Source organism: Lithobates pipiens, unplaced genomic scaffold (genome assembly GCF_037356315.1).
Source record: "Lithobates pipiens isolate NorthernLeopardFrog02 unplaced genomic scaffold, aLitPip1_a1.2 Scaffold_27, whole genome shotgun sequence".
NCBI lineage: Eukaryota > Metazoa > Chordata > Amphibia > Anura > Ranidae > Lithobates > Lithobates pipiens.
The window spans coordinates 96,241,313-96,385,491 of NW_027507788.1; the positions used below are offsets into that span (position 1 = coordinate 96,241,313).

The 144,179-nt window shown below is 45.2% G+C and overlaps 1 protein-coding gene and 1 long non-coding RNA gene across 7 annotated transcripts; one reads left to right on the plus strand and one right to left on the minus strand.

The window, feature by feature from the left end:
* Positions 1 to 20,464: 20,464 nt before the first annotated feature.
* Positions 20,465 to 96,934, minus strand: LOC143934015 (cell adhesion molecule CEACAM8-like). Of its 6 annotated transcripts, none has more exons than XM_077457246.1 (5): positions 96,769 to 96,934; positions 71,419 to 71,766; positions 49,688 to 49,729; positions 42,688 to 42,822; positions 20,465 to 22,874 (listed from the first exon to the last, which is right to left on the minus strand). In XM_077457246.1, exons 1-5 carry the CDS (start codon positions 96,818 to 96,820, stop codon positions 22,870 to 22,872), a joined length of 582 nt encoding a protein of 193 aa, XP_077313372.1. In that variant the 5' UTR covers positions 96,821 to 96,934; the 3' UTR covers positions 20,465 to 22,869. The 6 variants fall into 6 exon arrangements, with proteins under 6 accessions (XP_077313372.1, XP_077313374.1, XP_077313371.1 ...); XM_077457245.1 differs by lacking the exon at positions 20,465 to 22,874 and adding an exon at positions 26,393 to 28,721; XM_077457248.1 differs by lacking the exon at positions 49,688 to 49,729 and having other exon boundaries at positions 20,466 to 22,874.
* LOC143934016 (uncharacterized) lies at positions 31,718 to 51,732 on the plus strand. The gene is made up of 3 exons (XR_013263191.1): positions 31,718 to 31,881; positions 38,717 to 38,766; positions 51,404 to 51,732. It is a non-coding gene; the product is annotated as an uncharacterized LOC143934016 (long non-coding RNA).
* Positions 96,935 to 144,179: the final 47,245 nt, after the last annotated feature.

Below are 144,179 nucleotides of genomic sequence, written 5' to 3' on the forward strand. Positions count from 1 at the left end.
GAGAGAGAAAGAGAGAGAAAGAAAGAAAAAGAAAGAGGAAGAGAAATAGAGAAAGTGTCAGAGAACTCACCGTGTTAATACCCGTCCCTGTGCAGCAGTGGCCTATTTCCATTCCGTTAATACTAATGACCATGCGCAGTGTCCCCAACAGAGGCGAACGAGTTCCAGAACGAACAGGCGCACGCACACATCAATACGAATGCGCGTGCGCACTGGCGCACAAATTCGAACGTGTGTACGCACGCACATTCACGTCCACGAATCCTGGCGCATGACACCATATATAAACAGGGTCCTGATACCAGTGCTGGATCGTCTTCAGCTTGTTCCTGAGATACCTGTCCACTGTTGTACCTGTTATCTTGTTCCCGAATTAACCCGGCTTGCTTGACTATTCTCCTGGATCACCCCTACCTGCTACTTACCTGGACTGATTATACTGACCTCGGATTGGACTCTCTACTTTGGCTCTGCTTCCTGGTTCTGTACCTCGCTGCCAGCACGTTGTCAACCCTTGCCTGTCCCTGACTACGAGCCTGCCTTCCGTTCCTGTACCTTGTTGCCAGCCAGTTGCCAACCTTTGCCTGCTCCTGACATTGCAGTATTCCTACTTACCTGCTTGGCTTCCACTGAACACTTCCGGTGACCAGTCTACGCTCCTTCCTCCACGAGGATCCAGTATCTCCGAGCTCCAGCCTGCAGGTACCTGCACCCTTTCGCTGCCTCAGCACTCCCTGTCCTCACCACCAGGGGTGTTGAGACTGGAACCGTGCAACAGGCCACCCTCAGCATTCGGACTCTGCTGTAAGGTATGTGACAGAAAGAAAAAGAGAGAAAGAAAGAAGGATGGAGGGACAGCAGGCCCAGATCCTACACCACAATAGAAATATGTGTATTTTAGAAAGTTTAACAATCAGCAGATACAAATACTCCAAACACCTGGTGTTAGTGCTTCAATCATCACGGCACCATGGTTGTTATGGTGTCAGGATGCCAGCGGAGTCTTCCTTTACATCAGCCATTGCCAGCAGAGTCCCTCTTACATCAGATATTGCTGGCAATGTCTGATGTAAGGGGGGACTCTGCTGGCAATATCTACATTAGGCATTGCCAGCAGAGTCCTCCCTTACATCAGACATTGCCAGCGGAGTCCCCCCTTACATCAGGCATCCCCCCAATGGAGCCCCCCCCTTTCCTTACATCAGACTGTCCCATTCTGTTTAGTAATGTCTCCACTGCTGGGAATACCTAGCCGGCCAGGTGGCTGCCAATAGCAATTGAGCTGTGGCCCACCCCTGCCCCTTCCCACATCAGGTCACAGACAGAAGGCAGTGGGCGGTGCCACAGCTCAAATTCTGTTGGCAGCCACCCGGCCATTACTAAATTGTTGTGGTCTTCGGGAAAATGGCGGCCGGTGGAGACATTGTCTCCGTCGGCCACGGACCTCTAGTGGCAGCGGAAAAAAAACGTGAAAATAAGAATTTCCCGGGATATTTCCCGGGAATGGCGAAATCCGGGAAAGGGGTCTAAATTCCGGGAATGTCCTGGGAAATTCGGGACAGTTGGTAAGTATGAACAGTGGACCTCACACCAGAATCCGTGCATCACACTCCCCTTTGGGGTTCACAATCACCAGAGAGATAACATATCGATGCCTGATGTGTTCAAGCCACAGTCAGCCTCAAATATCATGAAAGGGGTCACAACTTGTCCTGGGGTCTCCACCGGTACTCGGATAGAAGAAAGTGTGATATCGTTTTCACTCACGTTTTTATTGAACTTCCAGTACATTTCATCCACTGCCATCAATCCAAACTGTGTATAAGACTATTTAGGCATCGATAAGCGTTCCCTACGACCCAGGAGGTAATGAGACTCATGCTGCAGGAAGATAGCGACCACCACTTACTTCCTGGTTTGTCTCTTTCTGATCATGGAAAGCACAGGTAACTTCCGGTCGCCTGATGTGTTTTGTCATCACGACTTCCTCTGACTTCCTCATTATGACAGTAGTGCTGCTGTAGGGTTCTTATTTTTGTCTGTCACCCCCTTGGTACTTTTTCTCTTCCTGTCCCTATAATGCTGATGTAGCACCCTGATGTTTAGGCAGGGTTGTTAATAAATTTAGTTTGTCAGGTATTAGACCCCTTTCACACTGAGGCACTATAGTGCTAAAAATAGCGCCTGCAAAGCACCTGTAAAGCTCCTCTCCTCTCACTCCAATGTGAAAGCCAGAGGCCTTTCACACTGGAGCGGTGCATTGGCAGGACGCTCAAAAAAGTCCGGCAAGCAGCATCTTTGAGGCGCTGTAGGAGCGGTGTATACACTGCTCCTAAAGCACCCCTACCCATTGAAATCAATGGGCAGCACCGCCGAAGCAGTGACGGTTTGTGGGCGATTTTAACCTTTTTTTTGGGCTGTTAGCGGGGGTTAAAAGCGCCCCACGGCCGAAAAAGCGCAGGAAAAACGCTAAAAATAGCAACACTTTACTGCCGACGCCCGAGTGCTTCCAGTGTGAAAGTGCCCTTAATCATCCTGGCTGATTTTTTGAAGATCCACTGATTCCTCTCTAACTCTAAATTGCTGTACCTTTTATCTTCTGCCACGAGGCAGTGCTTGCTGGTGGCATTAGATTGACAAGGTTGTAGCAAGGTCAGACCAGTGGCGGCCTATGCATTGTGGGCTCGCGAGCACCGCCCCTCCTATCCCTGCCACTGCCCCCCTATCCATGCTCCTTGCCCCTTTCAGGATGCCCCTTTTGTGCATTCCTATTGGGGGGGTTTGAAGCACGTGATTAGAGCAAGAGTGCACCCCGATCCCACCCAAATTGTGTGACCATAGCGAATACATTTTTGCTATTTTCACTCTACAGTGCCTCCTCGCCAATCAGGAGGCAGGTTGGTAAGACCTGTTTCCCAATTGGCCAAAGCACCAGGCAATCCTATTGGATGCCCAGCGCTTTGGAAGAGAAGAATAGACGCCGCTGCCTGCACTTCCGAGGAGAAGATGAGAGCTAAGCACACCACAGCAGCCTGCTTGAGACACTAAGTGCCAGAGCTCCTGCGGGGGCTAGCAGCTGTCAGTGCCTCGAGCCCCCGGCTGCCCCTGGTGCGAGAGTGGGGAGAATTCATCCGCTCCCATTGGCAGTCACTGTTAGGGGGATATCTAACAGTCTAGGATCCACTAGTCCCTGCTAAAGGAGGAATATAGGAGCTAGGGTGTCATAAATACTAGTTGTAGATTCATGTCTGTCTGTCTGCTTACCTCTCTCTTGTGTCAGCTTGGAGCCCGGTCACTGTTCACCTGTATGTGTAAGTAATCTTCCCTCAAGCATGGCTCCACCCCAGCCCCTATCCGTAAACACTATATTAACCTGTGTGTCAAGCCTGGCTGATCAATATTATGTGTTTGGCTTCTTGTCTGTGTCTTGCCGTGTGCACCACATCTGATTCTGTTTACCGTCCTTGGCTTGTTCTTTGACTATCCCTGCCTGCTTGATACTCTGACCTTTGGCATGTTCTCGCTCTATCCTTGTCTGCTAGTTGCCCCGACCTTTGGCTTATCTCCTGACTATCCCTTGTTGTCCTGGACTGCTGCTTCCTCTCTATCCTCCAGTAGCCTACCGTGAGCTGGAGAGACTCTGGAGGCCAGGACCGGAAGCCAATTGCAGTGCAGTCCATCCTCACCACTAGAGCCTCTGGCAAACACCTGCTGGCTCATAGACTCTGCATCCTGGGGAATCTCATGCTCTAGTTCCCAGTGGGATCCACGGCCATCATTGTTTTGGGGCCCAAAACAGCTGCCTCATACTTACCAACTATGCCAGTTTAAATTCCCTTGAAGTTTTAGTCCTGTGCTGTGTTCTGATATCTCAGTGTGAAGTTCTGTTACTAATGCTGCTCGGCTCTGCCTATTGCTGTGTACAGATGACTCACCCACAGGCCCTGTGTTTACGAGTAAATAACCTGCATCGATGTGTAAATAGCGGTGGCATTAATATGTAACTAGCCATGGTTCGGCTGCATTGGTATGTAAATAGAGGTGGCATTCATATGTATATCATGCCCCCTTGAGGTCATATCCACCATCACTTCTGATGTGTGCTGCCCACTGATGAGGAAAAGGAGCATGCTTGAAAGTCCTTCCTACAACTGTGGTCAATAAACCTATCATCAGCCTGTTCTGCAAGGCAAGCAAATTGGAGTTGGAACCCTTTTTCAAAATGACATGGTGCCACAGCACCGTGAGTTGTGGTGCATGTGAATATGCACATCTCAGCAGATGTGCTGAGAAGAGCCAGGCCTGCATGCAATCCGTGGCGGTAAAACCAAATCTACATGGGTGCCACGAGTTACATGCTTGACGGCTGTCAGAAGGTTCACCCAGTGGGCAGTAAAAGTTATATACCTTCCCTGCCCGTGTTTGCTAGACCACGTGTCTGTGGTCAGATGTATTTTGGCACCGACACTGTGTGCCAGAGATACATTCACTGGCCGCTGAACATGTCCATATAGCTCTGGGATGCCCTTCTGTGAGAAATACTTCCTTCCTGGGACCTTCCATTGTGGTGTTCCAATGGCCACAAATTTAGTCCACCAGTTTATACGACAGTAGTTGGCGGGCTATCAGTTCTGACAAGCCAGTCGTCAACCGGTTGGGCAAGAGGGTTATCCGGCGTCATCATTTTTTTACGCTCGAACATTTGGCCCACGGAAGCCTGCCTTTTTCCAGAAAAACGTGAGGATGGCATGATGGAAGGTGGAGTGGAGGACAATTCTGAGGAGAAGTAAAAGTAGAAGAGGCTGGACAGTGAGAGCCTGGAGTGTGGCTTTGTGGGTTCCGTTGTTCCCATTGGGCTCTGTGATGGCAGCTCATGTGCCTTCTTAAGGCGGTCGTCCCTAGGTAAGTGTTGGGCTTACTGCGACTTATGCATTGACTGCAAAGGGTGCAGATGGCAACACTATAGTCAGCAGCGGACAGGTTAAAAAAAGTCATGTGCCGGCGTCCTGGGAGCACCAGATGTGACCGTACATGGTCGATGACTCGCTCCTGATACATTAGCAGTCTGCTTTGTCCCTCCTGTGCAATCTAAGTTCTGCCTGCTTCTCCTCCCTATCTGCTGGTCTTTACCTCCTACTGAACTCCCCTCCGCTTCCTCTCTTGTGGGCACCCACATGACATCACTAGACACGTCATCATCGACGTCACCTTCCCCACTGCTATAATTAGAGATCTCGGAGTAGGCAGCAACACTGGGGACCAACCTCCTCCTTGGGCTAATCTGGGTACTGTCGTCAGACTGCTGAGTGGCGGTTGTTGCTACCTCCTCTTCCTGATCCAATGCCAAGAATGGCTGCGCATCGGCAATGTCTTGTGATGGATCGGAAAATAATTCCTGTGACTTAAGCGGAGGGTATATGGTGGTGGTGTTGATGGTAGTGTCTTTGGGGGTGCACACAGCAGATAGTGAAGAAGAGGGTGCAGATCGAGAGGATGAGGAGGGTGCAGAAGAGTAATGCCGCGTACACACGATCAAACAATTGGGTGGAAAAGTCCGGCAAACTCAAGTCCGCCAGACAATCCCCCCATGTGTAGCCTCCGGCAGACTTTTTTTACCCGAAAGTACGGCGGACTTAGAAAGTATTTTTGCACTCCAATCTTCCCGCCGGACTTGCATTTCGGCGGACAATCCGGCCGTTGGTATGCCAGTCAGCCGTACTTTTGAAATGAGCGGACTTTTCCACGTGGAGAAAAGTCCGCTCATTTTGAGCGTGTCTCCAGGTAGACGGGGCCAGCGAAGGAGGCGTCGCTAGCACCGTCACCTGGTATGGATTTAAAGGGGAACCCCAACACCGAAAAAAATCCGCGTGACGAGCGAGCGGCCCCCCTCCTGAGCCGTACCAGGCCGCGTGCTCTCGACATGGGGCGTGCCTTGGGGAAGGGGCCCCCCCACCCCAAAGCATCTTGTCCCAATGTTGATGAGGACAAGGGCCTCTTCCCGACAACCCTGGCCGTTGGTTGTCGGGGTCTGCAGGCGGGGGGCTTATCGGAATCCGGGAGCCCCCTTTAATAAGGGGGCCCCCGGATACCGGCCCCCCACCCTATGTGAATGAGTATGGGTACAATGTACCTCTACCCATTCACCTGTAAAAAAACAAACACAACACACAAGGGTTAAAATAGTTTATTGCACAGCTCCGGGGGTCTTCTTGTCGGACTCCTCCGCTATCTTCTTCTAGCTCTTTTGCTAGCGGAGGAGCCCGGCTTTCTTCCTCACCGCCTCCCTCTTCTTCCGACTTCGGGGGTCTTGCCCCCCTCTTCGGTTCTTCTTGCTGGGCCACCGCGCCTTCTTCTAGCTCTTTTACAGGCGGTGGCCCGGTCTTCTGTCACCGATGTCGCCGCCTTCTGTTCTTCTCTTCAGATGTTGCCTTGTCGCATCCTCCTCTCACAATGGCACGGACCCGACACGCGGCGACTTATATAGGGACATCACCGGATGATGTCCCCGCCCATTATGGTGTCACAGTCCCAGAGGATGCTGGGACTGTGACATCATAATAGGCGGGGACATCATCCGGTGATGTCCCTATATAAGTCGCCGCTCGCAGCGTCCCCGTCATTGTGAGCGGAGGATGCGACGAGGCAACATCTGAAGAGAAGAACAGAAGAACAGAAGGCGGCGACAGAAGACCGGGCCACCGCCTGTAAAATAGCTAGAAGAAGGCACGGTGCCCCGCAAGAAGAACCGAAGAGGGGGACAAGACCCCTGAAGAGGGGGGCAAGACCCCTGAAGTCGGAAGAAGAGGGCGGCGACGGCGAAGAAGAAAGCCGGGCTCCTCCGCTAGTAAAAGAGCTAGCAGAAGATAGCGGAGGAGTCCGGTGAGAAGACCCCTGAAGAAGGAAGACCCCTGGAGCTGTGCAATAAACTATTTTAACCCTTGTGTGTTGTATTTTATTTTTACTTTTTTCCACAAGTGAATGGGTAGGGGTACATTGTACCCCATACTCATTCACATAGGGTGGGGGGCCGGTATCCGGGGGCCCCCTTATTAAAGGGGGCTCCCGGATTCTGATAAGCCCCCCGCCCGCAGACCCCGACAACCAACGGCCAGGGTTGTTGGGAAGAGGCCCTTGTCCTCATCAACGTTGGGACAAGGTGCTTTGGGGTGGGGGGGCCGTGTGGCCCCCCCTTCCCCAAGGCACCCCCCATGTTGAGGGCACGCGGCCTGGTACGGCTCAGGAGGGGGGGCGCTCGCTCGTCCCCCCGTTTCCTGGCCGGCCGGGTAGCGTGCTCGGACAAGAGTTTGATGTGGACCTGGGGGGGACCCCCACACCGATTTTTTTTCGGCGTTGGGGTTCCCCTTTAAGTCTATACCAGGTGGCGGGGCCAGCGACGTCTCCTTCGCGGGCCCCGCCTACCTGGAGACGCGCTCAAAATGAGCGGATTTTCCTCCGCGTGTGTGGGCAAGTCCGTTCATTTCAAAAGTACGGTGGATAGTCCGGCGGACTTAGTACGCCGTATTAGTCCCCTGAAAACGTGCCGTGTGTGGGCAAGTAGCCCGTTCGGAAAGTCCGCCGGGAAGTATATATATATTATACGTGTATTACAACCCTATATACTGTACACCTATACCAGTCTTTAAAAGGACCTTTGTGGACCTAGTAGTAGCTAGCTAGTAGCTAGTGAATTGCAGACTATCCCTGCTCCAAAAACCAAACTGTCCCTCCCTACACTGAGAAACGATAGTTACAGAATCGGTCAGCACTCAGCTCAGCAGCACAGCAGTGAAGTATAATATGCTTTCTATATTTGTAAGAAAGTATATTATCCACTTAAGGACCGCCGTATTGCCAATGTACGTCATTACAATGGCACAGGCAGGCACTAGCACGTACATGTACGTGCCTGCCTTCTAGCGGGTGGGGGGTCCGATCGGACCCCCTCCCGCTGGATACGGCGGTCCGGTTCGCTGCAGGCCAATGAGAAGCTTCCTCCCACTGTGTATTGTATACACAGGAAGGAGGAAGTGATGTCATTCTCCTCGGGGCGGTCTTTTTGACCGGACTACGAGGAGAAGACAAAAAGTAAGTGTGCACCAACACTACACTGACATGTAGGTACACACAGGCACACAAACCCCCCCGATCCCCCCCCCCCCTGATCGACCCACCCCCCCCCCCCCCAGTCACAGTGTCACTGATTGCAGTGATCATTTATTTAATGATCACTGCATTCAGTGTCAGTTGTAAAAGTAAAAACTGTCAGGGCAGTTAGTGTTAGGTCCAGGGTAGCCCCCTACCACCCCCCAATAAAGGTTTAACCCCCTGATTGCCCCTAGAGTTAACCCTTTCACCCCCTTTTGCCAGTGTCACTAAGTGATAATTTTTCTGATCGCTGCATTAGTGTCGCTATTGTCGCTAGGTAGCTAGTTATTTTTTTAGGTTCACGGCCAGGTTTTTATAGCGCTAGGTACCCCGATATACTACCCAATAATGGTTTTAACCCCCTGATTGCCCCTAGTTAACCCTTTTACCAGCGATCACAGTATAAGTGTCACTGGTGACGCTGGTTAGTTATTTAGGTTCCCCGTCAGGTTTTTATATAGCGCCAGGGACCCCCATATACTACCTAATAAAAATTTGAACCCCCTGATTGCCCCTAGTTAACCCTTTCACCAGTGATCACCGTATAAGTGTTACGGGTGACTCTGGTTAGTTTGCTTTTTATAGCATCAGGGCACCCACCATTTATTACCCAATAAAGGTTTAACCCCCTGATCACCCGGCGGGTGATATCAATTAGGTTTTAGGGTCAGGGTCTGCGTCGCCCCAGGCAGCACTAGGTTAGTGCCAGTACCGCTAACACCCACACGCAAAGCATAAACCTCCCGTAGTGGTATAGAATCTGAACAGATCAATATGTGATCTGATCAGATCTATACTAGCGTCCCCAGCAGTTTACGGTTCCAAAAAAAACGCATTGTTAGCAGGATCAGCCCAGATACCTGCTGGCACCTGCGTTTTGCCCCTCCGCCCAGCCCACCCAAGTGCAGTATCGATCGATCACTGTCACTTACAAAACACTAAACACATAACTGCAGCGATCGCAGAGTCAGGCCTGATCCCTGCGATCGCTAAGTTTTTTTTGGTAGCATTTTATATTTAAATCCGGAAGGCAGTGCTTGATTTTCGGGGTCCCGTACGTGGCTAGGCTCCCAAAAAGTCCCCCACATGTGGTATCCCCGTACTCGGGAGAAGCAGCAGAATTTATTTTGGGGTGTAATTTCACTTATGCCCATAGCATGTGTGAGCAATATATCATTTAGTGACAACTTTGTGCAAAAAAAAAAATTTAAAATTCCTGCAACTTGTGGCAAAATATAAAATATTTCATGGACTCAACATGCCTCTCAGTAAATAGCTTGGGGTGTCTACTTTCCAAAATGGGGTCATTTGGGCGGGGGTTTGTGCTATTTTGGCATTTTATGGCCTTCGAAACTGTGATAGGTAGTGAGGAGTGAAATCAAAAATTTGCACCCTTAGAAATCCTGAAGGCAGTGATTGGTTTTCGGGGTGCCGTACGCGGCTAGACTCCCAAAAAGTCCCACATATGTGGTATCCCCGTACTCAGGAGAAGCAGCAGAATATATTTTGGGGTGCAATTCCACATATAACTATGGCATGTGTGAGCAATATATCATTTAGTGACAACTTTTTGTAAACTTTTTTTTTTTTGTATCATTATTCAATCACTTGGGACAAAAAAAAAATATTCAATGGGCTCAATATGCCTCTCCACAACTTCCTTGGGGTGTCTACTTTCCAAAATGGGGTCATTTGGGGGGGGGGGGTTTGTACTGCCCTGCCATTTTAGCACCTCAAGAAATGACATAGGCAGTCGTAAATTAAAAGCTGTGTAAATTCCAGAAAATGTACTCTAGTTTGTAGACGTTATAACTTTTGCGTAAACCAATAAATATACGCTTATTGACATTTTTTTTTACTAAAGACATGTGGCTGAATAAATTTTGCCCTAAATGTATGACTAAAATTGAGTTTATTCGATTTTTCTTATAACAAAAAGTAGAAAATTTTCGGTCTTTGCCTTTTTCCATTTATATCGCAAAAAATAAAAATCGCAATCAAATACCATCAAAAGAAAGCTCTATTTGTGGGAAGAAAAGGACGCAAATTTCGTTTGGGTGCAATATTGCATGACCGCGCAATTACCAGTTAAAGCAGCGCAGTGCGAAATTGTAAAAAGACCTCTGGTCCTTAGGGTGTTTATTGGTCCGGGGCTGAAGTGGTTATACGTGTACAACCCTATATACTGTACACCTATACCAGTCCTTAAAAGGACCTTTGTGGACCTAGTACCTAGTGATTTGTAGACTGTCCCTGCTCCAAACACTAAACTGTCCCTCAATCCCTACAAGACAGCTGCAGAATCGGTCAGCACAGCAGTGCACCATAATATACTTTCTATATTTGAAAGAAAGTATATTATAAGTGTATTACAACCCTATATACTGTACACCTATACCAGTCCTTAAAAGGACTTTTGTGGACCCAATAGTAATAGCTAGTGATTAAACTGACTGTCCCTGCTCCACACAGCGTCATTTCCCTACACTGACAAAAGACAGAATGTAAAATGGCTGCCAGATCAGGTCTATTTATAAGGTCGGGGGTATGTCCAATTGTCCATGTGCTGAAATGTCTCAATTGGCTGTCCTGTACCCCATGATGAATGTGTCATGGGTCAAAGTTCTTCACAATGTAAACGCATATGTCCGCCACGCGAACAGCGGCAGAAGTCCGGTTTGGCGAATCGCGAACGAGAAAAATTTGCTGCGAACCGCAAGGCCATCTCTATAGGTGATCAGTATAAATCCCTCCTTACATTAGTGGTTCCTGTGAAGGGGGGTGGTGGTACAAAAGGTAAGCTCTACAAGCAGGGCCCTCCTGTCTCTTTTGTATTGAACTGTACTGTATTTGTGCTGTCCCCCTCTACATTGTAAAGTGCCGTGTAAATCGTTATTCATAATAATAATAATGCTGTGCACTAAATTCTTTCAACCAATCATTGAGCGTTAAGGATATGCAGTAACCTCTAGCAACCAATTAATAAACAGTAATAATGTGCAGTAACCTCTAGAAATCAATTGGTGAGTGGTAAGGATGTCCAGTAACCTCTAGCAACCAGTGACCAGTATTGATGTACAGTAATCTCTAGCAACCAATCAACAAGCTGAGGTCATGTGCTGTAACCTTTAGCAAATAATAAGTGAGCCATGTGTGCTTTAACCTCTAGCAGCCAGCAATTGGTAATGATACACTGTAATCTCTGACCACCAATCACAATCACTGCCTGATCTGATCTAGTAAACTAATTTTGAGTTTAGCTGTTATTTATTGTAGACTCAGAGCAGGTTGACCGCAAAAGTGCATGGCGTGGGGGGAAGATAAGAAAATGTTTACCCAGGGTACAATCAATATTAAAGACGTCCCTGGCTGTTATAGCTGCAAAGGGTGGGCCAACTCAATATTGAACCCTACGGACTAAGACTGGGATGCCATTAAAGTTCATGTGTGTGTAAAAGAAGGCATCCCAGTACTTTTGGTAATATAGTGTATTTAGCTCAATGCAATTGTATACATATAACAAGCTCCTGTATCCACTGGCTCTGTGGTGCTCCCTTCCGCAATTCACGATTGGTTGTGAGAACATTCTTCCCAGTAATAGGTTAATGGTAAGAAACAGAAGACAGGAGGACAAGCACAGGAGCTGGTCGCATATCATGCATGGTTTATATATCAGAGCACCCTGGATTTTAGGGTTCCTTGAGCTCTCAAAAATAAATGCAAATAAACATGTGGGTGTAAATTTTATGCATGAAATTAATCCCTTCCCACTGCCTCCCAAGTTCTTCATAAGCTTCTAAATGCTGTGAGGAGGAGGCGGTCATTCGGTCATGTGACCACTGTGATTGGCTGGTCCCCGCCGGTGTCGCTTGGGAGCATGCAGGACGCATGTTCTCAGCACAGAAAACTGTTTATCTAAGGTCACATAGATATATATAGGGGGTGTATATACACACACTACTATACACCCCCCATTTATTCCTATCTATAGATAGCTCTCTCTCTATATATATATATATATATATATATATATATATATATGGGTTTATATAGCTGTCTGTGTAGTACTGAAGACTCGGCCGCATTGGAGGTTCATCCCTCCTCCTGTCTGATCTCTCTCATCCTTACCCTTGACTGAACATTTTTTTTCAAGACCATACTGCGCATGCATCGGACGGGAATCCCACGCATGCGTACTAGGGACCGGATTTTTCGGGTTCACGCTGCACATGCATTGGGTGGGAATCCGACGCATGTGTACAAGGGGATGGTTTTTGCAGAGCCACACTGCGCATGCGTCGGGTGGGAATCCGATGCATGCGTACCAGCGGCCGGATTTTTCAGGATCGCACTGCGCATGCGTCGGGCAGGAATCCGATGCATGCAAACTAGTGGCCAGTGTCCGATCAGATAGTGTCCCCCCGTCGAATAGTGCCCGCCCTGTACTGCGCTTGCACAGTATGGGGGACAAGCAGAAGCCGAACATCTCAAAAGATATACGGCGCCTGCGCAGTGAGTCCAGGTTCAAGCCCCCCCATCCAAGTGGACATAGAGTTAGAATATAAAATAGCCGAGTGAAGCGAGGCCGTGCCCGAAGCGTGGCGAGCGGCCCTGTTACTGTGAGCAACCCTATGTCCACTTGGATGGTGGGGCTTCAACCTGAACTCAGTGCGCAGGAGCCGTTCTTCTTCAGAGATGTTCGGCTTCTCCTTGTCCCCTGTGTTGCGCCTGCGCAGTACGGCCCGGAAACTATTCGATAAGCGGACACTTGTGTACTAGAGACACTTGTAGGTATATGGGATGCCTTGTTCCTCACTGCATGCTGAAGATTCCACCCATCAGCTTCTATGTCACTATTGTGTCATTATAATAGTGGCTGGTAGGGATGAGAGCAAAGATTTGAGGCCACAGGGACAGAACATGTACGTGTTAAACTCTTCTTTTACAGATTTTTTTTTTTTTTTTTTTTTTGAGGGCAAGGCCTGTTTAAAATTTAAAACGTTATTTCAGTTATTCATTGCAAAAGCATAGTTGCTTAATACATTCATAAGAATAACCTTGCATCAGCACATATAACGACAAGATACGGTAAACATCTTCCTACTTAACAATGAAAATACAGGAAACGTTTGTTGATGTGTAAGGGATACTTATTGTGTGAAGCTGATTTACAATACAAAAAAAATTAGAACAATTTCAGCAGCCCAAGCATGTCCATTTCCTCATGAAACAACACTGTTAGAACAACTAGAAGGAAGAAAAATAGATCTGTTGCCTGCAGCAATCATTTAGATGCTAGCACCAAAATCTAAATGGTTGCTCTACAAGCTTTCTGTTTCATAAATAACCCTTCTATGGTCTCGGACATTGCATAAGAAACATGCACACAAAATTTACAAAGACATTTGTATCATTTACAAAGCTGCCTATTTGAGAGCTTATACAATAATTTTATGCCATGGTTGCCAACATTCCTAAAAAAAAAAAACTGGGAGAACAAATTTATTTTATTGAAAAAAAATGGTGGAGTGTTCCACCTACCGCAGCAACCTGTGTACTTCCACCTTCCTGGTGGGGCATGAGGAGTAAAGGTAAGTAATACTTTTCCTATCCCCCCCCCTCACTGCTTATACGTACCATCCTATTGTCCGCAGAAGAAAAGATGGAAAACAATCTGTTTATGTTACGGTTCGGTTAAACTTACACAGGATTTATGATTGTTCCTTGCCTGTGACAGCTGGTTTGGTTATTGGGTGGCAATCAGGCACTTAGAGCTGTACCAAGGAGAGAATCACATACTCCCTCTTACCTGGAAGTACCGGGTATTTTTCGCTGCTCCAGAAATAAACAGAGCTGCAGAAGTGCGAATGGAAAGGAAATGTAAGGGTTCATTCACATAGGTGCAGAGAGCCATATACCATAAAAAAAGAGTGCATCTCTGCACCCAGGATTGACTGGTGTTTGCCTACAACCCGGCTGTACAAATCAATGACAGGCTGCAGCTGTATATTGGTAGTCACAAATCTGAGAGTTTACCTGTGTACAGGGACTAATAGGAGCCACTGGGCACAGATAGTTTGTGTCCAGGGCCCCTTTTAAAGTCAGCAGCTACAAATACTGCAGCTGCTGACTTTTAAAATAGTGACACTTACCTGTCCAGCGCGCCCGCGATGTCGGCACCCGAAGCCGATCTCTAGATCGACACTCGAGTGCTGCCGCCGCCATCTTGGGTATGGGAATCAGGAAATGGAGCCTTTCGGGCTTCATTTCCCGGTTCCCTACTGCGCATGCGCGAGCCGCGCTGCGCAATGAGGACGGTCCCCGCTGCCTCTGGGATCTGTGTGTTTCCCAGCAAGCAGCGGGGCACTTGCGGAAGGGGGCGGGCACTTGTGGAAAGGGGCGTAATGTACGCCCCTTTCCGCAGAGAGCTAGCCCGGAAGTGGGTGCAGTTACCTGGATTATCCAGGTAACTGCACCCCCCCCACCCCCCTCCCCCCTGAAAGGTGCCAATTGTGGCGCCGGAGGGGGGGAGGAATCCGATGAGCGGAAGGTCCATTTTAGGGTGGACCTCCGCTTTAAGCTTCTCTGTATGCAAGTCCTCTGCGCCACTGTGAATGAACCCTTAGGGAAAAGCCTCACTCCACGGCCCTGCACAGCAAGGGTAGAGGAATTAGCTGTAATATCTGATTCCTCACTCCTGGAGGCTTCCACCACACTGTACACCTGGTCCCGAGAAGCTGCCTAACTTTGCTGATCCATCGATTGCAGGCTTTCTGACATCCTCATGTATAATGCAATGATGCTGGTCCTGCATTGTATGTGAAGGCAGCAAGGGCTCACCTCCATTCCAGAGAATCGAAGAGAAGAGCAGTGCTCTGACTACTAGGGAGTGAGGAATAAGGTAAGTAATACAGCTTATTGCTCCACCCCTAGACAAAAATGAACCTTTATCCATTGCATTATGTTAGCAGATGCCACCTCTTTTTTTTTTTTATATCAACTTTAAGCAAACCTGTTACTCTACCCCAGTGGTTCTCAATTCCTGTCCTTAGGAACCACTAACAAGCGACATTTTAAGTTTTACCTTGGAGAGATGTAGACTAGAATACTGCAATCATTGAGCAGCAAATGATATCATCTGTAATGTATTTTAGTTATCGTGCAAATCTGGCCTGTTGGTGGGTCCTGAGGACAGGAGTCGAGAACCACTGCTCTACCCCAGGGTTTCTCAACTCCAGTCCTCAAGGCACCCCAACAGGTCATGTTTTCTGGATTTCCCTCAGATGAAACAGCTGTGGTAATTACCAAGGCAGCGAAACTGATCAAATCACCTGTGCTAAATAATGGGAAGCCTAAAAACATGACCCGTTGGTGTGCTTTGAGGACTGGAGTTTAGAAACACTGCTCTACCCTACCTGTATTAGCAAAGCACGGGTTCACTAAATCCAATTTCTCGGCTTTAACAGTTTGAGTTCTTGGCTAGACCTAAACTAGAGGAATTAATGTGAAACCTCCTAGCAGGGTTTTCACAGGACATGCCCCACTCTGATTAAGCCTATGAGTGCCTCCGGATTCTTTTCAATGTATCAGTAACAATCCACAAGAGATTCAAGAAGCTGGGTGGGTGGTAGTTCTTCCCTAAAGACTCCACCAATCTACAAATATCAGTTTTATAAGAAATTACACCTCAAAAAAATTGGCATCCCCTATTTAAAACATTTGTACAATTAACGGTTAACAATAAAAACAACATAAAAGAACACTGTATTCCATTTTTTTTTGTTAAAAGGCATTTCATTACCCAGGGAATAAAATAATTTTTTATCCAATTTAACATCAAAAGGCAGATTTACTAAGAAGCACAGCGTGAACTCGCCTACCACAATACCACAGTGCCCATCACCATACAGACAATCTAAAAATACATAATAAACAAGCAACGTCTAATACTTTTTTTTTTTTTTTTATCGTATAGGGTTCTTTTAGGGGAAGGGTGGATTGTAGTACATGACATAACAGCCTTTCTCAGCCTTTTTTTTTTTAAATGGAGGAACCCTTGTTCCACCTGTTTAGCCGTTTATGCTACTCTTAGGCCGCGTACACACGGGCGGATTGTCTGTCCAACTTAGTCCGCTGAACAGTGTTTCAGCGGACAATCCGCTCGTGTGTGGGCTTCAGCGGACTTTTTCAGCGGACAGTCTGACGAACAAAGTCTTACGGAATTTCCGTAAGACAGTCCGTTCAAACTTGGTTTTGTCCGTCCAAACTTGGTTTCAGCGGACAGTCCGCTCGTGTGTAGGCAAGTTGGACGGACTAAGTATGGCGCATGCTCAGAAAGGGTTTACACGGCCGAAGGTTGCATTGCAGTGTATTGGACGTCGTTTTTCTAGTCCCGTCGTACGTGCTGTACACGTCATCACGCACGCTTTCAGCGGACTGTCTGCTCATCGTGTGTGGTCAAGTCCGTTCATGCAAATTTTGAACGGACTGTCTGTCGGATTGTCTGCCGAACTTAGTTGGGCAGACAATCCGCACGTGTGTACGCGGCCTTAGCCCACGTACACACGGTCGGAGATTTTGCCAACCAAATTCGTCAGATTTTGCCCGTCGGATTTAGTCCGACGGATTGTGTCCGAAACTGTTGCATACACACGGTCGGGCCAAGTTGGCGAAAAATCCGATCTTTCAGAACGTGATGACGTAATTTCATTACGATGGGACTACATTCAGGCTAGTAGCCAATAGCTTTAATGTAGGAATTTGATCTGAGCATGCGTGGCCCCTAGTCCGATCAAAATGTTCTACACATGATCGGATTAGGTCCGTCCGGCCCAGTTGGTCGGGAAATATTTCCAACATGTTGGAAATTTGGATCGGACGGAGATTCGGACGGAATCAGTCCGATGCATACCACACACAGTCGGATTATCTGACGACGCGGTCCAATAAGACTCATTCCGACAGATTCTCCGACCGTGTGTACAAGGGCTTAGGCTGGTTTCACACGGGCAGTCTGATCTGGTCCACCTGTCCATTTTTCAGGCAGAGCTGATCACACCAGCCATTGTTCTCTATGGAGTGGCGGATGTCAGTGGACATGTGTCTCCTGATACCCACCGGCCTCCGATCTGATCTTGTCCGCCAAAGACAGACGGATGGGGCATCCATTTCTCATTCATCTGGCGGATCGGATTGGAGGACAGTCAGATGGAAACGGGCAGGTGATCTATTTCCATCTGACCACCCCATAGAGAACAGTGGGGCTATGTCAGTGTCTGCTCTGCTATCCTGTCATCCACCTGCTCAACAAAAAGATCCCCTGCTGAGCAGGCGGATGCACGAAATGGAGTGAGCCCTATGTGAAAGGGGCCTTAGGGCGTACTCACATTGGGCAATCCATATCGTACCTAAGCTCAGTTAGCTTTGGTTAGTGCAGGGTTTTTCTAACATGGTTCCTCCAGGGGTTGTTAGGGAGGGTCCCTTGAGCAATGAGCAATTTCTTAATTAAAAAGATCATTGGTGTCAGTCAGTGGGAAGATAAGTTCCCACTATCACACTATTGTATCATGATTTATAGGGTTTCATGAATCAAGGGTTCCTTTGTGTTGAAAAGGTGGAGAAAGTCTGGACTAGAGTGGTCACTCAATATCATGCTCGGGCACAGTTTTTCCTGCTATGCCCTGGCCCACTAGAAGAGATGAATTTGTGCATGAATATGGCATAAGCATGCTGAGGCCTAGCACATTGTGAACATAGGCCAGCAGGGAGAGTGGGGACAATTGTACAAGGCATCCATGCCTAGTCTAGCAGAGTAAATTCTTAGAGAAAACCAACAATTTTAGTAGGGCAATACTTAAATGTCTACCTTGGTGTTGTCTGCATTTATAGGGGAGGTTCAAAAGGGGCACTTATAGTGTTTTTTTTTAACACTCTGACACTCTTATGAATAACAAAAAATAGCTAAACCTAAAAAAAAGTTTGCCAAATTTGCCATACTGTAGTTTACTATAAAATGCTAAGCAATAGATAGTTAAATATTTTCCTGAATTTCTTAAAATTCAAGTATATTTAAAAGAGCATAGCCACTTCCCACAGTAGATATGTTATTTACCCTCTTTCTTATCTATCATATCATATCTATCATATATAATACGAAGGTTCTTCAAAAAGTTTCCATACTTTTTTTTTAAACTCTATTAAATATAAACACGTGCAGAAACTTTTTGAAGACACCTCGTATATAAAGCTAGCAATAGAGAAAAATAAAGATCAAAAACTAGGTAAGGTCATAACAACACATATACAGACATGATTTTGAAAACAGGTTCAGAATGAATGTAGATCTAACGTTAACTATTAACCTAAAGATATCGCAACAGTCTTGCTGGGATGAGTAAATAAAAAGACCAACCAAAGGGTTCCAGTTTTTTTCTTTCTAGGCATTAGATCATGTGATTGTGAATGAAAAGGGGGCTGGTCATCAACGTGAACATCATTGGAATAAGGCTAGAGCAGCATTTTCTCCAAGAAAGGTAATTATTTCTTCCCGTTTATCTAACAACCCCATTAACTTATCCCAGCAAGAATGCTGAAATTTGAATACCAGTAGACTTTGGGGTCTATTTAGGCATTGGCACAGCACATTTTTTTATAAAGAATTCGCATAACCATCATAACGAATCCCCATAATCTGCCTAATATGTTTATTTCCTATGATTGTTAGCTCCATCTAGTGGCCATACTGTGGATTTCTCCTGTGTTTCTCTGGAAAATACTACATTATGGCCACTAGATGAAACTACCTCTTGCTGGTTATTTACGAAAATCCACTTTGCACTACAAGTGCACTTAGAAGTGCAGTTGCTGTAGATCTGAGGGGGACATGCCAGGAAAATAAAAAACAGAATTTTAGCGTGTACATGATTGGATGATAAAATCACCATAGTTTCCCCTCAGATCTACAGCGACAGCACTTCCAAGATTTAGTAAATCAACCCCAATATGTTTATTTTCTATTATTGGTAAATTATGGGGATTATTCATGACAGCTGTGCAAATGCTTGAGACATCCACATAGTACATTTTTCATAAATAGACCCCTTTAACAGACAAATGGTTGCCCATAGTATGCAGCTGCATGCTTCTCCATAAAAATCTGAACAAATGTGACAATTGCACACTGTTTGCTATTAAGAACACATGCAGTTCTCATTAAGACATTTCTTGAAATGTTTCAAAGAAAATTTACATGCACATTTTGATCTGCCTTCACCTTGACATGTAACAGTATCTCACAAAGGTAAGTACAGCCCTCACATTTTTATAAATATTTTATTAGATCTTTACATGTAACTCTACTTACGTAGGGAAAAAATTCAAATAAAGAAAATATAATATAGCAAATATACCGTATATACTCGAGTATAGGCCGACCCGAATATAAGCCGAGGCCCCCAATTTACCCCCAAAAAAACTGGCAAACTTATTGACTCGTGTATAAGCCGAGGGTGAGACATGCCTGTCCATCCCTGTGTGTGTGTCCGTCCCTGTGTGTCCGTCCATCCCTGTGTGTGTGTGTGTCCATCCATCCATCCATCCCTGTGTGTGTGTGTGTGTCCATCCATCCATCCATCCCTGTGTGTGTGTGTGTCCATCCATCCATCCATCCCTGTGTGTGTGTGTCTCCATCCATCCATCCCTGTGTGTGTGTGTCTCCATCCATCCATCCATCCCTGTGTGTGTGTGTCTCCATCCATCCATCCCTGTGTGTGTGTGTCCATGTGTGTGTGTCCGTGTGTGTGTGTGTGTGTGTGTGTGTGTGTCCAGCCTACCTGTGTCCCGAGCCTCCGTCCCGTGCCTTGCCTCCTTGCCTCCGTCCCGTGCCTTGCCTCCTTGCCTCCGTCCCGTGTCGTGCCTTGCCTCCGTCCCGTCCCGTGCCGTGCCTTGCCTTGCCTCCGTCCCGTGCCTTGCCAGGATCGCCTCGGCGGCCATTCTAAAATTCAAAAGCCCCGCCTCCGCCTGTGATAGGCGGAACACTGAATTTCCCAGCAGCCTGTGTTCCGCCTATCACCGATATCGTCTCATCCTCGTACTACGGACGAGGATGAGACGATGTCCGTGATAGGCGGAACACAGGCTGCTGGGAAATTCAGTGTTCCGCCTATCACAGGCGGAGGCGGAGAAGGAGGCGCGGCTTTCAAATTGTAGTATGTCCGCCGTCTGTCTGCTCGATACGCTGATCGAGCAGTCAGACGGCGATGACTCGAGTATAAGCCGAGGGGGGCACTTTCAGCCTCAAAAAAGAGGCTGAAAATCTCGGCTTATACTCGAGTATATACGGTAATTGCGACACTAATCATATTGTAATTTAATGTTATTAAAAATAATAATTTCCTGCTTGTGTGATTGGCTCACCAATTTTCCCAGAAGTCTGCCTAAGATACAAGTCAGATTTCAGGCATCCCCTGCAACAAAAATTTCATTTTTGGATATATACTTTCAATAGGAGCAGAGTGTATAGCTTGTATAACCGTGTAAATGTTCTTGTTCCTTCAAAATAACTCAACACAGCCATTACTGTCTAAACCACAGTGAGTACACCTCTAAGTGAAAATGTCCAAATTGGGCCCAATTAGCCATTTTCCCTCCCTGGTGTCTCATACTGGTCACTGGAAGTTCAACATGGTACCTCATGGCAAAGAACTCTCCCAGGATATGAAAAAAATTATTGTTGCTCTACATAAAGATAGCCTAGGCTATAAGAAGATTGTCAAGACCTTGAAACTGAGCTGCAGCACAGTGGCCAAGACCATACAGTGGTTTAACAGGACAGATTCCACTCAGAACAGGCCTCGCCATGGTTGACCAAAGGAGTTGAATGCACGTGCTCAGCATCATATCCAGAGGTTGTCTTTGGGAAATAGATGTATGAGTGCTGCCAGCATTGCTGCAGAGGTTAAAGGGGTTGGGGGTCAGCCTGTCAGTGCTCAGATCATTTGCTGCACAATGCATCAAATTGGTCTACATGGCTGTCCTCCCAGAAGGAAGCCTCTTCTAAAGATGATGCACAAGAGTGCCTGCAAACAGTTTGTTGAAGACAAGCAGACTAAGGACACTACTGGAACCAAGTCCTGTGGTCTGATGAGACCAAGATCAACGTATTTGTACTCCTTACCTGGTTGCCGCCACACATGCTTGACACCATCTAAAGCAAAGACAAGTGCGTCTTGCCTACATTCAAGCATGGTGGTGGGGTGGACATGGTCTGGGGATGCATGAGTGCTGCCGACACAGGGAGCTTCAGACCATGTGTAGAGCATGATTCCCTCCCTTCAGAGACTGGGCCCCAGGGCAGTATTCCAACATAATGAACCCAAACACACCTCGAAGATGACCACAGCCTTGCTAAAGAAGCTGAGGGTAAAAGGTAATGGACTGGCCAAGCATATCTCCAGACCTAAACCCTATTGATCATTTGTGGGGCATCCTCAAATGGAAGGTGGAGGATCGCAAGGTCTCCACCAGGACGACATCACGGAGATGGTGGATGTTCGAGTTTGAAGAGGACTCCAGTGGCAACCTGTGAAGCTCTGGTGAACTTCATGCCCAAGAGGGTTAAGGCAGTGCTGGAAAATAATGGTGGTCACACAAAATATTGACACTTTGGGCCCAATTTGGAAATTTTTACTAAGGGCTATACTCACTTTTGTTACCAGTGGTTTAGACTTTAATGGCTGTGTGTTAAGTTATTTTGAGGGGACAGCAAATTTACACTGTTATATACAAGCTGCACACTCACGTGACAACACTGAAGAAATTAAATATTTCCAAAAATGTGAAGGGTGTACTCATATTTGTGAGATACTGTATGTAAATTGCAAAGGGCCAAAAACGGTAAATTCCAAAAACATGATAAAAACACAGTAAATAATCAAGATGTATGTTTTACTGCATGAAGCCGACTCACTGTCCAGTAATTTGTTTAAATAATATCAGTCTGGACAGTGTAGAGCAATATATTTAATTTGTAACCTTGAATTCAAAACGTATCTGCATTTTTGCAAAATGCAATTTTTGTGTACTATATACAGTATATGTACTTATATATTTTTGCTAATTCTTTTTATTTTTCACTTTGTAATTTTGAATATTGTTCATAGCTTTTTATATAAGGCAAACTGTGCCTTAGGTTTAGTGGCCCTTTGACATTTACTCTAACTTGAAATATCTGTTATTGATGGATTAATCGATCCTTCAGTTGGTTAAATCTCCAACCATTTTCCTAATATTTTTTAGGGACTTTCGTGTCAAGATCTCTGCATTTGTGTTCTCAACTACGCCCACCAGCTGCTGGCATTCCAACTAATCCTCACTGTTGGATTTTCTCTAATAAAGAGATCTTACCACTTAAGTTCCCAAATATATTAGCAGGTAGTTTAGCCCATCAGTGAAATATCAGATTAGGTCAGATTGATCCATTAATAATGAGAATTCAAAGACCATTCACGCTGTGCAAATGAAAGAGAAATGTTTGACATCTTAGTAAATCTGCCCATCCAGAGTCAGAGGTGACATATTCAAACATAGCTTGATTGGAAGTTTGATGTAGCTGGATCTCCATTATAGATTTATGCTTAGTAGAAAGGTGAAAGACCCAGTAAGCTTCTCTGTAATAAATCCTCTGGATAGTATTTTCACCTCTGACCCTCAAAAGTCCCCCAATCATTAACCTAGGAAGAAAAAAGAAAGAATAATTCCAAATCTGTTGTGAACAGTCAACTACTAAGAGGATAGGCAGTTTTCGCTATCTACATGGCTTGAAAGCGATATTTCAATGGCTCTCGTCATTTACAATCAATGGGCAGCATGGGAGCCAAAGCTGAACTCTAAAAAAAGGAATTACGGTACACTTTATATAGGAACTGTATTATCTGCTAAAGGGTTTGTAATGCAGTTCAGCCAGCCTGAATCACTCATCTCATTTCTCATTGCATGTGACCTCAGGATATCCTGGTTCAATTTGCACCTTTCAGCTCATATGCTCCTATCACACTGCTGGCTATGGATGAGCTTGGGTTTGGGAAGCTTCAAGTGGCAGCCCATTTTGCTGCAGCTGGGGCATTCCCAAAGAAATAGGGATGCTTGTGACATCATTGACCTACTTTGGCCACATGTCCTTATTAGGTCAATCAAGCTGACCTAATATGATAATGTGGCCATATTAGGGCATTAGTCACTAGTCCTGTACACCAAAGCTCTATACTAGGTCCTGTCCTATTTAATAATATCACTTACAAATAGACCTACTTTACCCAAAAACCCTTTAATCTTTTTTTGCTGATGACACAAAGGTGTGATATCCCTGGAGGTGTCTAACATTGACCAATCTTCCAGCAATGCCAAATCATGTTCCAAGCAGTGGAACGTGCAGTTCAATATTTCTACATTTAAAATAATGCACCTAGGGAAAAAGAATCCCTAGGCAGTGTACAACATTGGGGGTGCAGTGTTTTCCTCTGTAGTGCTGGCCAACAATTTGAGGGGGGGGGGGGGGGGTACTTATTTCAGATGATTAAAAAATAATAAAACAGTGTGACCAGGCAGTGGGAAAAGGGAAGAGAATTTTAGGATGGATCACTAGAGTGGTCACCTGCAGGATGAAAGAGATCCTGACTTCTCTATATAGATCTTTATATCACTAGAAGGAAGGAGGTCTTGATTCCTCTATGTAGATCTTTAGTGAGATCCCATTTAGAATACTGTGTCCCGTTCTGAAGACCTCACTCACAAAAAAATATTGAAAAGATAGAAGAAGTCCAGAGATGTGTAACAAAAATTGTAAAATATCTGTGGAATAAAACGTATCAGGAGAGACTGCAAGAACTTAATATGTTTAGTCTGCAGGAAAGAATGGAAAGGAGAGACAGGACTTAAAACTTTAAATACATAATAAGGGGGTGAATAATGTTCAGGACTATGAAGCCAAGATCAAGAACATGAGGACATGACCTCAAACTAGCAGGAGGAAAGTTAATAATCGTAGAAAATGTTAGAGATGTGAACCTTGAGCAGTGCCTCAAGTTTCCCTAATTCCGGTGACCCATACGGAAGGAGGAGGGTGCTGGCATGGAAAGAGCCTGTCCCGGCTTAATGCATACCAACAAGAGAAAAGAAAAAAAAAAACCTCTAAGTGTATCCTAAATGAAAGCGGCCTCAGTCTGGCTCCATTGAGGCAACGTCACTGACGAGTTTCCCCCAACATGTTTCAAAATAAATGCCTCGGATGGGCGTGTGACGTGGACGGAGGTGGGCTGAAGTGGCTTTCACTCAGGATACAAGTTTAAGAAAATAATCGGGCACCACTTGGTCTTTTTTTCTGTGATCAATTTCTAGGTTTCTATATTTCGATGATGAATCCCCACCCCTTTGAGTAAATGCAGTTACGAGGCGGTCACGTTACGTCAATGATGTCATAAGCTTCCTCGCCCCTTTGTGTACATACAGCTTCAGGGTGGGGAATTGGCTCAAAATGACAGCTTCCTTCCTGGTTCTCCCATTATCGGTTTGGCCTAAACCCAAGCTCACCACGTCATGTAAAAATGAATTAGCTGGTCAAGTTTTAATTTTAACACCAGTAAATTAGTGCAGGCTCCTCTTCACATTACTTTATTTAAAGTGGCAGTCCAGTCAAAAATGAAAATGTTTGTATTATTTATATGTAAAATATATGTATCTTTGACTTTATTCATTTGCTGTATAGCTGATTGTCTGGCTTTTATTAGACTTTCTAAGCCTGGCAATCATCTTCATCCTGTTCTTCAGGGAAAACCTTACTTTCTTATTTCTGAATTCTGCATTGAGGCCTCTCACTTCCTGAAAACGTTGTCCTCTTCTGCTTCTTCTTCTGTCTTGCCCAACCCCACCTCCATCCCTCCTATCAAGTAAAAGCAAGCAATATGCCACAGTTTGGAGAATACTGCCCTATTGTGTGTGCCCCTTCAGTTGCCTGTTGGGCTTCTTATCAGGTAAGCAGCCAACTGCTTAGCAAAGTCAGCTGGCAACAGGAAGAGCTTTTACTAGCAGAAATTCTGCAACAGATTCACAAAAGATTATTTTCTTAACTTATTTAGCTTCCTCAACAAGTTTTTGTTTCTTTCCTGAAACTTCCCTCCTAAAGTGATATACGTCGATAAATACAATACAGTGGAACCTCAGATTACGAGCATAATCCGTTCCAGGAGTATGCTCGTAATCCAAAGTACTCGCATATCAAAGCAAGTTTTTCCATTGAAGTCAATGGAAACGAAAATAATTTGTTCCGCATCGACTTCAATGGGATGCAATGGCGCATGTGGCCAGAGGCGGGGGGCGGCAACGGAGAGCCTCAGAAACGTCCGAAAAAGCCCAAGCACACTTCAGCTGACCTCAGAATGGCTCCTGAACCGAGTCTTTCCGAGATCAGCCGAACTGTCCTCGTGCCTTTCCAAAAACCGACAATCTGCTCTGTTCGGCTCCGGTGCCCCCCACCCCAGGCCAAAAGCAGTACTAGAGTGCGAAATAGAGTGCTTGTTTTGTGAAACGCTTGTTAACCTCGTTACTTACAAACCGAGGTTCTACTGTATGTTAATAATCTTACTGCCATGGATAAGTAGAGAGACACTGAAGAAACCATTGCTCAAGGTTCCCTCCAGTTCTGGTGACATAGCCCAAAGCGTACTGTAGGTATCTGACTGTTCCTCCATTTCAGCAAAGGTCTAATGTTACGTGGTCTTGAGTTTAGATTGATCAACTATCTAGGCTTTGGATCACATAGCCATCATTGGCATATTTCAGTCCTTCTATAATGCTTTAATCATCCACCCAGTAACATATCTTTAAATTAAATTAGATACAAACCCATCACAAAAATGCTATATAAACTTTAACATGTTAATGTCATTTTCACATCTGCAGCTGACATTAAAATAATACCTGGTGATCCCACCACATACCTTCTTGTGCAGGCCCTTCCTGCTTTAGGGTGACAACACTCAATCCCTGTCTGCCATTCCTTCCCTGTGTTATCACCCTGTCACACGCTCTCCCAATGGAGACTTCAAGCATTCATGCCATCGCGTATTGCAGAGGCATGATGTTCCATATTTGTCACCATTGGGGAACCTACCCTGAGAAATTAGGTGTGTATGTAGGTAAGAAGTGGCAGCAGGAGATCAGCAGTTCTGATACATAACAAAGGATGAAAACAAGGTGAAAACAATATTTTATTAAACAAAAAACAAAACACACATCGCAATTGTTCTTGATACATAGTGCTTAAGTAATTTTAAATGTCAGTCAGTAAGGCTTTACATGTATTTCACCCAAATAACCCATATCATGCATTTTGTACAAATTTCCTGACTATACAACTAAGCTGGGACATTTAAAGGACAACTCCAGACAAGATAAAGCATGAAATTAAATAAATATTTGGAAATCTCCCATTAATGTTAATGTTTGTAATGATAGGCTGGAGGTCGCATATTCATTAAGTGCAGCGGAGGGCAACATCTTAAGCTGGCCATACACCTATAGATTATCTGCAGATTTTCTATGGTTAGATGGAAAAAGTGGGAGATTCCTCCATCCACAGTTTAGCGAAATCTGTTGCACCTTTTCCATCTAAGCATGGAAAATCTGCAGATAATCTATAGGTGTATGGTCAGCTTTATTCAAGGTAGTGGTGGTTCACTTTTTAGAAGGCAGTTGAGTTTATTAAGTTTATCACCGCTGCGTGCAACCACATGCATTGCACACAGTAGCCTCCTCCTGCTAGAATCCTGTGCCACTATTTTGAACACTACACCATAAGAAGGTCACCAGACAGATCTCATGCTTGTACTGTACAAAAGAATGCCTTGGGCCTGAGATGTTGCGGTTTAAAGTTGAAATTAATTATGGGTTTTACTTCCACTCTTTTCCCTTGTCCTGCTAGCAGCAACTTTGGAGCGGTGAATACACCGCTTCTTCACCGCTCCTGCCCATTGAAATCAATGGGGCAGCGCGGTTATACCGCCGGCAAAGCACTGCTGTAGCAGCGCTTTTAACCCTTTCTCAGCCGCTAGCAGGGGGGTAAAATTGCCCCGCTAGCGGCCTTATACCGCCGCTAAAGCAAAGGTAAATCTGCGTTTTAGCACCGTTTTACCTGCAACGCCGCTCCCGCCCTAGTGTGAAAGGGGCCTAATAATACCTTCTCCCTGGAATGCATTGGTGGGCGACGTAGCCTTCACAGGGTGCAGCTGTGAGGTCCTGGCTAGGTCACCAGTGCCCCACAGCTGTCCCCTGGGAAGGCTGCTTCAATAGTGCCTCACTAGACCAGGAAGTGTGATAAATAAAACATTTATTGTTCCTTACATTTACTTTAAACAAATGGATAGATGAAGTTTTGAGATCAGCTTGCAGAGCTGCATTCCCCAGGGATCTTTGGAGAGTAAGGGGGGATCTTTAGGATCAATTCATTATACTAAATATAGCACACCAATTTCTATTTTCAGAAAATCATTTATGTGAATAATGATCCTTATGGCAAATAAATGATTTGTTATCATTGAGTGAATTGTGTTTATCATTTTCTTGTTGATGTGTTTAGAAGCACCACTTCTTTAATAACCAGCTTTTCATATAATTATTACTGAATGCTGTGTCTTGTCTGGAGTTCTTCTTTAAACAGCACCTGTCATTTAGTAGTAGACACAATGCAGCATAGAAGGGGTATAGGGTAAGGTCATCTTGAGTCCCCATTGTGAGAGGAAATGGGCACCTCCGGATTCCTCCCCCCTTTCCTACCACTGTGTAGTATGCATTGCAGTGCACAGGTTTAAGCTGAACTTGCACTGTGCTGACCTAGCTTGCAATTTTTGTGGCACCCAAAGGCATTTTGTAAGCCTTTGGGCGCCACATTGTTTGTAAACCCTTTACAACCACTTTTTACTACAGGCCTATAATAAGGCTTACATGTAGCTACACTGGATATCTGCTAAACCTGCATGGTTTAGGAAATATCCCTGTATTTGCATGTGCACTTAAGGAAACTGAAGCAACGGCGCATAGGTGCCGTTGCTTCAGTTAGACTGTGCCGTTACCGGTGGCTCATGAGTGACATCATTGCGACTCCAGCCAATCACAGCACCGGAGCCACCACATCGGGAAGTAACCTCTGGGAGCGATGTCGGCCTCCGGAGCGGGGAACTAGGACCACTGCAGGGGCTTAGATCTCAGGTAATTAATTCATAATGAGCTAGTATTCTATGCATACTAGCTCATTATGCCTTTGTCTTGCAGGTTTTTTTTGGGGGTTTACAACCAACTTTAACTAAACAAGCCACACATGTGTGAATGGGGTGTCACCATCTTCCCTATCCTTTCTGCAGCACAAAGTTTGCTGCTAAATGACAGGTGGGAAGAATAGCGGGGAGGGAGGAAAGTGCACCTATGTCTCAATATTTTTGGAAGGGCACTTTACAGTGCATTCAGACTGGTGCAGCTGTCCAGTGCTGTTCAGGAACATGCGCCTTCTAGTCTCCTTGGTTAAAGAGGACCTGTGATGTAAAATTGAAAAATCTACTGTTAATACTACAAGCTGGTTAAAAATTAAACTGCAATGCAAAATGATGGTTACATGATTTCCACGAGATTCCCAGATATCAAAAATGTCTTCTTCTGTATTCTAGTGTGGCATTCAGATGGAGATAGTGCTTGTTATCCCAATGTCAAGTGGTTATCCTCTTAAATTCCAACCATGTAACAAATATGTGTGGGAGCAAAAAGGGTGGGTTTTAATTTCTGCGTTCTACACATACAGTGGATATAAAAAGTCTACACACCCCTGTTAAAATGTCAGGTTTCTATGGTGTTAAAAAAAAAAAAAAATGGGAGAAAGATAAATCATTTCAGAACTTTTCACCTTTTAATGGGACCTATAAATTGTAAAACTCAGTTGAACAACAAACTTTGAAATCTTTTAGGTGGAGGGACGTGAAAATAAACTAAAATAATATGGTTTTACTATAGCACTCCGACTCGTACCCAAAAAGACTATCAGCATGGCACATCTTGACTTGGTAATATTTGCCCATGCTTCTTTGCAAAAAAAACCTCCAAAAATCTGCTAGATTGCAGGGGCATCTCCTGTGCACAGATCAGATCACCCCACAGATTTTCAATCTGATTCAGGTCTGGGCCATTCCAAAACTTTAGGCTGGGTTCACACTTAAGGGAATTGGATGTGGATCTTCTCCGTATCCAATTCGCATAACAAGAGTCAAAATTCAGCCCCAAATTTGAATGGAGATGCACCGGACTCCTGCTGTGAGCCCCTGCATGTTCTAGTGTGACGCCAGTGGCAGAATTATAGGGGTTGTCAAGATCGCCATGGCGACCGGGCCCCTTGTACTCTTCGATAGGAGTTCCCCGATCATCAGCCGAACTGAAATCGGCACTATGTGGGGAGCCCCTAACATTAGGCTTAGTGAAAGCACAGTGCTGTGCTCTTTGTCTCCCCCTACAGTGCAGTACCTGGCAGGAAGAGCCAAGGTAAATGTCTGCCTTTTTTTTTTTTAAAGACTATCTACTGTATTTGTGTGTGTGTGTGTGAACGAGCATGCTTGTATGTGAGCATGCATGCGTATGTGTGTGTGTGTGCGCATGTATGTGAGTGTGCATATGTATGTATGTGAATATGCATGTGTTTATCAGTGGCGGTGCATCCAAAAGGGTGCAGAGGTACCACCCCCTCTATGACCAATGGATAGATTCATTCATAGCATAGCATAGATCTATCCATGGCCACCGCTGCCACCCTCATATTTAGGTGTCTAGTCCCTTTTGGGGTGCCGGGCACCTGAATTACAGCAGTGGGGGGTGTTTTTGCAGCACCTGATTAGAGCCATAGGCTCTAATAGGCTTCAAAATAGGTGAACTGCGAGTGCCATGCTTGACAGTCTACCCAGGTGTGTTAGAAAAGTGAATTAATATTCACTTTCTCAACACTGAACCGCCTCTCCACCAATCAGGTGTGCGGGTCTGTTACCCGTCACCTGATTGGCTGAAACGACAGGGGCAGCTATTGGACGCCTATCAGGAGGAGAGGACAGGAGATGCATGGAGGACCCCGCTCATGGCCGTTACCCGCTGCCCCACCAAGACAGGGTAAGTGGCGGGCAGACAGCGAGCGGGTGGTGGGGATACACAGTGGCAGCATTTGATGGGCACACCAACAGAGTTTGATTGGCACAGTGGCTGTAATTGATGTTTTTTTTTTTTAATTATTCAGTTTGCTTGCGCCCCCCTAAAAATTTTGAGCACCAGCTGCCACTGGATTATATGCGTGTGCATTTATTTTATTATATATATATATATATACACATGTGTGTGATGTATGTACGCACATTTTATGTAAAATGCTGTTTCTCCGAAAAGCGATCCATGCTCAGATCACTTTTCAGAGGCATTTGACAGACGGTAGAGAGGCAATATGTTGCCTACTGACCACCTGTTTTAACCCCTTAAATGCATCATCACTATGGTGCAACTGCATGCAATGCACACAGTTGCAGGGTGGTTGCAGTGCAGCTCCATTCACCTAGGGGTGTACTTCAAGGGTGCCCTGACTGGAAAAAGATTGTGAAACACCGACATAGAGGAACCCATCTCTCCATTTTCCTCCTGCAGTCGCTGAATGCCTGTGGGTGGGAGAGGATGAGAAGCGGGGGCAAATGGAGAAATCGGTTCCTTTTATATGCGGCCACCTACTTGGGACCGGGCCCTGGTGTTCCATCATCGGGTTCGGAGAAAAGAGCCCTGTCCAGAGGTGGGGGGGGGGGGGGGGGTGACCTCCATGGTTTCTTGCATCGGGGGCCTGAAGGCTCTAGTTACACCACTGTGTGAAGCCATTCCTTTGTTGATTTGGATGTGTGCTTTGGGTTGCTGTCTTGCTAAAAGATGAATTTCCTCTTCATGTTCAGCTTTCTAGCGGAAGTATGAAAGTTTTGTGCCAATATTGACTGGTATTTGGAACCATTAATAATTTGCTATACTTTGACAAAGGCCCCTGTTACAGCTGAAGAAAAACAGCCTCAAATCATGATTCTGCCACCACCATGCTTCACGGTGAGTATGGTGTTTTTTTGTGATGTGTTTTAGTGTTTGGAATGATGAAACCAAGGTTTAACTTTTTGGCCATCAAACGATAACATATTTTCCCACATACTTTTGGGAGACTTCAGCTGTGTTTTTGCAAAATTTAGCCGGACTTAGATGCTTTTCTTGGTAAGAAAAGGCTTCCGTCTTGCCACTCTACCCCATAGCCCAGACATATGAAGAATGTGGGAGATTGTTGTCACATATGCCACGCAGCCAGTACTTACCAGATATTCCTGCAGCTCCTTTAATGTTGCTGTAGGTCTCTTGGCAGCCTCCCTAACTAGTTTTCTTCTGTTGTGCCATACTTTCTCCACTTGATGATGACTGGCTTCACTGTGTTCTATGGTATATCTAATGCCTTGGAAAATTGTTTGTACCCTTCTCCTGACTGATACCTTTTTAACAACAAGATCCCTCTGATGCTTTGGAAGCTCTCTGAGGACCATGGCTTTTGCTGTAGGATGCGACTAAGAAAATGTCTAAGACCTAAGGACTAAGACCTACTAGAACAGCTGAACTTTATTTTGGGTTAATCGGAGGGACTTCAAATGATAGCAGGTGTGTACTGACTCCTATTTAACATGAGTTTGAATGTAATTGTTTAATTCTGAACACTGCTACATCCCCAGTTATAAAGGGGGTGTGTACACTTATGCAACAACATTATTTTATTTTTACTCCCCCCCCCCTAAAATATTTCAGTTTGTTTTTCAACTGAGTTGTAGAGTTTATAGCTCACATTAAAGGTGGAAAAAGTTCTGAAATTATTTTTCTCCAATCATCTTCCAGGACGGCACACCTGAGAGATGACTGGTCCACCTGACAGGAAACACAATCAACAACAAGTTTAAAAGTTCCCACCCCTCCCTCAGACCCTCAGTTCTTGATTGTGTTTCCCACAGGATGGCAGCGAAACCAAGTTTCTCCTTTTTTGTTTTTTTTTCTGAGGGGTCTGGGACCCCATTTTTCTCTAAACAGGATTATTTTTCCTGGGACTCAGGCAGACAGGATCTGTGATGGTCTTGTGTAACCCCCAGGGGCACCTGGGGGGGTAGGGTAATCCTCACTCAAGGTCTTTCCTCAGGAAAGCCTTGTTTTCAGCCGCAGGGGACAGGGGAGTTGTCCTAATCGTGCTGCTCCCCATTTGTGTTTGTGCCTTACCACGAACTGTGTTCGTTGGTGGAGGCGGTGAGCTGCATCTTTCCAAGCAGTGCTGAACGCGGATGGCGTGCGTTCCAGCACTACTGCGCATGTCCGGAAGTTCGTCGAAAGACGCGTCACTTCCGAGCATCGAGTTTCCGGATAGAGAAGATCTCGCTGGGTCTGGACGCCGGCGTGCGTTCCAGCATCACTGCGCAAGACCGGCGGGAGGGCCCGACGTCATTTCCGGGCGACGGACCTCCAAAAAATGGCGCCAATCAGCGGTCATTTAAACGGCAGAGGGTGCAGTGGAAAGCACCCAGGCAGCATTTCTGGTGAAGCGCTTCATGCATTGCAGCATCTCCAAGACAAACAAGGGGAACGCTCAAGACAGCACCTGATCCAGCGATCCTGCAGGGCAGCTAAATCGCTATGGAAGTGGAAGGTCCGTCTGAGCAAACAGCTATTGAGGTCACCACAGGGGGTGAGTGATCCAGCTGTGTTTTGTAGGGGCAGGGTACTCTGAGGCAGACCCACCTTGCCCCTTTAGGACATGAGTAGCTAATTGTTTATTTTCTACTGTTTCCAGGGACTGAAGGCTCTACCCAGGGGTCAGCCTGTAGGTCTAAAGGAAAGGCTACTTCGAAGTCCAGGCGTTGTGCTAATTTAGAATTACAATAACCACAAAAACACAGCAAGCCTTTCTGCGATAGATGTATCTTTAAGCTCGCAGGCAAGGAGACCGCCCAGGTTGTGAAAGAATGTAGGGCCTTACAGTCAGAGATGTTAGCCACCCTCCAGTCTTTCCTTCTGGGAGAGAGACCCCTCATTCACAGGAAAACTTTTCCACATCTTATACGGAAAGTTCCCAGGGCCAGGTCTCCCTGTTGTCTAAGGTGGAGGAAGGTCAGGTCCCAGATTTTAGTACTGGGGAGGAAGATTCAGACCAGGATAGCCAGGGGGAGGCTAAGCCTAGGGGACTTTTGTTCTCGACTGAGGACATGGAAGGCCTATTAAAGGCCATTTATACCTCAGAAGATATCCAGGTCCCCTCTGCACAGGATAGGGTGTATAGGGGCCTAGGAAGGTTACAGGCCAGAACCTTTCCCATCCACCAGTCTCTGAAGGATATAGTCCTCAGAGAATGGAAGGAACCTGAACGTAAGCTCCTCAAACTGAAAGCTTGGGTGTCCCTTTAAGGATGAGGAGGAGGAGAAATTTTTTAAAACTCCTCGTTTGGATGCAGCCCTAGCACAGGTGTCTAAGAGGTCTGATTTATCCTTAGACTCTGGAAACATCCAGGATCAGATGGATAAAAAGTCTGAGACATTGCTCAAAAGGGCCTGGGAGGCGAATGGCGCCGGCCCTAGCCTCCGCCCGTGTAGCCAGAAATGCAGACACCTGGCTTGGCAGATTGATGGATCACGTCTCCCGGGGTAAGGAGACTAAAGAAATTGTAGACTCGCTGGAGGTAATCAGTCGAGCGGTAGCGTATGTGGCAGATGCAGCGGTGGAGACTGTTAGGACCACAGCTAAGTCAGCACCACTTCTAAACTCCACCAGGAGGGCCCTATGGGTAAAGACCTGGGATGGAGATTTCACTTCCGAGTCTCGCTTATGCGGCATTCCCTTTGAGGGTTCCCTGTTTGGGTCAGGGCTAGATCATATCCTGTCCCGTTCTACTGAAAAGGGAAAGAAGTTCCCTGTGAGGCCCAAGAGGGAAAGGGGGTAAGAGATTTTTTTCGAGGCCCCCCAACTCAGACTCATCATAAGGGGAAAGTTGAACAGAGGAAGAAGTGGAACCTTGGAAAGGGGAAAGAAAAAAGTGCAATTCTTTTCACCAGTTCCGGAGCCTCTCAGAAAGAAGGCAAATGACGCCACCGTAAGGGTAGGCGCAAGACTCAGCGACTTCCTTCCCCAGTGGGAAAGGATTACACAGTCCATATATTTTAAATCTTTTAAAGGAGGGGTACAGACTGGAATTTCAGAGTCTTCCCCCACAGAATTTTCTTATTACCTTTCTTCCCAGGGACCCAGCCAGGGCAGAGGGGTTACTGGGAAATTTAAAGGAGCTGGCAGAGCAAGGGGTAATTGCTCCAGTACCAGCCAGTCAGTTGTTTTTACTCACACGTGTTTGTGGTTCCAAAACCCGCAGGCAAATTTCGGTTAATAATAAATTTGAGAGGACTCAACCGTTACTTACTTCCCAAGAGGTTCAGAATAGAGAGTAATTATTCAGTAAGAAAATATCTTCAGGCAGGAGTCTTTATGGTCACTCTGGACCTGAAGGACGCATATCTACACGTACCTATGTGCTCCCGAACACCAGAAGTACCTACGCTTCGCAGTATGCATACAGCAGAAGGTACAACACTGGCAGTTCAGAGCTCTTCCCTTTGGGCTGGCAGCAAGCCCAAGGGTATTCACAAAGGTAATGGCCGAAGTCGTAGCATACCTACACCTGCAGGGGATAGGGTTAATACCCTACCTGGACGACTTGCTGATCTACAGTGTGGATGAGAGGCAAGCGGTGATAGACAGAGACATCATGTTAGAGACTCTGGAGACCTTGGGCTGGATGGTCAGTCGGGAGAAGTCCTCACTGACGCCATCTCGATCCAAACTATACCTAGGCTACCTGTTAGACTCGCAGGCACAGAGGGTATTCCTACCAATAGAAAAGGTAGTTAAGGTCCAGAATGCGGTTGTCACCCTTCTCGAAAGAGGAGAAGCCTCTCTGAGATATGAGTCTGCTGGGTCTCATGACCGCCTGCATACCAGCAGTAACCTGGGCACAACTACTTTCTCGGCAGCTTCAGGCCTTCCTACTTGCCTCATGGGGAGGAAAAAGAGAAACATTGGAGAGGAGAGTGTCCCTCACAGAGGAGGTCTCTCTCTCTCTCTGCAGTGGTGGCTCGACCCACACAATCTGTTGAAAGGTCGCCCCTGGTCCCAGGTAGACCCTTTGGTCTTGACCATGGACGCCAGCGCTTGGGGGGCTTATCTGGGAGACCGATATACCCAGGGGTCCTGGAACCGCAGCCAAGCCAGGGAATCCTCCAATTTCAGGGAGCTTCTGGCAGTAGGCAAAGCCCTAGACTATTTCCAAGAGCAGCTGCAGGACAGAGAGGTTCAGGTCCTCTCAGACAACCTGGTCACGGTTGCATACCTAAACCACCAAGGAGGGACAAGGTCAGGCAAACTGAGGGAGTTAGCACAACAGATCCTTGGGGAAGCAGAAAGGAAGGTCCTTTCACTGTCAGCGATTCATATAAAAGGCTCACTCAATCTGCAGGCAGATTTCCTAAGCAGACAGCCCATCCTTCAGGGAGAATGGGGATTGAGCAAAGGAATCTTCTTCCTGGTGTGCAGACATTTTGGCAAGCCAGAAATAGATTTGTTCGCTTCCCGGAGGAATGCGAAGGTCCGCAGGTTTTTCTCCCTTTACAAGGATCAAGAAGCAGAAGGGATAGACGCTCTTGTACAGGGGTGGGATTTCAGGCTGGCTTATGCCTTTCCCCCACTGGTACTCCTTCCCAGAGTTCTACAGAAGTTAACCTACTCAAGGACAGACCTGGTGCTGATAGCACCCTGGTGGCCCAAGAGGGTTTGGTTTCCCACCATTCAGAGTCTCTCGGTAGCTCCCCCGCTGCATCTGCCGGTGCAACGAGGTCTGCTCAGTCAGGGTCCAGTCTTTCACCCCAAACCGGGACGTCTCTCTCTGACAGCATGGCTATTGAGAGGGAAATACTCCGTGACAGGGGCTGTTCGGAGAGAGTGATAGACACTCTTCTCCTCAGTAGGAAAGGCGTCACCAGAAAAATGTATGCAGTCTGAGGGGGCTCTCCAGATGATACCTACCATCCTAGACTTTCTTCAAGAGGGGGTGGACCAGGGTTTGGCAGTCAGCACCCTCAAAGTCCAGGTGGCAGCCCTGTCCGTGTTTTTTTGACAGGGAGCTAGGACAAGAACCACTGATAAAAAGATTTTTGTTGGCCAGGGAAAGGGTAGTCCCAGTCAGGTCGGTCAGTTGCCCTCCATGGGACCTGTCCCTGGTATTAGATGCCTTTTGAGCCGGTGACTCAAATTTCTGTTAGACTTTTATCATTTAAGTTGGCCTTCCTTCTGGCTATCACTACGGCCAGAAGGGTGGGTGATATACAGGCCCTTTCAATTAAAGAGCCGTTTTTGCGTATCCTAGAGGATAGGGTAATCCTCACTCAGGATCCCCTTTATTTGCCAAAAGTAGGCTTTGTTATTTCACAGGAGATTATTCTCCCGTCCTTTTGCCAGAATCCCAAGAATAAGGAAGAGGAAAGGTTCCATTTCTTAGATGTCAGGCGCTGTCTCCTAGTCTATTTAGAAAGGGTGAGAGACTTTAGGAGGTCCAGTCACTTATTGATCACCTCAGGGAAGAGAAAGGGTCTACAAGCCTCTAAGGCAACGATGGCTAGATGGGTCAGACAAACCATATCTATTGCTTATAGGCAGGCAGGTAAACCAGTGCCAGCCCGCCTTAAGGCGCATTCAACCAGATCCCTGGCGACCTCCTGGGCAGAAAGGGCAGGCGCCTCAATCGACCAGATCTGCAGAGCAGCAACATGGACGAGCCATAGGACATTTCTGAGGCACTACAGAGTGGAGCTGTTGTCCCCTCAGGATTTGGCATTTGGCAGGAAGGTCCTACAAGCGGTTGTCCCGCCCTAAAGGTAGGCCTGAACTTCTTGCTTATCGTCTCAGGTGTGCCGTCCTGGAAGATGATTGGAGAAAATGACCAGTTACACTTACCGGTAACGGCTTTTCTAGGAAATCTTCCAGGACGGCAGGCCTACTCCCCTACCCTTGTTTTATTGGTGTGGTATATTCATTCCTCACAGAATGTTCCCTCTGACACCGGTGTGGACTTTTCTTTACCATAACTGAGGGTCTGAGGGAGGGGTGGGAACTTTTAAACTTGTTGTTGATTGTGTTTCCTGTCAGGTGGACCAGTCATCTCTCAGGTGTGCCGTCCTGGAAGATTTCCTAGAAAAGCTGTTACCGGTAAGTAACTGGTCATTATCTTTGTCTCATTTGTTTTACATCACAAAAACCTGACATTTTAGAAGGGGTGTGTAGAGGTTTTATATCCACTGCATGTGGCCAAGGTTTCTGTGCCGAGAGCGTGCTCCCAGCACAATGACCGAACTGTCATACACAGCTCTTGTTCTCTAGTAATGAGTAGGAGCTGGCGGGATTGACTCCTGATCATGTGACAATTGCCAATAGCACAACTAGTGCTAGGAGTCATTTGTGAGCCTAAATATGTACACACAGCATGGCTAAATCACTGAGTGTTCCATATGAGTAAATGCCATTGATAACTAATGGCAAAGGTCTAAGGCAGGGATCTCCAAACTATAGCCCTCCAGCTGTTGCAGAACTACACGTCCCATGAGGCACTGTAAAACTCTGACCTTCACAACATGACTAGGCATCATGGGAAGGTAGTTTCAGAACGACTGGAGGGTAGCCAGTCGTTCTGCAGATAAACGCCAGTTTGGAGACCCCTGGTCTAAGGGCTTGTGATTGGGGAGGGCAGTAAAACGCCACTGTTTCCCCTTTACCTGATAAGGCAGCAGCTGGGGGGGGTACACATTACAGTACGTAGCTCGATTTATACTCATTAAAGCCTGCCAAATATGACCCATTCATGTGAATGGGGCTGCTCTATAAACATGCCATGTGTGCAATGCCGGTAGTTGTGGCATAATGGTGTGGCCTTTAGAGGCTGAAAACAGGCAGTGAGGCTGCCTGTCAAACGCCTCTGCAAAACGATTCAAGTGTGAATCACTTTTCAGAGCAGTGTCAGCGCCTGCTGCTAGTGTGAACAAGCCCTTAAGCCCTCCGTTCACACTAGTGCGACATGTGATTTGACAGGTCCAAAGCAAATGAAAAGTCACACAGTTTTCAACAATGGAACTGTTCAAATCAGAGCGACACCAACTTTGTGGTGCTGCACCGATTTGAATAATAGTTCCTGCACTATTTTTGGGAGATTTCAGGTGCCACTTGGCTGACATCTATGCGACCATGCACAGATGGTAGGAATTACCCCGTTACAGCTAATTAAAAAGATCTTTGGTTTCAGCAGTAACTTATCGGTAAATCAAAAAATGCTTATTGCTCTAACAGCTAGCAACCTCTGAATGAACCCTGGTTGAGAAAGGCTGGTTTCGAGAAATGACCGCTCATTTCTGCTGTATTTCTACAACAGGAAGTGAAGGAAACAGACAAGGAAACAAAAAACTGACTTTTTTTGGATTTGTAAGTATGACCCACAATTTTGAAAAAAAAAAAAAAAAAAAAAGTTTATTTTTTTGCTTCATTATAAATAAAACAAAGTAAAATAGTGAACAAAAAAAAAAAAAAAAAAAAAAAGCTTACATATAAATGAAAAGAAAAAAACTGGGAAAAAAAAAAAAAGCTAAACTAGCTAAAAGTACTTACTAAAGGGAGAAATGTGGGGAAGCTGTAATTGGGCTGATAGGATTAAACAGGTAGCAAACCACCCCCCCCCCCCCAAAAATTAAAATAAAATTGGGCCCCCCTGCAGCATTATACCATAATGCGCTGCTAGTATGCACCGCAGAGCAGTGCTGTCACGCCCCCGGTGCTAGGGGACAGACTTTTTGGCAGAAGAGACATGCAAAAATCACTTTTGCAAAAAAAAAAAAAGTCTTCCCGCTAGCTCCTAGCTTTTTTATTTTGCGTGCAATAAAGGTAGGGCATGTCTGTATGGAGCATGTGCAGAGGTTATACCAGGGCTTGAAAATTCTGCTCGCCAAATGCGAGGGTAAATTCCTTTCTGGCAAGAACAGTAATGCCCTGTATAGATAGAGCGGGTGGCTTGCAATGTGATCCCCAGGTCCCGGGGATCGATTTGCATTACACTTGTGCTCCAAGCCTCATTTTGAAGCTGATTTCCGGTTTCCGACATCTTCGGCATCGCCATTACACTGGGAGCGCCGCTCAGGGGATGGGTGCAGGTGAGGTCCACTCAACACCGCCGTGGCAGACACGTGAAGGAGAGGCCTGCCAAAGGTGCACATCCCTACACCCGCCAGCTAAAGGTAAAAACCTGGGGACACTAATGTAAGGGGGGTGGGGGGGCGCTCTCTTTTTCTAAAGAAAAATGTAATTTCATAAGCTTTAGGGGGGTGGGGTTGGGGGATTGACCTGGGCAGGGTTTGGTGGGGCAACTGGTGAAGAGTAAGGTTTTTGCCTGGCTAGTAGGTTTAGACTTGAAATTTTAAGCCCTTGGTTATACCATCACTGACTGCCACATGTGGGAAATGGAAAATAACCAGCTTGACATTTTAAAATACATTTATTTGAATGAGGCTGGTTTACATATGTGTGTTGCATTTGCACTCCGCATTGCCCAAAAAAACGTGTGTGCTTTCTGGGCATTCCAGTGCAAACTGCAAGCACATTATCTTCTATGGGAATGCACCTGATTCGCAGATGCATTCCGTTGTGAACAGAATAAAATCCTGATCTGATCAAAAATTAATGTGAAATGCTGAACAACTACTTTGTCAATTAGCTGTGAAAACGGAGCTTTAATACGCAATGCACATGTGTGAACCCAGCCTAAAGCATTAAAAAACACTGATCTTGGTGTGATCAAATGCTTTTGATTTTTATTTTATTTTTTAAATGGCGCAGTTGCCATAATTTACAGTTTACCCGGATGTCAAGTCATCGCTTCCCAGTTATCATAGCAGAGAGCCGATCAAAGCAAAAGCCAGCTTTGTTCGGCTGTCCGGAGGTGGGACAGGAAAGCCAGAGCAAGCTGTGGACCTCCCTTGCCACTGCTTGTAATAGTAATCGAGCGGCTAGGTAGCCCCTCTGATTGCTATTACAAGAAAGCTGACTGTCAGCTGAAAATAACAGTACCGGAGTGATGCCTGCCGCTGCAGGGATCTTCCCAATACAACCATTTGAAGACCGGTGACGTACCAGGTACATGACTTGTTATGTTATTGTTATTTTGGTACTATAGAGTCCACCTACTGTAGGTGATAAAGTTCTGCTTAACCTCTTCCCGACCGGCGCATGCAGATGTACGTCGACAGAATGGCATGGACAGGCAAATGGGCGTACCTGTACATCCCTTTAAATTTGCCAGCGTGAGTCGAATCGCGGGGCCCACGACTCGATCACCACGGCGAAACCCGTGATTGTCTCGCGTGGAGGAAGAATGGGGAGATGCTAATGTAAACAAGCATCTCCCCGTTCTGCCTAGTGACACTGTCACTGATCTCTGCTCCCTGTCATCAGGAGTAGAGATTAGTGACATGTCACACGTAGCCACGCCCCCCCCCCCCCAGTTAGTAACATGCCCCTAGGACAGTGATGGCGAACCTTGGCACCCCAGATGTTTTGGAACTACATTTCCCATGATGCTCAACCACACTGCAGAGTGCATGAGCATCATGGGAAATGTAGTTCCAAAACATCTGGGGTGCCAAGGTTCGCCATCACTGCCCTAGGACATACTTAACCCTTACACTGCCATCTAGTGGTTAACCCCTTCACTGCCAGTGTCATTTACACAGGAATCAGTGCATTTGTATAGCACTGATTTCTGTATAAATGACAATGGTCCCAAAAATGTGCCAAAAATGTCCGATGTGTCCGCCATAAAGTTGCAGTCATGATAAAAAAAAAAAAAAAAAAAAATAGCTGATAGCCATTACTAATAAAAAAAAAATATTAATAAAAATGCCATAAAAAGATCCTCTTTTGTAAATGCTCTTTTGCAAACCAATCAATAAACGCATATTGTGATTTTTTTTTTTTTTTACCAAAAATAATTTAGAAGAATACGTATCGGTCTAAACTGAGGAAAAATAATGATTTTTTATATATTTTTGGGGGATATTTATTATATATAAAAAAAAAAAATTAGTTTTTTTCAAAATTGTCGCTCTTTGTTTATAGCACAAAAAATAAAAACCGCAGGGGGGGGGGGGGATCAAATACCACCAAAAGAAAGTTCTATTTGTGGGGAAAAAAAGGACGTCAATTTTGTTTGGGAGCCACGTCACATGACAGCGCAATTGTCAGTTAAAGCGACGCAGTGCCGAATCTCAAAAAGTGGTCTGGTCATTGGCCAGCAAATTGGTCCAGGGCTTAAGTGGTTAAAGCCGTTGTAAACTCTGTTACACCACTTTTCTATAATAAGGCTTACCTGTAGGTACTGTAAATATCTTCTAAACCTGCATCGTTTAGCAGATATTCACTACATGTGCTGCTGCCGCCATCATCGGCGCATACGCACGGAAGAAACGGCCCACTGGTGCCGTTTACTGGCAGCTCCCGCTCATGCGTGGAAGTGACGTCATCGCGACAGGGCATCGTTATAAAGTATTTCAAAATGCCTTTGTTTACAACCTCTTTAAAGTGCAGATCAAGAGACATCCTATTGATCCAAAAAGATATAATTACAATGTAACAATAAAATTGTTACAATGTATTTATCAATGAAGTCTGCAAACACAGTTTGCCAGCTCGGTTTTTCACAGGAACTGCTGTGTGCCCTCCAGCAGGGAATATCGGAACCAGCCTTTCATACTGACAGCAACTGTTCCCCACAAATTTACAGATGTTAGCTGTTTTTGGTGGGATGCAAGACATATGAGATATGCCCAAAGTACTTACAGTAGATTAACTATTTTAAGGTGTGGTTTATATATGCTTAGGATCAGCAATTAGTTAACATTTGCCAAACGTAAACAGTATAAGGACCTACCTTTTCAGAACGGCAACATGTAATAAAGAAAAAACACACTGGCAAATGTTTCCATGCAACTTTTGGACATCAAGGAGTACTTCAGATGACTGTGTGTAGAGTGTCAATAGCTGGCCATAGAGATTGAGGGTAGCCAGATCCTGCCAGCCCTACGGACACACCTGACAGTAGCTGCCCACATTAACACAAAAGCTGGCACAGGTTTATTTTTAACCAGTCGCATCCAAAGTTCACTACAGAGCGGTCAACTATCCGCCTGACTCCATGCACTAGAAAACATGTCCCAATCCTTTACCCACATCATGAGTATTCCTGCTTTGGACAATGCAGTTGTCTATGGGCTGTCAGGCTTTACCTGACAGTGCTATATAAGGGCAGCTTATTGAACATAAGGAATTAACTTCAAAGCTGAGGAAGATTCTACTCACCTGATTTGTTAAACTTAAATGCATATACACCACCAACAATTGCAGCTATAACAACTACTACAACCGCTATGACAATGCCAGCTATCGCTCCACCACTCAAGCCAGAATTCGGACCGGGGGTAGTCACAAGAGAATCTATTAAGAAAAAAAATAAATACATGTAACTTTCTAGATAGATGCAATAATAGATTAGTACAGCCATGGCCAGAAGTTTTGAGAATTACACAAATGTCACAAAGTCTGCTGCTTAAGCATTTATAGATCTTTTTGTCAGATGCTTGTAATTATACTTCTGTATACCATAGTAACATTGCATAAACGTAATGTCATTGTCAATAAAAGCCTTTGACACTTATGAAGAGAGTCAATATTTGTAGTGTTGACCTTTCTTTTTTAAGACCGCTGCAATTCGCCCTGGCATGCTGTCAATCAACTTCTGCGCCACAACCTGTCTAATATCAGCCCATTCTTGCATAATCAATGCTTGGAGTTTGCCAGAATGTGTGGGGCTTTTTTGTTCACCTGCTTCTTGAGGATTGACCACAAGTTCTCAATGGGATTAAGGTCTGAGGTGTTTCCTGGCCATAGACCCAAAATGTCCATGTTTTTCTCCCCAGGCCACTTAGTTATCACGTTTGCCTTATGGCAAAGTGCTCCATCATGCTGGAAAACACATGGTTCCTCACCAAACTGTTCTTCCAACCATCCCAGTAGTTACTCTCAAAAGGATGTTTTTGTACCATTCTTTATTCATGGCTGTATTCTTGGCTAAATTGTAAGTAAGCCCACCCATGAATGGTCTCTGGATGCTTTACTATTGGCATGATACAGGACTGGTGGTAGCGCTCACCTTTTTTTTTTCCTGGACAAGGTTTTTGTCCAGATGCCCCAAATAATACTTTACCCCGGTTCTGGGCAGTCCAATCTCTGTACCTTTTGCAGAATATCAGTCAGTCTCTGATGTTTTTCCTGGAGAGAAGTGGCTTCTTTGACACCAGGCCATCCTCCAGAAGTCTTCTCCTCACTCTGCATGCCAATATACTCACACCTGCCTGCTGCCATTCCTGAGCAAGCTCTGCACTGGTGGTGCCCCGATCCCGCAGCTGAAACAACTGTAGGTGATGGTCCTGACTTGGCTTTCTTGAGTGCCTTGAAGCCTTCTTTACAAATGTAGTGGAAATGTTTTTTGGAATTAAATTAATTTGTATGGCAAAAAGGACAAATAATTGCACTTCATCTGATCACTCTTCATAACATTCTGGTGTATAAGCAAATTGACACAAATATAAATTGTTACAAAGTCTGCTGCCTCAGTTGTTATGATGGCATTCTCAAAACTTTTGGCCACAGTTGTACACAAACATCAAATGACCTCTTGCCAGACAGTCACGCTAACATGTAAAGCTGGCCATAGACAAATCAAATTTTGGCTGGTTCGATGGATGGCCCTGTCGGCACCACCTGGTTTAACAAAATTTGTTTTTTTTCAATCAACTTTTGTCAAAAGAAGCCGAGGGGAAAATTGTCAGGAAAACATGCATTTAGTCGGATGAAGGCACTGTTTGGGTGCCAGCTGTTGGAATATAATAACCCAAGTAAAAAAATATATGCCTGTGCATGTTATAACATGCACCTTCATTTTAAGAGGGAAGTTTCAGGGATTTTTTTTTTTTATGTAAATGTAATTTTAAATAAAGAACCTTGAAGGAAAATAAGGGTCTGTGCCCATCTGCAGCCTCGTCATTGCCCATCAATGCAGCCTGCTCAGTGCCGGATTACACAGAGGGATCTCCTCTTTGCCCGGCACTCACAATCACACACAGTCCCACCTCCTATGATAGACAGAACACTGGTCCATTGCCCAGGACATGTGACTTCTAACATAGTTCCACCTGCTTGACTGGCTCCTGTGTGTGACAGAACGCGGATCCCCTGTTTAATCTGTGCTCAGAGTAGGGGTGCGCATCTTCACTGGTCTCGCGATTCGATTACGATTATCTGGTCAATGATTCAATTTCGCGATGCATCACGATTACTGACGAGCTCCCACTTCCGCTTGGGCCACCTAGTATCTTTTTAGTAAAAGTCAGAAGTTACACTTTTTTGTAGCTCACTCCCATAAAGTGCACTACCAACAGCACCATGATATACAGCACTACCAACAGCACTGTGATAGAGAGCACTGACATCAGCAGCGTGACATACAGCAATGACACCTGCACCGTGATAGAGTGATCTGACAACAGCACCGTGATAGAGAGCACTGACATCAGCAGCGTGACATAAAAGCACTGACACCAGCAGCGTGACATAAAAGCACTGACACCAGCACAGGGATATACAGCACTGACCAGCACAGGGATATACAGCACTGACACCAGCACAGGGATATACAGCACTGACACCAGCACAGGGATATACAGCACTGACACCAGCACAGGGATATACAGCACTGACACCAGCACAGGGATATACAGCACTGACACCAGCACAGGGATATACAGCACTGACATCAGCAGCGTGACATAAAAGCACTGACACCAGCAGCGTGACATAAAAGCACTGACACCAGCACAGGGATATACAGCACTGACACCAGCACAGGGATATACAGCACTGACACCTGCGCCGTAAGCAGCCCCAGGAGGAAGTCAGCACAGCACAGGGATGGTGGGAACCCCTCATAATGAGCATAGCACAGGGATGGTGGGAGCCCCTTGTAATATGCACAGCAGAGGTACAGCCCCAGGAGGAAGTCAGCACAGCACAGGGATGGTGGGAGCCCCTTATAATATGCAAAGCAGAGGTACAGCCCCAGGAGGAAGTCAGCACAGCACAGGGATGGTGGGAGCCCCTCAAAAGCAGCCCCAGGAGGATGTCAGCATAGCACAGGGATGGTGGGAGCCCCTCATAATAAGCAGCCCCAGGAGGAAGTCAGCACAGCACAGGGATGGTGGGAGCCCCTCATAATAAGCAGCCCCAGGAGGAAGTCAGCACAGCACAGGGATGGTGGGAGCCCCTCATAATGAGCATAGCACAGGTACAGCCCCAGGAGGAAATCAGCACAGCACAGGGATGGTGGGAGCCCCTCATAATACAGGTACAGACATTCACACATGGCTGCTGGGAGGTCAGAAGGGATAATAATCCACAGCTTACAAACAGCCCTGTGAAGTTCCATGTACTATCTCTGTGCTGACCAGTGGCGGCTGGTGCTCAAAATTTTTGCGGGGTGCAAACAAACTGAAAAATACTGAACCTCCCCCATCAAACGCAACCACCTGTGCCCATCAAATGCAGCCAGTGTGAGGTGTAAGTAGAGTACAAACCCATTTGTACTCTTACTGTTACTTTTTTTAATAAATACAGTGGGGCACATCATTCGATGGATGTGCTTTAAAAAAAAAAAAAAAAATATGTGTCACTTCATACCGCATTTCACAGTAAATACATCCCGATCATATGCCGTGCTGAGCCCGACCCGCCTCTCTCGAGTCCTGACGTAAGTGGGGAATTCTCAGCCCCACCCGCTGACGTCAGGACTCGAGAGACATGAGAGGAGAGAGAGGCGGGAGGTGAGCGGGGCACATCATTCAATGTAACTCGGCATTTATAAAAAAAAAAAAAAAAAAATCATTTTAAAAATATGTTTGGAGTGCTTTCCTGGGAGGGGCGGGGCAAGTTGTTATGACGTCACCGGCAATCAATTTTCCGGTCCGTATGCACCGATGCCATATCGGGGACACCGAATCCCGATGCATCGATTAATTTCAGCACTCCTATTTCTGAGTAACTGAGTAATGCGGCGCTGCATTACAAGAAACACTCACAAGAATAGGCTCATTTGTGTGTATTATCCTGCAGTCTCCTTGGATCCGGTTTTCTGCCAAAAACTGTCCGCCCCGTACTGCACAGGTGCATCGCTTGCGCAGTACGGAGGACAGGGAGACTCCGAAAGTAGCTGAAGATGAACAGCGCCTGCCTTTCGGCGTCTCCTTGTCCTCCATGTTGCGCAAGCGCAGTACAAGGCAGAGACTATGCGACGGAGGACAGTATTCGACACAACACCGGAAATGGTTCCTGGTGCGTGGTATTGCAGCAGCAGGTCCTCAGCGCATCCTGTGGCCATGGGAGAAGAGCCAGGACCAGCATGGAGCACATGGAAGTGACGTCACGGGGACACATCCCGTGGAGATGCTCACAGGAAGGAGTAGATACTGATAGGCTACGCGCTCGGAGCTTCAGCTCCTTCTGTTGGCCTGGGGTGGCCTATATTTACGTCCGCGCTGTGGGACAACAAATCACAGCATGTACTGTCTAAAACGGCCATAAATAAATATACTTAGAGAAGTATTTCCTAATGAGTTGAGGCATAAGCTAAAAAAAAGGAGAATATACAAACACATTATATATATATATATATATATATATATATATATATATATATAATTGATTGTAATAACAAAATCTCTATGTACACATTAAAAAAGGGGGGCTAATAACAGATAACGATTTGGAAACAACGGGAGGGCTAACGGTAATTTAAAAGTCATAAGTTTATATATATATATATATATATATATATATATATATATATATATTTTAACATTGGGGGATGTTTAACTCAGTGGTAGATGCCTTTTTAGTAAGTTCACAGCGAACAGGAACTTAAGTTTAAGGGCATAGTAGCCCACTTTTATTAAAAGGAACAAAATAAAGTTCATACATGCACTTGGTTGACCACACAGGGGTTCTTCTCCCAAAAACAATACATGAAAAATGCCAAGCCACCTGGCTCTCTTCAGCAGTACTGCCACCTAGGCTTTACGCTTCAGCCTTCTTGGCCATATAACACGGTTCCTGTACAACTACTGTACCTCTTTTCAGCTTCCTTGCTGCTCAGGCCTTCCACTTCAGGCTCTCATCTTTCTCCTTAGATGCACACAGCTTCAACACACACACACACACACACACACACACACACACACACACACACACACACACACAGCGTCTATCTAGAAAGCAGCCCCTCACTGCTCTGATCCTCAGACTTGGGTCTCTGGCTTTCTCTAGTGCACACCTGCTATCTCTGGACTCCTAGAGACCTCCTGTCTCTCTGGGTGGAGCCCAGAACCCTAATTCTGACTCTGCTATAAGCCCAGGACCCACCTGCTCAATCAACCAGCCAGACTCCTGGCTGTTCCAAAAACCCGATCCCAGGATTGGAGATTCCATCCCCCCCATAACGCTATGGAATCTCTGGGCTCCAGATCCCCAAGTGGATTTTACAAACTTTGGAGGAAACTGATAAAACAGATTCCTCCACATTAAATACTCCTGGAGCCCCTCAACCTGCCCATTTGTGAACCCTGGGCGACAATTACTAGGACAGGGAACTGTACTGTCACTATATATATCTCTATACACACACTATATATATATATATATATATATATATATATATATATATATATATATATATATATATATATATATATATATATATATATATATATATATATATATATATACACACACACACACACACACACACACACACACACACACACACACACACACACATACATAAGAGACATACATTGGTAATAAAAATACATACATGTAATGGTACTAAAATTAGACTAAAACAATCCATAGACAAGATGCTAAAATTGTAAAACGAATATTTCATGCAAAGTCCATTAACGTATATTATTAAAGAAAATTGATTACTTAGTTATACCTAAATGGAGGGAATGGTCATGCCTGTATATGACCCCACCATACACACACACACACACATATATTGTATATATGTAGTGCCGGCTCCTGAAGAGCATGCACTATGTGTTTTGTCATTTAACTTTTCCAGTTTGGTTTGGGGTTCAATTACTCTAAATTTTGACCTCAGTACCAGTCTGGCTGGACTGCGTGGTGTTCTGTCTGACCATAGGTGGTGCTGTCATCTCTGGCAGGGTTTATAACACAGTCTAGTTGGGTGCATTAAGAGTTTACTCTCTCTCGGAACCAGCCCAGTGGGAGTGCCACTCTTGCTGTGCATTCTGGGAGAGGGTGCTTAAGGTGCTGACGTCACATGCTTTAGAGGTTCCGGTCCAGAAGTGCTTTCTGGCTGTTTGGTCCTGGTCCTCGTCCTCCTGACCAGCCCCCAGGGCTCTCATGGCCTGGGGTGTGGATCCACCTGACTCAAAGTCTTGGGGCTGGCTGGCTGAGGCAAAGATACTGAAAGAAGGTTTCAAAGGTGGTCCGGTGCCGTCTCGGTTTGTGGAGAGGCCCAATAACTGTGGAAGCATCCAGGGGAGGACTCTTTGGGAGAAGGCCACGCGAAGGTTGGTTTCTCAGAGGGAGCCTGCAGGCTGAGTTGAAAGACCCCAAGTGAATCTGGTCTTGTGTGGTATCGTCCGACCAGCTGCAAGACATAAGAGGGTTCTCTGAGTTGTCTACAGCTTTCAGTTCTATTCAAATGTTCTACAACAAGTCTGTGGCAGAGACTGTATTTGATTGAAGCACCCTGTTGGCTGCTAGGCCTGGTGAGAGAAGGACTATCAGATAAGGGTGAGGATCCAGCTGTGAATGGCTATTCTCTGGATTTCTTAATATGAGAAACTTTTTCTATTTGACTTAGTACTAAGAGTACTTAGACTTTCCTACCTAAACCCTCTAAACCTAATTTGAGAAACTGTGTTCGTTTATTCTTTTTTCAAATAAAAATTTCTTAAGTGGATCTGGCTTCAGCTTCGACAGTTCTTGGGCCAGCTACCTCGGGAAACCCCTAGACATACACAAGGTCAAGAAGGTAACGGTAAGCCCAATTAAATCAGCCGCTCCTTCGGGGGTCAGTGCTACATATCACATATAGACGCACCCAAATATACATGTGCGTCCAGCATGTTGGGGAAGAAATAAAGGTGGGGAGGGAAAACACGTGAAGCACAATTTATCACTATTATCACTATGTGGGCCTTAGCATTACTGTACTTACTATGGTAGTTGATCATGGTAGTAATATGAAGGATTGGGTTTGCTACAAAAAAGATGACATAACGGTATTAATAAAAAAATTTTTTACATGCATGTACATATATACACACATTCACATAAAGGCCTATGCGAACACATACTAAAGAAACATTAAAAGTCAAATTGCACCCAGTAAAAATAAGCCTACCCTATCTATTTCTGCAGCCCCAGTTCTCATACCACTAATGGGAATGTTTCAGTGCAAAAAAACTCTTTGCCTGACATGTACATTTATTCACCAGGGCCAAAAATCCTTCAAAGTAAAAGGGAAATATTAAACAATGAAAGATTTCTACAACTGTTCCAAGGACGATGTTGTATATTGTCTCACATGTCGGTGTGGACTGTTTTATGTTGGGAGAACCATTATGGCTCTCAGACAGTGATTTGGTGAGCACAGGCGCTTTATTGAACAGGGCCGTGACCACCATAGTGTCCCTAAGCATTTTTCAATACATCATAACAAATCCACACTTAGAGTGTGGGTCACTGAGTCCATTCCAGGGTCATTTCCTGCCGCCGAACGATACAAACGCTTGTGTCAGCAGGAAAACTTTTGGATTTATTCTTTAGGTACTTTAACACCAGGGGGGTTGAATGAGGATATCAAGGTACACACAGTTTTGTGAGCCTCCTTTGCCCCATGAGACCCTCCATGCACACAAGTATGTGTTCGCATATTCCAGGCATATGCAATTAGCGGACCTCCAGCTGTTGCAGAACTACAAATCCCATGAGGCATAGCAAGACTGACAGCCACAAGCATGACACCCAGAGGCAGAGGCATGATGGGACCTGTAGTTTTGCAACAGCTGGAGGTCCGCTAATTACAGATCCCTGGCATATACCTTTATGTGAATGCATGTACATTTTTTTTCTAATTAATACCGTTAGGTCAATTTTTTTTTGTAGCAGACCCAATCCATCATATTACTACCATGATCCACTGCCATAGTAAGTACAGTAATGCTAAGGCCCACATAGTGATAATAATGATAAATTGTGCTTCACATGTTTTTCCTTCCCCCCCCCTCCCCCTTTATTTCTTTCTCAACGTGCTGGATGCACGTATATATTTGGGTGTGTATATGTGCTTGCGCATGCATGGGTATGTATGCCCTTGCATATAGATCCATGTATATTTTATTTATATATAATGTATGGTGGGGTCATATACAGGCATGGCCATTCCCTCCATTTAGGTATAACTAAGTAATTTAATCAATTTCCTTTAATAATATACATTAATGGACTTCCCATGACATATTAATTTTACAATTTTAGCATCTTGTCCATGGATTGTTGTTTTAGACTAATTTTAGTACCATTGCATGTATGTATTTTTATTATCAATGTATGTTTCTTATGCATTTTTTCTATATATATCGTTGTGTGTAGTTTTTAGAGTGGTGTATACATGGGGGAGATATATATATACTTATTTTTATTATTATTATTTATATTTTATAGTCATTTTTTATTATTATTTAATTTTTTAATTTTTTTTCTCTTTTAATTATATTCTTATGGTATGTCTCATAATCTTACTTGTATGACTTTTAAATTAGCCCTCCAGTTGTCTTCATATCATTATCCGCTACTAGCCCCCTCTTTTAATGTGTACATAGAGATTTTGTTATTACAATTTATATATATGGTGTATATTCCCCCTTTTTAGCTTATGCCTCAACCCATTAGGAAATACAGCGCGGACGTATAATTATTACTATGCAGCGCAAAGCCCGTCAGTATCTACTCCTTCCTGTGATCCGCTCCTCCGGAATTGTCCCAGTGACGTCACTTCCGTGCACTCCACGCTGGTCCCGGCTCTTCTCCTGTGGCCACCGGATGTGCTGAGGACCTGCTACTGCAACACTACGCACCAGGAACCATTTTCAGATCCGTGGACAGTCCAGGATAATACACACAGATGAGCCTATGCTTTTATCTACTTCTTGTGAGTGTTTCTTGTACATTGTGTCATTAAAAATCAGTTTTAATACTGCACTTAGGTGGCGCTTCCTTTGTTCTCTCCACCTTATTCTCCTGCATACAGAGCGAGCTCTCTGAGGATAGCAGCCACCCTAATCACCTCTTCACCACCTGTATCTTTGGACTACTATATCATACTTATGAACTTATGATCCCCCATCCAATATACATTGAGTAATAGTGTTCTTATCACTACCACTCTAATTTATTTGACTGTATATTACACTGTATCCTGCACTGACAGTTATTGTTACTATTGTCAGAAGAGGTACAGTATCTCACAAAAGTGAGTACACCCCTCACATTTTTGTAAATATTTTATTCTATCTTTTCATGTGACAACACTGAAGAAATGACACTTTGCTACAATGTAAAGTAGTGAGTGTACAGCTTGTATAACAGTGTACATTTGCTGTCCCCTCAAAATAGTTCAACACACAGCCATTAATGTCTAAACAGCTGGCAACAAAAGTGAGTACACCCCTAAGAGAAAATGTCCAAATTGGGGCCACAGTATCAATATTTTGTGTGGTCACCATTATTTTCCAGCACTGCCTTAACCCTTATGGGCATGGAGTTCACCAGAGCTTCACAGGTTGTCACTGGACTCTTCTTCCACTCCTCCATGACATCACAGAGCTGGTGGATGTTAGAGACCTTGCGGTCCTCCACCTTCCTTTTGAGGATGCCCCACAGATGCTTAATAGGGTTTAGTTCTGGAGACAGGCTTGGCCAGTCCATCACATTTGCTCGGCTTCGCTCAGCTCTTTTTTATTCTAACTCTATGTCCATTTGGATGGTGGGGCTTGAACCTGGACTCAAGGCGCAGGCGCTGTTCATCTTCGGATATTTTCAGAATCTGCTTGTCATGTGTACTGCGTATGCTCAGTACACAGAGGACACTATCCAACAGGGGACACTATTTGACATGACACCGACAGCACTCATGTAGCCCCAGACCATGACACTCCCACCACCAAGCTTGACTGTAGACAAGATACACTTGTCTTTGTACTCCTCACCTGGTTTCCGCCACACACGCTTGACACCATCTGAATCAAACAAGTTTATCTTGATCTGATCAGACCACAGGACATGGTCCCAGTAATTCGTGTCCTTAATCTGCATGTTTTCAGCAGGGTTTTCTTGCCCATTGTCTTTAGAAGAGATTTCCTTCTGGGATGAAAATAAATTAAAAGTCTCTATGTGAGGAGTTGATCCAGTCCAAACGTGAAATACAGGTCACCATCCACCTTCTTAAATGAGACTAGCATGCAGGCACCCTGTGATGTTCCCGTCACCTTTAGAATTAAAGGCTTACCGGATAGTATGGATCCAAACGAATCTATATTCGAAGGATCATACAAGCTTATGACTTAGAAGCCAAAATTTGCAGGTGTAGATTTTCAAGGAAGTATCAACTCAGACTCCTCATAAAGTTGTCCCAACTAGTTGTTAAATCCACATCAGTATACTCCAGCTCAAAATGTTGAACTCATACAAAGGAAAAATAAGGAGCCACAATAGTGTAAATCCGTTTAAGAGAAAAAAATTTAATAAAAAAGTAATGAACTCACATGTAACCAAAGAAATCAAGCGCTTAATCCATAAAAACAGTGCTACAGCAGTAGTCCCGACGCGTTTCGTCCTCTACAGACGTCATCTGGGGTAGCACTACACTGTAGCATCATCACTTATATAGTAAACAGTCAATTTGGGCGAGAATTCCATCTGCCTGTGTCACCGCGTGTCATTTCCGGTTTAAGATGGCGCCCGGCGTGCGTTCCACGCCTCATTACAATGTTACAGCATGTATCAGCAGACAGACCATGCCCAAACATGTGTAAAATAAACCAATAAATGAAAACTAGGTTGGCCCAAACATTAGAAACATACCCAACGTAAAAATTAGCCAGACGTTGTGATTTATTCCACTCTGTAATACCGTTAGTAGTGTTTCCGGGTCATGATTAAACGCATAAGGGGCATGGGTACGGATCCAATCATTATCATACCCAGCCACCTATGCCGACAAAGCCACACCCACCACAGGGAGGCACCAACACAGTGGGCGTGTCGTACATAGAGAGCACTGATGCCCCCGTCAAGCGGCGATGGAACGCACCGCGTACCGGAAGCACCAGCACCACACGCACGTCCGACGCAAGGGGCGGCGTAAGAGGAAATACGTCACAACCCATCGGAGAGCGTCGAACATCGGAAGTGACGTGAACGGAAGGTACAACACATCCGGCCAGGATGTATCCGACAACAGGAAGTGATGTAATGAAAATACATCATCTCCGGTGTCAAGTGGGACATATGTAAACATACGCCGGACCATACATCCTAGAGGGGATGTACATTTAAGTACACCCATACTAATAAGTATGGGATGGGAACGATTATGTATATGTAATGAAAAGATGTTTTTAAAACAATCTTTATACAAAATATATATCAGCACCGACACAACACATGCCCGGACAAGCACTGTGACAAGTACTGATAGCACCTAAGGCAGATAGAATTCTGTCCCAAGACCAATATTATTAGTATAACATAAACAGCAATAATAGAAAGGCTGCCACTTACATAAAAATCAAAAAATCAAAAAATGTTAAAACAGATAAACAAATTAAAATAAAACACTAAAATAAAATATTATCAATGTGCATATTAACCATTATTAATGAAGGCATTAATATCCCATTCTATGTTCAAACCAAATGGCGAGTAAGAACGAATCAAATATATCCAGTAGGTTTCTAATCTGGAAACACCCCGAGTCATAGCACCCCCCCTCCACGGAGGTGTATATTTGTCAATAGCTAAAAATTGGGTACCTGTTGGGTCACTGTTATGATGTTCCCTATAGTGTCTCGGGACAGTGTGTTTAGAGACCTTACTCTTTATTAAGGCTATGTGTTCCCCCACTCTAATCGCAAACGTCCTTGTCGTCCTCCCCACATATTGTTTACCACACGGGCAAGTGATCAGATATACTACATACCGGGTACTACAGGTACAAAATGATTTTATAGTATGTGTTCTATTAGTTGTTGTTGATACAAACTCAGTTGTTTTATGTCTCCCAGCTATATTAAACTGACATACCACACATTTTTTGCAAGGATAAAAACCTGTTAGATTGTGAAAAAATGATGGGCGACAGGGAGGGTTAATGACATTGGGAGCAATGAAGTTCCGTAGAGAGGGTGCTCCCCTAAAAAGTACTTTCGCCCGTTCAGGTAACTTTAAATTGAGGACTGGATCACTTCTTAATACGTCCCAATGTTTATTAATGATGGTCTTGATTTGTTTATGCTGTACCGAAAAGGATGTAAGCATAGACCACCTATAAGTGTCCACAGGATCGTGACGGGCTTTCTCAATCACTAGGCTCTCCCTGTTAGTGTTAATAACCTTCTGTATCTCTACATCAAGAACCATAGCATCATATCCCTTGTCTTCAAATTTTTGTTTTAGGATTCCTGCCTGTGTCCTAAACGTATCAAGGTCCGTGCAATTCCTACGCAATCGTAGAAACTGACTGCGTGGTATCGAACTCAACCATGATCTATGGTGGCAGCTGTCAAGGGGAATAAAACTATTCCTATCAGTCGGTTTGAAATGCGTTTTGAACACAAATTTATTGTCTACTAATTCGATCTCTAAATCAAGAAAATTTATCCTAGAAAGGCTCATTTCAAATGACAGAGAAATCCCCCTATCGTTATTGTTCAAATTCTTAAAGAATTCAGTCAATGAATCAAATGAGCCATTCCATAGGAGGAGGATGTCGTCTATATACCTGGCCCACAGGACCAAAGAGGGGTTCCCCTGGGCATAGACGACATCCTCCTCCCACTTAGCCATGAATAAATTAGCAAGACTGGGGGCAAATTTGGCCCCCATTGCTACACCCCGTTGTTGTAAATAATACTTGTTGTTAAACCAAAAATAGTTATGTTCCATGGCAAATTCTAAAAGTTCTATGAGGTAATCACATTGGAATGATGCCAAAGAGTCCTCGCGATCTAAAAAGTATCGGACAGCATCTATACCCATTCCCTGAGGTATGCAAGTATAGAGGGACGCTACGTCAGCTGTAGCTATAATACATTGCTCATGAAGCACTAAACTTTCAAGTCTCCTGATTGTAGCACCCGTATCTTTAAGATAAGATGGGGTTTTTTTAACAAGGGGTTGCAAATAAAAATCTATATAACGGCCTATACGTGAAGTGACCGAATTTATGCCACTCACTATGGGCCTACCGGGAGGGCTCACCAGATCTTTGTGGATCTTCGGTAAGTAATAGATTACAGGAATTGAGGGGGAAATGGGAACCAAAAAGTTTTTTTCTTTATTGTTCAATATTTTTTGATCATAGCCTTTATTGATAAGATCTTTAAGTTGTTTTTTGTATATAATCGTAGGATTGTTGGGGAGTTGTTTATAGGTACCTGGCTCACCCAAGATCCTATGCATTTCAGCTTCGTATTTATCCCTGTCTAAAATCACAATACCCCCCCCCTTATCAGCTGGACGTATAACTACGTCTTTTTGCTCGCATAAGGACTTAAAACCGTTTGTTGAAAAAGTGGTTCTATTATTACACTTCGTAGGGAGTTTGTCAAGATCTCTTAGTACTAAGTCCTTAAATATTTTTACAGCTGGTACAGAGGGTACAGGGGGTATAAATAAAGATGGGTTAGCCAACCCAGAGTGTACAGTTCCCGAAGTGGCCGCTAGATAATCCGTTCTGAACGGGTTGGTTATCAAATACCGTTGAATGTTAATCTTTCTGATAAATTTATGTATATCAATGAAAGTATTGAATTTGTTAAGTCGTTTAGGGGGTGCGTATTTCAAGCCCTTGTCCAATACTGATAATTCAGCACTGGAGAAGGATTTCTTGCTTAAATTAAACACACCTTGTCCCACTAAACCCGCCTTCTTTTTCCTCCTCTGTAATCGCTCTCCCCCTCTACACCCTCTCTTGGGTCTTGATCCCTTTTTCGAATATGCGGATCCTCGCGAAAAACCTGGTTCCTATAGTTAGTATTAGGTGGATTATAACCAGATGGAATATAGGTATTATTCCCATTGTCTGAATCTCCTATTTCTCCCAATGGAGAAAATCTGTTATAAGTAGAAACGGGAGCCGCATTGTAATATTGGGGTCCACTATAATGAGGGTTAGATGGAGCATTATAGTAAGAGTTAAGAGGAGCGTGTCTAGGTGATGGAGAATAATAGGGAGAGCCATTATACTCTCTAAATGGGTGAGCATCATAATTATATGATCGTCCTCTATTAGAACCTCTACCCCCTCTTTTTCCTCGATTATTACCTCTTCCTCTGTGAGGATTATTAGGGGTGTGTGGAGTGTAATGATGCACTCTTTGCTGAGAGGAGGGTGGACCATCATACACCCTACTCTGTGCAGCCTCACTATAAGACATAGGAGGCAAAGCAACCCTCTGTGGGGCAGTGGAACCTCCAGATTGGGAACCACTCATGGGTTGTGTATCAGTGGCGGATGTGTTCTGAACCAATTTCTGCCAGCCAAAAACAGTACCCATCTTATAGTCATTAACATCTCTGGAGTATTTTTTCTGTTTCTTATATTTTTGTTCTCTATCCTCTTTTTCCAGATGGTTCAACAAATTGGCAGAGAGAGAATTGTATTCAGGGGTGTCTTTATATGACATTAATTTATCCTTAATTTCCTTAATTTCTTTATCAAGTAGGGCCATTTTACTGCTCTTCCTTGCAATCAGGAAACCCAACAAATTGGTTCCAGCCTCATTAAAGAACTTGAACCAGGTGTCTAGGTCTACTTCACCTTGTTGGGGATTTACATCCCACCTTAAGCTTCTGGGGACCATATGTTCTGCAATGTAATGCTGTAAGAACACAAGGTCCCATTGTAGGTGAAGTTCGGATGTCATAATATTTTTAAGTCTCATGAACATCCCTCCCACCTCGGTGTTATTACCAGTTGCCACGAAAACACCATCAGTATTAACTTTGTGCGAAGCACGGTATTCAAACACATCCATATCTACAGTGACGTATATGAAAAAGGATTGCTGCAATGTGTATATCCAAACAATATATAGACCAAAAAACTTTCCCTGTGACACTGCGCTATCCAAAAAAGAAAGAAAGCTGCTAACACAATCACAAGGATAAAACAGTGAATAATAAAACAAATACCAAACCAAAGTGTAGCGCTTAACAAAGTTATGAATAGTCTAGTTAGTGCATCATCATACAGTTTAACCAAAACACCTTAAGTGTGACAATTCTTGAAAACTTGCATAGAAATAAAAAATACAGTCCAAACGAATAAAAATAAATTAAAAGTCTCTATGTGAGGAGTTGATCCAGTCCAAACGTGAAATACAGGTCACCATCCACCTTCTTAAATGAGACTAGCATGCAGGCACCCTGTGATGTTCCCGTCACCTTTAGAATTAAAGGCTTACCGGATAGTATGGATCCAAACGAATCTATATTCGAAGGATCATACAAGCTTATGACTTAGAAGCCAAAATTTGCAGGTGTAGATTTTCAAGGAAGTATCAACTCAGACTCCTCATAAAGTTGTCCCAACTAGTTGTTAAATCCACATCAGTATACTCCAGCTCAAAATGTTGAACTCATACAAAGGAAAAATAAGGAGCCACAATAGTGTAAATCCGTTTAAGAGAAAAAAATTTAATAAAAAAGTAATGAACTCACATGTAACCAAAGAAATCAAGCGCTTAATCCATAAAAACAGTGCTACAGCAGTAGTCCCGACGCGTTTCGTCCTCTACAGACGTCATCTGGGGTAGCACTACACTGTAGCATCATCACTTATATAGTAAACAGTCAATTTGGGCGAGAATTCCATCTGCCTGTGTCACCGCGTGTCATTTCCGGTTTAAGATGGCGCCCGGCGTGCGTTCCACGCCTCATTACAATGTTACAGCATGTATCAGCAGACAGACCATGCCCAAACATGTGTAAAACATGTGTCGGGACTACTGCTGTAGCACTGTTTTTATGGATTAAGCGCTTGATTTCTTTGGTTACATGTGAGTTCATTACTTTTTTATAAAATTTTTTTCTCTTAAACGGATTTACACTATTGTGGCTCCTTATTTTTCCTTTGTATGAGTTCAACATTTTGAGCTGGAGTATACTGATGTGGATTTAACAACTAGTTGGGACAACTTTATGAGGAGTCTGAGTTGATACTTCCTTGAAAATCTACACCTGCAAATTTTGGCTTCTAAGTCATAAGCTTGTATGATCCTTCGAATATAGATTCGTTTGGATCCATACTATCCGGTAAGCCTTTAATTCTAAAGGTGACGGGAACATCACAGGGTGCCTGCATGCTAGTCTCATTTAAGAAGGTGGATGGTGACCTGTATTTCACGTTTGGACTGGATCAACTCCTCACATAGAGACTTTTAATTTATTTTTATTCGTTTGGACTGTATTTTTTATTTCTATGCAAGTTTTCAAGAATTGTCACACTTAAGGTGTTTTGGTTAAACTGTATGATGATGCACTAACTAGACTATTCATAACTTTGTTAAGCGCTACACTTTGGTTTGGTATTTGTTTTATTATTCACTGTTTTATCCTTGTGATTGTGTTAGCAGCTTTCTTTCTTTTTTGGATAGCGCAGTGTCACAGGGAAAGTTTTTTGGTCCTTCTGGGATGAAAGCCTTGCAGACCAATTATATGAGTGCTGCCTGCATTGCTGCAGAGGTTGAAGGGGTGGGGGGTCAGCCTGTCAGTGCTCAGATCATACGTCTATTTCCCAAAGACAACCTCTGGATATGAGGCTGAACACGTGCACTCAACTTCTTTGGTCGACCATGGCGGCAGTTTCAGGGTCTTGGAAATCTTCTTATAACCTAGGCCATCTTTATGTAGAGCAACAATTCTTTTTTTTAGATCCTCAAAGATTTCTTTGCCATGATGTGCCATGTTGAACTTCCAGTGACCAGTATGAGAGAGTGAGAGCGATAACACCAAATCTAACACACCTGCTCCCCATTCACACCTGAGACCTTGTAACGCTAATGAGTCACATGACACCGGGGAGGGAAAATGGCTAAATGAGCCCAATTTGGACATTTTCACTTAGGGGTGTACTCACTTTTGATAGATAAACATATTTGGTTCAGATGGTGTTAACCGTGTGTGGCAGCAACCAGGTGAGGCATACAAAGATAAGTGTGCCTTGCCTACAGTCAAGCATGGTGGTGGGAGTGTCATGGTCTGGGGCTGCATGAGTGCTGCCGGCACTGGGGAGCTACAGTTAACTGAGGGAACCATGAATGCCAACATGTACTGAGACATACTGAAGCAGAGCATGATCCCCCTCCCTTCAAAGACTGGGCCGCAGGGCAGTATTCCATCATAATGACCCCAAACACACCTCCAAGATGACCACTGCCTTGCTAAAGAAGCTGAGGGTAAAGGTGATGAACTGTCCAAGCATGTCTCCAGACCTAAACCCTATTGAGCATCTGTAGGGCATCCTCAAATGGAAGGCGGAGGAGCGCAAGGTCTCTAACATCCACCAGCTCTGTGATGTCATCATGGAGGAGGGGAAGAGGACTCCAGTGGCAACCTGTAAAGCTCTGGTGAACTCCATGCCCAAGAGAGTTAAGGCAGTGCTGAAAAATAAATGGTGGCCACACAAAATATTGACACTTTGGGCCTTATTTGGGCATTTTCACTTAGGGGTGTACTCACTTGTGTTGCCAGCAGTTTAGACATTAATGGCTGTGTGTTGAGTTCTTTCGAGGGGACAGCTAATTTACACTGTTATACAAGCTGTACACTCACTACTTTGTAGCAAAGTGACATTTCTTCAGTGTTGTCACATGAAAAGATATTTTATATCTTTTTGTAAATATTTTATTATATTTACAAAAAGATATAATAAAATATTTACAAAAATGCATGTTTGGGGGTTCTAAGTAATTTTCTAGCAAAAAAATAAATAAAAACTGGATTTTAACTTGTAAACACAGAGTCTTCAAAATAGGCCCGGTCCTTAAGTAGTTAAAAAAAATATATATATTTTACAATCACTTTAATACCTGAAAATCAAGAATGCCTTGGTGTTTTGTACATTTCAGAGGGCATATAGCGTGCCTGTCTTGTGTGTGTCCTCAGCCCCGGCTCTGTATGTCGCTGATCACACCAATGTGCTTTACACTGATAAACGTCTAAAACAGGCAAAACCTGTCTGCAGCTGCTTATCTGCTAAAGAAAACCTTCTGTCATGCTCCAAAGACGGCAAAACATGCAATAACAGAATACCCTTCTTTTTCTAGGCCGACTTTACAGAGAAGTATCCCTGTGTGGAATGATTCATCTAGTGAGGCAATTTTTATGTCATCACTGCAATAATGACCTGGCCCAGAGAAGGCCCAACATCTCAGAGCAGATCTGTTTGCAATTAAATATTATCTTCCAGTGCCTGTGCAACTACAAAACCCAATATTGTCCTCCATTGCCTGTGACGAGACCCACCATCGTTCTCTGGTGGCTGTGAGACTACAATGCCCTGTACACACGGGTGGACTTTCCGATGACAAAATCCATCAGATTTTTTCAGATTGTGTCCCAAACTTGTGTTGCATACACACGGTCGCAGAAAGCTGTCGGAAAATCCAATCGTTCTGAACGCAGTGACTTAGAACGCGTACGACAGGACTATAAACAGGCCAGTAGCCAACAGCTTTCATCTCGTAATTTATTCTGAGCATGTGTGGCACTTTGTCCGTCGGAATTGTCTACGCACGATCGGAATATAAACAATCAGATTTTGTTTTCGACCCTGCTCTCAAACATTGTGTGTCAGAAATTCAGATGGAAAAAGTCAGATGGAGCCCACACATGATGGGGTTTTCCAACAACACAATCCCATCACACATTTTCTGTCAGAAAGTCTGACCGTGTGTACAGGGCATTAGACCTAGCATTGCCAGTAGCCTGTAAGACCGCAAGTGTACAGTGTGGTGTATAAAAGTAGTTTCCCTCTTCCTGATTTTTTTATTTTAGATTTCTCACACTTAAAATGTGTTTGTGTAATATTAAATGATTCAGATCAAACAAAGATAACCAGAGTGAAACTGGGTTCACACTGAGGAACGCAGCGTCTCACCGCAGGGGTGCGGTGCGTCTCCATTCACCGTTTCAGGTCCGAAACGGACCAGAAAACACACAGGACACCTGTGCAATTCACACTTAAAGTGCTTGTAAACCCACTTTTTGTACTTCTACTTATAGTTAAACCTTGAATAAGGCTTACCTATAGGTAGTGGAAAATATCTCCTAAACGTGCGCCGTTAGGAGATATTTCACTCGTAGTCCGCTGAAAATTCCGACGGCGCATGCGCGTGGAAGAAACTAAATGAAGTGCCATTTCTTCCCTAGCCTGGGCTGCTAATCGTGACTCCTGTGCGCATGCGCAGGAGTGACGTCACATGGCTCCGGCAAATCCCAGAGCCGGAGTCCGCTGCCTGGAAGGAAGAGGAGCCAGAATATGGACGCTGCCTACACAGGGGACATTGCTGGATTCTTTTGCAGGTAAGTGGCACATAATGTGTTAGTTTACATTATGCTTTTCATTTGCAGGCTTTGCAGCGATCAAAAGAGGAAGTAAAACCCATCAGGGTTTAATTCCTCTTTAAGCCACTCCAGAGATGTGTGAACCAGCTCCATTGAGAGCCGGTCACAATCCCCTGATATGCAAATTCAATTTGCACTGGTGTGAACCCAGCTTAAAGGGGAAAAAGCTTTCCAAACCTGCCAGGGCGCTATGTAAAAAGGAATTGATCACCCCGCTCCACCATGAATGAATCATGAATGAACTGTGATTAACCATATTTGCCCATTTCATACTTGTTTAGTACTACAGACTGGCTGTGCTTTACTACCCCTTCTCACGATGAATGTCCGACTCTATCAAAACAATGCACTCCCTGTGTGGCTGATATTTTATCTCAATAATTGTTGAGACATTTCTTTAAAGGGGTTGTAAACCCTTACAACACACTTTGACCTACAGGTAAGCCTAGATTAAGGCTTACCTGTAGGTCCAAGAAATATCTCCTAAACCTACACGGTTTAGGAGATATTTGGCAAAAGACAGGCACCGCTGTCTACGGGGCATGCGCACTGAGCGCGTCACCGGCGAATATGCCGCGCGTGGCAGCTCCCGTGCACATGCGCGGGAGTGACGTCATCGTGGCTTCGCCGAATGACAGCAAGCGGAGTGGCGAGACCCACCGAGAAGATGGATGCGCCGGACTACAGGGGACAGCGGTGACATCGCTGGCTCCTGTGTCAGGTAAGTGACACATAATGGACTACTATGTGATGCATAGTAGTCCATTATGCTTTGCCTTTGCAGGGAATGAAAGAGGAAGTAAACTCATCAGGGTTTACTTCCTCTTTAAATTATGATTGACAGCACCGTTAATTCAGTGAATGGGGTCAGAGAAAAAAAAAAAAACAACTTACTGTCTCTAATCCACACCATAAAAAAAACACACTATCAATACATGTTGTATTACATGCTGTTCATACTCACTCAGTCACTGTGAGATTCATTTTCTGTATTCTGCAAAATACCTGGTTGATCCTGCAGCTCTGCACATACTCAATTTTTGGTGAGTTTCTACGCTGAGCATTTCCTCCCTATCACATCTGAGCCGTCCATGTGACTATAGTCACATATGTGGGCATATACACAATGGTAAATGACAGCCCACTCCCATCCTCCTCCTACATGCCCACAAACCAGCTGAATACAATGGGGGTAGGATATTACATGTCGATTAATGGAGGTTTCACCTCCCTGTTATTCGAAGACACAGGCTGGAGGGGCATGACAAAGCCTGGGATTGGCAGAAATCCACCCACACCATGGTACTTCCAAAAATGATTTAATTTGTAATACAAATAAAGATTTGATTTCAAAGATATAACAGTTTATTGACTTTATTTATTTAATTTTTACTCTGTATTCCAAAGGCTGTTTTTTTTTTTTTTTCGTTTGTCCAGCAGCAGAGGACTAGAAGCTCCTCCTGCTTATGTTTCCCTGCAGACAGACAGAGAGATCTGGGTCATGTGACAGCTTTATATTGATTATGAAAGAAGTTACTTTGATGTGCCATCATCCACATACAGAAATAGAAGGGACAGCGGAGTCCCCCTAACTAGCGTTGCCACCTTTTCTTCAAGCCAAACCCAAACACTTTAGCGACACAGGACACTTTTTTTCCGTAGTATAACACCTTTGGGTGCCCCAAGGAGAGTGGTAATGGGGCGTGCTGCAGAAAATAGTGGGTGTGGCCAAACTGCTTTTGCTGACATCATAGGCCTCCCCCCCAGTGATGCCAAACCTGCCCCAGACAGCGGTCGGCAACTACCGAATGGCAACAGATTCTTGTATGACTATCTCAGTTACTTGGGGAGCCACAGCCCAGTCTAAATGTGTCCGGGTTTCAGGCAGACTGAAACCCGTACACCAGATTCCAAACCCGAACTGTCCAGGTGAATCCTGGACAGGTGGCAACCCTACCCCTATCAGAACACAGCATCTCAGCGTGGGGAAATTGCTGTACTAACCTTGCGTGGTTAGTACAGGGTCTCTGACCGGAGCTGACAAACTACCTGGCTTTATCTCTATTCACATCTATGCATGTTGCTTTTGAGCGTTTCTGCAGTGCTTTTTGCTCTGCTTTCTGTGGTATTTTGCAGCAATTTGCACTTTTTATGCCTTTTTTTTGTTAGGCAGATTAAAAAGACTTCAACAGAGGAGCTGTAGAAAAGCTTTTTAACCACAATTTGCGTTTTTAAAACGCAAAACAGTGCTTTTTCTGGTTCAATAAAGTCCCTGACCTTTTCCAAAAACACAGGCTCACATCAATGCATTTTTGCAAAAGGCATGAAAAAAATTGTATTGGTGTGAATGGAGCTCTATGCAAAAGAGGAAAAAAAGAGGAAAAAAAAGTGTTTCTTATAATTCCACTAAGCTTTCCATACACCAGTTGCATTGCATTTGTGTAAGAGTCCAGGGCTTACTACGCATGCACCAATGACGCGTTAACGTGAAAGGAAATCTGCGCCAACTGAGCATGTGCCAAAGACTCCTCAGGGCGCCAACCCGCACCTGTGCAGAAGACTTGATGGAAAAGGGCAGCAAAAATGCCCATCCTGGTTGTCACTTCCTGTGCGCGTCCTGCGCACAAGAAGTGACATCAACCTGATGGAAGGAGGCGCACAGGAAGTGACCTCAAACTTCCCTATATAAGCCCAGCCCAGACACTGCCAAATTGCTGGATTATCTTCAGCCCCCCCTTGTTCCAGCACTAGTGTGTGTGATTTGTTTGAACTTGTGATCTGGAAATTTGACTACTTTTGATTGCTGCTTGCCACTGACCTCGGATTTGTACCTTTAACCATTCTACTTCTTTGCCCCTTTTGTACTCAGCTTCCAGATTGGAACCGACCACGGCTTGGAACTCGACCATTCTTCTTCTGATTAACCCTTTTATGATTCCTTGCCCAACTGGACTTGACCTCGGCTCGGATCTCAGACTAAGGCTTGCACGGCGCTCCGCACCCCTGCCAATTTTCGGCTTTCAGCGCTGTCACAATTTGAATGACAATTGCGAGGTCATGCTATATTGTACCCAAACAAATTTTTTTTAATTTTGTTCCCACAAATAGAGCTTTCTTTTGGTGGTATTTGATCACCTCTGTGATTTTTACTTTTTGCACAACAAAAATTTTGAAAAAAAAAGTTTTTGTTTATTTGGTCTTTTTTTTTATTTGTTACTTATTTACAAAAAAAAATCATTTTCTTCTTCAATGACGGGCACTAATAAGGTGGCTCCGATGAGGTGGTACTGACGGGTACCACAGATGGGCATCACTTGTTTGATCTGGACCATAATGTTGCCAGTCAGTGCCCATTTGTGGGCACTGATTGGCATCTATTGTGCATATTTTTTCATATGTGGATGGCCATGGGGTACATACCCTGTTTACACAAAAATAAGACCTAGCGTAATTGTCGGTGATGGCTGCAATATAAGCCCAACCCCAGTTAACGGCCTCCCAGAATTCTGCTCTCGCGCGCACTCGAGAGCATCCGTGACCCTCCTGTGGACCCGGCGCATCACGGATCACGGTAAACGGGCACTCGTCGCCGCCGTTTACCACGTGATCGCTCCGTCAAATGACGGAGTGATCACTTGTAAACCAACCGGCGTCTTGTTATGAGGCCGGTTCCTCCCTCTCCTCTCTCTACCGATCGGTACAGCGGAGGGGGAAGAGATCGGTGTCAGCAGCACTGTGGGCTGCATCTGTGGTGCCCACATCGCTGCTCACTGAATTTAACCCCTCAATACCCTGGCAATACTCCGCAATACCCACCAATACCCCGCCATAAATTGCCATACCCAGCCATACTCAGAGATACCCTGCAATACCCAACCATAGATGCGCCCCGCCCCACCCCGCCACCCTTTGGTGCTTCTACCGACTCGCCAATACGATCAAAGCCAGAATCTTTTTTTTTATTTTTTTATTTCAGGCTTCCCAGCTTAGAGGTGAGATGTGGGGTCTTTTTGACCCCATATCTCACTGTAAAGAGGACCTGTCATGCCATATTCCTATTACAAGGGATGTTTACATTCCTTGTAATAGGAATAAAAGTGATCAAAAAATTTATTTTTGGGGAAAAAAAATGTCAAACTAAAATAAAGTAAAATGAACAATAGAAAAAATAAATAAATTTAAAGCGCCCCTGTCCCCATGTGCTCGCATGCAGAAGCGAACGCATACGTAAGTCCCGCTAACATATGAAAACGGTGTTCAAACCACACATGTGAGATATCACCGTGAACGTTAGAGCAAGAGCAATAATTCTGGTCCTAGAACTCCTCAGTAACCCAAAACATGTAACCATTAAAAAAATTTAAAGCGTCGCCTATGGGGATTTTTAAGTAGCGACGTTTTGGCACCATTCCACGAGTGTGTGCAATTTTGAAGGATGACATGTTAGATGAAGTTACACTGAGTAAATAGATACCTTTCACATTATGCAAAAATTTGGCTAACGTTACTTTTTTTGGTTTTGTTTTTTTAAGCACAAAACAGTTTTTTTTTCCAAAAAAAACGCGTTCGAAAAATTGCTGCGCAAATACCGTGCGAGATAAAAAGTTGCAATGACCACCATTGTATTCTCTAGGGTCTTTGCTAAAAAAAAAAAAAAATTATATATATATATATATATATATATATATATATATATAATGTTATGGGGTTCTATGTAATTTTCTAGCAAATAAATGATGATTTTTACATGTAGGAGAGAAATGTCAGAATTGTCCTGGGTGCTCCAGAACGCCTCATGGCGCTCCCTGCATGTTGGGCCTCTGTATGTGGCCACACTGTGTAAAAATCTCACACATGTGGTATCGCCGTACTCGGGAGTAATAGCAGAATGTGTTTTGGGGTGTAATTTGTGGTATGCATATGCTGTGTGTGAGAAATAAACTGATAATATGACAATTTTGTGAGGGGGGGAAAAAAAAGAAAAAAAATCTTGATTTTGCAAAGAATTGTGGGAAAAAATGACAACTTCAAAAAACTCATCATGCCTCTTACTAAACATATTGGAATGTCTTCTTTCCAAAAAGGGGTCATTTAGGGGGTATTTGTACTTTTCTGGCATGTTAGGCTCTCAAGAATTGAAATAGGCCGTCAGTACTTCAGGTGTGATCAATTTTCAGATATTGGCACCATAGCTTGTGGACTCTATAACTTTCACAAAGACCAAATAATATCCACCAATTTGTACTTATTTTTACCAAAGATATGTAGTAGTATAAATTTTGGCCAAAATTTATGAAGAAAAAATACTAATCTGCTAAATTTTAAACCAGAAACGAAGAAAAATTCATTTTTTTTATAGAATTTTCAGTCTTTTTTCTTTTATAACACAAAAAATAAAAAACCCAGCGGTGATTAAATACCACCAATAGAAAGCTCTATTTGTGTGAAAAAAAGGACAAAATTTTAATATGGGTACAGTGTTGCATGACTGAGTAATTGTCATTCAAAATGTGAGAGCACCAAAAGCTGAAAATTGATCTGGTTATTAAGGGTGTTTAAGTGCCCAGTGGTCAAGTGGTTAAAGTCCTTGTAGGTCTTATTTTCTGGGAAACGGGGTAGGGCTTATTTGGAGGGTAGGGCTTATATTGCAACCATCACCGACAATCACGCTATGTCTTATTTTCAGGGAAACAGGGTACCTGGCCATCCACAAGTTGCCCCCTTCCCTGCTGTTCCAGTGTGGGCATCCGCGGGGGGGGCGTGCTGATAAACAATCAGCGCAGACCCCCCCCTTTCAGGAGAGCTGCCGATCATCTCTCCTCTACTTATGTCTGTCAGACGCGAGTGAGGAAAAGTCTATCAATGGCTCTTCCTGTTTACATCATGATCAGCCGTGATTGGACACAGCTGATCACGTGATGCAGAGGCTCTTTACTGTGATCGGCGTAGCAGTGTGTCAGACTGACACACTGTACCACCGATCGCCATGATGCATGCCGCCACAGGCTGTTAACCTGCTGGATGTCATATGACGCCCAGTCAGGATAACTGAACCACCTCCCGGCCATCATCCTGCTGTAGGCCAGGCGGGAAGTGGTTAAAGCCTCTGGAGATGGAGACAGGGGCTTCAAGGACCCGAAGCGCAAGGGAGGCCTCCCCATATGTCAGTCTCGCATCAGGTATGTGGCCCTCATTATAATTTGAAAATAATCATTTTGCAAACATTTTTCTAATAGTGGGGTCAAATTGATATCTTTTTTAACTCTGGTGACGAGAACATTAGAATATCGTTCATAATTCAGAGAAGCATGGTAGAATTTTTTTGAACATGATTTTCTGAAACAATAATACATGTTTTAATAAAACCAATATGTCTTACGCTACGCTAAACCGCGCTACATCATGTATGTCTGTATCTTAGTCTATTGACATAAACCCACACATGTAAACATATATAAAAAAACATAAAAATTATGTATACAAATTGATAATAACACTATAAACCAACATAAAAAATATATAATAAATATAATAAAGTGCTCATGTGACGCAATGTGCTAGTATTATCCAGTGGGGGTATTTAAAAGAAAACTTTATACGTACTAGCCAAAAAAGTGCTTCCGTGACCAAAATGAATTCTGTGACACTCTTATTAACCACTTTTTTTATCCATCTTTTCAGGCGCTGGTCGTGTGTACGATAATGGTGGTCTCTGTGGTGGGTTCGCCACGAGATCACCGTTAATCGGCGGCGGGAGAGGTGCCACCCCCCCCCTCCACTTACCGGAGCCATCAGTAGTGGCGGAGGCGATCGGGACCTGTCTGGTCTGTGGTATGGAGATGAGTGAGGCTAAGATGGCCCCCACTCGTCTCTATACCATAGGAGGGCGGAAGCGACGTCAAAATGTCACTTCCGCCCATACCTCTTAAAGGCAGAATTTTTAAATGACAATTTTTTTTTTTTATTATTTCATTTAAGTCCAAATATGAGATATGAGGACTTTTTGACCCTAGATTCTATATTTAAGGGACCTGTCATGCTTTTTTCTATTACAAGGGATGTTTACATTCCTTGTAAGAGGAATAAAAGTGATCTTTTTTTAAACCATGTAAAAATAAATAAAATCAAGTAAAATAAATAAGAAAATTATTTTTTTTCTAAAACCCCCCGTCCCAACGAGCTTGCGCGCAGAAGCAAACACATATGTGAGTAGCGCCCGCATTTGAAAACGGTAGTCAAACATGTGAGGTATCGCCACGATCGGTAGAACGAGAGCAATAATTCTAGCCCTAGACCTCCTCTGTAACGCAAAACATGCAACCTGTAGAATTTTTTAAATGTCGCTTATGGAGATTTTTGAGGGTAAAAGTTTGATACCCACGCTGATGTCACGCTTCAAAATTTCACCTGCTCGTCGAATGGCGTCAATTTACTTGGCGTAACATTATCTTTCACAATATAAGACAACAGTAAAATTAGCCCACATTTTTTTATTTATTTTTTTTTATTTCACAAAAAAGTGCGCTAGTAAGACTGCTGCGCAAATACGGTGTGAAAAAAAGTATTGCAATGACCTATTCTCTAGGGTGTTAGAACCCCCAAACATTATATATTGTTTTATTTTCTAGTAAAAAAAAAAGTAAGCACAGAGTCTGAAAAAGAGGCTCGGTCCTTAAGTGGTTAAAAACGTGACAATTTCAATAGAAAAGCGTGACAGTCATATTGCAAAACTGTGCCAAAAGTGTATGTGCACAAATCAGTTCCACAAATGGGTTTCTGTACCGCAGTCCTTATTGGAAAACAGTCATATAATATGGTTTTCAGCAGGATCTTTACAAACCATCTAAAGTGCATATACGTGATATCCAGTGACACTCCTAATGACATGCTCCAAATCATGCATTGGTGCAATCCGGTGACTCCCTAGGTACCGTATTTATTGGCATATAACGCGCACTTTTTTCCCCTTAAAATCAGGGGAAAATCGCGGGTGCGTGTTATACGCCGAGCCTCCCGATTTCTGGGCGGCTTTCAGCCACATTCGGCCCTTCTCGGCGGCCCGAAAACCGCCGAGAAGGGCCGAGTGCGGGCGAAAGCCGCCGAAGTCGGCCGAGAACTACCGGGTGCTGCCAAGATACACAGGACATCTCGGCGCCATTTTTAAAAATAAAATGCAAGGCTGCAATGAGGACAGGCTGCATGACAAGGCTGCAAATGACACTGACAAGGCTTCAGATGGACACTGATAAGGCTGCATTGATGGGCATTTAAATGTAATTTTTTTTCCCTTAAATTTCCCTCGTAAAAGTTTTTTTTCCTTAAAATTCCCTCCTAAACTTGGGGTGCGTGTTATACGCCGATAAATACGGTAATTATGCTCACCTTAGAGCATGTGACTCAGCTGTTACACTAATAGAATGCATTAAGGTGAAAAAACTTTTACCTTTACAACCCCTCTAATGAATAACGAACAAAGAGTTCCATTCAAATGCGTTTTTGACCAGCTCTTGGCGTTTCACCATCTGTATGGTTTGCAGTAGTAAAGCTGCTTTTTTTGTTCACCATCGATCTGACCCATGCCTGCCACACTGCCTGACTGGCTGTCGGCCACAACTAATGGGGAATGATGCGAGTCGCAGGTACTCAGTATCCAGTGCAAATATTTAGCACTGAAAAAGCGCACAAAAAATAAAAAATAAAGTTTTTTTTTCAAAATTGTCACTCTTTTTGTTTATCGCGCAAAAAAAAGCATTAGTGTTAAATACCACCAAAAGAAAGCTCTATTTGTGGAGGGAAAAAAAAAAGAAGTCAACTGTTTGGGTACAACGTCGCATGAACGTGCAATTGTCAGTTAAAGTGACACAGTGGCCTGTTGCAAAAAATGGCCTGGTCATTAGGGGGGTAAATCTCCTGAAGCTGAAGTGGTTAAGTATCATTATGACTGCGGTAAGGCCATACTGCTGCTTTATAAACTGACCCATATCGTTTTCAAGGGTGTCAGTGCCATATCAACATGAAAAAAAAAAAAATAACACTCACCATCCACCTCCAGGATCACCTCCTTATTTTGAAGTCCATTCGCCAGGATAGAAAAGGTGTATTTATCCTGAAATTCCTTTGTGACGTTCACAATCTTTAAGGAGCCGTTGGATTGGATTTCGGCCTCCTTAAAGAATCTCTTCCCCGGGGAGACCTTGCTATCGTTCCTGTTGTAACTTAAAATCTGATTGTCTGCAGCTATGTCATTTCCTCGGTACCAATCATAGAATCGAACTTCATTTGGGATTCCAGTGACCGACAAAATAACATCCTCCCCTACTCGCGGCTTCGGAGGGACCGGGGAAATTTGCAGGGAGTTGGATGAAACCATCGATACACTGAGGAAGACTGCAATACAAAATAAAAGGAGACATTTTATTTATTTTTATTTTTTTTCCAATGTCTTTGCTGAAGATAAATTGCCGACATTGAGAGTATAACCCAACAGAAAAATCTATCAAGTAGTTTGTACTTGGGTGCTGAAGGTCACCGTGCAATGTTCAGTTTCTAAGGCCTGGCATACACGATACAATCTGATTGTACAATCTCTGTACACTTGTTCTATTTTACTTTATTTCTTCATTTCAGGTACTTGTATAGCGCCATCAATTTAGGAGGACAAACCTAAGCAATCTGATCAAATAATATCAGATCCAGCAGGCTCTTGCACCACGTTTTATACCATTACATGACCATATCCACTGTCTTGCACCACGTGTTCGATTTAGAACAGATTGTACAATGTATGGCCAGCCTAACGGGAACAATGGCTTACAATGAAAGTAAATACTAGTAGCTTATAGCCAAACGCCAGACAGATATAAAAGACATACATATTAATGCAGCTCTGTAATAAATAATTGGGTGTTATTTACGAAAGGAAAATCCACTTTGCACTGAAAGTGCAATTGGAAGTGCAGTCACTCTAAATCTAAGGGGTAGATCTAGAATGAGGGGAAGCTCTGCTGATTTTATCATCCAATCATGTGCAAGCTAAAATGCTGCTTTTTATTTTCCTTGCATGTCCCCCTCGGATCTACAGTGATTTTACTTCCAAGTGCACTTCCAGTGCAAAGTGGATTTTCCTTTAGTAAATAACCCCCTATGCATCGTTAAATGTCGTTAAATACCTATCAGTGTGTGGGAGAAGCAGTAGAAGGAGTCAATCATTTCATGTGCTGTAATTGTGTTGATCCCCCCCCCCCCCCTATACATTGTAAAGCGCTGCATAAACTCTTGGCGCTATATAAATCATGTATAATAAATAATAAATTGTGTATAACCTCTTCCTGCCCGCCCTATAGCCGAATGACGGCCATAGAGCGGGCGCTTTCGTCCGGGAGGCCGTCCCTGGACGTCCTGTTGTTTACTTCCGAAATGCGCGCCGCCGCGGGCGCGCATCGGGGAAGTTCTGTGTTTGCCGTGTCCCCCGGAGACAGGCAAACACAGATCGCTGTAAACGACCAATCACAGCGGCCGTTTACAGCGCGATCGGCGTGTCCAATGTGAGATGATCTCATATGTAAACATATGAGATCATCTCTCAGCGCCGCTCTCCCTCCTCACACAGACAGCGTGTGAGAGTGGAGAGATGAACGGCTGCAGCGGCCGTGAGTGTAAAAAAAAAGTGCCATCCTGCCCCAGTGCCATCCGCTCCAGTGCCATCCGCACCCAGTGCCACCTGTTAGTGCTATCTGTCCCCAGTGCCACCTGTCATCAGTGCCACATAGTGCCATCTGTCATCAGTGCCACATATTAGTGGCATCTGTCATCAGTGCCACGTATCAGTGCCATTTGTCATCAGTGCCACCTGTCAGTGTCACGTGCCATCTGTTGTCAGTGTCATGTGTCATCAATGCCACTTATCAGTGCCATCTGTCATCAGTGTCACACGTCATTGGTGCCACGTATTAGTGCCACATGTCATCAGTGCCACGTATAAGTGCAATCTGTCATCAGTGCCACGTATAAGTGCAATCTGTCATCAGTGCCACATATTAGTGTCATCTGTCATCAGTGCCATGTATAAAGGTCATCATTGCCATTTATCAGTGCCATCTGTCTTCAGTGCCACGTGTCATTGTCCTGGTGCTTCAGGGCCTTCAAAAGTGTAATAGGTAGTCAACAAGTTAGATGTGTAATTTATGTTCCTAGAACATGTGATGGCGCTCCCTGCATGTTGGGTCTCTCTAAGTGGCCAGGCTGTGAAAAAGTCCCACACATGTGGTATTGTAATACTCAGGAGGAGTAGCAGAATTTTTTCGGGGGTGTCATTTGTGGTATACACATGCCATGTGAGAGAAATAACCTATTACAATAACAATTTTGTGGAAAAAAAAAATGAAAAATCTTATTTTTGCAAAGAATTGTGGGAAAAATATGACAACATCAAAAAGCTCACTATGCCTCTTAGTAAACACCGTGGAATTTCTACTTTCCAAAAAGGGGTAATTTGGGGGGTATTTGTACTTTCCTGACTTGTTCGGGTCACAAGAAATGAGATCGGCCTATCAGTACATCAGATGTGATCAATTTTGTGCGATTCGCACCACAGCTTGTAGACTCTCTAACTTTCACAAAGACCAAATAATATCCACCAATTTGTACTTATTTTTACCAAAGATATGTAGTAGTATAAATTTTGGCCAAAATTTATGAAGAAAAAATACTAATCTGCTAAATTTTAAACCAGAAACGAAGAAAAATTCTTTTTTTTTATAGAATTTTCAGTCTTTTTTCTTTTATAGCACAAAAAATAAAAAACCCAGCGGTGATTAAATACCACCAATAGAAAGCTCTATTTGTGTGAAAAAAAAGGACAAAATTTTAATATGGGTACAGTGTTGCATGACTGAGTAATTGTCAATCAAAGTGTGAGCGCACCGAAAGCTGAAAATTGGTTTGGGCAGGAAGGGTGTTTAAGTGCCCAGTAAGCAAGTGGATAATAATAATAAATAATAGTGTGCTGATCGTCCTAATCTGCCTCTTCCTATTCTGCGGTGATCTTCTGTCTTCTCCTCCTCACATTGTCTTCTGGGGAATGGAGTGCGGTGTGTGTGTGTGTGTGTGTGTGTGTGTGTGTGTGTGTGTGTGTGTGTGTGTGTGTGTAACTGTGTCCCACAACAGAGCACGCCCCATTCACAAAGCGCTGTGCGACTCGCGCATGCGCAGTAGGAAACGGGCAGTGAAGCCGCAAGGCTCCACTGCCTGTTTCCCTTACCTTTCTAGGATGCCCACGATGTTGGCCGCCTGAGGCCGACCTGTCCCCCGACTCTCAAAGTAAGTGCTTATTAAAAGTCAGCAGCTACAGTGTTTTCCGCTGACCCACCCTTTTAAAGTCAAGTTCCGCTTAAAAATAAAAAATAAAAGTCAGCAGCTACAAATACTGCAGCTGCTGACTTTTAATAATCGGACACTTACCTGTCCCAGGGTCCAACGATGCGGGGTATCGAAGCACCGCTCATCTCCCCCCTCCTCTCTGCGGTGCCGGAATTTTTACTGTGGGCACCCGGCTGTGTCTTCACACCTGAGCACGCACTGCGCACCGTGACTGGCCAGCCAATCGTCTGAGACCTGTGACGTGTCCCCGATGATTGCCGAGGGGGGGGAGAGGTGCTCTCCCTTTCCGGTGCTGCGGGAAGAAGTGGGAGCTGGATCCCTCTAAAAAGAGGGTATCCACTACCCATCCCCCACCCCCCCCCCACCCCCAAAAAAATGACATGCCAAATGTGGCATGTCAGGGGGTCACCTTCCCTTAAAGCAGAAGTTCAATTTTTGGGTGGAACTGCAGTCTGTTCACATAATTTGTAATAAAAACCTCTTTGCCATTCTGAAGCTTCTCTCCAACCACATTGCATATTATTTCATATATACTGTGATTCTGTAAATCCATTTTAACTGTGGGCAGCTGAAGCTGCTGCCTGTTCACTTCCGGGATTTACACAGAGGCACACCTACAGCTCTGCAGCTCTCATTGGTCCTCTTATGCTAAAACGTCCATGTTAGGTAAATTCTTCGTACATACATGTACTAGTAAACACTGATGCAAAGAACCATTGGTGTTTGCAAGAATATGGCTGTGTACAGCCATTTGCATTTGGCTGCCATGGGAAAATTTACGCTAAGAATATAAAATGCCTACAAACATCCATGTGCATGAACTCTTATGCCGCGTACACACGATCACACGATCACACGATCAGACATTCAGCCAGCAAAAGACCAATGAGAACTTTTGGTCGGAAAATGCGATTTCGGGCAGCAAAAGATTGGGAGCATGTTCTCAATTTTTCAGTCGGAAAAAGTTCCTATCCAAAAATGCGTTCGCGTGTATGCAATTCCGAAGTGCAAAAACTCACACATGCTCAGATTCAACTACGAGACGGAAGCTATTGACTACTGGCTATTGAACTTCCTTTTTCTACTCCCATCATACGTGTTGTACATCACTGCATTCTAGGCGCGGTCGCGAATGCGCGCGGACGCCGTAGGAGTGGCGTTGGTTACAGCGCAGGTGCGCTGCAAACGTGATTGGCTTTCCTGGGTGAGGCATCCCTGGACATGATTCGTCTGGTAGCCCGTGTGTTGCTCTCTTCGGTCACGGCCAAATGTGCCCTGTGGTTGCGCCTATGGGTTGCGGATCCTGCCTCTAAGCAGGCATGCTGTAAAATTCCTTTCAAGGGATCTTCCCTCTTTGGGAACAAACTTGACTCAGCTATCACCCATGCTACCGGGGGGAAATCAGGGTTTCTGCCCCAGGATCGCTGTCTCATGGGTCACCCCAGACAAGAACTGGAACGTGCTAGGGACGCACGTCCTTACAGACCTGGCCGCGAGTTTAGGAAGAACTGGAAAAAAAGCCAGCCTGCAGGCCAAAAATCTTCAAAAGCTTCTTCTTCTCGTGGTCGGGAGGCTTCGAAGTCCTTTTGATACGGGGTCTGTCCAGACGGAGCAAGTCGGGGCTTGTTTACTCCGTTTTCAGCACGCCTGGGCAGCCTCGATTCAGGACTACTGGACCGTCAAAACTGTCTCCTCAGGACATTCTTGGGTCTTTAACAAGCCACATCTGACACATCTGAACTCCTTCATAAAAAAGGAAAAATTCAAAATGGAGTCTCTACTAACAATACGCCAGACTATTCAACCAGGTGACTGGTTTGTCTCAATAGACCTCAAAGATGCCTATTTCCACGTACCGATTGCAAAAGATTACCAGAAGTATCTCAGGTTTGCGGTGGATCAGGTACATCTTCAGTTTACATGTCTCCCGTTCGGACTTTCAACGTCGCCTCGAGTATTTTCGAAACTCTTACTGGCGGTCGTGGCTTTAATCAGGATCAGATGCATCCAGTTGCATCACTATCTGGACGATCTGCTCCTACTTTCTCAAGACAAGGAGCAACTTTTGTCTCATCGGGAGCAGGTTATTTCTACCCTAACGGAGTTCGGCTGGCTCCTGGACAAGGAGAAGAGCCATCTAGAGCCAACGCAGTCTCTAATCCTCCTAGGAGCCCAGTTCAACACAATAATGAGCACCATCTTCTTACCCCTGGAGAAAATTCCGGTGATCCGAAACAGGATTCGTCTTGCAAAGTCTTCTTCTCTCCTCAGAGTCTCTCAATGTCAAAAGATAATCTGCACTATGGTAGCCACAGCCCCTATGGTGAAGTGGGCACAATGGAAGATGCGTTCCTTTCAGAAAGGGTTCCTCCAACAGTGGGATCCAGGGGCTCGAGATCATCTCGTCCGGATAACCCCTTCCATGCGGGAGAGCCTCCCTTGGTGGCTACAGCGAAAAAATCTTCTTCATTGTCATTCCATTGCACCTGTCTCCTGGGTCACAGTGACAACGGATGCCAGGAGCAGAGGTTGGGGGTTCTCTCTGTCTCTCGGAAGTAGGCCAAGGCAGTTGGGATTTCCCTGTCCAAAGCGTGGTGTCAAACGTGCTGGAGCTACGGGCCGCTTTTCAAGCGCTACAAGCCTTTCTTCACCTGACATCAGGAGCTTCAGTTCTCCTTCGAATGGACAATACGACAGCTGTGTCTTAAGTCAAAAGACAGGGGGGCACTCGCAGTCTCTCCTTACTGAGGGAAGTAAGCCCGATTATGTCCTGGGCCCAGTCGAATCTGATGGATCTGACGGCGGTTTATCTCCCAGGAGTTCAAAATGTCCAGGCAGATTTTCTTTCAAGATTCTCCCTGGACAACAACAAATGGTCTCTCCACAGCGAGGTATTCGACTGGGTTCTGTCTATGGGGATCCTACCGGAAGTAGACCTGTTTGCCTCCCCATGCAATTTCAAACTGGAGAAATATTACATGAGGTGTTGTCCTCAGGCCTTTGGAGTGGATGCCCTGACAGACCAGTGGAGGTTCCACAAAGCTTATGCCTTTCCCCCGACTCCGATCATTCTCAGATTTCTGGCGAAGCTCAGGTGGGAAGAAGTCAAAATAATAGCGGTTCTTCCGTATTGGCCCAACAGGCCGTGGTTCCCACTTTTGTTGCAGCTCAGTTTCCAGGATCCAGTTCCTCTTCCCTCCAGACCGGATCTCTTGTTACAGGGAACGACTCTTCATCCATGCCCATCCCAGCTCCATCTGATGGCCTGGTTTTTGAGATGGAAAGACTGGAAGCATTAGGATGTCCTGATACAGCAATTGCAACTTTACTGAATGCTAGAAGACCAGGTATCAAGGTTTATCAGAGAATTTGGTCAAAATTTGCAGACTATGTGTCCACAACCAACGGTTCGTGTAAAGACTCGAAGATAAAGAATGTTATAGGCTTTCTTCAGACAGGCCTGGACTTGTCCTTATCGGTGAGTTCCTTACGGGTCCAGGTTTCCGCAATATCTGCCTTTTCAGGTGTTTCCTGGGCTAAGCATCCTCTCACAAAACAGTTCTTCAAAAGGAGCAGTGAGGCTCAGACCTCAGAGGAAACTGAGGTTTTCTAAAGTGGGATCTCCCGTTTCTCTGAAAAGTAATCCAGGACAAAGATTTACATCATGGGGATCAAGTATCTATTAAAGAACTTTCTTGTAAGACTGCCTTTTTAGTAGCCATAAGATCAGCCAAGAGGGTTTCTGAGATCAGTTCTCTAGGCTGTAAGGAGCCATTTCTCACTTTCTTTCCTGACCTGGCAGTTTTGATTCCTATGTTAGGCCGCGTACACACGGGCGGATTGTCTGCCCAACTAAGTTCGTCAGACAATCCGACAGACAGTCCGTCCAACATTTGAATGAACGGACTTGACCACACACGATGAACGAACAGTCCGCTGAAAACTTGCGCGATGACGTGTACAGCACGTACGACGGGACTAGAAAAACGACGTCCAATACACTGCAATGCAACCTTCGGCCGTGTAAATCCTTTCTGAGCATGCGCCATACTTAGTCCGTCCAACTTGCCTACACACGAGCGGACTGTCCGCTGAAACCAAGTTTGGACGGACAAAACCAAGTTTGGACGGACAAAATTACGGAAATTCCGAAAGACTTAGTCCATCAGACTGTCCACTGAAAAAGTCAGCTGAAGCCCACACACGAGCGGATTGTCCGCTGAAACACGGTTCAGCGGATTAAGTTGGACCGTGTGTCCTTAGGGTCAAATCCGAAGGTGTCAACTGTTTTTTTCATGAAAATCAAGAAATCGTTCTTCCAATTTTTCAGTCCTCTGAAGATTCCAGTATTCAACGTTGGGGACGTTTTTAAAGCAATACTTGAAAGCCACAGCTCCTTTCCGGAAATCCGATCATCTGTTCATCCTTTTCTACGGAAAGAATAAGGGTTTACGTGCCTCTTCCAGAACTATTGCAGCTTGGATCGTTCAGGCCATCCAAGGGGCTTATAAGGCTAGGGGTTTGGCTCCTCCGGAAGCAGTGACGGCTCATTCTACTAGGAGCGTTTCTACATCTTGGGCGGCTGCCCGTCATGTTTCTCCAGAAGTGATTTGTAAGGCGGCTTCATGGTCATCAATTAATACATTTATGACGCACTATTGTGTAGAACCAGCGTCCTTGTCTTCGGTTAATTTTGGTTTAAATGTCTTATCTGTTGACGGTGCCAATTAAACCTTTTTTTCTTTATCCAGCAATTGCCCACCCGGGTGTGTATGGCTAGTTATTTCCCATATGTAGGCTGCCATGGAGTCTGTCATGAAAATTGAAAATTTATATAAAATACTTACCGTAATTTTCCTTTCCTGATGGACTCCACGGCAGCAGGAGTTCCCTCTCGTTTGCTGGAGTAGGCTAAGTTAGGCCCCTTTCACACATGCGGACGATATGTCCGTATTTCATCCATCCGTTTGCATATGAAATACGGGCATACATTCATCCCTATGGGATAGCGGGTGTCTGCGGATGAATATCCGCAGACACCCGATTTCGTCCGCCTCCGCTACTGTCCGATTCTGCAGACGGAGGAAAATCCTATTTTTCTATCCATCTGCAGAGCGGATCGGATGAACACGGACAGACGGTCCGTGCGCATCCGATCCCCATAGAGGAGAGCGGAGAGCTGACAGGGCGGTCCCTGCACAGTGTGCGGAGACCGCCCTGTCCGCAGCCGGCTCAGCGGGGACAACGGAGCGATCCCCTCTGAGCGAGCGGATCATCACGGGGCGGATCATTACTGATCCGCCCCGTGTGAAAGGGGCCTTACGGAACACAGTCTCTGGCTAGAAGCAAAGATTTATGGGAGTGGGGTCCTATGAGGTATGAGAGGCGGGATTAACCCATACATAGGCTGCCATGGAGTCCATCAGGAAAAGAAAATTACGGTAAGTATTTGATATAAATTTTCCATTTTCTGTTCTGTAAAAAAAAAAATTGAATGAATGAAAAACGGATGTAAACAGGCTTATTCCCCGTACACACAGTTGGACATTCCAACGACAAAATCCGTCAAATTTTTTCCAACGGATTTTGGCCCAAACTTGTCTTGCATACACACGGTCACACACAGTTGTTGGAAAATCGAATTCTTGGCTGTGTCCTCATTGGGAAGTTTCTTTTTATTAACGCGGAGCTCCAGCCCCCACCAGAAAATTTTAAGTCAGCAGCTACAAATACTATAGCTGCTGACTTTTTTGGCACTTACCTGTCCAGCGAGCCCTTGGTGTCCTCACCCAAACAAAATTCTAGAATTGGCCCTCAGGTGCTGGCGCCGCCATCTTGGGTAAGGGAAACTGGCAGTGAGGCTTCGCAGCCGGTTTCCTGCTGCGTTGGCCCATTGAGAAAGTGCAGCGTAATTCGCGCAAGCTGTCTTGTGAGCTGAACTGTGGAAAACTCAGTAGAAAGGGGGAGCGGGTGCCTGTCAAAACCAGGTACCCACTCCCCCAAACAAGGTGCTACATGTGGCCGGGGGGGGGGGGGGGCTGAGGAGGCAGACAAGCAGAACTTGCTATTTTGGGTGGAGCTCCACTTTAAGTGTTGGCCAGAACAATAGTACAGAGATACAAGCAGCAATAAAAACCTGAAGGGAAATTGCAAAACTTTAGTACTGTGTAGAAAGAAAGGTAAACAATGATTTTGACTGAAGTTGAGGTTTAATAAGTTGCTAAGATAGTAAAGCCTGGAACAGGTTACTCATTAATCACAGTAGAGGGGTATTTCGTAGTATAATCCTATATTGGGTCGACTTTTGTAACTTTACAATACCTGGAAAAACGCATGCCAGCAAACCCTCTAATTGGAAGCGGAAAGGGCATGCTGGCACCTCTAGTCCCACTGTGAATATAAAGCAGCAACCTGGGTAAGTACTCTGTTAATGTTGGGCAAAACTGTTTGAAATATCAATAAACCATATAGAAAATAATCAATAAAATGTACCCAACAGATCTACACATGTGTGAAAAAAACAAATACTCAACAATATTAGGGCTGAAACAACTAATCGATAATGAAATGAATCGATTACTATTTTCATAAGCAAATAATCGGCCACTAACATAATGGGGTTAACAAAAAACTAAAATGAGCCCTTTATAGTACAAAAAGAGCAAATCGCTACTGTAAATATTACTTTCACTGTAAAAAATGAACCCCATACAGTAGCAATTATTTACTCTTTTTGTACTAATTTTAGTTTTTTTTTAACCCCATTATGTCACTAAACATGTCAGGCCTGGGTCACACCTCTGTGTTTTTTGGTGCTTTTTACAGCAACACACTACAGTTCATTTACATGGTTTCCTATGGGACACGTTCACATCCATGATTTTTTTCAGCTGCTGCGTATTTGGAAAAGACAAAGACTTTTTTTTAACGCAAAACGGTGCTATTTAGTTTTTTTGGTTCAATATACTTCAATGGAGAAGCTGCAGAAAAGCATGTAATAATGCGTTTTTTTGCCAATTTGTGTTTTTTTAATCTGCCCAACAACAAATTGGCCAAAAAAATATGTAAAAATGCAAATTGCAGCAAAATTACTTTTTTTTTTTTTTTTAGGTTATTAACCGATTATTCGATTAATCGAAACAATAATCGGCCAACTAATTGATTATGAAAATAATCGTTAGTTGCAGCCCTAAACAATATGCTTTATAAATTGTCCATAGATAAAAATATCTTTTACTGCTGTGTATAAAAATTCCCAACTGCTCCCTAAGACTCCTTTCACACTGCGCCGTCCATAGCGTCGGCGGTAAACTCTGAACTCTCCTCTGTTATCTTATCAGTACATGTACACAGGGTAGTTTATAGTCATTTCTAGGCAGTTGTGTTTAGAGGCTTTTTTTGCAACCCAAAAAAATGCGTTCAGAAGCTGTGTTAGAGGCATTTCAAATGCCAAACGTGGTAACTTGCATTTAGCTGCGTTTCGTTTACAGGTGTTTTTCATTTTTGGCTATTGTTAAAAAAAAAAAAAAAACTTTTTTTCATACGCTTCTAGATGAAAACGCGACTAAATGCGTCATGTAAACACAGCTAAACGCCCGTTTTTAGACGCCAGTTTCTAGCTGTCAAGTTAAATCTTTCAGGAGAGGTAGAACAACGTCCTGTGTACATGAAGCCTAAACAAAACTTTTATAGAACAACATGCCCCCTTTTAAGTGTAAGACAACAACATGATTCAGTGGGTAGTTCTGGACTTTCGTCTCTTCCGCCATAACTTTATAAAGGGTTTTTGAGGAAACGCGTAACACGTCAGGGTAAAGCTTAGTGACCTATAAACCAAATGTAGCCAAGTGACACTAGGCAGCAACGGCCTAGAATGTTGATCAGGCTTTAATCCTGCTAACTATATTTCCAACATGAAAGTTTCAGAAAAACACCTCTACTATGCATCATATGCTGGAAAGTTCATCTGAAAAACGATGCAGAAGCCGATCAGAGAGGAGGAAGGACTCGTGAATTTGGGAACCTGGGCTGGTGAGTCAGGGCGAGGTTCAGTAGGGGGTGCCCCAACTAGTTGTGTCTTGGTGCTTAGTGCATCATCACATTGCTGCAATCTCTGGGATGCAAAGCTAATAGGGAAGTTCATTTTATTATTCAAAGGAATGTGATGATTAAGCCAGCTGGACATGAAGTTCCCCACAGACATTTGATTGTTCAGACAGATTGGGCAACAGACTGAACTGGGTGACTGTCATGTCATTTCTATGGGGTACCACAAGCCTGTCCTGCGCTGATAAGAAATCATGAGCCTTTTCAGGCACTTGCAGTCACTTAGGCTCGATTCACATCTATGCATGTTGCTTTTGAGCGTTTTTGCAGTGCTTTTTGCGGTGCTTGCCGCGTTTTTGGACACGCGTTTTTACTGCGATTTGCGGTTTTTTTTTTTACACTGTGGTTACTTAGCAACCAGATATATACAGCGGAAAAAAAACGCAAATTCGGGCAAAAATGCAGTACTTGCGTTTTTGATGCAGGTCCATTGACTTCTATTACATGCAAAACGCTGCATTTTGCATGAAAAAAAGTCCCCGACCCTTTCCAAAAACGCAGAGGCACAAAAATGCATTGATGTGAACATGTTCCATAGGAACCCATGTTAAAAAATGTCCTCGCTAGTGTGAATTGAGCCTTAAAGTATATCTAAACCCAAGTACAGTGGTCTCCAAAGTGCCTCAAGGGCTGGATAAAAGCAACCATTTCATTCACTGACACCAGTGATGGGGCGCAGTTCCTCCCAATGATACCAGCGATGGGGCAGAGTTCCTCAGAATGACACCAGCGATGGGGCAGAGTTCCTCAGAATGACACCAGCGATGGGGCGCAGGTCCTCCCAATGACACCAGCGATGGGGCGCAGTTCCTCCCAATGACACCAGCGATGGGGCGCAGTTCCTCCCAATGACACCAGCGATGGGGCGCAGTTCCTCCCAATGACACCAGCGATGGGGCGCAGTTCCTCCCAATGACACCAGCGATGGGGCGCAGTTCCTCCCAATGACACCAGCGATGGGTGGTATAAAAATTCACTGATTACTGTATAAATGTCACCGGTAGGGAAGGGGTTAACACTAGGGCCAATCAAGGGGTTAACTGTGTTCTAACTGTATGTGGTACTGTATATGGAGGAGAGAAAGATCGGTGTTCATACATTGTGCCCTCCAACAAGTCCATCGCAATAAGAAAAGCACCAAGTCCATAGGTCCCAACTGTCCCTACTTTGATCCCAAATCCCTTTTTGACGAGCCTCTGTTCACAGCGCTAAAAAATGCCAAACAAGACGAATCCCATTCATTTCAATGGCCCCTGTTCACATCTGAGCGTTCTCTCACCTAAAATAAAACGCCTGTCACTCAAAAAAGTACAGGAGCTTTTTTTTTGGCAGATTGCAGGGGCTTTTCATTCTTTTACATGGGTGACCTTTAGACCTGTACAAAATCACAGCAAAAATCTCGCAACACAGCCTGAATAAAATACGCTCAGGTGTGAACGGAGCCTAATGCCCTGTACACACGGCCAGACATTCCGACGGATTTTGGCCCAAACTTGTCTTGCATACACAACGGTCGCACAAAGTTGTCAGAAAATCCGATTGTTCTGAACAAGGTGACGTCAATCTCGTACGTCGGGACTATAAACGTGCCAATAGCTTTCGTCTCTTAGTTTATTCTGAGCATGCGTGGCACTTTTTCCGTTAGAATTGTCTACACACGATCAGAATTTATGCGATAGGATTTTGTTGTCGGAAAATTTTTGATGCTGTGAAAATCCGACGGAAAAAGTCAGATGGAGCACACACATGGTCGGATTTTCTGACAACATGATCCGATCGCACATTTTCCGTTGGAAAGTCCGACCGTGTGTACAGGGCATTAGGGATCATCCACACGTGTGGCAGTGCTTACTGCTCATCTGAGAAGAGATCCACAGGTGGATTGCTTTCCAGAGGTGGTATGTTGACTTCCTCACTGCCTGCAAAATGCTCACCCACTATGCACTTATATGTCGCATTTGGCTGCAGCATGCGACATGATCATTTTTCCTGTGGCTTAATTACAGCCCTGAGCTGCTGCACGCCCTTGCTTAGCTTGGCAGTCATGGCATGCTAAAACCACAGCTCAGTCATCTGATTTTAATGATTTCCTCCTCTGTGTGAACCAACCTTAGCCCATAAAGGGAAATGTATTAATCACGTGCTGACCGGCCGCTGTCATTTGACGGTGGCAGAATTGCTCCCTTGCACAAATCGCCGTAGCTGTACGGCGGCCACTTTAAGGGGCATAGGGAGCGCGCGCGCGCCAAGTCACAGAGAAGCCGATGAGGGGGACGCATCGGCCGCAAATGTCTGCCGGGCACCCGCAAATACTCCTGACAGAACAAGAACATGGATCTGTATGTGTGTGTGTAAACACACAAATCCACGTCCTCTCAGGGAAGACCCATCTTTTTCCCATATACTAGAAACACACGATTTGTCTCCTCCTCTAGTCAGTCCCATCCTTCCACAGTTAGAACACACACTGAGGGAAAGCATTTAACCCCTTGATCGTCCCCTAGTGTTAACCCCTTCCCTGCCAGTGATATCTATACAGCAATCAGTGGCTATTTATAGCACTGATCACTGTATAAATGTGAAAGGACACTTTTTTTTAAACCAATCTGTCCGCTGCAATGTCACAGTCCTGATAACAATCGCAGATCACCGCCATTACTAGTAAAAAAAAAAACAAATGCCATAAATGATGATTATTATTATACACGATTTATATAGCGCCAACAGTTTACGTTTTTGCTTTACAATGTATAGGGGGGGCAACACAATTACAGTACCGTTCAATACAAAAGGTACAGGAGGGCCCTGCTCATAGAGCTTACATTCTAAAGGGAGGGGGTGGTACAAAAGGTAATAGCTAAATCAATATATCAAAAGATCAATAACCTATTATGTAGCTATAACTTTTGCGCAAACAAATTAATATACACTTATTGTGATTTTTTTTTTTTTTCCTTTACCAAAAATATATAGAAGAATACAAATCGGCCTAAACTGAGGAAAAAAAAATCGTTTTTGCTACAATAAAGATCCCAATTTAAAAAAAAAACATTTTGTACTTTTTGTTTATCGCGCAAAAAATAAAAATCGTAGAGATGATCAAATAACATCAAAAACAAAGCTCTATTTGTGGGAAAAGGACATCAATTTTGTTTGCGTACAATGTCTCACGACTGCGCAACTGTCATTTAACCACCTCAATACAGTGCAGTTACACCCCCTTCCTGACCAGACCAATTTTCAGCTTTCAGCACTCTCACAGTTTGAATGACAATTACTCAGTCATCCAACACTGTACCAATATGAAACTTGCGTCCTTTTTTCCACACAAATAGAGCTTTCTTTTAGTGGTATTTAATCACTAGTGAGTTTTTTATTTTTTGTGCTATAAATAAAATAAAACGCAAATTTTGTGAAAAAAATGCCTTTCTTTGTTTTTGTCATACATTTTTGCTAATTAGTAATTTTTCTTCATACATTTTGGCCAAAATTTATACTGCTACCTATCTTTGGTAAAAATAACCCCCATTAGTATATATTATTTGGTCTTTGTGAAAGTTATAGAGTCTACAAACTATGGTGCCAATCGCTGAAAATTGATCACTTCTGATCAGGCCTTCAGTACATCAGGTGAGTCTCATTTCTTGAGACACTAACAAGTCAGGAAAGTACAAATACCCCCCAAATGACCCCTTTTTACAAAGTAGACATTCCAAGGTATTAAGTAAGTAGCATGGTGAGTTTTTTTAAGTTGTCATTTTTTCCCACAATTCTTTGCAATATGAAGATTTTTTTTTATTATTTTTTTTTTACAAAATTGTCATATTATCAGGTTATTTCTCACACACAACATATGCATACAACAAATTACACCCCAAAATACATTCTGCTACTCTTCCCGAGTACGGCGATACCACATGTGTGAGACTTTTACACAGCCTGGCCACATACAGAGCACCAACATTGAAGTAGTACCTTCAGACGTTCTACGAGCAAAAATGACGCATCTCATTTCTCAACCACCTATTACACTTTTGAAGGCCCTGGAGTACCAGCACAATGGAATTGCTTTTCAAAATGGGGTCATTTTATGGGCAAACACCCCAACGTATAATCTGTGAGGCATAATGAGTCTTTTGAATGGTTCATTTTTTTCCAGAAGTTTTTGGAATATGTGGAAAAAAATTAAAACGCATTTTTATTTTACACAAAATTGTCAATTTATATTGATGTAATATAATATGACATAGCATGTATATAGCAAAAATTACAACCCAAAACACATTCTGCTACTCCTCCCGAGTATGGCGATACCACATGTGTAGGACTTTTACACAGCCTGGCCACATAGAGAGGCCGAACATTGAATTTGTACGTTCAGGCGTTCTAGGAGCATAAATGACACATCTCATTTCATTCCTACCCATCACACTTTTGAAGGTCCTGGACCACCAGGACAGTGAAATTACCCACAAAATGACCCCATTTTGGAAAGCAAACACCCCAACTTATATTCTATGAGACATGGGCTACAAATAGGTACTGGGGTACTCTGATGGCCTGGTGACAGGTTCTCGGGTACTCTGATGGCCTGGTGACAGGTACTCGGGTACTCTGATGGCCTGGTGACAGGTACTCTGATGGCTTGGTGACTGGTATTTGCCGTGCACGTATTTGCCGTGCACAGCCGGGGAGTGACCATCTGTGATCGGCCGTGACTTCATCACGGCCGATCACGTGGTAAACAGCCATAACCAATGTCTCCGTGACACGCTGCCACCGAATAAACAGGGATGCACGCGCACGATCGCGCGCATTCCCTGTTTAAACGGGAGGCCGTCATATGACGGCCTCCCGCCACAATAGTTGCGCCGCCTGGCCGTCATTTGATGGCCGGTGGTCAGCAACTAGTTAAAGTAACGCAGTCCCGTGCAGCAAAAAATGGCCTGGTCAGGAAGGGAGTAAATCCTTCTGGGGCTGAAGGGGTTAAATAAATTGTTTTATACTGCGCAAAACCTTTAAACCGGCCCCTAATGCATTCGTTATTTTGAAACCAGCGGAAAGGAAAGGAAAGGGGGAAAGAAGGGTCTGTGGGCTTTCAGTAAAGTATATCTAATCCAAAACTTTTTTTTTTTTTTTTTTTTTAGCATGGGGAAGGAGGTTAAAAACCGCTGTCAGTTTTTTTGTTTTGTTTTTTTGCCATCTGTGTCTCTGATTAGACAGATTTCACTCCCTCTCCAGTGAGAAAGTTATATACTGTATAGGAAATCCTGCTTTTAAAAAAAAAAAAAAGAAGTAAATTCATCAATTTAAAGTCTTAGGCTTGATTCACACTAATGCGTTTTTTGATGCATTTTGCAGAAATGCAGGGAAATTTTTTTAACATGGGTTCCTATGGAACATGTTCACATCAATGCATTTTTGTGCCTCTGCGTTTTTGGAAAGGGTCGGGGACTTTTTTTCATGCAAAATGCAGCGTTTAGCATGTAATAGAAGTCAATGGACCTGCATCAAAAGTACCACTTTTTTACCGTGATTTTGGCACTGTATATATCTGGTTGCTAAGCAACCACAGTGTATAAATTTTTTTTTTTAAAAAGCAAGCGGCAAAATCGCGGTAAAAACGTGTGTCCAAAAACGCGACAAGCACCGCAAAGAGCACTGCAAAAATGCTCAAAAGCAACATGCATAGATGTGAATTGAGCCTTAGGCTGGAATCACACCTATGCATTTCTAGTGCTTTTTGCATTTCGCAGATTTGCTCTACAGAACGTGTTCCATAGGAAACCATGTTAAATGGACTATAGTGTAAATCTGAAAAATGCAAAAAACATTAAAAATGCATAGGTGTGAATCCAGCCTAAAAGTTAATGACACCCGCAAATCAGTTAACATATCGCAGTGTGAACACCCATGCGATCCAATTCTGCTGGTCCTGTGCGAGTTTGGTCTGAATGCGATGCAAATTCAGCCATACTATCTATATGGCTGAAATCGTATCTCACAGAGATCGCATGTGATTTGCACTGCAGTGCAGTGCAAATCACATCCGATCTTTGACATTGCACCAGTGTGAACTGACCCTCATGTTCAAAAAAAGCTTGAATAAGCTCAATAAAAATGTGCAAAAAAATCAAAAGCTTCAAGCTTTCAGTCTCGCTCAACACTGATGCGATGCGGCAACCAGTGTGATTCATGTGCGGCTTCCCACATCGCATGTTACTCACAGGCAGTTCACACTGGTATCTGACAACCGCTGTGGGTGTCAATATAAAGTTAATGACATCCCCAAATTGATTCGCAGAACACAGTGAAACCTGTGGAATTGGATCGCATGGTTCTGAACACCCAAGGCGGACTAAAAAAAGGGTCCTGCACCATTTTGATGTGATGCAATTTCAGCCATACAAACTGTATGGCTGAATTTGCATCGCACAGACATTGCATGTTATGTGCACAGCAATGCAGTGCGAATCACATGCAATGTCTGGCACTGCATTAGCGTGAACCTAGCTTTAGGCAGAGAAAAAGCTTAAATGCCTGTAAAAGCAGCTTTTTTTTTTTTTTTTTTTTTTTTTTTGAGCTGCAGCGTTCATGAGCCCGAATGTACACGGCGCTGCACATAGGTACAGATCCTGTGTGTCGGGATGACTGACGGCTGCATCCCAGCACCCAGAAGAAGCCAATGCCTACGAGGGAGCTCTTAGCATTTATAGAGGTAAGTATTGTGGACTCTAGTCTCACTTTAACCATTTTCCAATATAGTTACCGTACATTCAAGGCATGCCATGAATAACTGTCACAGTTGCTTGTGATCTTATCTGAACTATCACGCCATCAAGTGATTGGTGTCATAACAGATCACATGTGAAGCAGCATGGCCACTGAAGATGGCAGCTTCCTTGGCTGTAAAAAAAAAAAATATAGGGGAGTTCATTTCTAGACAAAATAGAAAAATAGCAACTCCTATCTATAAGAATAATTTATTGGCACATTTAGGAAAACAAAGAAGCAGAGGATACGAACTAGAAGGAGGTTTGGGACTTTAAATGAAGCGATTGAATAGTGGAGGTGAGTTATAAATACATAATATTCAATTGATGACATAAATCATAAAAAATATTTATTGATTTAATATGTAGTACAAAGCATATGTAAGAAGCATAAACATGATGAACAAATTAGTACAAACATAGTACCATAAGATCAGGGTAATAGACAATATTTATATGGGTAAATACCTTGGTAGATGAATACCATGGCAACCCGCCCAAAACTGGCACATGTACCCACATGGTGTATATATATATATATATATATATATATATATTAAATGTTTAAACAAATCTTTCCCAAATGTTGTACAATATGGAAACAGGTTGCTGAATAGAGATCAATATCAGGCCATATGGAATATTTAACTGTAGCATCAAGTGTAGCTCGACGCGTTTCGTGGATTTGTCCACTCGTCAGGAGCAGATGCATCGATAGTTCCAACCCAAACAGCAACCGCAGTGCATGGTGACTAGAGCACTACCGACGAATGGATGTGCATTCACCCCCAGAGGGAGACTGGCCATATGAACGTGGCCAGTCTCCCTCTGGGGGTGAATGCACATCCATTCGTCGGTAGTGCTCTGTTGTGACACCATGGAAGTTCTCCCGGTCACATTCCACCTACTTTGTGACTACCGGATGTTGCAATTTTATATTATGCTGCCTCAGCTCCCGCGGTGGGATATATATCCGCGGCTTGCCCTTGGCTAGTCACCATGCACTGCGGTTACTGTTTGGGTTGGAACTATCGATGCATCTGCTCCTGACGAGTGGACAAATCCACGAAACGCGTCGAGCTACACTTGATGCTACAGTTAAATATTCCATATGGCCTGATATTGATCTCTATTCAGCAACCTGTTTCCATATTGTACAACATTTGGGAAAGATTTGTTTAAACATTTTTTAATAGATATACATATATACAGGGCTCGACAAAACCCGGGGGCCAGGTCGCATTTGCGACTAGAATTAGCGAACTGGTGCCTGGGGCAGCACAGCTGGGGGCATGCTGTCTCCGCGGACCCCCCCCGGCGCGATCACGTCGGGCCGCGCCGCCGGCGGCCGGTAATTTAGCCCCCGGCTTTGAGGCCTTCTACGATCCTATGGTTCCTTCTGGAATCTGGCGCCCTCTTGTGGTGGCCGTTGGAATTACAACCAGCAATGCGAATGGATGCAATGCTAATTTTCCCTGCCTGCCAGCCTATCTTCCTTCCCTTTACTCAGAACCCCTAAAAATTATATATATATTTTATTCTAACACCCTAAAGAATAAAATGGTGGTCGTTGCAATACTGTCTGTCACACCGTATTTGCACAGCGGACTTACAAGCGCACTTTTTTGGGGAAAATGTATTTAATAAAAAAAAAAAAATAAGACAACAGTAAAGTTAGCCCAATTTTTTTTAATATTGTGAAAGATAATGTTGCGTCGAGTAAATCGATACCAAACATGTCATGCTTCAAAATTGCGCCCGCTCATGGAATGGTGACAAACTTTTACCCTTTAAAATCTCCATAGGCGACATTTAAAAAATTCTACAGGTTGCACTTTTTAAGTTACAGAGGAGGTCTGGGGCTAGAATTATTGCTCTCACTCTACCGATCGCAGTGATACTTCACATTGCGTTCGCTTCTGCACGCAAGCTTGGTGGGACAGGGCGCGTTTAAAATATTTTTTTTTTTACTTTTATTTTTATTTTTTTCACTGTTCTTTAAAAAAAAAAAAAAAAAATGTGTGTCACTTTTATTCCTATTACAAGGAATGTAAAAATCCCTTGTAATAGAAAAAAGCATGACAGGTCCTCTTGTATATGAGATCTGGGGTCAGAGAGACCTCACATCTCATATTTACACTAAAACGCAATTGAAAAAAAATTTGTCATTTGAAAAAAATAAATAAAATGTCCCTCTAAGAGCTATGGGCAATGACTTGGAGACAGGTGAGGGGCTTGGGGCTATCTTCCCCTCACTCGTCTCCATGTCAGGCCAGGGACAGGTCCAGATCGCCGTCACGGACCCGGCTCCTAACTTTTTTAGCTGGCTCCTAGATTCCAAGCAAATTTGTCAACCCCTGCATATATATATATATATATATATACACCATGTGGGTACATGTGCCAGTTTTGGGCGGGTTGCCATGGTATTCATCTACCAAGGTATTTACCCATATAAATATTGTCTATTACCCTGATCTTATGGTACTATGTTTGTACTAATTTGTTCATCATGTTTATGCTTCTTACATATGCTTTGTACTACATATTAAATCAATAAATATTTTTTATGATTTATGTCATCAATTGAATATTATGCATTTATAACTCACCTCCACTATTCAATCGCTTCATTTAAAGTCCCAAACCTCCTTCTAGTTCGTATACACTACCGGGATGGAAGCACCTTGTGGTGCTTCATTTAAAGTCCCGCCCCTCCCCCCTTCTTTTTTGCAAAGAAGCAGAGGAGTTTCTGTTGGAGAGCCTTGGTCAGTACACATACAGTAACCGAGGCTCTCCAACCGAAATGCATCTTTTTTTGTTTTTCCTACGTGTGCCAATAAATCATTATTATAATTGGAGTTTCCGGCTATTTTTCTATTTTGTCTACCTATTTGGGTGTTGTCTGGAGGATACCCCCACCTGAGCACCCACCTGTGGACTCCGCCCTGTCTGTTGGTATTCCCCTGTCTAGAGCGCTGCACCTTTCTGTTTGTATCAAGTTTTTCTACTTTTAGGCTTGATTCACACCTATGCAGGCTGCAGTTTGCATATCCCAGGTGCGTTTCGCGTTTTTCAATCCACGCTTTTGACCCACTATGGAACCAAAAACCAGAAAAAAGTCCCTGGTCCTTTCCATAAAATGCACGGATGTGAACTACATCCATAGGAAACTTGCAGGAATACACTTCAGTCCATTTAGCACAAACAGAAAACGCACCAAAAATACATAGGTGTGAACCAGGCCTCAGGCCCCGCTTCTGCTGAACAGTCCATGATTCGGGCCATAGGTGACCTTATAACACAACCCGGCTTGACAAAAATCACTTTAACTAGTTGCCACCCGCCCCGCCATCATTTGACTGCGTCACAGAATGGCCGTGCCATGTTGGTAGGACACTGTGCGACCCTGATCTCCTGCCTGCGGCTCTTTAACAATGCGATCGGCTATGTCCAATCACAGTTGGTCACATGTAAACACGGAGATACCGGCTCGCATTACACTGACAGTGTGTGCCGAGGAGAGCCGTTCAGAGGCAACTCCTCAGAGCCGGTTCACACAGCGGGCGATGCGAGGCGACACGACTCGCCTCGCCTCGCTCTCGCAAGTCGCCCCCGTTCTGTACAATGGAACCGTTCTGAGAGGAGCGACTCGAGTCGCTCCGACTCAGAAAAAAGGTTCCTGTACTACTTTCGGGCGACCTCGTGGCGACTTGCATTGACTTCTATACAGAAGTCATTTGCAAGTCGCCGCTGAGGCCGCTGCAGGTCGCGGCGAGGCAAGTCGGAGTCGCCTCGCCTCGCCTGCAGTGTGAACCGGCCCTCACAGGAGACATCAACACATGTAATTAGGGCACTGATCATCATCACTGATCATCACTGCTCTGATTACAATAGCGACACGAATCAGTGTAATGAGTGCCCACCAGTGTCCATTAGGTGCAACGGATCAAAAAACTCACGGATCTGATCGTTCCTCGGATCGGATCATTTTTTGGATCAGCAAATAATAATTGAATTTGCAAAAACCTGTGAAATTTCCACCACCATATAGTCCCCACTGTAATATCCACAATCTCCCCCACTGTAATATTGGCTGAGTATGACTGGGTACGGCTGAGCATGGCTTGGGTATCGCCGAGTATGGCTGAGCATTACCGAGTATTGCAGAGTATGGAGGGATGGCTGAGCATGGATAGATGTGACTGCAATTGTCACAGAGAAGTGCTGTGGGCACTACAGATCCAGCCCACAGCGCTGCTTCCATCCAATCTCTCCCATCCACTGTACAGATCAGTAAACAAAGGGGAGAGAGGAACTGGTGTCATGTTATGACACCGGTTTGTTTACAAGTGATCGCTCTGTCATTTGACGGAACGATCACATTGTAAACGGCTGCTGTGTGTACCAAGATGGCCGCTGCTCCGGAGCTAGGCCAAAGCCAAGGCCTTTCCTAAGGCCGAGGCAGCGGAGTGCTCCGGATCGCGGGGTGTGCTGATCCGAACAGGTTGACTCGTTCGGATCACGGATGGGTGACGATCCTTTGCACCCCTAGTGTCCATTAGTGATGCCACTCTGTGCTGGCTATAAGTACCGCTCCCCTATCGGTGCTGCCCATCAGTACCGCATATTAGTACCTCATCAATGTCCACCAGTTCACCCTATCAGTCCCTATCAGTGCCACCTCATCAGCACACATCAGTGAAGGAGGAAAATTACTTAGTTTGTCAGTAAATTTTGTAATTAAGTAAAAACATTTTTTTCCCCCTTTTTTTTTTTTTTTTTTTAGTATATAATAAAAAATCCAGCAGTGATTAAATACCACAAAAAGAAAGCTCTATTTGTGTGAAGAAAATTATAAAAATTTAATCTGGGTACAGTTTAGCATGACCGCACAATTGTCATTCAAAGTGCGACAGCGCTGAAAGCTGAAAAATGGCCTGGGCAGGAAGGGGGTGTAAATGCCCGGTAGGCAAGGGGTTAAAAATAAACTGAGCTGGTGGGACATTATTGGTTAAACAGCGACTATCCAATCAGATGCACTGTTCAGCAGCAGCAGTGCATTCAGGCAGCTGAATACAACAGCCAGGTGCGGAGATTCCTCCTTCCCATTGGCTGAACAAGAGAAAATCGAATTATACAGGTGTCCTCATTGGACAATATCCCTCTATTCCTTAGATCTATCCTTGGGTTTGTTGACTTCATGTAAACCAGGAGCCTGTGCTGCAATTTGTAGTCCATCACGATCTATAATAAATAGTATCATCCCAGGGTTCAGGGGTGTGCTGGGATTTGTAGTACACCACAATCTATAATAAATACTATCATCCCAGGGTTCAGGGGTGTGCTACAATTTGTAGTCCACCATGATCTACAATAAATAGTATCATCCCAGGGTTCGGGGTGTGCTGGGATTTGTAGTCCACCATGACTAAGGATGAGCTCAGGCGTGTTTGCATACTCTACGTGCAGAGCCTGCCAGGAAGTCAGCGCTGTGCTAATCACAGGCAGGGAGACATTTTCCCGATGTGCGGCTGCAGAGATCGGGCAGTGTCACTGCCTGTGATTAGTGCTGCGCCAACTCCCTGGCAGGCTCTGCACGTGGAGTATGCAAACACGCCTGAGCTCATCCTTAACCATGACCTATAATAAAATAGTATCATCCCAGGGTTCAGGGGTGTGCTGGGATTTGTAGTCCCCCACGATCTATAATAAATAGTATCATCCCAGGGTTCAGGGGTGTGCTGGGATTTGTAGTCCATGATCTGAATTATAATTAGTAGTTCCATCACAGCCTCAGGAGCCCATGCTGGGATCTGTAGCCCACTTTGATCATACGTTTTTGTTTTACAAAATCCCATCATAGGATTCAGGCGTCCATGCTGGGATTTGTAGTCCACCATGATTTACACTATACTAACATAACAGGATTATGGGCTGGGACTTGTAGTTCACCGTCATCTACTTTATAATAAGTAAACAAGATATAAAAGAACACAAATATCCCATAGCTTTGCATACATCACCCCCACCCTGGCACACATTTATGGCTGTTGCTGAATATCAGATATATGAACAATGTGAACTGACAGCCCGATGTAAACGATGAGCTAATTCCTGGAGAAAGCTTATACAGGACATGCTGGGACTTGTAGTCGCCCATGTAGTAGGACTTGCCTGTGTGTGCTGTACACATGATCATGACATGGCACACATCGGATCACACAGAACATACCCCATTCTCTACAGAACAAGGCTGCAGTATCTGCTGGGACTTGTACAATCCTGGAGCTCACCCACACACAGTAAAATCTGATTGCACAATCTCCTTTAGATCTACCAACAACTAAGTAGTGTAATGCCTTGTACACACGGTCGGACATTCCGACCACAAAATCCGTTGGATTTTGTCTGAAACTTGTGTTGTACACACACTCAGACAAAGTTGTTGGAAAATCTGATCGTTCAGAACGTGGTGGCGTAGAACACGTACGACAGGACTATAAAACGGGCCAATAGCTTGTGCCACTTTGTCCGTCGGAATTGTCTACACGCGATCGGAAATTGTTGTCTCTCAAACTTTGTGTGTCGGAAATTCCGATTGGTAAAAGTTTGATGGAGCTCACACACGATCAGATTTTCCGACAACAAGCTCCGATCGCACATTTTCCGTGTGTACAGGGCATAAGGGATCTGCCTGATAGGAGCACAAAGCCCCATACACACTATCAGATTTTCTGCAGATTTTTGTCTTCAGGTTTACCAAAACCATGTAGTAGAAGGGCCTGCCTGACTGCAGACAAATTGAAACTCCTGAGGTTTGACCTCATATTATATGGTTTTGGTAAACCTGAAGGAAGAAAATCTGATAGTGTTTGGGGCTTTATTCTATCCAATTACAAAAGTAAATTTCAATGTACAAAGACATTAATTACAGGGGTCCTGTGGCTCATTAAGGTGGTAATTAGACTCACTTGGTGCCTCATCTGCATTTAATTAGCCTCAGAAGCTGTGTGATTGCTATGTGTTTGGGTTTAAAGGGATGAGGAGGCAACTCCAATCACAGCTTAGAGTGTGACCGGACAGCAGTCAGGGGGTCGGTGTCCCCTCTATGGTGTCATGTCAGTGTTACCTGCCAGTATTCGCAGCCCTGCACGTTCGGGGGTCAGCGTCTTCTTCTGCATGGTTGTAGAAATCCTGGGAGTGGCTCTGAGCTCCACTTCCTTTATTTTCTTACTTTCACTTTGTACTCATGGCACTTCCTGATCTCTATAGAGATCCTGTACAGCCCATGCTGTATGATCAGCTCACTGCCACAGCTCTTATGTTTTATAATCTGGACTCCGTATCCAGGCAACGTGGACATTAGATTAGGCATGAGGCCTATATAAATCCTGTATAATAATAATGTGAGGTCTGGGCACAATAATAGATGATTATTCATGCACTACTCCTAGTAAGGGCTATTTATATGAATAGCTGCATACACCGATATGGACCAAATCGTATCAACTAGAAAAGACTTAGGGGTAAATTGATGTCGCGCTATTCTTATTAGATTGTAGGAAAAAAAAACCTTCTACTCTATTTATACAGAGTGAATCTCAAATGGTTAAAAAAAAAAATATATATATATATATATATATATATATATATATATATATACGATATTTGAGTGTACGATACACTCTTGATGGTTATATATGGCCGGGTATTATTGACGGTTGCAGTGTGGGTATAAGTAGAAAGAAAATTAACATGACCCTTTTCGGTTTTTTGGTTAGTGCATCTGACTATTTACACTTACCACTGAAGTTTCATATGCACAGTTTGTCTCTGGAGTGCATTTAGTTTTGTTTACCTTTTATTCAAACATCTGTTTTATCCTTTTATATAACTGCCACTTTATTAGATTCCAATTCTGAATTTGATATATGATATCTTACACTATTATATTTTCTTGATTACCCAACACCGCTGGGTGCTAGCACCTTTGTAGAGTGTTTATAGTTTGTCACTGTGCTCTTAATACTATTTTTTTTTTTCAAATCAGTTTTTATTAATGAAAAGAAGCATATACAGCTTATCAAAAACAAGTCGTCAAAGGAGCAATACAATCAACCATTACAAAAACAAGCGCTTGAGGTAACAAGTAGAATACAGAGGGCCCCCCTCCAAAGATGAATCAATAATAACATATCACCAGTGGAGTCCTGGGGTCCCCCTGGTACTAGCCATATCCTCAGGTGTTTAACTGAGACTCCAAAGATATTATATCAAAATAAAGCATATCCCTCTTTCCGAAAGGGAGAAAAGCGTAGAAGGAGAAAGAGCAAAAGTCTAGAGCGCAGAAATAAGCAAGCTGGGGGGGGGGGGGGGGGAGGAGGAAGGACAAGACGGGGAAGGAGGGGAGCGTGGGCAGGGAGGAAGGGAAGGATGAGGTAGGGAAGGGAAGAAGGATGGGAAAAGGGTGAAGGGTGAAGGGTGGGGGGATGTGGGGAAAAAGAGGGGAGGGGGGGGTGGCTGTTCGCCACAGCAGGGTCCATCTTCAGCATCCGTCATAGAAATTGAAATTAAAGTTTAAGGTACCATTACATAGGGTGAGACACAATATCCGCATATACAGAGGTGTACTTGAAGGCGACCCAGCAGGCCCATATCTTTTTGGGTCAGACTTGCCTCTCAATGAGAGAGTCAAATCCTCCATACGATATATGTAATCGACCTTGAGTAGCCAGCGGTGGAGTATTGGGATCGTCCTCTGCTTCCAAAACTGTGGCATAAGAGTTTTCGCGGCATTGAGGAGATGGGGTGTAATAGAATTTTTATACGAGCCTGCTGTTTCACCTGTACAATGAAGCAAGACATACCATGGATCATTAGGTACCTCCCAACCTTGGATTTGCTTAATCCAATACAGAACAGCGAGCCAGAATGGGCGGATCCTTGGGCAAAACCACCAGATGTGAGTGTGAGTGGCTCGTTCACCACATCCTCTCCAACACAGCGGGGAGATCTGAGGGAAAATCTTATGCAGTGTCACTGGTGTGTAATGCCACCTGGTTAACAACTTGTAAGCCACCTCTGACATTTTCGATGATCCTGATGCGGTATGTGCCATGGTAAGGATAGTAGATTTTTGGGTAGGGGTGAGTTCCTTATTGAGGTCCAGCTCCCAATTACGGATAAAAGTAGGGGTCTTGGTAGACTCCAAGGACAGCAACGTATGGTAGAAATGAGAAATGGGTTTCACCGTGGGCTGGTTAGCGGACTCCAAGGGTGCGAGCTCGGTGATGGAGCGTAGAGGCTTAGGAAGTGAGCGGACAAATGCCGCCAGTTAGCAATGTTTCCAGCGGTCCATGTATGAAATAGGTAAGTCACCCATGATGGCAGATAGTGGGAGAACACCAGAAGGACCAGTGAGCTGGTGCAGAAGAGTCTTAGACCCCAAACTCCAAGGGGAATGTAGGTGAGGCCCCATGTTACCAGGTGGGAAGTAATTATGTCCCGACAAAGACATCAAGGGTGAGTTGTAGGGCCAGCCCTGGTTTTTGAACAGAGAATCCCATATTGCGAGAGAAGAACTTGTTAGTGGTGACGAGTTAATAGACAAAGTCCTATATTTCTTCGGTATCCACATTTGGGTGAAAAGGTCAGTCCCACATAGTTCCATTTCTAATGCGACCCACAGTTTAGTATTTATACAATATTTCCAATCTGACGGTCTGGCCAGTACGATGGAGCGGAAATACAGCCGGAAATCCGGCATTGCCAGGCCCCCATCACTCCGCAGTCGTAAGAGCAAGGACCGTGGGAGCCTGGGTTTCTTCCTGTTTCAGACATACCTATACACCATAGAATTCAATATAGTAAAGAAACCCACTGGTATCCCAAATTGAATCATTTGCAGCATAAAGGGCACCCTAGGCAGCAAGTTCATTTTAACCAGCCCAATTCTCCCCAACCATGAGTGACTTAGCTGAAACCATTTCTGGAGGTCCGACCTGATTGTGTTGAGGAGTGGCAGAAAATTGGCACGGAAAAGGGCTAATGGGTTGGGCGTTAGGTAAATACCTAAATATTTCATGTGCCGCACCTGCCAGGTAAAGGGGAAATTCTGTTTCATGTGTGATGCGTTGCGTGCGGGGACCGTTACATTTATTATTTCGGATTTAGACATATTAGTTTTGAAATTGGAGACCTTACCATAAGCCAAGAATTCAGATATGAGGTTAGGGAGAGAAATCAGGGGTTGTTGCACATAAAACAATATATCCTCTGCATATGCAGCGTACTTGTGTTCCGTCTTGCCAACTGTTATGCCATGTATGTTCGGACTATGCCGGACAATAGATAGGAAGGGTTCCAGGGATATCGCAAATAAAATAGGGGAAAGCGGGCAGCCCTGGCGCGTGCCATTATGTAAGGTGAAGGGGTCACTAAGAGTGCCATTAATTCTTAATTGGGCCGTGGGTTGATGGTAGAGAGCTGAAATTTGAGACCTAAGGGAAGGGCCAATTCCGAGATGAGACAACGTCGCCATAAGGAACTCCCAGTCCACCCTGTCAAACGCTTTTTCAGCATCTGTAGAAAGTAACAGGGTGGGCTGGGAGAGCCGCTGCATGTATGTCATCAGGGAGAAAGTGCGCAAAGAATTATCGCGAGCCTCCCTCCCCGGTATGAAACCAGTTTGGTCCTTCGATATCCACCTCGGGACTAGAGGGAGTTGTCTATTCGCAATCGCTTTAGCATAGATTTTGGCGTCTATATTCAACAACGAGATAGGGCGGTAACTTGCACAGTCGGCAGGATCTTTCCCCGCTTTAGTGATAACCATAATATGGGCATGGGTAGTTTCCGGGCGGAGAACTCCGCCGTTTGAGGTCAGGTTGGGGTACTTGGTCAAGTGGGGGAATAGTTTGTCAGCATAGGAGCGGTAATATGACACCGTAAAGCCGTCAGGTCCTGGTGCCTTGCTCTTCGCCATACCTTTCAGGGCCCTCAGCGATTCCACCGATGTAAATTCCCCCTCCAAAGAGGCCAGGGCCTCCGGCGGAAGCTGTGGGAGGGCAGCTCGGGCCAAGTAATCCTGTATAAGTTTCTGCTTAGCATTTCCGTCAACGTCACTTTGTCGGATGTGATAGAGATGCTGGTAGAACTCCCTGAATTCTTTAGCAATATGTGGGGTGGCAAATGCCACAGACCCCCCAGCCGTCTTAATTTTAGGGATGAACGCTGCAGTTTTCCGCTGTCTGATGGAGTTGGCTAACAATCTACTGGGCCTGTCCCCCCACTCGTAAAAATGTTGGGACACCAACCTAGATCTATTCTTCTGATCCAGGTGCAGGAGAGTCTTTAGGGATTCTCTTTTTTCAGTGAGGGTATGAAAGATAGCTGCAGATTGGCTCTGTTTGTGCAGCCGCTCTAATCTCTTGATATCCTGTATCAACGTATTTTGTTGAGCCGCCCGTTCCCTCTTCTTCCTGGCGCCCATTTCAATAAGTCTACCCCTAATAAATACTTTGTGAGCTTCCCACAGTATGCCCGGGGAGATCTCAGTGCACATATTAGTTTTAAAATAAAAATCTAGTTCCTCTCCTACCACCTTTCTATCTATTTCCTCGGAAATTAGGTTTTCATTCAGCTTCCAATTGGCAGATTTAAGGGGCAATGAGTCTACTTTGAGAGTAAGCGAAGGCGGTGCATGATCTGACAGGGGAGATGTTTCTATGTTTGATCGCACCAGAAGTGGCAAGTGTTGGTGGTCAATAAAACATAAATCGATTCTCGAGTACGTGCGGTGTACCGTGGAGTAGTGGGTAAAGTGTCGCTCGCGTAGGTGCATGATCCTCCAGGTGTCCATCAACTGCGACTCATGAAGTTGTGTGCGGATGTACCTCAGTTTTTTATATGACAAGTTTGAAGCTCTTCTAGAAGTGTCCAGAGTGGGTTCTAGAGCAACATTGAAATCACCCGCCAGGACCACACACCCACCAGCGAAGTCCCTTAATTTGGAAAGCGTTGATGCAATAAAGGTCACCTGGTCCCTATTGGGAGAATAAAGAGTAGCTAGGGTGCATGGCATGCTGCCCAAGGTGCCCCGTAGAAATAAGAAGCGGCTAGCCGGGTCACTTAACATAGATTCCAGTGTGAACGCGGTTCCCCTCCGAAACCCAATGGCAACTCCCTTGGCTTTGGAAATATTCGAGAGGCTATAATACCAAGTAGGGTATTTAGGGGAGTACAACTTAACCGAAGTTGAATGAGTGAGGTGGGTCTCTTGGAGAAAAAACACATCCCCTCGCAGACGGCTCAGTTCCCTGTACAAATTGTGTCTCTTCCCGGAGGCGTGTAGGCCCCTAACATTAAATGAAATAAGGTTCACCGTAGCCATGGGGTCTCAGGCAGAGGAACCACGTCCCATCCATATACATTGCGACAATACCGAGGCGAACAGAACCACCCAGGAAAGAGGGGACAGGGGTGGGTGAGGGTGGGGAGGGAAGGAAGGCCAGAGAAAGAGAGAAGAAGGAAGGAAAAGCGTAAGAAGAAGAACAGAACAGCAGAGATGGGAGTAAGAGAGAGAGTAGCTTAGCAATAACTCTAACTGCACGCAGTAAACTGCAGTACAAGGGCGTGTTGCACGCCCGGCCCGAAGCCCCCGCGCCCGCCCCACACAGTAGGGTAAGGGCACCGGGACGCGCCAGACGGCACCCGTTGTGGAGGGGGGTGGCGGCACCCGATCAGTCAGATGCTAACCACGCCATAGGGGTCAGGGACGCATCACGGCGGTCCGGCATCGGCACCTCGTATGGCCTCACAGTGCTATAACATGTCTGGTAAAGAGAAAAACGTGAAATAACAGTAAAAAATAAATGACATAAGTAACATAAATGACCTAAGACAGGATCTGAGTAACCCCCGTAGACCACGCTAGAGGGTCAGTGAGCAGTCCCAGATAGGGGCCCAAGTGTAGGCTCGTGGGGCCGCCAAAGAGCAACCCCACACTATTCACATAAAACACAGTGCACAGAGCCATATTGCGGGCTTGCCCAGAAGTCCAGGGTATCAAAGGTGTAGAGCACTGAACATCTACAGAGAAAGTATGGGTAATAAAGGGAGATGCCTAACCGAGTTAACAAATCAGGGCCGAGTAAAAACAGAACTTTACAGGTGTATACTTGCGGGAACCAAGAGTCCTTCACCTGCCGGGGAAGTAGGTTAGGGCGAATGCCAGGAACCATGCAGTGTCCATATCATGGGCGCGCCAGGTTCCCCTTTGCCGTGACTTGTTGTTTACGACCCACTCTCTGCCACTGTCGGTCGGAGCCACTCAGTAAAGGTGGGACGACATCTTGCCAGCCAGGAAGGTCCGGAACAGCAACATTCAGTCCTCTGGGAACCGGAGGATCGAGGTTTTACCATTCACAGAGGCAATCAGTGCTGCAGGGAAGCCCCATCTGTATTTTATGGATGCCGCTTGCAGGAGTTTTGTAAGAGGGCATAGAGCCCTGCGCCTGTCCAATGTCTCCTTCGCCAGATCTGGGAAGAGAGTGAGTGAGGCACCATCAAAATCAAACGGCGTGGCGTCTCTGGCCTTCTTCATAATCAGCTCTTTGTCCGGATAGTGGTGGACTCTACAGATGATGTCCCACGGAGCATCAGTGGCTAGATTACGAGGGCGGAGGGCTCTGTGAACCCGATCGATTTTCAAATATGCATCCGCTGCTCGGCCAAGGAGGCTGTTAAAAATGCCTCTGACAGAGGGCAGGAGGTCTTCATCTCCGGTCGCCTCCGGCAGGCCTCGGATCCGAATATTGTTACGCCTGTTCCGGTTCTCCTGGTCCTCGATCTTGTAAAGGGCTGTCCGGTGGGCGATTGCAAGCTGGCGGGTGGTCGTCTGGAGAGTTCTTATGGCGGACGCGTGCCGGTCTAAGCGCTGTTCCGTCTCTTCCACCCGTACCAGAACCTGCGACAGGTCAGATCTGACCGCCGAGACCTCCTTCCTAATCACTCGTTCCAGGTTCAGTAACATTGAGGCTAGGTCAGCTTTGGTCGGGAGATCACTCACTCTGGTAACTGCTCTGGTAGAGCTGGCCAGGTCACCTTCTCCCTCCGATTCGGCCGAGGTATCAGGCGAGCGCGGCCTGCGCTCCTGTCTAGCTGTAGAGGCGGGGCTTGGCGCAAGCAGCACGCTGTGTGGTGAGCGGCCTAGGCTGTCTTGTTTCTCAGCGTCCTCGGGTTCCAACGGATAAAAACTGCTTTATCATTCCCGTAGCCGCTCCCTTCTTAGGCAGGGACTTGCCTGTCCTCCTCCCCATACTCGAGCTGAGCAAATGTGAGGGGATCGTGATTAAAAAGATCAAAATTACCGTGCCAATTCTGGAGCTCCCGTGAAGCACGTCTGCTCTAGTGCATCATCAGGCCACGCCCCGAGTGTGTTTATTTTTGTTTATTTTTTAACCACTTCAATACAGGGCACTTAAACACCTTCCTGCCCAGACCAATTTTGAGCTTTCAGCGCTGTCGCACTTTGAATGACAATTGCGCGGTCATGCTACACTGTACCCAAATTAAATTTTTATCATTTTTTTCCCACAAATAGAGCTTTCTTTTGGTGGTATTTGATCACCTCTACGGTTTTTATTTTTTGCGCTACAAATAAAAAAATACCGAAAATTTTGAAAAAAAAAATGTTTTTTTTTGTTTCAGTTTCAAAACTTTGTAAATAAGTACGTTTTCTCCTTCACTGATGGGCACTGATGGGGCTACACTGATGGGCACTGATAAGGTGGCACTGATGGGCACCAATGTGGCACCAATGAAGTGGCACTGATAGGCGGCACTGATGGGCGACACGGATGGGCGACACGGATGGGCGACACGGACGGACACTGATAGGTGGCACAAATTGGCACTGATAGCTGGCACGGATGGGCGGCACGGATGGGCGGCACGGATGGGCATGGATAGGCAGCACAGGTGGGCATGGATAGGCGGCACAGGTGGGCATGGATAGGCGGCACAAGTGGGCATAGATAGGCGGCACAGGTGGGCATGGATAGGCGGCACAGGTGGGCACTCATAGGCGGCACAGGTGGGCACTCATAGGCGGCACAGGTGGGCACTCATAGGCGGCACAGGTGGGCACTCATAGGCGGCACAGGTGGGCACTCAGGCGGCACAGATGGGCACTCATAGGCGGCACAGGTGGGCACTCATAGGCGGCATCGGTGTTATAGTAATGGATGCCAATCAGTGCCAAACAATAATGCATGCCAATCAGTGATGCCCATTGTGGCCACTGATTGGCATCCATTATGGGCACTGATTGGCACCCATTGTGCTGACTGGCACCCTGGTGGTCTAGGGAGGATTATGGATTTTTATTACCTTTTCCCTGGTGGTCTAGTGGTGTCCCTGGTGGTCCAGTGTGGGCATCCTCGGGGGGGCTGTGCTGATAATCGATCAGCACAGACCCCCCCTGTCAGAGGAGCAGCCGATCGGCTCTCCTCTACTCGCGTCTGACAGACGCGAGTGAGGGAAAGCCGATCACCGGCTCTTCCCATTTACACTGTGATCAGCCGTGATTGGACACGGCTGATCACATGGTAAAGAGTCTCCGTCGGAGACTCTTTACCGAGATCGTAGTTGCCGGGTGTCAGACTGACACCCCGCAACAACGATCGCCGCGATGCGCGCCCCCGGGGGCGCGCAGCGGCTCATAATCCTAATCACATCATATGACGTCCGGTTAGGATTATGAAACCACTTTGCCGCCGTCAATTTGTAATAGGGCGGGCGGCAAGTGTTTAATATTCTTTCATCCCGTTTTTTCTCACAATTGCTATTTTATTAGATTTGAATTTTGAATTTGATATATAGTATTCAACACTATTATATCCTCTTTGATTTACACATGCACAACACCGTTGGGTGTTAGCACCTCAGTAGTTGTGTTTATAGATTGTCACTGGGCACTTTATATTATATTTGTTTATATTTTTGGCACCTTATTTATGTTAATTTTCTTTCTACTTATACCCACACTGCAACCGTCAATAATACCCAGCGATATATAACCATCCAGAGTGTATTGTACACTCAAATATCGTATATTTTTTTTTAACCATTTGAGATTCACTCTGTATTAAATAAGATAGAGTAGAAGGTTAGATAGCCTTTTTTCCTATAATCTAATAAGAATAGTGTGACATCAATTTACCCCTAGGTCTGGGCACAGCCACCACAACAAATGTGTTTTTACTTCACCAACACAAAAATGTAATATATTGCACCTTACCAGTCCTTAACCTTATAAAGGAAATCAATCTAAGAAACTGAATTAACCTTTTTACAACAGATGTAGGTCCCTTTTAAAAATACCTGTGCCTAATTCCGGCAATCATTTGTTGCAGCTTCCGTAACATTTCCAACACAGGGAGATAATTCAGGTAGATCTTACCAAGGTCACTTTAATTACTTCAATACTAGGCACTTACACCCCCTTCCTGCCCAAGCCAATTTTCAGCTTTCAGCGCTCTCACTGTTTAAATGACAATTGCATGGTCATGCTACACTGTACCCAGACAGAATTTTTATCATTTTGTTCCCACAAATAGAGCTTTCTTATTTGATCACCTCTGCGTTATTTTATTTTTTGCTAAAAAAAAAATTAAAAATGACCTAAAATTTAGAAGGGAAAAAAAAAGTTTTTCTTTTGCTTCTGTTATAAAATTTTGTAAATAAGTACGTTTTCTCCTTCACTGATGGGCACTGACGGGCAATGATAAGGCGGCACCAATGAGGTGGCACTGATAGGCGACACTGGGCCCTGAAAGGCTGCACTGATGGGTACTTATGGGTGGCACTGACATAGTTGCCAACATTATAAAAAAAAAATCGGGACACTTTTTTGGCAGTGGGCGGAGTCGTGGTATGATTGGGGGCGGAGCATGCGTTTACAGGTGTGACAGGCGAAAAATGGGTGTGGTTTACGGTAAATAGTGGGCGTGGCTTACATGTGGCGTGGCTCAAAGGGGTGTGGTTAGAGTCTGAGATGAATGCGGGATGGAGAGGGAAAGGAGGGACAGCAGCCCCCCGATTCTACACCACAATAGCAATAGCAATATGTGTTTTCCAGAGTTTGACAATCAGCAGATAAAGATACTCCAAATACCTGGTGTTGGCGCTTCAATCATCCTGGCGCCATTATTGTTATGGTGTCAGGATGATTGAAGCGCATTATTTCTATTATTACATTGTAATATAAAATTAAATCATTCAACTCACCATAATGCAGAATCAGTGGTAGCCATGCGCGCGTCACTAGCCACGTTGCCTGCCACCAGATGCCATCAGGTGTCCCAAGCGGAGTCTGTTCTTACATCAGGTGCCCCATCAGAGGTACCTTCCTCACATCTGTGTCCATCAGCGGAGCCCCTCCTTACATATGGTGCCCCTCTGACATCCACAGACCGCCCCCCCGCATCCTGCACAGACTGGCCCCCCACATTCACAGACTGGCCCCCCACATTCACAGACTGGCCCCCCACATTCACAGACTGACCCCCCACATCCACAGACTGACCCCCCACATTCACAGACTGGCCCCCCACATTCACAGACTGGCCCCCCACATTCACAGACTGGCCCCCACATTCACATACCATGACTGTCGCTGGCCCCCGACATACCACTGGCCCCCACATCCACAGACTGGCCCCCGACATTCACAGACTGGCCCCCGACATACCACTGGCCCCTACATTCACAGACTGGCCCCCCACATTCACAGACTGGCCCCCACATTCACATACCATGACTGTCACTGGCCCCCGACATACCACTGGCCCCCACATTCACAGACTGGCCCCCGACATCCACATACTATGACTGTCACTGGCCCCCAACATCCGACTGGCCCCCGACATCCGACTGGCCCCCGCCCCGACATCCACATTGTAGACTGGCCCCCGACATGCCGCCGTTGCCGCGCGCAGACATTTAACTATGGCGCTGCCCACCGCCCTTTACACTCACTGACACAAACACACACTAGCAGCGGGGGTGGGCGGCGCCACAGGTGTAGACCAACTTCTTGTCTCCTCTAGCGGCCGGCGGCAAAAAAACGGGAAATTCAATTTCCCGGGACAAACCGAATTTCGCGGGACATTTCCCAGGACAAAATTAATTTGGGACAAATGTCCTAATCGCGGGAATGTCCTGCGAAATTCGGGACAGTTGGCAACTATGCACTGATAGGCTGCACTGATGGCACTGGCAGGCATTGGGGATGGGCAATGATTGGCATTTCCCTGGTGGTCCAATGTGGTTGCATCCTAGTGGTCCAAGGTGGCCATCCGAGGGGGGGCTGCACTGATAAGGAGAGCAGCCGATCGGCTCTCCTCTACTCGCATCTTTCCGATTCGAGTGAGGAAAAGCCGATCAATGGCTCTTCCTGTTTACATCGTGATCAGCTGTGATTGAACATGGCTGATCACATGGTAAAGAGCCTCCGTCAGAGGCTCTTTAACGAGATTGGTGTAGCAGTGTGTCAAACTGACCCACCGCACCACCAATTGCCGCAATGAGCGCGAGAACAGTCGTTCTGGATGGCCGTCATATGACGTCCACCCAGAACAAGAGCACGCCGCTTTTTAGTAGAGACCCTAGAGAATAAAATGGTGGTTGTTGCAATATTTTATGTCACACTGTATTTGTGCAGCATTCGTTCAAATGCATTTTTTTGGGAAAAAAAATTACACTTTAATGAATTAGAAAAAAAATTAAAATAATATTATATAAAAACAATTGAACCCATCCTTTTTATTGACAGTTGATGGCAGTGGTTGGGTTGAAAAGAATAAAGCCTTGTACACACGGTACGAAAATCAGAAGGGGATTGTCGTTTAAAAGACTGTTGTCCGGAATTCTTACCGTTAGTACACTCCTTTCCCCAATCGTTTTCCAATTTTTGGACAACAAATGTTGGAGCCATCATTCGCCAAAAATTTACTAGCCTGTCATCCAAGTCTGATTTTTGGATGACCAGTACACAAATCCATCACACAAAAGTCGAAATTACAAACACACATGCTCAGAACCAAGGGACGAGTCGGAAGTGGTCGGTCTTGTAAACTAGCGTTCGTAATAGAGAATTAACATTCGTGACGCGGCAAATTATAAAATGTCAAAAATCTCCTCTTTATTGGGATAACAATGAAGTTGCTTTGTTGGTGATACTGATGTAGTTATGCCAAACATATTTTAAAAGGCGTTTGTTTTGTATGATCTGAAAATCCGGAATCAACGCTCACCAAACTTCTACTAACATGAAATTAGCACAAGGGGCCCAAAGGGTGGCGCTTGAGAAATTACCGTATTTTTTGCTCCATAAGACGCACCTGACCATAAGACGCACCTAGGTTTTAGAGGTTGAAAACAAGAAAAAAAAATATTTTGAACCAAATGGTGTACTAACCATTACCATAGAAAATGCAGAGTGCCATACCCTACAATACCCTGCCAATACTTGGTAATATGGTAATGGTCAGAGTATTGGCAGGGAATTACAGAGTATTGGCAGGGTATGGAGGGATGGCTGTGACTACGCTTGTCACAGAGCAGCCCACAGAGCTGCTGCCATCCGATCTCTCCCCTCCACTGTACAGATCTGTACACAGAGGGGAGAGAGGAACCGGCGTCATCATGACGCCGGTTTGTTTACAAGTGATTGTGCCATCATTTGACAGAGGGATCACATTGCAAAGAGCGGGTGCACCAAGATGGCCGCTGCTCCGGAGCAAGGTCGAAGCTGCAGCCTTTACTAAGGCCGAGGCCGTGGTGCGCTCCGGAGCGTGGCGGGGGGCGGTTCTAAGCATATATTCGCACCATAAGGCACAGGTACATTTTCCCCCATATTTCTGGGGGAAAAAAGTGCATCTTATGGTCTGAAAAATACGGTAACTTCTCCTTATACTCTCATAGTACGTCATAATAGGTAGTAATTGGTGTTGCGCTCCAGATAAACAAAAAAATGCCAATGTAGTAAATAGAACTAACTAAAGTGCCTAAACGTCAGTAAATGATAAATAAAATAGAAAATAAACTCAGACAGTGTATATAACCACTTTGGTGTAGTACATCAAACTGTGCACCTAACCCAGTGCTGACAGTGACAGATCAATTGCTATGTGTCAAATCCATGATCAGAAAGGATCCAAGATAACAGTGAAACAGCGTGTAGCATAAATAAAGTAGAAAATATATATAAATAAAATATATCATATATATATGAAAAAAGAGGAAAAAAATTTAAAAAAATAAATATAACAAGTGTAAAAAAGTTGATACTCAGAATATACAAAAAAGTAAAACTGATAAACACTTAATAGTGCAACTTAAAATAGTGCAATACCATCCAGTGTATCTAAATCGAAGTGCATATAGTGCTAAAGATGATAATCAAAATCCAAACGCACATCCAGAATGCGCTTTAAAGTATAACCATCCAAAAGGTGCTCTAAGATATCACATCAAATAATAATTATCTATAATCATGCAAAATGTGAGTCCATAAATCAGTATCCTGCGTGACCAGAAGAAAAGGGGGGCTGATTCCACCGGTGCTCCTGTGAATCTTGTGTTCACACACTAGGTGCAGTAATTACCTTACCTTAGTGCTGTAAGGTAAACAGCATTCCAAGAAACACTTGCTATCCGCTGGTGTGGGTACAGTAAATAGTTTTACTCTGGACACTCAATCCCCATGTGTATGTAGTTATCATAAAGGGAAGAAAGGGGAACACTCCAATAGTGAAGTATGTATTCACAGTTTCAATTTATTCAATAAGGAAAGACTTGGGTACTCACATTTAAAAACATAAAAATGCACAATTTCAAAACGAACGAGCACCGCGCTCGTTCTCCGGATGTCACTTCCGGTGTCCTCACTCTCCAATAGCGTTCCCACGCGTATCGTCTTGTGACTTCATCAGGGTGCTCGTTCGTTTTGAAATTGTGCATTTTTATGTTTTTTTTTAGTCTTTATTTCTATTTTTACTCTAGGGCACGTAGTCTGGCGCGAGAATACTTTATACCTTTACTCTCATAGTACGTCACTAAGTTTGTGTTTGTCAAATAAAAATTTGCGTATCGTTAGTATGCACAAGCGCTTTTGTCAAAAATCTGACACTCAGTCGTCCAACAATCAGACCGTGTGTGTGTGGCTTTAGGCCTGGTACATGCGGTCTGATTGTTGGACAACCGAGCATCTGATTTTTGTTAAAGCATGTGTGCCAGGATTTTGTCTTGCATACTATCTGCAAATTGTATGTATTCTTTCGTTCCTGAGCATGCGTAGTCTTGCTCTTATGATTTTTTTTTTTTGTACGAAAACCATACTGATGCGAAAATTAGACATTGAGTTTGCATCTGACAAAAATGTTATAGTCTGCACATCCAGCTTTTGTCGGATGAAAAAGTGAAATCAGCTGTTGAAAGCACCGTACTAACTTTCAAATTTATGGACGATAGGTCGTCGGAACACAATTGACGTCCAAAAATCAAAGTGTGTGTACGGGCCTTTAGATTTAGACTTAATAGGGGCTCTGGATCAGCTCACAGCCAGTGGCCATGCATAGAAAATGTTCTATTTTTCATTTTCCCATGTACAGTATTCTTGTATACAATAGACAAGAGTTTATCGTGTCGCACAGCCATTTGTGTGAATGATAGGCTGTATGCTGCACCTGGACTGCCTGGAAGGTGGAAATATGTCAGAAACTAAACAGGCTCAGTCACCCTGTGTGCAAGAGGCATTACGATTACGACTATCTGTGCCAACCTTTGTTCAATAATCAATGAGATTTAAAAATAACTCACTGAAAATAATGATTGTTATGACAAATAACATATCCTTTAGTTTATGAATTGAGCCTATTGTCTACTTAGTTATTGTAGCCAGGTGCTTGGCTAACAGTAAAGAGTGAGAGAAACACGGGTTGTAGTTGCTCTCTGTAGCTATTGCCCTGCGGTGCTGAACTGGTTAACAGCTATAACAGTAAGGAGGGAGACTGAAATTCACTGACACTGACTCGCAGTTAGCAATGTGGTTTAAAAATGTTGTTTTGTTGTCTTATGTTGTTTTTGATTTAGTTACACCCCTTTCACACCAGGGCGTTTTGCAGGCGCTATAGCATTAAAAATGGCCCCTGCAATTCGTCCTAAAGAAGCTGCACCATTGTGTGTAGTGTGAAAGCCCCGAGGGCTTTCACACTACAGCGGTGCGCTGGCAGGACGTCAGAAAAAAGTCCTGCCAGCAGCTTCTTTGGAGCGGTGTGTTTACCGCTCCTCCACCACTGCTCCCCATTGAAATCAATGGGGCAGCGCTGTAATACCGCCGGCAAAACGAAGCTATTGCGGCGTATTGCCGGCGGTTTTAACCCCTTCGCGGCCGCTAGTGGGGGGTAAAAGCCCCCCGCTAGCGGCCAAAATGCACCGCAAATCCGCCGCAAATTTCCGCCGACGCAATGGGCGGTGTGGTGTGAAAAGGGTCTAAGGGCAGATTTTGTCATGTAAGTCCAACTGGAGAGAATAATTTCTGTTCCATAGCCACCCCAGAAAGTGGGTGGGGTGGAAATCCCAGGTAGCCACCAGGATCATAAGAGTTTATGTCCCCAATTCTAAAGATCTCCTGTCTCCATCGCTCCATCCCTCCTTCACTTCCAGTCTCCATCTCTTTTATCAACTCCTGTCTCCATCCCTCCTTCCATCAACCCCTGTCTCCATCCCTCCTTCCATCAACCCCTGTCTCCATCCCTCCTTCACTTCCAGTCTCCATCTCTTCCATCAAATCCTGTCTCCATCCCTCCTTCCATCAACCCCTGTCTCCATCCCTCCTTCCATCAACCCCTGTCTCCATCCCTCCTTCCATCAACCCCTGTCTCCATCCCTCCTTCCATCAACCCCTGTCTCCATCCCTCCTTCCATCGCCTCCTGTCTCCAATCTCTCCTTCCATCGCCTCCTGTCTCCAATCCCTCCTTCCATCAACCCCTGTCTCCAATCCCTCCTTCCATCAACCCCTGTCTCCAATCCCTCCTTCCATCAACCCCTGTCTCCAATCCCTCCTTCCATCACCTCCTGTCTCCAATCCCTCCTTCCATCACCTCCTGTCTCCAATCCCTCCTTCCATCACCTCCTGTCTCCAATCCCTCCTTCCATCACCTCCTGTCTCCAATCCCTCCTTCCATCACCTCCTGTCTCCATCCCTCCTTCCATCACCTCCTGTCTCCATCCCTCCTTCCATCGCCTCCTGTCTCCATCCCTCCTTCCATCGCCTCCTGTCTCCATCCCTCCTTCCATCGCCTCCTGTCTCCATCCCTCCTTCCATCGCCTCCTGTCTCCATCCCTTCTTGTCTCCATCCCTCCTTCCATCGCCTCCTGTCTCCATCCCTTCTTGTCTCCATCCCTTCTTCCATCACCTCCTGTCTCCATCCCTCCTTCCATCGCCTCCTGCCTCCTTCCATCACCTCCTGTCTCCAGCATCCCCTTACATCAGGGTCCCCAGACAGCCACCCCCATTCCAGAGGTTCCCCTGTACATGACTGGTCTCTGTGCTGCAAACCCCCAGCACATCTCTGTACCCCCCACCTGGGGGGAGGTGGGAGGTGGCGACCAGCAGCTCTGTGGTGTCCACGGGCTGCAGGATCTCCCTGGGGCTTGTAGTTCTCTTCCCCCAGTGTATACAGTAGAGAGAGGAGGGGCCTTTGACCCAGGCATGTATCAGCAAAGCGACTCACTTGTACACTGAAGAGCGAAACTGATGCTCGGGTCAGATGCCCCTCCCCTCTCCACTGTATACACTGACGCACGGGAAGAAAACTACTAGCCCCAGGGAGATCCCACTGGCCACGGGCAACATAGAGTTGCCGATCACCGCCTCCCACCTCCACCCACTGTCTTCTAGACAGACAGCCAGAGGTGCAGGGGGAGATGCCGGGTCCTGCCCCCCCCCACAGCGGCAGAATGGCACAAGTGTTACTGCTGTGACTGTGAAAGTTCTGCCACTGTCCATCACACCATCCTTTTTATCTTTTGCTCAATCCCTCCCTCCATCAAACTGTCCATCCAACAATCCTTGTGCCTTATATCCCTCCACCTTTTCTATCCTCCATCACTTTCATCCCTCTATCCCTCCATCCTTTGCTCCATCACTCCATTTTTCTGTCTTGCTCACATCCCTCCATGCCTTACTCCATCCCATCATCAATCGCTCTGTCACCTAATCTATACCTCCATCCTTTACTCCTCACTCTTTCCATCTCTCTGTCCATCCACCTCCCCCATCACTCCACTACTCTGTCTTTCCATTATAAACAAATTAAAATACCCCAGTGCACTTCCACGCCAAATTTGCTCAGTACTTACTAAAAAATATATGAATAATAAACACCTTAAGACCATCAAGCAAAATACATAATCAATTCTAATATGATCATACATTTTATAGGCACACACTATTCAGCACCAGCACTTTTCATCTCCAAAATCTGCCTGATCTATGATATTGCTGCTGCCTCCCCTCTCCTGGCATGCTGGTATTTGTAGTGCAACAGCCTGACATATGAGGTGGTCTTGCATGGGTAGGGAGGTGTAATAGAGATTGGGGGAAATCTCAGAAAACGTCCTCCCTTTTAGAAGCAGAGCAGTTCACACACAAAAATGATCTAATGTAACAGCATGAGACACCAGCCTGCTACACAGAGCCAATCCTCTCCCCCCTCATCCTCCTCCTCCTCCAGTCCACTGAGATAAGCCACGGACAGGACTGCAAGTAGCTAGGCTGAACTCCTTCCTCCACTGCAGACTGTCTCCACTCCTCCCCCCTCCCAGTATCCCCTGTGCTCAACTCAAATAATACACGCTTGGAAAAGGGGGGGTACAAGTAGCTTCACTCAGAGTCAGATTATCAGAAACTCTCAGTCTCAAGCCGGTACTGGCCAGGAACTGCACATGAGCAGTCGAGCCGAGAGCGCCACTGGCTGAAAGCGGATTTTTTCACTGGCAGGCTTTCACCTTACGGGCTTTTACGGGCATGGAAAAATTACCCGTTTTTTAGGGGCTGCCCGTAAAAACATGGGCGGTTGGCAACAATGGCAGGAAGAGTTCAATAGACTGAGTCAGGCAGAACTGCACTATGGGAACTGTAGTCCAGAGGAGAGAGACTCTACTGTAATCAAGGGCTTTTTAGCTACATTCCCCAGAGAGAGATTGCCAGGAGGAGGAGAAAGTGCTGCATTTTCCTGGGCTGTACAGGACATAACTCTCTTGCCATGAGGAAGACTGAAGAGTGCACATAGCTGTCCACTGTATACTATTGCTGCTGCATGCCTGTTTTGCATACCTGCCCATATTCTCATAGAAAAAAAGCCTGCACGAAACACACCACATACTACCGTGACAATACACAGGGCCGCTGTTAGAAATCATGGGGCCCCATACAGCCTACCTGACGGGGCCCCATTGACCCCGCCCACAACCCATCCTGGCTCTGCCCATAACCCCACCCCTGCCTCCACGCTGTCAGGGCAGGAGGCAGGAGCTGGAACATTTAACATTTACAGCGCCCCACCAATCATAACTGCATCTGAATGGGAGAGATGTCAGTGTTTTGACATCTGTGCCCATTCAGTTTGTGTCTTCATACGGAGCTTTCAATCAGGTCTGCATGAAAAAGGACCTAATTGCAAAGCTTGGATGAAAGGTTATGAAAGGAGAGTGGTTTGGGGGTGGTAAAAATGCAGCTTGGCTATGTATTTTTACTGTCCCTTCCCCCATCACATGTGTAAAAGTAGCATCTCACTATGTGCACATGGTCATTATCATTATGATGATCAGAGCACAGCAGGTGCTGTGTGGCTATATGTTAGTAATCAAGTGGGTGCAGGTTAATATAGTTATTTCGTTTTTTTTTTTTTTTTTTTTTTTTTTTTAGCTAGAAGTTAAAAGCTGCTCGGGCCCCCCCTGCTGGCCAGGCCCGGTACAACAGGGCTGGTTGTACTGCCCTATCAGCGGCCCTGACAATACATATAAAAAAAATATATCTTTTTCTACATAAAACATGTAGACACTGACATTAATGCTGATGGTGACACTATAGGAATGCAATCACACACCTGCTACACTCCTTGCACTACCACCATAATAAGGAATAAAACAGTTTGGTATTATTTTTTTATCTTACCCTACCTAAAACACCCTGATATTGATGCTAACGCTGACACATCAATGCTAATCTTGATCAAGTCCTGATTTTATCTTTATTATTATTATTATTTTTCACTACTATGTTTTGAACCAGCCTTTGCACACTTACAATGTATCTCTTTCTCTTCACAGGTGGAGGAGTAAGGGCTAAGGAGTAGTGTAAGTAAGGACTAAGGAGGAGTGCCTACCGCCTTCTGGAAAAGCAATCTGTGGTTTATCGCTTTTCAGAGGGTGGTATAGCAGCAGTTACTAGGTGTTCAGGAGGCTATCTTGCTGCTTTCTGATTTTTGTATTCTTTAAAACTCAAGGGGGATTTTTATTAAAATACCGCACTGCAAAAGCGAGCTAAGCATTTGGTTTGTGGTAGCAGCTTGATCTCATTGACTTTAATAGGTGCATTTGAGAGGCGGTCAAACTCTGCTAGCTAAGTTGACTTTTTCACTTTGAGGCCATGGTACATTTACAGCACTATCTGGCTGTAATGGCAGAATTTAGGTGGGCAGACAGGTGGCAGAAAAACTGCATCTGACTCAACTGCCTGTTTTTACCACTCTCCAGGCAGCTCGGGTGAAAGGACCGGATACAGGACATTTTCTAAACAAGTGATCGTTATGAATGGCTATCACAGTGATCATGTGAATCCAAGATCAGAAGCTGCCATGACAGCTCAGTCTCTTTGCTGGGAGAGTGTGATCGAGTGCGCTCCCAGCACAAAAACAGGTATACATATATGTGGCAACACAGCATAAGGCCCACTCTGTTCTGCCACATATATAATTACGTACTGCTTGCCCTTTTCACTGTCAGAACTGTTTTTTTGCACACATGCTTAAAAAATTATTTGCAATGCAATAAATTACCCAATTTTGTGGTAAAATTTAAAAAGATGAGGTTGCAGCAGTAGAGTAAGTAAGTAAATAGATACCCAACATGTTAAACCTTAAATTTGTATGCGCCCGTGAAATGGCAACAAACTTCAGTACCCTATATTTTCCATACACTTTAAAATCCCCCCTATAGGTCATCAGTTTAGTGTTACAGAGGAGGTCAGATGCTAGAAATATTGCTCTCACTCCGGTGTACTCAATGATATTTAACGCGTATAGCAATCAATGTTTTCATGTGCAAGTGCCCCCAGCACATGCGTTTTCCTAAGTGTGTATACAATAGGTGTGACGATGGGGGCTCACTTTGCTCCCAGTGTGGCCAATTTATTAATGGCCCTCTAGAAGGAAGACACTGTTTCCCGGGACCGCCCACCTCAACTGATCTGTTAGAGGTACTGTACATAGGTGATCTTGTTATATGGGAAGGTGATCTGTCTAGTCTGGGATTGTTCATGAATAAATTGGATTAGAATACTAAAAATATCAAACTTACTTGGACTATTGATTCAAAGCAAATATCCTTTTTAAAAACTCTAAAATGATTTCTGGTATGGAAACAATTAGATTTAAAGTGGAGGGCCACCCTAAAAAAAAAACCAGCATTAATAATCTTAAAAAAAAAATTCAAATGTTTTTTTTTTTTTTAATATTTTTTTATTTTACCTTACCAGAAATCCCTATTGCTAGGCAGTCTTCCTAATCTGCCTCTTCCTACTCAGTGGGGATCTTCGGTCTTCTCTCCTCGTCGCGTTGTCTTTTGGGTAATGTGGTGCACTGTGTTCTGAGAACTGTGTGTTTCCTAACACAGCGCGTCCCATTCACAAAGCGCTGCGCGACACTTGCATGCGCAGTAGGAAACGGGCAGTTTCCCTTAGTGAGGATGGCGGCGCCGAGAGCCGAGGGACGGTTCGGCCTCAGGCGGCCGACATCGCGGGTGCCATGAAAAGGTGAGTGTCCTTATTAAAAGTCGGCAGCTACTTTTTTTTATAGCTGCTGACTTTAAAAAAAAAAAAATTCCCTGCGGGAACACCCCTTTAAGCCCACTGATCGGAGTGCATTCTCCTTTGAATAGTTGTTACCAATATAATATACCCAGAGGACAATTCATCAGACTTCAATGGAATTGTTGGCCGGATGAGGAATTCTTGTCTCAATCCCAGGTCTTGGCTAAAAGGTTTTTGCAGAAAGTGTATGCACATTCCAATATTACCAAAGGAATAGAGAGGGCCAAAGTTACTGATGGGGTATTATTGCTGATGCTAATAAAAATGGGAATGTTTTACTAATCAATTTCTGATAATTATGGATTTCTTGTGTACAATATAAAAAAAAATGTAAAATATTATTACAAGACATTGGCCAATACTTAAATTCTGGATGTAATGGACCCAAGATCTTATTTATTTTTCGCAAGGCACCGTCTCTTCGAGTACCTGGAGTTATTGATCCTCCTAGGATTATTGAAAATAAACTATTCACATTTCTATCAGGATTTTATGCATGCGGTAGGTGTGCGACATGTAAGAGTGCCAGGAACAGCGTTATGTGTCAGTCACATCAAAAAATATCTAATTAAAGATCTTATCACCTGTGCTACAATAGGTGTGGTATATATGTGCTTTCACACTGAGGCGGCGATGCGCTGGCAGGACGTTAAAAAAAAGTCCTGCAAGCAGCACCTTTGGAGCGGTGTATACCGCTCCTCCACCACTCCTGTCCATTGAAATGAATGGGCACCACTGCCAAAGCGCCTGCAATGCGATTTGGCAGCAGCGCTTCATAGGCGCATTTAACCTCTTCCTCGGCCGCTAGCTGGGTTATAAATGCCAAATTCCCCCCAAGCATTTCTGACCATCCCCATCTGAGTAAGGGCAAATGATTTATATAGCATTTACTTCCTGGAATCCATCTGTCCTTAGCTAAGGCATGCAGGCAGAAGGGTTTGCTTAGCTGAAAAAACTCCTCCTGCACTTCTGAAGGCTCCTGGGATGTATGACATCATTTGCCTAGGCATGGAAACCAGGAAGTAACTGAAGAAATAAAAAAAAACAAGTTTAACCACTTGCCGACCTAATGTTCTCTGGGGGCACGCGATGACGGATAGGCACAATGGGGAGATCTAAACAAGGCATTTCCCTGTTCTGCCTAGTGACATGACAGGGATCTACTTCTCCCTGTCATTGGGAGCAGTCATTGCTGTCATGTCGGTGGTAGCCCACCCCCCCTCCCCCGCAGTTAAAAATCACTCTTTAGGAAACACTTAACCCCTTGATCGACCCCCAGTTGTGTTTAACCCCTTCCCTGCTAGTATCATTTATACAGTAATCAGTGGCTTTTTATAGCATTGATTGCTGTATAAATGACAATGGTACCAAAATAGTGTCAAAAGTGTCTGATGTGTCCGCCCTAATGTCGCAGTCCTGATAAAAATCGCAGATCGCTGCCATTACTGGTAACAAAAATAATAATAAAAATGATCAAATACCACCAAAAGAAAAGTCTATTTGTCGGAACATAAATTTTGTTTGGGTACAACGTCACACAACTGCGCAATTGTCAGCTAAAGAGACGCAGTGCCGTATCGCAAAAATGCCCTGGTTAGGAAGGGGGTGAATCCTTCCGGGGCTACAGTGGTTAAAACAAGTAAATATATTATACTTTACTATCTATTTACTACTGCTAGCAGTATAATGCCGCGTACACACGACAGGACTTAAGTCCGGCAGACTTTTGACGGAGTTCTGACGGAGTTCTGACAGAGTTCTGACGGACTTTCCGAATGAACGGACTTGGCCACACACAATCACACCAAAGTCTGACGGATTCGAATGTGATGACGTATGACTGGACTAGAATAAGGAAGTTCATAGCCAGTAGCCAATAGCTGCCCTAGCGTCAGTTTTAGTCCGTCAGACTAGCACACACACGAGCGGATTTCTGGGTCCGGCAGAGTTCTGTCTGAAAAATTTGAAACATGTTCCATTTCTAAAGTCTGTCAGACTTTTGCAAATCAAAAGTCCGCTGCAGCCCACACACGTTCGAATAGTCTGCCGGAATCATTCCGTCAGACTTTTGATGTTGAAAAGTCTGGTCGTGTGTACGGGGCATTAGGATGACAAATGGTCAATGTTAATTGAGAAAGTGAAGTTCCACGTTAAAGGGGTTGTAAAGTCTAAAGGTTTTTCAGCTTAATGCATTCTATGCATTAAGCTGAAAAACCTGTGCTGCAGTTGCCCCATTTGTTCCAGTGACAAGCACCAGCTCAGCCTCTGTCTCTGTCCTCATTAGATAGATTGACAGCAGTGGGAGCCAATGTCTCCTGCTGCTATCAATCAAATCCAGTGACACAGCAGCGGGGGGCGAGGCAGAGTCCTGCTGTCTGTGTAAAAGGACACAGCAGCAGAAGTCGTGAGTGCGCCCGTGCGGGTGCCACCAGGTAAAGCTGCTCTCGGTGAGGGCACCCAATGAACAGGAGAGGCCAGGAGCGCCGCCGGGGCACCTCAGAAGAAGAGGACCTCCAGCTGTTGCAAAACTACAAGTCCCATCATGCCTCTGTCTCTGGGTGTCATGCTTGTGGCTGTCAAAGTCTTGTTATGCCTCATGGGACTTGTAGTTCTGCAACAGCTGGAGGTCCGCTAATTGCATATCCCTGCCCTATACAATAGTTTAGGGCAGATGACAGGTACTCTTAATGGAGGCATCAGGGGTCTATTAGACCTTCAATGTTCCCACCGCTCTCCAAAGCATGAAAATCATTTTTGCTTCTGGTTTTATAAGTCACAGAGGAGATAAAGGAATGGATGTTCATCAATCCCAGCTGTTTATTGCAGATCCGGGCTCCCAGGAGGAACAGGAGTGCCTGTGAACCAATGAAGGTGACAGGAGGGCAAGGTGTGGCTCCCATTCTGAATACTTCAAAAGTGATTATTTTATTAAACAGTTAATCGCCCACTGCGAAAAATGACACCAAGCTCATGGCTGCAGCTTGGTATAACTGGAGCTTGGTATAACCACTCACTAACAGAATGTATAACTTACAACGGTCTGCAAGTAATAAATGCAGTGACCAAATTACCCCCCCCCCCTGCCCCACGCAGGTGGTACTCACGTCGTCAGGCTCTCTGTTGACACCGATGCAAAGCACTGACCAAACACCCCCCCCCCCCCCACACACATGCACACACACAGTCGGGTTCTGTGTTGGTGCCGAAGCAGAGCATTCAGAGATCATTCCGATGATGGCGGCCATCTCCCGGATCTCGCCGTACATCCTCCCCACTGCCCCGCCAATATGGTTGCTTCTTCTTTCAGCCAATCGGGTCTCAGGAGCCGCTTCCTCATTGGCCAGGAGGAGAAGCAGGAAGACAAGGGCGAATATTAATTCGCTATTGTCACACAACTGGGTGGGCTCAGGGCGCAGTGCTCTGCACCCTGAGCCAACCCTTTTTTTTAAGCCAATTAGATGCTTATGCGCTAATCACATGCTTCAAAAAAGAAAGAAACACATGGAATCCATGCGCCCGGTGCCCTGAATATAGATTAGGGGCTGGGCACATGGATTGGGGGGGTGGGGGGCGGCGCGCCTCTGTGCCCCTAATGGACAGGCCGCCACTGAATAAATAGTACCCTAGACAAAAACAAGCATTTAACTTTTGTAGAATAGTGTGAGCCTCACTGCAAGGTTGTTTTGCAACGTTTCCGGGAATTCAGCTTTAAACGACATTACCAGAGATTGTGAAATTCATTTCCTCAATTATGGTCAAAGTCAGAACAATTAAACATTTACAGCTAATTACATGGTGTCTACAAAATACATATCATAGAAAATCCTTTGTAAAGAAGTCTATCTGCTGTGGCTATTGGATCTCACTATGTAATAGAGCTCGCAAACTGGTGATTTATGGGACACATGCATCTTCTCTTGGGGCACTCAGTGGTTTAAGGATAGAAAAAAAACAAATGGATCCCCCAGCTGTCTTCATGTTAACTTACACTTCCTCAAGGAGTTTTGTAGCTTAAGCGCTTGCTGACTGCCTCACTTACATGTACAACGGTGGCATGGCAGCTTCTCTGCTCTGTATCATGTATCTGATACGTGATCCAGCACTTCTGGCGTGCCCGTCGCCCCAGTTGTGCTGTGATAGCCTATCAGCAGGTGCTGGCCAATGATTGACTGCCAGCACCAACTGATTGGCTTTATCATTCAGGGAAAGGGAGCTCTGTGTTTTAAACAGCACAGAACTCTGAATAGTGACAGGTGATCTAGCTGCTTTTATATACCCTGGAAAGCAGTAAATACAGCTGAATAAAACAAAAACCTGTGTCTGTCTTCATTTCAGGCTTTATATTTAATACCCACTTTATAAGGACACTATTTTTTTTTTCTTAGCCAGATTTTATTGTCATTTTAAAAAGTGCTCTGGTCTATAAGGAATATGCTGTTGCAATAGCATAAAGAGTGAATATATAAAGATATACAAAAAGTCACGGTAAATTTCCTTTAATATAAACAGCTATTTCCTCCTCCTCAGCTATCAGGTAGCCTATAATAACGTTGACTCACGCAGCATAATCCTAGCTGTGTGAAGTTGGCACCAGATGTTTGTAAAACCTGAATAAAAATATACCAATCGCGAATGGCGCGTTTGTTTTTCAAATTCAGCAACGTGGGGTGCAAAGTGGGCGGGGTTTCATCAATTATAACGTACAATATCTCCGCAACCAAAGCGACACAAACGTTTATTTTTGCAGCACAAACCAGCACAAATGCGGCACAAACGAATGGCGCATTTGTTTTTCAAATTCAGCAACGTGGGGTGCAAAGTGGGCGGGGTTTCAGCAACTATAACGCACAATATCTCCGCCACCAAAGCGGCACAAACGTTTATTTTTGCAGCACAAACCAGCATAAACGTGGCACAAACTAATGGCGCGTTGGTTTTTCAAATTCAGCAACATGCGGTGCGAAGTGGGCGGGGCTTGCATTAAATTGAATGTTTAATATCTCAGAAACCAAACCGGCACAAACGCTAATTTTTGCGGCACAAATCAATGGTATATTTTTATTCAGGTTTTACAAACATGGGGTGCCAACTTCACACAGCTCATAATCCTACTGTATACAGATCAGGAAGCCAGAAGAGCATTTTAGGTCATGCAAAGCCACAACTCTGTAGAGACAAAGATCTGATGTATATTTTGTTTGAGTACTTTATGTATGTATGTAATATATATATATATATATATATATATATATACACATATATACAGTGTGTGTATATATATATTGTGAGGGGGTTCGCTCGGTAGCGGGTGTGTGTGACCCCCTGGATGGGTTCACAACACAAAGTCAGGCACAGCAGACAGCGGTGTAGGTGCAAAAAACAAAAGGTCCGGTTTATTTAGGCTACATGCAGTGATACATATAACAGCCAAACAAAATAAAACAAGAAAATAAATCCTGGTCAGCTTGACCTCTAACTACACACGTAGACTCCCTGTCTAACAACTGGGTGCAGCCTTGTGCTGCCCCAGTCCCTGTCTCTATTGTAGGGGTTTGCCACACAGGCGTTAACTCACCGCACAGAACAGATCTCAGACTCCCCAGTCTATACACACAAAAGTGGTTCCAGGATGGAGCATCTCCCTATGCATGCTGGGGTTTTTTGTAGAGGTCTTAATGAGCCCACTTACTTCAGCTGGGCTCATTAACTCTTCCCCTCTAATTGTAAAAGTCTGCATAAAGCCTGAATCTAGGACACACATATTTCCCATCCTGAATACAACCAGGTGATTTTACCTGCGTGCTGCCACAATAAATATATATATATATATATATATATATATATATATATATATATATATATATATATATATATATGTGTGTGTGTAGCAGGTATCGCAGAAAAAGACTTAATATCACAGGAGGGCTGCATATACATTAACACAGATGACTGCATGTACATGGAAGAGGGGAGAGAGCTGCCTGTCATGTCTGCATGGGCTTTTTCACCCCTGTTCTTCCTGTTGACACATGTGATCTGACACACACAGAGCTGTGATTCAGTAGCCTCTCTTGTTCCCCTATTGGCAGGAAGAAGAAAGACAATTAAAGGCACAGTTACAGCAGCCAATGGTAGAGACTGTACTGAACTGCAGGAAGAGCTGCAATGTATTCTGGGATATGCAGTTCCCTCACAAAATGGCCCCATAGACTGGGATTGTAGTTTCTCCCTGTATACCAGAGGGCTGGCATTTTGTGTTCTGAGGAGATTCTCAGTGGATGAGGCAGTGAGAGAGACAGATGTGATCTGAGGGGCTGCTGTTACCCACAGAGGGAATCCATCGAGCCACAGTTCCAGGGGTCAGTGTGTTTATCCTGCTATGGTTCCAGGAGTCGGACGGCGATGGGCACCCAGCCTGAGAGGGATCCCGGCTAAATCTCCCTGTGTTCCTGAGGGCGCGGGCCGATCCGGTTACAAGGTGGCCAGTCAGGCCTTTCGGGGAACTGGTCGCTTGATCCTTTGGTCGCAGGATGGGTGAGGGGGCGTTTGCCCATCTTTAAAGACAAGGTAGTCAAGTAACATTTCCTCACCAGTTCCCACATTGTAGGATTACTTGCAGCCTTCTGAACAGTCACTACATTCTACTTTGCCTATCAGGATACTGCTAGCATTCCCCATCCCTCTTTGTGTACCCCTTTGTTTATCCTGCTCAACAGGACACCAAGTGCACCAATGCCAGGCTAGCCGAAGATCCTGGATATCTCCATTGTGAGGACCCTTTCTGTTACACCTTCAGGATCAACAATTTAGTGATTCCAATGACTGCCACATTAATTATTAAAGTGATAAATTGCATTTGTGGCCTATTGCCTCACGTTTAATTGCCTGGGTCTGTGATTTCAGGATTTGAGGGAAACGGACTGACTATTGTCAGATCAGTTCCCTTTATGCCTGAGTGCATAGGCCACTCTAGATCTATTTAAAGCGGAGTTCCACCCAAAAATGGAACTTCTGCTTTAAGCACTCCTCACCCCCTTACATGCCACATTTGGTATGTCATTATTTGGAGGGGGAGTGGGGGCTTCGTTAGGAGGCGGACTTTCTTTACCACTTCCTCCTTCTGCCCAGGGACCGTGAAGGAAACTCTTCCTTTCACCTTAGGTGTCCCCTCCCTCTAGGCGATCTCCTGGTACACGTGACAGGTCCCAGGAGATTGCCTGTCCACTCCGGGAGCGCAGAATGACTCACGCATGCGCCGTGTGTGCCCGGCCGTGAAGCCGAAAGCTGTCACAGCCGGATGCCCAGAGTGGCAATGGAGGTGCTGGCGGAGAGAAGCAACACCCTATTCGGCCGCATCGCTGGACCGTGGAACAGGTGTCTGTTTATTAAAAGTCAGCAACTACACTTTTTGTAGCTACTGACTTTTAATGAACATAAAAAGCCTGGAACTCCGCTTTAAGTTGTTTGACTGTGTTATTTTGAAGTCTGCATTTTGGGTTTGATTATCACTATTAACCACTAGAGATCCGCGCTATAGCCAAATGACGGCTACAGCGCGGACCTCCTTTGCCAGGACTATGTCTATTGACGTCGTCCCGCGCACGAGCGGCCTCCGCAGCGCGCTCTGTGATCGGCAAGTCTATGAGACTCGTCTGATCACGGATCCGAGCAAGGGGTTGATCCCGACCCCTTACCATGTGATCAGCTGTCAGCCAATGACAGCTGATCATGTGATACAACGGAGCCGATAATCTGCTATTTTTCCTCCTCGCACTGAAAGCGCGAGGAGAAAAAAAAGAGCCGATCACCGGCAGCCGCGATCGGGACACCAGTCCCAATCACGGCTAGCTTACCAGTGCCCACCTGCCCCCTGGCCAGTGCCACCTCAGGAATAAATAAGTGCCCCCCGTCAGTGCCACACATCAGTGCCCACAGTGCCACCCATCAGTGCCCACAATCTGCCTCAACAACGGTGCTGCACCCCAGTGCCACATATCCGTGCCCATCAGTGTCATCTACCAGTGCCCATCAGTGCCGCCCATCAGTGCCACCTATCAGAGCCACCTATCAGTGCCAACTATCAGTGCCCATCAGTCCCATCTATCAGTGGTACCTATCAGTGCCCCTTAGTGCCACCCATCCGTGCCATCTTATCTGTGCCCATCTTGGCCCATCAGTGCTGCCTTATCTGTGCCTATCGGTGCCACCTTATCTGTGCCTATTAGTGCAGCCTTAACTATGCCTATCAGTGCCCCCCAGTGCAGCCTATCAGTGCCGCCTCATCAGCGCACTTCAATGAAGGAGAAAAATGACCTGTTTGCAAAATTGTATAACAAAGATGCAAAAAAAAAAAAAAAATCATGTTTAATAGTTTTTTTGTTTGTTTAGCAAAAAATAAAACTCCCAGCTGTAATTAAATACCACCAAAAGAAAGCTCTATTTGTGGGAAAAAAAATGTAAAAATTTCATTTGGGTACAGTGTTGTATGCCCACGCAATTGTCATTCAAAGTGCATCAGCGCTGAAAGCTGAAAATTGGTCTGGGCAGGAGGGGGGTTTAAGTGCCCAGTAAGCAAGTGGTTAAAGACCACCACTTGACTATTGACTTAAAGAGGAAGTAAACCCTGATGAGTTTATTCCTCTTTCATTCCCTGCAAAGGCAAAGCATAATGGACTACTATGCATCGCAAAGTAGCCCATTATGTGTCACTTACCTGACACAGGAGCCAGCGATGTCACCGCTGTCCCCTGTAGTCCGGCGCATCCATCTTTTTGGTGGGGTCTCGCAGCTCCGCCGCTGTCATTCGGCGGAGCCGCGATGACGTCACTCCCGCGCATGTGCACGGGAGCCGACACGCACGGCAGCTCCGTTGTTGGAAATGCCCCGCTCAGTGCGCCTGCGCGCCGCTGTCTACGGTGCCTGTCTTCGGGCAAATATCTCCTAAACCGTATAGGTTTAGGAGATATTTCTTGGACCTACAGGTAAGCCTTAATCTAGGCTTATATAAATGAATAGGTAAAGTCGGAATATTCACCCTAAGTGTATAAAAAACAAACAAACCTCAACGTGGTAAGAAATATTTGTTTACAGGGTTAGAGCTGCCTATACCTGAAGCCCCCCACTTCCTTATTGGGGAGGGGAGGGAAATATTAAGAAACTTCCCCCAGTGCACCAGCAGCAGCCAGAGAGCGACACAGTGGCTTACATTGTGAAGGTCCATCTAGCCCCACAAGGGGCGTAAGTTCTCTTGAGAGCATTTACATATTACAACACTGAGTGGCGCACCGGGGATGAAGGTTTCCCATTGAAGACTCGCACTGTTTGCATTAGTGGATGAACGTTTCCTATTGAATACCCGCACTATTTATACTAGTAGTTGGCAGTGGCAGTATCATTCAGCCAAAACACCAATATTGGATAAACATTGGATACGTGTAGCGAATGCACACGCGTTTTTATGCGACTATTGGTTGAACTTGGATTTGACCTCTAGCCTTTTTGCACTTTCTTTACACTTATTTGCATGGTTCACTTTCATTCTGAATAAGGACACTGAAGGATATTTGTAGCGTTTCTGTGCTGTCTAAAATAAATTTGTAATTTCTATATAAGAACACAATATTTGCTATGACCCATGTGAATATTTACCATATGAATTAGTTGGGGTTTTACTTATTGCATGATGACACTTATATGATGATTTAATATTGATTCCACTTCTTACAGATTTTTATTCAATTATAATTAGGAAGCATTTGCACTTTAATCTAATATAGCACTTTTCATATCACTAATTTTGACGATAGGTCATTTTGAACACAATTATCCGGGTTTAGCGCCATAACCTCTCTATTTGACTTCTTAATCTAGGCTTACCTGTAGGTAAAAGTGGTTTGTAAGTGCCGGTTCACACAGCGAGGCGCGGCGAGGCGTCTCCGACTTGCCTCGCCGCGACCTGCGGGGACCTCAGCGGCGACTTGCAGAGGACTTCTGTATAGAAGTCAATGCAAGTCGCCCCCGAAGTCGCCCAGAAGTAGTACAGGAACCTTTTTTCTGAGTCGGAGCGACTCGAGTCGCTCCTCTCAGAACGGTTCCATTGTACAGAACGGGGGCGACTTGCGGGAGCGAGGCGAGGCGAGCCGTGTCGCCTCGCATCGCCTCGCTGTGTGAACCGGCCCTACGGGTTTACAACCACTTTAACAGATCACTGTTTGTTTACTGGGAGACTTTCCACAATCAAACAAACTTCTTGTTTGCCATTACACTGTTTGTTAGATGTGCCAGAGGAGCTGAGACAGTTCTTTGGGATTGAGAGGCAGAGTAACGGACTGAACAAACTTAAACAGCTCCTTCAGGTGTATCGCTACAGCTCCTTTAGGGCTCGTCTGGGATTTTACGCTACTCAATTAACTCTCCTAGATACACCCCTACAAGCACCAGAATGGACTGCGATTCAGTGGTGTGAAGAAGGCATCCGCTCAGAAGAGCGTGGTGATTGAGCTCCCTGGGGAGGCCTGGCCTGAGGAACAAATCAACCAAGCAGTGAAGACGCTGTCCCCAGACAGGAACATGTGGGTGATACTATACAGGAGATGGTCAGAGACTGCAGACATGATACAAGTGATCAATGCAGCCTCACCAGTGTCCATCAAATGCAGCCTGTTTTTGCCCAGCAGCCTCAACAGTGCCCGTCATATGCAGCCTGTTTGTTCCCAGCAACCTCACCAGGGCCGTCATATGCAGCCTACCAGTGGCAGTCATATGCAGCCTGCCTGTGCCCAGCAGCTTCACCAGTGTCCGTCATCTGCAGCCTGCCTTCGCCACTGGTGAGGCTGCTGGGCAATCTCCGTGTGTTATGGAGCAGGGTTTGAATTGTCCGGGCCGAAGTAACAATGTCCCACCTCCTGTGATCATGTCACATTGATTCAATGTCCCGCAATTGGATCAGTGTGCCATCTATCACAGGAGGCAGGACATTGTTACTACGGCGCGGACAATTCATCTACGTGACATGCAGGGATTGCGACGAGGAGGGAGGGGAGGAGGAGGGAGTGGAGGACCGGGGTGCACCAGGGTGACACTCCCACAATTACCCCGTCCCCTTTAGGTATCCGCTGTTTTATGCTATCGGCCGAATGAGAAAAATGTCAGCTAGAAATTTTCGGCACACCACACACTAATTAATATATATATATATATATTTATATATATATATATATATATATATATATATATACACACACACACTGATGAAAAATACAGCTGGGGGGGGCGTGGCCTGGACATGGTGGAGTGAAGTCGCATTTTCTGTGAGCTCCCGGCCCCGGCCTTCCACCCACGGTGTTCCACTGTTAAATCGGCATGCAATCACCCGAAAGATGCAGGACAAGGGCAGCTGCTAAGGGAGATCGCTCTGGGACCCCCGCCGGGGAGATGCAACGCTACTTTAACCCCACGCAAAGACGGTCTACAGGTGCGGCCTTGGCGGCGCCACGAGGCACACCACGCGGAGCATCTCAAGCGCAGCCTGAGAGCCGGGACACCCCGGCGGATCGACATCCAGCCGCGGACACTCCGCCTGTAACTTCGGCTTCAATGGATGTACCAGGAAGTTCCCGGGGGTCGGACCAGGTCGAACAAGATCTCCGATCCTTGATACAGGCCCTCCCCACCAGAACGGACATTGAGGCGCTTATTTTACGCCTCGAGGAGACGCATCGCAGAGATATCCAGGAGGTGAGGGAAGATGTGTCCGCTTTGACGGAAAGGGTGTCGGCGGGGGAGGCCTCCTTTTCCACATTGGAGCACCGAGTGGCGGACTTGGAAAGGTCCCGAGACCAACATCGTGACACAGCTATTGCACTTCAGCACCACTTAGAAGACGTGGAAGACAGGAGCCGCAGGAACAATCTGCGGCTCCGAGGAGTACCCGAATCCCTCGAGGGTGAAACTATGGAGGCCACTGTGCAAGAAGTTTTTCGTATTCTTGGAGGATCCCGCGGGTGCTGTGGAGGTGGAACGTCTTCACCGGACTCTGGGACCTAGAAATGCTGATCCGGAACGTCCGCGGGATGTCCTTTGCAAACTGCTACGATACCCACAGAAAGACGAGATACTGAGAAGAGCATGGGAGCAGGGAGAAGTTGACTTAAACGGAGCTGCCATTTCCATCCTCCCAGATCTTTCCAGGGCCACGCTGAAACGTAGGGCCTTACTACGCCCCGTCCTGGAGTTGGCAAAAGTGAAGGGATGTACCTATCGTTGGGGGTACCCACTTGCCGTCACTTTCCGGAGGGAAGGCAACATGTACACCCTGCAGTCGCCAGCTGACCTGCCCGGCCTCTTTAGGTTCCTTGAGGTCGGAACAGATCCCTGTCCCTGACTGGCTACAACTGCTACCTCGCCCGGTTGGAAGATCTGGTCCCTCAGCGTACAGAGGACCGTTACAGCCCAGGTTGCAGCGCAACCGACGGCGGCCTAGGTTGGCCCAGTGGGAGGAACCTCCACACCGTGGGTAGCTCCCTTGTTTTGCTGCTTGACCCCTGACTTATTTTGGGCTCCCCAATTGTCCTCTATCAGTACCCCCAGCGGTTTTGTGACTTTCTTGCCCTCCATAGCCTGGATTTTTTCCCTTCTTTTTTGTGCTCCCCCCCCGCCCCGTTGGGTCCCCTCTGGACCCCCGCTATGTCTCCTTTTTCTATGGAAGACTGAGGTACATTGATATGCGGTGGGGGGCCTTTTTTCTATGATACTCTCTACATGGCAGCGAGACGATGTGTACCCTGGCAATAGATGGATATGGCAGTTGCTTTTGTTGAGGGCGGGAGGAGGAGGGTTGATGGTCACAGGAATTACACCATGCTTTTGGGTTTTATGCTCTCCTCTGCTGCTAGGCCTACACACCCCCCTGACCGCTGGGATGCCGGACAGAGACTTATTTGCCACGTGGGGATTGTCTCCCCGGAAAACTCGTAGGTGCAGGCCCTGACCTGCGCCCCGTATTGGATGTACTATATACTGCCTTGTGTGATGGCCTGCCTTGAACAGAGGGACGTAACCATTTCTTCCATCTAGGGGGGGAGGGGGGTGTTTTGCTCGAGGGGGGCCTGTTATGCCCAGTGGCCCGGGACGCCCAGAGTGATTCCACTGTGCTGGGGGGTGGGAGTGCTCCTTCGGGTTGTGGAGGAGTTTGATTTTGGTTTGAGGGGGTTGGGGGGACCAGCAACCATGTTTGTTATCGGGGAGTGATGTAGAGGGTATGCTGTTAGCCACATGATTGTCTAGTGTTGTTTCTTTCCCTCGGGTTATTCTTCCTTTTATAGTTGAGCTGGGCATTGATGTTAACATGTTTCCTCTCCCTGTGAATATTCTTCATGACTTTATATGCTATATAATGTTCCAAAAATATGGTCAGATGTTCTTGCCGTTGTATGTTGTTATATGCCGGATTGCCACACTTCTCGGCCCTGTCCAACCACTACCCCACTTAGGAACGCGCCCGAATCCCGGTATCTTACTGGGGAGTGCTTTAGCTGTATTCAGCACATTTAGTTATCTCTTTGCGCAGTTCTCTCTTGTGATTGCGCCCTAATTCTACTTCTTGTTCTTATTTCTCCTTTTCGGGCCCGTTAAGGGCCTATCTATCACTTTTCCCCTTTCCGCATCCACTTTCCCTCCCCTGAGCCCCGGCCTCCTACACCCCCCCGCACCCCCCCTCCCCCAGAACCCACGAGCATGGCTGATCTTACAATAATATCCCTGAATTCAAAGGGATTGAACATCCCGGAGAAGAGGAAGATGCTCCTACAGGATATGAGACGCATGAAAGCGGACATTGTATTTTTACAGGAGACCCATTTTAGAGCTAACTCTCTACCTCTCCTCAAAAATAGGTTCTTTCCCACGGTTTATCACTCCATGTACACGGAGGCTAAGTCGAGGGGAGTATCCATTCTGATCTCAGCTAAAGTGCCATGGACGTTGTTGGACGTGCAATATGATAAGGAAGGGCGGTATTTATTTTTGAAGGGGAAGGTGGGAGGGACGGTAGTGACCCTGGCGAATATCTACTCTCCTAATGACCGACAAGACGCCTTTCTCAAAACTAGACTATCGCACCTTGCTAGATACACAGAGGGCCAGCTTATTATAGGGGGCGATCTTAATGTCCCTCTTACTCCCACGGAAGATACCTCTACGGGCCATTCTTCCACCTCCCGAGAGATGCGTTAACGCATCTCTGCGTCTTTACATTCAGCACAACTGGTTGATACGTGGAGACTTTTTCATCCCGGGGAAAGGGACTACACTTTTTATTCCAGACCCCACCAAACATACTCGCGTATAGACTATTTCCTAATCCCCCATAGACATTTACACGCTGTTAAAGATGTTACGATAGGCTAACATCTCTACCTAATTTCTCTACCTCCTTCAAGCCCTCCCAATCCACATCCCTCTATCCTACTTCGCACAAATCCGGTCAGTATTTCTGAACTTTCTGTGGGCGGGGAAAAGGTCTAGGTTACAGGGGAGGATTTTGTCCCTACCCAAGCGATCTGGGGGTCTGGCGATGCCGGACGTGCACACGTACTACAAAGCAGAACAGCTGGTTAGACTAATTAACTGGTGTCGTCATGGGAAGGTGAAGCAGTGGACGCAGGTGGAACAAGCCCAGAGCGGGATACTCCTGAATGTCATTCCATGGTGCTACAATGATGTGCCGCTGGCCCTCAAGCGCCACCCGCTCATAGGCAATACTGTGGTAGTCTGCACGCGTCTGGCCTCCCGGGTCCCCCTGTCTTCCGATAACTCGCCCCTCCGCCCGATTTTAGACGACCCACGTTTCCCCCCGGGCACATCTGATGCAGCATTCCGAACCCTGAGGGATTGGGGGTGTTACCTGGGCTCACATTTTAGTGTAGCAGGACGTTGGAGAACGACTGCAGAACTGACAGACCCAACTGGCTCTTACCGCCTGGACTTTTTGAGAACAGCACAACTGGGACACTTTTTAGACACCCTAACACCGCCTAGGGCCGCGTCTTCTTCTCCCACACCCATAGAAGATCTATGCTCCGGAACGGGGTTGGTGGCTCATACTCTGTCCTTAACATATACGATACTTAATGTTCCGCCGGAAGGCTATCAGCTCCCAAGTCTCATTAAATGGGAAAGGGAACTGAATTGCACATTCACAGATCTACAGAAGCAGAAAATTGTGCTGTTTACGCACAAATCATCAATCTGCACTAAGGTGCAGGAGACGAATTTCAAACTCCTCACGAGATGGTATAGGACCCCGGTAGTTTTGCGTAAATTTTTCCCGGCGGTGTCGGATGAATGCTGGCGCTGCCGGGAGGGGACGGGGACTCTGTTGCATATTTTTTGGTCCTGCCCTAGACTTAGATGTTTTTGGGAGGGCGTCCGTCGGATCGTGCAGGGATTCACTGATTATGTTATCCCGGATGATCCAGCGTTTTTCCTGCTTCATGTTAACGACATACCCACACGCTTGTATAAGAAGTCTTTGATCAGACATTTGGTAGATGCGGCGAAGGCATGCATTCCCCTTGCCTGGAAATCCCCGCTCCCGCCTACTTTTAATACTTGGGTCAGGAAAGTCGAAGACGTTAATAAGATGGAAGACCTTGTCCTGACGAGCCAACACAGACAGGAGTTATATACTAAGACATGGCAGCTTTGGAATATATTTAAATTCTCACACGAGGGGCAAGCCCTACGGATGCCCCTAGATCACCCACCGTGAAGTGGATGATATCGTGACCATTCGTTCGAATGTTTACCTAATCTGTGTATTCTGGACACCCATGCTCGTGGGTACCACCCCCCTCCCATGCCCCGCCCCCCATCTCCTTCCTCCTGCCCCCGCCTGACCTTTACTTACCTCTCCCTTCCTACTTCCTCTTCTATTCACTGTTTTTCTATCTAGCTTTGCCTTCCTTGGCACCTCAGGGCTCTGTTGGAGTTCCTGGGCTTTCTTACATCCTTCTACAACTTACAGGAAAAAAGAAAAAGGGGGGGGAGAGACCTGGCCGAACCTACACGGCATGATGTTACATGTTACTATCAGGAGATACCTGTGTTGCAGTTGTACTATGTCATGTATTTAGAATGTCGCTACATTATATTGCACTGTGAATGTTTGGATTTTGTACATGTTGTGGCCGGTTTGGTCCTTCCGCCCAAATACAAATAAAAAAAAAAAAAAAAAATACAGCTAATTTGTAACAGAGATGAAAATAAAAATAAAAGACAAAGTATAACTATAAACAGATTTGCAAAAATTTTAAACTGGGCCCGAACACAGGCCGGCTGAAGAATTAGGAGTAAATACTGCCCCTTTACATTTGCTGCACAGAAACCTACACCTATTGCTTATGCTAAGAGATACCTCTCAGTGCAAATTGCACCATATCCATTCTGCAAGAGTGCACTCTAGACTAGTTATAGCATTATTATTTGCATTGCAGTTATTGCTGACTTTGCAGATTTTTAGGTTGACTGGTACAGATTTATGGTTGAGTGGTACAGAACTCTATTCTAAATTACTTTGGTACAGTGAATCTACTGTTTGGCAGACTGCATCTGAATGTGTGTTCATTTATGCTTAGACCACCATTTACTCTAACATATAATTATACAAAAAAAACTATAGAGTGTGTGTGTATATGTATGTATATATGTATATGTGTGTGTATATATATATATATATATATATATATATATATATATATATATATATATATATATATATATATATATATAATACACACAGTATCTCACAAAAGTGAGTAACACCCCTTACGTTTTTGTAAATATTTTATTATATCTGTAGCGCCGGTACTCCTAATGAGTACGCGCTATGTTTGTAAATTTTATTTTTTTCCAAAAACTGTAGTTGAGTTTTGGGGTTAATCGTGCTAAATTATGCTTGCCATCAGTTTGGCTGGGCTGTATTATGGTTCTGCCTGATTATAGGTGGGGTTTGCACCTGTTAGAGGCCTTAGAACGCAGCCTGGTTGGACGCATTAGGTACCAATCTCTCTCTCTCTGAGCCAATCAGTGGGAGTTTGTTTTGCTGTGTATTCCGGGAGAGGGTACTTAAGGTGCTGAAGTCATGTGGTTCTGGGTTCTGGTCCAGAAGTCATTGCTGACTCCATGGTCCTGGTCCTCCTGACTGGCCCCCAGGGGCCCTCATGGCCTGGGGTGTGGATCCATCCGTTTCTGAGCCTCAGAACTGGCTAGTCTGAGGTGCAGTAACTGGAAGGAGGATTCTAAGGTGTTCCGGTGCCATCTCAGGTTTGCAGAGGGCCAGCAACTCTATATGCGACCAGGGGAGGACTCTTCAGTAAGAGAGCTACACACTAGGCTGGCTGCTCAGTAAGAGCCTGGAAGCTGAGCTGCCATGGACATTGATTGAATCCACATTTCTTACGGTATCACCTGACTGGCTGAAAGATTCTGGTACAGTAAGAAAATTTCCTACTTCTACCCTTCTGGTTACAACTAAGTTCTTCAACTTAGTCTGTGTAAGCCCTTGTACACACGGTCGGAGATTCCGACAACCAAATCCGTCGGAGTAATTCCGACGGATTAATTCCGGAAGAGGTCCGGAAGTGATGTTGCATACACACAGTCAGACTAAGTTGTCGGAAAATCCGATTGTACATAACGTGATGACGTTAATTCGTTACGATGGGACTACCTTCAGGCTAGTAGCCAATAGCTTTGGTCTAGGAATTTGATCTGAGCATGCGTGGCACTTTGTCTGTCGGAGTAGGCTACACATGATCGGAGTATGTCCGATAGGAGCATTTTGTCGGAAAATTTTACTGGCAAGTTGGAAAACTTGGTCCGTCGGATATTCCGACGGAAACAGTCCGATGCAGACCACACACAGTCGGAATATCCGACAAAACGGTCCGATAGGAAACATTCCGTCGGAATCTCCGACCGTGTGTACAAGGGCTTAGAGACTTTGCAAAGCTAGAATTATCTTTATGGATTTATCCAACAGCTAAAGAGTCCAGTTGCGAGTGGCTATTCCCTGGATTATGTACAGAGAGAGACTTTTATTGAAGTCAGCAGTTCCCAGCACCTGAGTTAAACTTTATCTCGATACCCTCTATTCCCAACTTAGAGACTGAGTTAGGATTTTTATTTTGCATAAAACAGTTGAACAAACAAGAAATAAAAGTGTCGGCCTCTACAATTACTGGGTACCCCTAGACAAGGACAACAAGTACGAGTTGGTGGAGGTAATCGGTAAAGAAAAATTCAGCCGCTCCTTTGAGGGTAAGTGCTACATATCTTTTCATGTAACTACATTCTAGCAAAGTGTCATTTCTTCAGTGTTAAGTAGTGAGTGTACAGCTTGTATAACAGTGTAAATTTCCTGTCTCCTCAAAATAACTTGTAGCGCCGGCTCCTGAAAAGCACGTGCTATGTTTTTGAAATTTAAGGCTACACCTGAACTGCAATTTGGTTTGGGTATAATTATTCCCAATTTTAACCTCAGCATCAGTCTGAGTGGACTATAGGGTGTTCATCCTGGTCACCGGGGGCTAGGGATGAGCTTCGAGTTCGAGTCGAACTCATGTTCTACTCGAACATTGCCTGTTCGCCTGTTCAGCGAACAGTGAACAATTTGGGCTGTTCGCAGCAAATTCGAAAAGCCGAAACACCCTATACAAGTCTATGGGAGAAATCTAAAGTGCTAATTTTAAAGGGTAATATGCAGGTTACTGTCCTAAAAAGTGTTTGGGGACCCGGGTCCTGCCCCAGGGGACATGGATCAATGCAAAAAATTTTTTTTTTTAAACGGCCGTTTTTTCAGGAGCAGTGATTTTAATAATGATTAAAGTGAAACAATAAAAGTGTAATATTCCTTTAAATTTCGTAGCTGGGGGGTATCTATAGTATGCCTGTGAAGGGGCGCATGTTTCTGGTGCTTAGAACTGTCCCTGCACAAAGTGTCATTTGTGCAGGAAAAAAAGTATTTTAAAATCACTTGCGGCTATTGTCGGGTCCCGTAATACAGAGAACACTCAATGAGTGTTCTCTGCATTAGCCGACAATTCATTCATTCATTGATAAAAAAAAAAAAAAAAAAAGCGTGGGGGTTCCCCTAAATTCAATTACCAGGCCCTTCAGGTCTGACATGGATATTAAGGGGAACCCCGTGTCAAATTTAAAAAAAAAATTGACGTGGGGGGTCCCCCTAAATATCCATAACCAGACCCTTCAGGTCTGATATGGATATTAAGGGGAACCCCGCATCAAATTTTAAAAAAAATTGACGTTGGGGTCCCCCTAAAAATCCATATCAGACCCTTTATCCAAGCACGCAACCTGGCAGGCCGCAGGAAAAGAGGGGGGGACAAGAGCGCCCCCCCCCCCTCCTGAACCGTACCAGGCCACATACCCTCAACATTGGGAGGATGCTTTGGGGGTCTGTGACCCCTCAAAGCACCTTGTCCCCATGTTGATGAGGACAAGGGCCTCATCCTCACAACCCTGGCCGTTGGTTGTGAGGGTCTGCGGGCGGGGGGCTTATCAGAATCTGGAAGCCCCCTTTAACAAGGGGACCCCCAGATCCCGGCCCCCCCCTGTTTGAAATGGTAAGGGGGTACAAAAGTACCCCTACCATTTCACAAAGAAAGTGTCAAAATGGTTAAATAAGACAAACACACTTTTGAAAAATTCCTTTATTAAAAATAAAAAAAATAAAAAAAAGATTCCAGCGGTGCTAATCCACTCTTGCTATCCAGCGACGGGTCTCTGGGGTCCAGCGATGGATGATCATATCCAGCGACGGGGGATCTCTCAGTCCAGCGCTGTCCATACATCCTTCTTCTGTCTCCACTCCGGAGACACTGCAGAGATCCCAGCGCTGACGTTTCTTATATTAGGAGGGCGGGGCCACCCGTCACCTGACCCCGCCCCTCTGATGCTGGAGAGGGAAGCCAGGGGTTCCCCAGTGACGTGTGGGTGACCCCGCCCCCTCTGATGTAAAGGAAACCTGCGTTACATCAGAGGGGGCGGGGTCACCCACACGTCACTGGGGAACCCCTGGCTTCCCTCTCCAGCGTCAGAGGGGCGGGGTCAGGTGACGGGTGGCCCGCCCTCCTAATATAAGAAACGTCAGCGCTGGGATCTCTGCAGTGTCTCCGAAGTGGAGACAGAAGAAGGATCTATGGACAGCGCTGGACTGAGAGATCCCCCGTCGCTGGATATGATCATCCATCGCTGGACCCCGGAGACCGTCGCTGGATAGCAAGAGTGGATTAGCACCGCTGGAATCTTTTTTTTATTTTTTTTATTTTTAATAAAGGAATTTTTCAAAAGTGTGTTTGTCTTATTTAACCATTTTGACACTTTCTTTGTGAAATGGTAGGGGTACTTTTGTACCCCCTTACCATTTCAAACAGGGGGGGGGGGCGGGGATCTGGGGGTCCCCTTGTTAAAGGGGGCTTCCAGATTCTGATAAGCCCCCCGCCCGCAGACCCTCACAACCAACGGCCAGGGTTGTGAGGATGAGGCCCTTGTCCTCATCAACATGGGGACAAGGTGCTTTGAGGGGTCACAGACCCCCAAAGCATCCTCCCAATGTTGAGGGTATGTGGCCTGGTACGGTTCAGGAGGGAGGGGGGGCCGCTCTCTCGCCCCCCCCTCTTTTCCTGCGGCCTGCCAGGTTGCATGCTCGGATAAAGGGTCTGATATGGATTTTTAGGGGGACCCCCACGTCAATTTTTTTTAATTTGATGCAGGGTTCCCCTTAATATCCATATCAGACCTGAAGGGTCTGGTTATGGATATTTAGGGGGACCCCCACGTCAATTTTTTTTTTAAATTTGACACGGGGTTCCCCTTAATATCCATGTCAGACCTGAAGGGCCTGGTAATTGAATTTAGGGGAACCCCCACGCTTTTTATTTTTTTTTATTTTTTTTATCAATGAATGAATGAATTGTCGGCTAATGCAGAGAACACTCATTGAGTGTTCTCTGTATTACGGGACCCGACAATAGCCGCAAGTGATTTTAAAAGACTTTTTTTTTCCTGTACAAATGACACTTTGTGCAGGGACAGTTCTAAGCACCAGAAACATGCGCCCCTTCACAGGCATACTATAGATACCCCCCAGCTACGAAATTTAAAGGAATATTACACTTTTATTGTTTCACTTTAATCATTATTAAAATCACTGCTCCTGAAAAAACGGCCGTTTTTAAAACTTTTTTTTGCATTGATCCATGTCCCCTGGGGCAAGACCCGGGTCCCCAAACACTTTTTAGGACAGTAACCTGCATATTACCCTTTAAAATTAGCACTTTAGATTGTGAACGTTCGAGTCCCATAGACTTTAATAGGGTTCTAAAGTTCACACGAAGTTTAGGTCTGTTCGCAGGTTCTGGTGCGAACCGAACAGGGGGGTGTTCGGCTCATCCCTACCGGGGGCACTGTCTCTTCTGGCAGGCATGGAACCACAGTCTGGTTGGGTGCTTTAAGGTTACTTTCTCTCAGAGCCCATCCAGTGGGAGTGTCACTCTTGCTGTGCTTTCTGGGAGAGGGTACTTGAGATGCGGATGTCACGTGGTTCGGGGTTCCGGTCCAGAAGTATGTTCTGACTTAGTGGTCCTGGTCCTCCTGACCAGCCTCCAGGAAGGCTATGGCCTGGGGTGCGGATCCACCTACCTTTATGTCTTGGGGCTGGCTAGCCCGAGGCAAAGAAACTAAAAAAAGGATTCTGAGGTGGTCAGGTGCCGTCTCCGGTCGTGGAGAGGCCCAGCGACTTCATAGCTATCCAGGGGAGGACTCTTCAGAAGAAGGCCACACATGGGTTGGCTTCTTAGCAAGAGCCAGGTAGGGCTGAAGTACCTAAGTGAATCCAATCTCGTGGGTATCACCAAACCGGCTGAAAGATCCAGGTATCACACAAGTGTTCTACAAGTTCTAGTTTCCTACATGTTCTACAACAACACCTGTGGCAGAGACTTATTCCTAAATGTTCTACAACAATGTTTGTGGCAGAGACTTGTTCCTGATTTAAGCACCTTGTTGGCTGCTAGGCCTTGTGAGAGAGGGACTATCCAACTTGAGTGAACATCCAGCTGTGAATGGCTATTCTCTGGATTTAGTCAAAGTGAGAGAGCTCTTTATTATTGACTTTGACACTAATGCCGCGTACACACGACCGGACTTTTTGACAGCAAAGGTCCGACAAAACGAGTCATTCGGACAATTCGATCGTGTGTGGGCTCCATCGGACCTTTGCTTGTCAAAAATCCGGCAGACTTTAGAAATGGAACATGTTTTAAATTTTCCCACCGGAACTCCGCCGGACTGAGAAATCTGTTCGTGTGTATGCTAGTCCGACAGACAAAAACTGACGCTAGGGCAGCTATTGGCTACTGGCTATGAACTTCCTTATTCTAGTTCAGTTGTACGTCATCACGTTCAAATCCGTCGGACTTTGGTGTGATTGTGTGTGGCCAAGTCCGTTCATTCGGAAAGTCTGTTGGAACTCTGCCGAAAGTCCGTCGGAAATAGTCCCTCGAAAATTCCAGTCGTGTGTACGTGGCATAAGAGTACCTGAACTTTCTTCCTAACCCTCTGATCCTATACTAAGAGACTGTTCGTTAACTATGTTTTTTGCAAAGAGAAATCCCTTTAAGCGGATCTGTCGTCAGTCTCTAAAGTGGCCATATACCACGGGAACCTCTAGACACAAATCGAGGTGAAGAAGGTAAAGGTAAGCCCAATCAAACCAGCAGCTCCTTCGGGGGTTAGTGCTACACTCAACACACAATGTCTAAACTGCTGGCAACAAAAGTGGGGGTGGGACAGACATGCTGTCTATACTTTCATTTCTGTATTAGTTGATGTTAACCTCCTTGGATGTTTTTCACCCTAATGTGCAGGGAAGATTGGGCACATTATTTTATGCTGTGTGACCCCTTATGTTAAAGAGAAACTTTTTTTTTATTACACAAAACCAGCACCAATATATCCAAGCCTGATATTTTTTTTCACCAAATAACATGACTGCACACAAGTCGTATTCAACTCAAAACCAAAATATATATTGCAGTTTAACAATTCTTAGATGTGGTGGGTACATTCGTTTTAATTGTGAGTCTTTTTTGCTGTATTTTACCTTTTGATTCAGCTAGTAACACACCCTAATGTGTCTGCATTCTGGGTAAAATATTAATGCAGACACCCTTGTACAGCAGCGTTGTCAGACTGGGGAGAGGGTAGTGACTAGCAGATTTAGATGGACTTGACTAAGAAAATTCAGCTTTTTCTTTTGGTATGGAGGTTTTACATCAGAGGTATTGAATTAAAATTAACGGAGGTCCGCTCCATAAAAACTTATGTTTCTCCAAGGACTCAGATCCTTTACATCAGAGCGCCCCTAGACACACATTTATTTTGATCACATTCCCCTTTTTACATCAGTCTTTGCAAGCCCCCCGCATGTCACAGTTCCTCCCCTTTTATGTCACAGTTCATCCTCTACATCACAGTTCCCCCTTGTCAGGAATAGGGATGAGCTTCGAGTTCGAGCCGAACTCGCCTGTTCAGCGAACAATTTGGGGTGTTTGCGGCAAATTCGAAAAGCCACAGAACACCCTGTACAAGTCTATGGGAGAAATCTAAACTGCTAATTTTAAAGGCTAATATGCAAGTTACTTTCCTAAAAAGTGTCTGGGGATAGATCAATGCAAAAAAAAAGTTTTAAAAACGGCTGTTTTTTCAGGAACAGTGATTTTAATAATGATTAAAGTGAAACAATAAAAGTGTAATATTCCTTTAAATTTCGTACCTGGGAGTGCGCATGCGCGGCGCCCTGTGATGGCCGCCTGAACACAGGGCTCCGCAACGTCCCAGCCCTTCCGCTCGCCCAGCAGCTGAACGCCGCCGAATAACGCGGCGAAACGAACGGCGGAGGTTCCCACCGACACCAGGGCACTAGCGGATGCCTAAAGGGAAAGCGAGGAGAGGGCTGAACACCCGTCTCGCTGTCCTCCCCGGAGCGGCCGAAATAGCTAAGATGGCGGCGGAGCAGCCGCCTCACGAGGCCCTCACTGGAGTGACAGGCTCTTCTCCCTGGAGGGACAAACTTCATGCAGAGGTATGTGGAGGGGGCCTCCCACAACAGCCCCAGGGATGTCCACAGTCCCCTGCCTCCACAATATCGCTCATCCAGCACACACTAGAAGACTTTCCTATCCTAGCTTCTGAAGGGGAACACAGATCACCACATACAGATGGTTTTTTAAATGCAACACAGCTCATACCTCAGCTATCCCAGTCCCCTCAGTCACAGGACATGGCTGCTATGTTCTCCAAATTTGCAGAGCTACTTGATAAGGGACTAGCGCAAACGGCTTCGAGAATTACCTCTGATATTAAATCTGATCTCCACATGCTAGGCTCCCGCATTGAAAGTATTGAACTTAAGATGGATGCCACGATCGATCGAGTGAACCAGAATTCCGATCGTTTCCAGGAACTTCACGATCAACTTGAGGGGGCTTACGCCAAAATCGACGATTTGGAAAATAGATCCCGCAGACTTAATTTCCGCATCAGGGGGCTCCCTGAATCGGTAACAGATGTACAAGAAGCTGTTCATTCACTCATTAAGACCCTAATCCCTGATATCAGATCACACCGATTAGAGCTGGATCGCGCTCATAGAGCATTGGGCCCCACTCGCCAAGATGGGCTCCCACGCGATATAGTGGTTAAACCGCACTACTACAGTGTCAAGGAAGAGGTGATGAAGAGAGCTCGGTCATCACCCCAACTACAAATTCTGGGTCACCAAATTCAATTATATGCTGACATTTCTCCCTTTACTATCCAAAAAAGGCGATCACTCAAACCATTGCTGACGATCCTGACTCAGAAGAACATTAAGTACTGGTGGTTATTCCCATTCGGCTTGAAATTTGATTTTAACGGAAAACCTCACCGCTTCACCTCATTCCATGAAGGAGAACTGCTGCTCCGCAAGCTAGGCCTCCTCCAGGTGGATCCACCGTCCCCCATGCAGACTGCCTCTTCTGGGATGGCCAAACGCCCGCCACCCTCCAGCCCTCTCACCTCTCTCTGGATCTCCCCCAAACACAAGAAAGCGAAAGACGGTCTTCCTCCTTGATAAGGACATAGTCCTATTTTTGGCTCAAAAATTTTCTTTTTATATGGGACTCCATGTGGTTTTTTCCTCTCTTTTTATGGAGTCTGAACCTTGTTAGGTTCTTTGGTTGCTGGACCTTCAGTTTATTGTTTTATATCGTTTTCCAACCTTTACAACGCCTCAGTGGTGTCCAAGTCATACATCACAGTCTTTAGTTATGCTTTGCTACAGGTGTTCAGTTTTTTTTGCTGATTTTGTACTGATTGTTTTTCAAAGGGTGTTGTGGGGGCTGGGACGTTCCTACTGCGCACTCTTTCCTTTCTGGGTGGGACAGTCCCTGAGGGGCCTGTTGCATCTAGTCTGGACGTCTCCTCCGTTGTGAGGATAGAAATGACAACTTCCTTCGGTGGGAGGAGCCGATATTATCCCCCACCAGGGAAAATTGTGTCTGTTTATTTTTTTTTTATTGTCTGTTTCATTTTCTTCTTTTTCCTTCTTTCTCTCCATGAAATAGCCCCTGAAGCGGTCTCTCTTTCCCTTATGGTTCCTAGGAAAGCATGGTGGTTGTCCCCGGCGTTTCGCAGTCTGCAGCTGGTAACAAGCGAGAAGGTAGGTCATATGGGTATCCCTACCTTCTATACCTTTCTGCTCCATGGCTAACATTCCCCACCACAAACCAATATTGCGAATAGCCTCCCACAATGTGCAAGGTCTTAATTCACCAATCAAACGTAAAAAGATTTTCCAGCGTTGTCACTCCCTAAAAATTGATATCCTCTTTCTTCAAGAAACACATTTCCCGATATCTTATCAACCCTCTTTCATTCACGCAAAATTCCCCAAATTTTACTTAGCTAATTCTGACAACAAAACCAAGGGAGTTGGCCTCTTCTTTTCCGGAAGGGTACAATTTTCTCTAATTTCCGAATTTAAAGACCCAGAGGGTAGATTTCTTCTTCTTAAAATTGTTATCGATGATCAAATTTACTCTCTTATTTCATACTATGCTCCCAACAAGGGGCAAGCAAAGTTTTTCCAATCCATGCTTAGCACCTTATCTCCACTAACGGAAGGAATAGTTGTTTTCGGTGGTGATTCTAATTTAGCTTTTGACTCTGGGGTGGACAAATCACGACCCCACGGAAGGGATAGGGTTCGTCCGACTAAGCAGAGCCTTAAGGTAGCCAGACAATTATATCACTATGGTCT

Coding starts and splice junctions, on each gene's coding strand:
- LOC143934015 (XM_077457245.1), bottom strand. CDS start 96,820: ATGCAGAAGAAGACGCTGACCCCCGAACGTGCAGGGCTGCGAATACTG. Junction 49,730..71,418: donor GGTGATCCTGGAGGTGGATG/GTGAGTGTTATT, acceptor TCTTTTTTGTAG/CAAACCCAATCCTTCATATT. Junction 42,823..49,687: donor TACCATGATCAACTACCATA/GTAAGTACAGTA, acceptor TTTTCTTAATAG/ATTCTCTTGTGACTACCCCC.